The sequence below is a fragment of the Poeciliopsis prolifica genome, unplaced genomic scaffold (genome assembly GCF_027474105.1).
Source record: "Poeciliopsis prolifica strain line A6 unplaced genomic scaffold, Auburn_PproV2 SCAFFOLD039, whole genome shotgun sequence".
NCBI classification, from domain to species: Eukaryota; Metazoa; Chordata; class Actinopteri; order Cyprinodontiformes; family Poeciliidae; genus Poeciliopsis; species Poeciliopsis prolifica.
The window spans coordinates 5,705,485-5,810,409 of NW_026562414.1; the positions used below are offsets into that span (position 1 = coordinate 5,705,485).

A 104,925-nucleotide genomic window follows, 5' to 3' on the forward strand; every position below is an offset into this window, starting at 1 on the left:
TATTATATTTTGAATTAACTCCATGCACACAATTATCCGTTTGCCATATGTATGACTTTTACTGTATTTTATTAAACACATCAACTTCAAGTTGAGCATTAAAAATAATTTTTTTCTTTTCCAATAGACTTATTTTTGTTAGAAATTAGCCAAATTCAAAGGGATAAATTTGAATTTCTACCCTGAGAAAATACTATAACTCCACAATCACTACAATATAACTCTGCAATTTTGAACCCCTTTAAAACTCTCATTTCAGAATTATTTTCTTTTAAAAGGAAATCAAATGGTTAAAAACAGGGAAGAAAACATCTGCATAGCTGTAGTTTGTAACATTGAGTCCAAACAAACTGAGGAGGTAAGCAGCACTCCCCTAAGCAGTGGCAACGTCGCTGTCCTGATAAAAGCTGCCTAACAACAGGCTGTCTAATCTCCGCTTCGCTGTGCCTTTCGGGTTCAGGGTCGCTGGGTTTATGTTGCAGCTTCTGACCGGTCCAAATCTCCAGAGCTCATTCAGGAGACACCAAACTGCTGAGGACAGGAGAATCTGCTTTTCACAGCTTAAAGAATGAAAGCGCCAAAGCTGGAGGATTCTGGGAAAATCAAGTCTGAAGGCTCATAATTTAATCTGGTGTGACTGTGAGACGTAAAGCTGTTATCTTTCTAACAATACTGATTGTTTCTTCAGAGTTTAGTAAAGCGTTATAAGTTGAAACCCAGATTTAAGCGATGGCTCTTTTCTTTAACGGAGAAAACTCACTTCATCTTGTAGGTTTTTGCTCCAATCACCAAGGAGAGCAGCTGGTGTCCAAGGCAGATCCCAAAAACAGGCTTTGGCTGATCCACACAGACCACCTTCCTCACGTTGTTGATGGTGGCCTGGCAGAACTGAGGGTCGCCGGGGCCGTTGCTGATGAACAAACCATCAAAATCTGTGGAAAACAATGAAATGAAATGTTCCAGAACCTCAACATTAAACAACTGGCGGTCCAATCTGACCAAAAACAACTTTACAATGTGAAGTACTGACCGTTAGCGTCCAGCGGATGGTCCCACGGTACAACAGTAACGCGGGCTCCTCTTTGAGCCAGACACCGGATCTGGTTGTACTTGATGCCACAGTCGACTGCCGTGATTCGCAAACTACCACTTGGGTTGAATACTCTTGGTTCCTGGAGGCAGAAATTACATTAACTGACATCAGTAGCAAAATACCAGGCAGAGTAGATTTTTGAAAGAGTCACAAAAACCACAGAATTTATGTTATATAACAATGAATTTATGCATACCAAATTGAAATTTATGACAGGATCAATAGTTTTCCTCATATATAGTTCATGAATGTCATATTTAGTCTTTTTGGTCAGCTGTAAATGAACAAAGTAAGTCTGAAAGTACCATGCCGCACTGATAGGAGGCAGCGCTAAGCCCCTTATGCACAACTGGCAACAGGTACGCTTCATCTATACATTTAAATGACTGAATATAAATCAGAAAAATATAAAAACAGGGTTGAAATAATATATATGACTAGGTTTCCTGCTGAATTTACAGGCATCTCTGGTAAAACTATAAACATTCTGGGTGAGTTACCTTCAAAGACACTTCCTGGACCAGGTTCCTCTGATCTGGGTTATCAAAGGGGACGCTGTCCTCTGGAGTCCCATCCACAACCAGTTTCCCCAACATGGTGCCCTTCTCTCTGATCTTTTTAGTCAGACAGCGAGTGTCAACACCTGGAAAGAAGAAAAACCACTTTAAAAGCCTCAGTTTTTCAGTGTTACACAAACAACTTTAAATGTCATACGCTGAATAAAAGGAAAACAATCATTTCATTTTGAATGAATTTGCTTGAACATAGATTTTCCTGACCTTGCAACCCAGGAATGCCATGCTCTTTGAGCCACTGGTCGAGTGATTTTACTGAACTCCAGTGACTGGGATCCTCAGACAACTCTCCGATGATCAGAGCTGCAGCGTGAATCTTGGAAGATTCAAACCACTGAGGAGAACAACATGAAAACAGGACTGAAACCAATAATCCTATTAATCCATCATCAAAATAATTGTCAACTAATTGTGCTTTTTGCAATCCAATTATTAATCGATTAATCAAAGAAAATAAAAATAAAATAATCCTGATTTTTCAGTAGCTGTTGTTACCTGGCTAAGTCCAAACTCTCCCTCTTTGTCGTTTGGTACTCCATAGTTGCCGATGAGAGGGTAAGTGAGAGTGAGCAGCTGGCAGCGGTAGGAGGGGTCCGTCAGAGCCTCAGGGTAACCCACCATGCCGGTCTGGAACACTAAATACACAAAACATTCCTCAGTACAACACAAAACGTAATCCATCTCTGTTTTTATTTAATACCCAAAATGTATTTTTTCCAATTTTTTAACATAGCGCAAAGTTTTTCTTTGGATTTTATGCTTGTTATGCTTCAGAAGTAGTATTGTTGTGTTGTTAAATAAATGGATTTAAAGTTTTAACAATATATATTGTGGTACTATTCTAACAATACAAGGGATATTCATTCCTTCTTTGAAGGGTAACTGGTTGGCTGTGACTCCATCATACAGCAATCATAACCTGTTTGGGAAGAATTTCAGGTTATATTGATCGGAGGAATGAAATCAGGCAGCACAACTATGCTGTAGATAACAAAGGAGAGGTTATCAGTGTGGTAATAAACAACTGTGATCTGTGACTCCAAATGGACACAGATCAGTTTAAAAAAAATAGAAAAGGTCAGTCTGAAGGCAGCGAGATATCCAATATATTTAGTACAGACAGGAAAGTTAATATACATTAATTATAGTATAGCTAACATTTTCATATTACTTACCAACTTCTCCCGATACAGACACATTGGCACCAAAAAGTCGCCCCCTAAATCTTTCTCCATCTTCCAGAATCAGAGTAGCTAAAGTTGCCATTTTTTCCAGTCAAAAAGCTAAAGCTAACAGGCTTGCTGTTTAAAGAACGGTGCCCACGTGAACCTTGCGCCACACAGTGCGCGAGATGCACGGGATGAATAAAACAGAGATAAAGACGAGCTTTAAGAGTCAAAAAGGGTTAGCTAGAAGCGGAAGTGTATGTTGAGTCAATGAAAGGAAAACAAAGGTGAAAGGAGGCGAAGTTGGAGAGTTTGGCGGTTAAACGAGCAGAAGAAATGGTAGAGATGTGCTCCACGCGCGCCGCCAGCAGCGTGGAAGTCGGCTCGCGGTGAGGAGCCGAATGTTTGACGCAAAACAGAACTGGAGCTTCCGGTAAGAATTTTTCAAAATAAGATCAAAGATATGAACGAGCAAAGCCAAATTGAGCTGAAAAATAAAATAAAATCAAATAAAATAAAATCAAATCAAATAAAATAAAATAAAATAAAATAAAATAAAATAAAATAAAATAAATGGTAAAGTTTTTGTATTGGTGTTGATAAATAGCCGTAAATAAAAGACAAGGATGTGCCAAGTCATTTATTTGTTGATAAATTTAAAGTTAAATTGCAAGTATGTGTGTTTTTTTTGTTAGACTGTTGCTACAATAAGACACACAAATAGTAAATAAACAATCTAGTTCTTTGACATTACTTTTTAAAATATAATCTATTAAAGAAGTCATAAGTGGATGATTTATCTCATGAATAGAAAATGTTAGATATTTTTTAAGAACAGGGAAGCCTTTCTACCTTAGATTTTTTTTAGCACTAATTATTTTAATGAATGCATATTTTTAGGTTTTAGAGTAAACTGTTGTAAACAATGTTTAGATGAATACATACAAATAAAAGTACAAAGTAATTTCCCACCCTTTAATATTTAAACACTTTAAAATAGTTATAGTTCCTTGACAAGTACAAATTAACTAAAGAATCTGATTTCACAAATGGCACATTAACGTTGAAACAATAGAAACAAGTTGCAATACCGCTGAAATTTTCATTTTAATTTGAAAGTGAAGTTTGTTCGTTTCCTTGTTTACGTCATACAGTAGACTGTTTTTTATTTATTTATTTAAAACATCTAAAAATTTATTGATTTTTTTTCAGTGCTTGTTGTAAAGTTGTCTTAAAATGGCTCCTTAGTCAAATAGCTAAACTGCTGAAACACTTTAAACCATTTTAAAATGAGAGCTGATTTGGTTTTGTGCAATTTCGGGTTCCTTTTATTTATTTATTTATTTATTTATTTATTTATTTATTTATTTATTTATTTATCTATTTATCTGTTTAGTGGACCAAATCGTTTTCCGTACCAACTATCAATTTAAAGAAATTATAACATTAATTTTAAAAATACAAAGAATATATTTTCCCATCACCTGTATTAACATCCCATAAGATGTTATTATGTTATGTTTTTATATATTTGTGGTTAAAATTTATTAATTTAAAATTAAAATTAATTTAAAAATAACGTATTAGTAATATTTTTTTATTTTTTTATTTTTTTACTGAAATTAGATAGACATAGTAATTTATTTATAAATATCAGTTATTTTTATTCTTTTCTGTTTTCTTTTATTTTGGGGAAGTTATTGGACACATTTCTGTTCGGGGTTATTTTGTTGTTGTTGTTGTTTACTCATGTTTACAATGAGTTTATAGAAGCGAATGGCGCTGGTTGCGTTTTGGTACCAGAAGAGGGCAGTATTACTTTAATTTACTGCAGATTTGAAGTTTGCTGACTTGCGAGTGTTTGCAGAGATCTTGATCAAGAAAATGCTAAAATACAAAATAACAAATGTATATGATGCCATGCTGATTAAATGTAATATGATGACGGATTATAAACCCATTGAGTTGCTGTAATATTCTTAAAGCTGATATGTGGGAGGCATTAGCAAGTCTGCGCTTCAGCAATTGTTTCTTTTTTTGTAAAAAATATTTGTCTGCAATGATTAAGTCTATTTCTTTAAGATGCATATTTGGATGCATCCAAAATAAAGCCTGTTCATTCACTCATATTAATTATTTAATCTTCAAAAATTCACAAAAGCTATAAAATTATAGCAATTTGTATATACTTAAAAGAAACAGCACCACATCGGAGACTTTTACTACTAATTTATTAATTCCCCTCCTTTTTGACACACAAAAAAATCATGACTTTCAGTAAAGATGGCTGATTTCAAACAGATGCAGCTGGAAAAGTAAAGAAAAAAATAAATATCTCCAATATTACTTTTTTAAACATTAAAATTTGTTCATTGTTTCTAGCAAATATTACACATTATCGACTAAATTATTACAGATTAAAATATTTGCTTTGATAATTTTAATTTACTTCTTATCTTTAGTTGAAGAAGCATCTCAGATTTATCAGTTACAAGTCATTAAAGTCATCATCTGTGTAAATTCGTCACTTTCACTAAATAACATGAGAATGACTCACTGTGAGAGAGAAAAACCAGAGAAGTTGGCACAAAACACAAGAATCTCCCTAATTATCTCTGCGGGTGAAAATAGATGAGATTGTTCACGAACGTTCTTTTAAGTAGTAATTTCTCATCTTTCTGCATCATCTTATTAACATTTGTTAGATACTATTCAACTTAATTGCAGTGATTTAGAGCAAAAGTGTGTTCTGGGTGAGTTTTGGGCAGCGATATGTCACATTATTTACTCCAAGTGGCAAAAATAAAACTGTCGTTTCAGCCAAACTTTTCATGAAATTCCTCTGCTGACGTTAAACGACGTCAGCGAGAACAGAAGTAAGCTAAGCCGGTTGAATAATGCAGAACATTTTGCCAAGTCCTGCTGCCAGGGATTGCGGATGCTTCGCAGACAACAACAGGCAATTAAATTAAGAGCTGGACCAAATTTCCTGTCAGATTCCTGAGAAGAGGAGACACAGAGGGAAAAAGTGAAAGATATTTAAGGGGAGAATGAGTCTCCGTACATTGACACTTACAAGCTATTGTTGTCATTGGTTGAGTTGACTGTTGGGCTCCTGTGAGTCATTTGTGCTTATGGAGCAGAAAGGTGTAATGGCCGACAGCCTGGAGATGATTCTAACTTTTCAGTTTAGATGAATTATGTTGCTTTTCTATAATAGCTGAGCTTGAAGACGCAAGTGATAAGTTTGAAAGATCACTCATCCTTACATATGCCGAGACTTGGGTAGTAACTATACGTTTACTCAATTACATTTATTTGAGTAAACTTTTAGAAGAAATACAATTTCATCCAATAATTTCTTGGATGGCTACTTTACATTTTTACTTGAGAAAAAATATATTGAAGTAGTTGTACTCTTATTGTAGTACAACCCTAACCCTAGCCCTAGCCCTAGCCCTAACCCTAAACCTATCATCATCCTGTTGTGACATTACAATACGAGATATAAAATCTGTGAAAATATCGATCTTCTTGTGGCGCTATTGCCATATGAAGAAATGCACTACTATCGATCAAAAACAGCCAACCAGAGGCAGGGGGAGGGTTTTAGTGCTGTCAATCAATCTTGTGAACGCACCTTTACAGGAAAACCATTCATCCATCATGCTAACTAACCTTAGCTTTCATGACAGGTAGAGCAATGCACATAAAGATTGATTGACAGCACTTTGACCTGCTCTGATTGGTTGCTTGTAGTTAGAAATGGAAGCACCGGGAGAAGGGCGAGCAACTGCCAATATAGTGACTGTTTCAACAAATATGTAAAAAAATCTCTCTTTTTTGTACATACTGGTTTTTATTAAACAATCTAAAAAAGAAAATATCTAAAAATGCGGAACAAACAGTTCAGGCTTAGGGGTTTAAGGAGAAGAAAAAACAAATTTGACATTCAAAACTGTGATTAGCATCTCACATTAGCGATTAGCACTGCTAGCATTAAAAAAGCAATACTTGCTAGAGAACATCGATCCTCCGTCTCGATTTTTAGATTTCCAGAATGCTACCATCAAGTTTAAATGGATAAACACAGGGACCTTATTCTGATTAGCCTTCCTGTTGTCTGCTGAATGTTTTGCTCTCTCTCATTCTCATGCAGCCTGAATGAACCAGACTCCTTTTAAATAGCTTTTTACATATTTTAATATTCATTTTGTTAACTTTTTAGTTTCCATAAACATTGAGTTTTGATATTAAAAATAGAAAGTTGTTTTCTTTAATCGACAGTTTGGTGTTTTTGTTTGATGAAAAAATATATGGATTATGCTTAAAGTTTAAATCGACTCTACTGGTCAGATGTCAACCCAGAATTATGCTGAAGACTAAAAATTCAACTTGCTGAGTGACAATTAGTGAAATATGAAAGCCAATAAAATGAAAGCCATTTTCTGTTTTTGTATGATTATTCCTCCCCTGGAAAAATAAAAGTTGGAATAAAAAAGTCTAAGAGCCAAACTGAATGACGTGCATGTCAATGATGGCCGCATGGCATCTTCACACTGAGGTGTGAAGAAGGTGAAGAGAGGATCAACATCCTCCACCTCTCCACCTGCTGCAGGTGTTTCCAGTTCAGATGCACAGACAAAACTCCAAACAGCCGAGGAGAACGACATGTTAGCGCTGAGGCTAGCTCTAAAGGTTAAAATGGCAGAAGAGGTTTTAGTTTGGGATGGTGACCTTTATCTTCCGGTCCTCCTCCTTCCTGTCCTGCTTGCACAATCACGACACAAGCAGAGATCATCCTTCAAGAAAATGCAAGCAGCTCCAGCCTCAGAAGCAGTCCCACTCTGTTCCGCTTCTGGTGGGATACAGATATGTCATAATTGCAAGATCTTATCTCCTAATTATGATATATTTTCTCATAATTATGTAGGCTATAAATGTTTCATAATTATGGGACAAGATGTAGTTATAAGAAAAGATTGTGATTATTACAAGTTTATGTCTCATAATTATAACATTTTATATTGTAATTATGAAATTTATTCTTGTACTTATGAGATATGTCTTAAAATATTGTAATTCAGACAAAATAAAGTCTAATTATTATGATATCTCTGAGTTCTGAAATTACTTTTTGTATTTTCGAGATCTTAGCTCATAATTATGTCATCTTTTTTCTCAATCACTCTACTTTTTTCTTGTAATGAGATATTAACTCATAATGACTGCATCCTAATTTGTAATTATAAGATAACTATATTTTTCTTTTTTTGTGTGAATGCAATGCATTTCAATAGAGAATGCTGCAGCAGACCCAGAAGTGCAGCAGTTCTGGTTCTGCTGCAGCATCAGCAGTGATGCTGCGTGGACATTTATCTCCATCTCTCACTCTGAATCTGAATCACTCATCTAAAATTCAAACAAGTTGATGAACAAAGCTAGCAACAAAAGTTTTGTTGATTTCATTTGGCCGGTGCAGAGGTGTGAATGTTTCTCTGGATGCGCGGCACTTCGGCTGCAGATTAGCAGTAAGAGACGCTCATGATGTCAGGAGACGCTGCAAGCAGATGTACAATGCGGTGAGTCATGCTGTGGGCCAGAAGTTACTCAGAGTGCATTCCTCCAACAGAAACAAACTTCAGCTTTAATAAAAACTTCTGACAGGATTCCTACAGAGTCTGGAAGCGTCTGGGTAATCTGCATCTTGAGTCAAGATTTTTCAGGGCAAAACAGAGAAAAAATAGTAAATAATTTCTTTCTTTCTTTGTTTCTGTCCATTTCTTCTTTCCTGGAAACATATAATTAAATATAATTAAACAGTTTTCAAATAAAAATTTCTAAAATGTAAAATGTTTCTGTGTTTTCCGCCTACAGGTCGACTAGAACCTGGTCAGAAAATAAATGAATAAAAACCAAATGATTGAAGCGTTCAGTATCTTTTTCTCCAAATCTCGTTCCTTTCCTGAACTATTTACTTAAAAATAAAACAGTTAATGTAAATAAGTATGTTCCTGTTGAGGTTTGTGCAGGTTCTGCACTGGGTGAACCGGTCCAGTCATCGCCTCGCTGTCAGACCATGTGTCACCGCTCATGAATTATTAAACGGATGATCCAACTGTTGACATTAGAAACCAAACAAATCTGTTCTGCCATCACTGTCCGCCGTACGCGAATCAGTGTGTGTGTTTGGTTTACTGATGGATTGGGTCAATGTTGGCCTTTTATACTGATTTAATATTTATTGCTACAACTTTGGTTGGAAATTAGAGGAAATTAAACAAGGAGAAAAGTCTGAATGTTCAGTTTTCTTTAGTAGCTAAAACTGATTGATTTGTTTAACAGACATGAGACAAAACAAACAACAAGGAACAAAAATATCTTAATTTTCTGAAATTGTAACATGTCACTACAAAAGAAAAGCTGCAGGAATGAACCCTTTTAAAGACATTTAGCTCCAGTAATGTTTTATATATTTTGTTTAGGGGTTTTTTAAAACATCAATTTAAAACCTTGTTTCTAATTTTAGTTTTAAAAGCTGACAGTTATATCTCAGTCATGAAAATCATAACATTATATATATTTTTTTCATATTTCATTATGTTATGATGATAGATGAATCAATAACGGGGTTTTTCGAGCAGGTTTACAGTCCCAGTCATGACCTCGCAGAGTGTTTGGACTAGGACAATGTTAAAACAGACTTCTTGTGAGTTGACAAAATTTCTCTCAAAAACATAAATCATATAATTATTCTGTACAGTTAAGAGATGATCCATCTGGAGAAACAAAGACGCAGAAATCATTGTGAGTTTCTTTGCCTCCCACGTTACAGAATCAGAAAGCTGCTGCTTTGTGTAGAAAATACATCTGTCTACTTACAATTCACAGGAAATGAATGCAGTGGGCTTAAGAATGCATTTAGGGTTGTGGGTGGAGAAGTGGAAATGATTTTGTTCCTCAGCATCAAAGCTTTGCAAAGCTGTCAGTTTAGTTACTAATTTAAGATGTTATGTAAATCATGAGAAATTTAAAAAACAAAAACTGTGTGAAGAATCCAGATTCACACAAAGGTTTAAATATAACAGAATAAGCTAATAATACTGTAGAGTCAGAATATATTTACCATAAAAATGTGATGCACCACTTTTAAAGAAATATCATCTGAAGAACTTTCTCAGGCTCCTGAAAGGATCCACAGTTTTAACCGTCTTCTATGTTAGAAAATGAAAAAAAAAAGGAATCTGATGTTGCTGAAATGAAAAACTTCTCATCATAAGTTTAAACTTTGACAGCAGCGTCACTCAGGACTCATCTGTTGGCTCCAACTGGGTCAAAACGGACCATCACCGCCAGATTAATGACGTCCTGCAGCTGCCAATAGATTGATTTCTAAAACAAATAAACAAAAGAGAAAAGAAAAATTATCTTTTCATTTTTTCAGGCTCAAAAATGTCTTATTGATCTGTTTACCTCCTATCTGCTGTTTCTTAGCAGCTTTTCAGCAAAATAAATGTTCATTTCTTCTCCCTATTTGCTTTAAAGTATGCTGACATTTTGACTCATAAAGTATTTATTCTTACTCTTTCATGATAATATTATGATAGTGATAATTAAAGGTACTGACAATGGAATAACTGTCTTGATTGTAATGATAACAATATTATGAAAACATGATCAAAATGATTAAAAAATTGTTTATTTTTGCGATTATTAATGGGATTAGCTTCTGCTGCTATTAGCTAATCCAATGAGTCGCTAATCTAAACATTGATGATCGTTTATATATTTCAAAGTGAGTCACAGAAACACAGGAGCCTGGAGGCCATTTTTCCTTCTGCGTTTGTTTTCATCCCTCTTTCTCTTATCGTTTGTTCTCAACAAGTCGCTCACGACTCCATCAGCTGTCACTCTTCATTGGACTTCATGGATCTTTAGCAAGACTGTTATCAACAGGATGAGACGGAGCAGATGACATGAAAGTGATGACACATTTATCTCTAGTTCACTGGTTGCTCTCCAGCTAATCCGCTGCTCTAATTTCACAGCCTGACTCTTAAGTTGCAACATTTCTGGCAAGATGTGTAATTCTGCAGAGCACAAGAAGCTCTAAACCAGACTGATATGTTGGCTTTCAGTAGGTGTGTGAGTATGCCTACAAATGTAGATAAAACAACAACAACAGGAAGAAAACAGGTTGTTTACGGATGTGTTAGAAACTGATTTGGGTTTATTTCAAATGTAATGGACATGGAAAAAAAGGAAACAAATGCAGAGAAAACATGAAAGAAGTCATTAGTTTCTGTGTCATATCATCTGGATCATTTTTATCAAGTCCAGAGATGATGTTTGTACTCACAACGTCTTTATGTCCCATGGTTTGCAGCTGGATGCTTGTTCTTTTACCTGTCAGTTGCAGCTTCCGGGCCAAACTTTCAGTGCAGAATGTTCCTGCGCTGCCCGGGTCCAAAATGCATATGTCTGCGCAGTGATGTTGGTTTTTGGACTCCTGACTTGAACTGCAATGGCAGAAAGGTTTGAGTTTTCTGACATGACCACAGGTCTGTGGTACTCAGAGGATTCTGTGGAGGAAGCCTCGGCTCTCTGCTTGTCGATGTGCAGGACGCTGGGATGCTGCTGGTGACAAACAGATCAGACCAAGCAGCCTCTGCATTCTCTGTTTAAACACTTTTTTCTTAATAAAGTTCACTTTATCTTTATGTGGCTTGTCTTTGAACTTAAAGAATTTGTCAACTTTATGATTACTTAAGACACAATGCAAACAGCTGTAACCTTTTGAGGACTTATATTCAGATGAACCTTCATTTTGCTGCTCCCCCTTTTCTTCTGTTTGCTGCTGTTGGTGTTTTTGGAGTTGAGCTGTTGAAGGTCTATGATGTTAGTGGATCCGATGCAACTTTAACTTGTTTTTCAATATAAAAACAAGGTCAGTGAATAATGCCCTCTGACCCCTGTGTTCCTGCAGGTCACAGGCTACATTTCTCCAGCTCTCTCTCATTTTATGGGGAAGCTTTAGGACTATACGCCTCATGTTTTATGGTTAGTCCAGTTCTTTCATATGAGTAATGTGTTCTGTTAAATTTGAGCATCCATTAAGAAACAGAGAAAACGCTTACAGTGATTCAATGTCCTCATTTTTAATAGCTGGCCAATTGTTAATTTTGTCCAAACAGGCCTGTGCAATTTCAAAATGTTCAGAAAGAAGATTTTTAGCTCTAAGATAGCCCTGATGGTAAATGCTGGCAACTACGCACAAGGTCTCTATGCTGCCCCCTAGTGTATTTTTCTAGAAGTGGGACGTTCTGACCTCCACGCAGTTCTCAAACGCTCTAATAAATGATCTATATTGAAGAGGATCACCATCGAAAACAGGGATGTTTCTTGGCGGCAAGGCAGAGTTTAGGTTTTGCTGAACCAACATGGCAGTGACGTCATTTTGCCGCTGCATGACGTCAATGAACCTGACTTGTTGATCTGGTTGCTGTTGCATGCTTGTGTTCGGAGTTTGATGAGCAGAGGACATTTTATCCTCTGGACTGAATGCTTCGGCACGAGGATCAGGTTTTAGCGCTTTTCAATATATGAGTTCCCGCCATCAGAAGATTTTGAGCCACACTGTGAATTTATTTCCAACACAGATTTGACAGAGCGCACATTGTCTTCAGGATTTATTGCGTCATCAACATCATTTTTGACTTGGTCATAATCATCTGCACTTGGCTGCACAAAGGGCTTTACCTGTTCACATAACCTGACAAGCTCAATGAACTCAAACTCATTTTATTCTGAAAATGCTCGTTTTGTTTCATGAGTTTACAGAGTGAGGTGGGAAACTGAAGCTTTTATGAGACATTTCTGCATCCTGAGAAACTGAACAGCAAGAAGAGAATTCACCGAGTCAGCAAAACATTTCAATCATCCATTATTCGTCTTGCTTGCTTCAGTTTAGCGTTTCTTTTATCTTGGCACGTTTTGACTAGGACATCGAGCCTTTCTCAGTCAGTTTATTAATACTTCGTTTGGATGAAACTTCCAAGCTTTCAACACATCAGACATTTTAGCGAAACACTTTGACCTGCTTGCAGTTTTGTCGTTGCTGTTTGTAACTTTCCTTTTCTTTTAAACCCGCTGGCTGTGCGTAAAGGCGCAGCGCTTTAACCCATCTTCATGTTGACGAACCTGTAATGTAACGTTGATCATCAAAGTCCTCTCGTTTGGTCGTTTTCCTTCAGCGATTATCGCACACACAGCTGTCACTGCAGAAAGACGTTTGGAGCTTGGAGGTGAGTGACGCGCCTTTATGGCCGTTTCCTCCCGCTACCGGCGTCCAAAGAACAGGAGATGGATCCTCCAAACTTTACGCAGCCATCCAGCATTGAGATCTTTGATTTAAACTCCAAGGCCGAGGTTCAGGTTTTTTACTTGATTGTAGTGACTATTTGTCCAACACCAAAATTCAAAAATCAAAAAACTTAAGATTTCAAAATGATCAAAACAAAAAGTGAATCTAACTCAAATAGTCACCTGATGCATCGTGGATTCTGGTTTACAAAGTTCAAAAAAATCAAAAAGAGTCAAAATGCGGTTCTTTGTTTGTTTTTATTCCAGTTCAGGCAAAACAAGTTATGAGCTGATAGATTGACTGACTGACCAGAAAGACTGAAACCACATGACCACCACGTGCATAATGACCTATTTATACTGTGACACATCCAAACTGAAATGAATCAAATCAAATGAACTGCTCACCAAAAAACTTATTTTAAATAACAAATAAAACAAAAATTCTATTTATAAATCGACTAGAAAATAAGCAAATAAAGATTAAACTGAAAATGTAGAAATAGCTCCTACAACAACATTGAAAACAATCAGGAGGTTTTCCACTTTACAAGCAGATCCACTGCAGTTCAGTTCAGCGGGGATTGATGGGAGTGAGGAGTCCTGTTCCGTGTTTTCAGTCACTGCTCTTGAATAAAAACAAACAAAAAACACATGCGTAAAATGGAACCATGTGTGCGTAAAATGTTGCCAGTGGTGAAGGCAGGCGCATCATCAGAGGTTTTGGATTCTGGATGGATGAATCCTCGGGAAGCTTCACTTCCCCACCTCATCGAGCACCTTGCGGTTGAACTCAGCCTGCTTCCGTTGTTTCTCCTCCTTGGCCATCTGGATCATATTCCTCAGCAGGTGGAAGTTCAGGTCGATGGAGAGCGGCGGCTGCTCGTTGCGCTTCAGCAGCTGCACCGCGGTCCTCAGTGCCTCGTCCTCCAGCGCCTCCTCATCTTCCGGCAGCAGCAGGTGGAGGAGGCCGGGGTCCCTCCGCTGGAGCAGCCGCAGCATTTGGTCGCCCACCATGTCCGGGGTCGCCCTGCGAAGAACATCGTCCACCTGCTGCGTCTGCAGGCGGCTGGTGCCGTCCAGCCAGCCGGGGAGAGAGCGCGGTCTGCCGGCGGCGGGGCGGGGGTGTGACGAGAGGAAGACCGAGGAGAGGAGCAGCAGGAGCGGAACCGGCTTCATGTCCTGCAACCCAAAGGAAATCACGACTTTTTAAAATTAGTTCTGAAACTTAAAACATCTGACACTGTAAACATTTTTGGCAAAATAATCTAAATATTTTTTGCATGACATTTATAAAAAGAGTCATGAGGAGATTCGTCCCAGATAAAGACACTGTGACCTTTAGATGGAGGTAAAAAGCTGCAGAACTCACTTGGTTTTCGTCAGTTGATGCAGCTGAACTTTTCAGAGATGTCTGGTCTGATTCTGGAAAGTCCAGTGAGCCGCGGCTCCAGAGGTCTGCGGGGTTTTATACATCCAGCCCGCTCCTTTTTGACGTCAATGCAACAACATGCCGCAGACTTGGAAAGCGGGCAGCTCGAAAAGACGCACAGCGATGCGGCAGCTGGCGGCGCGGATGGACTGAGAAAACAAGCAGCAGTTTTTACTGATTTGTTTGTTTTTCATCTTCTGTTACTAGATGAAGGAAGAAAACGCCAGAAACTTCACTGAGTCGGTTCTTTTGGGTTTAACGTTATTTTATACATTTTGCTCCTTCCTTATGCTTTTTGAAGTTTGGTCAAAACATGTGTTTAGCATCCCAAATTATGAGGAATTTTTCATTTATGATTTTCAGGAAAAACATTTGTTCTTCCAAACTAACTGGTGAGCTGTCCATGGTGCTGAACCTGCTTCTGCTGTATAACACTGGATTTCACATGATGGCAAAAAGGAATGCATTAAATATCACAAGATAATTTCACGAGTTTATTATAAATCACAGAAACATGCATCTCTGTCTCCATTTGGCCTCTTAAAACACAACTACAGTCTCAATAATTCTCTGGGTTTTGCATAAAGGTTTATAAAATATTTTTACCCTTAAATATTTAGGTGTGAATTCACTGCATGTAGGTTTTGCCAACTTTACAAAGTGAAATGAAATGTATTTTGTCTGTTCAAACATTTCTGTCTTAATTTGGCCACAGAGTTCAACACTGAGCCTTAAAACAATCCCTGATGTCCTGCAGTCAAAGCAGCAGAAACACAAAATCTTATCAGGAATATTGGCTCTTGATTGTAGCACAAATATCTTAGTGCACTTGAAATGAAAATAAAGAGCTTTTAATGTCTGGAAAAATAGTTAAAAGTGAAAAATCTCCCTGCTTATTTCTAGTCTTTTTAGAATCGATAAATTAAAATAACCTCATAATTTTGCTTGTAAGTTAGTTTTGCTTTATATCAAGTGAACCAAGACATTTTCACTAGAAATGAGTCAAAAATAAGAGTTTGTGTTTTTGCAGTTTAGATCTGGACAAATATGTTTTTCTTCATGAAATGTGATCAAATTAAAAGTTTGGATGTTCAACATTTTTCAGAGTAAATTCCTGACTGTTATTTTAAGACACTTGCTATTTTTTTCTACATGCAGAATCAATGATTGGACTGAAAATCAGTGCAAAGGAAGTTTAAACAAATACTTCAAACTTCTGACCAAGGCCACTTACAAAGTGTTTGGAAGCAAAATATATAGAAGTGCTCCAAGTTTAGAGCATCGCTGTGTCCGGATGAACTCCATCCACCCTCCTGTTCAGGTTACTCTGCAACAACACTCCACTCGTTTTATCACCTTGGCTTAATTTGAAAATCACAGGCAGTTGGAGAGCTGCTTCAAAAACCTGCAGCGCTCTGGGTAGAGCTGCTCCCGTCCCTGGAGGGGGGAAAAGAGGCTGTTTGGCGGCGTTTCAATGCATTCGTCAGATGCTCTCCGCTTGCAGATATAGCCTGAGTGTTTGTAAATGTGGCTGCCAGCGTGGCTCAGCAGCCTCCAAAAACACAAACACTCACCAAAACTAGTAAGTTTCCCCTGAAGTTCACTGAGGCGAGACCGTCCACCGGCATTAATGAGCAAACTTTTATGGCTTCAGACGTTATGTAGGATTTTTATTAGTTAAAATGTGCACAGTAAATATTCAACATGTTCCTTAAAGTATGAAAATGCCAACCTGGCTCTTAGGGGCAGTTTTTAGGATGAAGAGATAATGATGGTTCACTTGAACTAAAATCATGGCTATGTGAAAATATAATCATTAAATCAATACATTGTACTTAATCCATTATTTTTCACTTTTTGCAACAACCAGATCTGGCTATCCACTTACCCGTAGATTCAATGAACTAATGAGGGAGGAAATATTTCAAAAAGCAACAAATTATTCCCTGATCTACAGAAATTCAAGTAGAGATGTGAAGAAAAGTCGTTAACATTAATCAATCTGGATAAAAGTAGAAAGTCGGTTTCCACAAACTTGGAAAAGTGAAAAATGGACGACCAGTCGGTCCACAAACACCGACTGGTGTTTCATCATCTAGGAAAGAGCCTCACAAAGCTGTTTCCAGTCTGGTTTTGTGACATAAACTAATTTCAATATTTCTCACCATAGCACAAGAACTTTTTAGCTAAAAACAAGCGTTTTTTTTGTAGTTTTTTTTCAGAAACTGGCGCATTTCCATGAAGCAAATGTGTTTTCAAAATGTCAAATTGTGGAATTATGTGGTCAATGGAAATGCAGCTACTGAGGTTCTTCCAAATCCAAAGTTAAACCGAAACAAAGAGTAAACCATGACGGGTAAGACTTTTAAACATTTAGAAAACAACATTTCGTTCCTGAGGGTTATTAAAATGCTGGCAGGAGAAACCAGAACAAAGTACAACAATGACTCAGGTGGAGAAGAGTCGAGCAAAGCAAACATGTAAATCAAAAATACATTATGAGTGAAGCTCATCGAGGCGATGAGGAGAACATTTCCCTCATCAACCAGCAGGTGTTAATGTACGTGTGGCTCCACTGCAGCTCTGCAGCCAAATCCCATTTCCATAAATAACAAACTTTCACAGACGTTTCTGCAAAAATGCAAGTTTGACTTTCAAGTGCGAATTTGTCACTCAGAGTAGACGAGCAATCTTCCCCGACCTTTTACATGTGAATCAGTCACAGTTTTACACTTTCAGAAGACTAAAGTAAGTTGTGCTCATTTCTCACACACACTTGCAGTCTACAGTACAAATGAGTGTAAAAATCATCATCATCAACAACAAGACAAGCTGGACTTGTGAGGTTTCTTCACATCTTGTTGGCCTTCCAGGTCAGGTAGGAGTTCCAGGCGACGGCGACGATCTGGACGACGGCCAGCCTGCAGCCAGGAGCAAAAACCGACCATGTGGGAATGCACTGACACTGGGGTTGGTAGATTTAAATTCACTCAAAAATATCAGCTTCTAAATACATTTGCAGGTAAATAAAGCTCAGTATCTCCCAATATGACTGGAAAGCAACAGAAACATAAAAATCTCACCTGTGATGCAGCGGGACGAAGTAGAAATTAGCGATCTGGACTGGAGGCCACAACTAAAAAAACATTAATACCATGAATTTATGTTTATAAAGAGTAACTAACCGCAAATTAACTTTCTGCTGTTAAACAAGAGACCAGCGGTGGACAGATTACCAAAACATGTTACTTAAGTAAGAGTGTTGCTACTTCAACATATTATTACTAATGTAAAAAGCCCAAGAAATTCCTCAAGTAAGAGTAAAAAAATATTTGGTAAAAACTACTGAGTAAAGGATTAAATAATCATCATTTAATATTTAAAAATTACACAATCAGACAGACCAAAATAAAAGTTACGTTTAAAATGCAGTATTTTAAGAATGAAATTGACAATAACTCATCTAAGAGCAAAAAAACAACCAAATCAGGTGAAAGAAAAATGTTTCTAAATCAGTTTATTTTAATGAAAAACTTCTGAAACTTTAACAAAATCTGCAGGTGTGTCTGAGTCTGGACAATTTATGGTTAAAAATGTTTGTTTTTCATTCAGAGGATCTTAACGGTTTCATCTTTATTTGTATGTGTGAATTTTTACATTTTTATGTAAATTTACTAAAAACTGCATGATGTAACTTTTATATTGGAAAAAAAAGTTTTACATTTCTATTTAAACGTCATGTTGTGACAGTATGATATGAAACATAATATGTTATCGGTTTCAGTCAAAAACAATCAATCAGAGCCAGGAGGAGGGTCTTAGCGCTGTCAATCAAGATCATGTAAGAGCTGTCAAATAAAGAGGCTGAATCTGCTGCACAGAATCATACACAAGCTTGACTGACAGCACTAAGACCCTCCTTGTGGCTCTGATTGGTTGATAATTGTTTTGTTTTCTTAACACTGGAAAAAGGCAGAAAGCTTTTTTTTTTTTTTTTTTTACAGATTATTATTGTCTCGACAAATTTGTTGAAATTATATTTGAAAAACAGTCACATAATGCAGCTTTAACAGTGCAATGCTTGGCCTGAAACCGTCTCAGTGCTTCCCTCCTCAGGTTGAATGGTGCTACTGCAGTTGATTTTTAGTAAATGTTTACAACTCTACAGCTTCGTTAGTGTCTACAGTCTGATGTTCGGAATAAAAAATAATCTCACAACCATGATGGCAAAAACAAAATAAGAAACTTACAAAGTAGTTAGAGATCAGGGCGTCTGGGTAATCCTGTGAGAAAATGAAAAAATATATTATTGTATAAAGAAAAACAAGCAATAAATTGCACTTCAAAATAAAAATAAATAGTCCACAGCACTAAACATAATTATTATTAAGATACAAACACAAAGACATTAAAGTTAAAGGTATTTTATTTAAAGTATTTTCTTTACTCTTTTTGTGGAACTGATGTGACCTGAATGGGTTTGCTCAAATATTTCATGTGTGCAAAGCATCTATATGAGTTAATGTCATAACATGAATGAATAAAAACAAATTAAAAGGTAAAAATAAATACAAACATAAGAATTTTAGCTCTTAACATTTGAGACCAAACCAGAGAAAATCTTCAGCTTCACAAACAGAATCTGCATAAAAACGTTGCAGAAATAATTGATGCTTGGACAGAAACCGTCTGCATCTCTGCATGTTCGTTGCTTTAAGGTTCTGTTTCAGTATGAATATTTAATTTCACATTCAATGTCACAGCCCAACAATCAGTGCAGACAATGATTAAGTTCATTCATGAAACATGAAGTTCTCTCAGCCACCGAGGAACAAGTTGCTCACATCCTCGTCATGAAGGACGGAGAAAAGTAACAAACTGGAAGAAAAGGTTCGGCTGCGCAGGGAAGGACTCGGTGAAACGGTTATTAAAACTCAAGGTTTTTCCTTTTTCATTTGAATTCCTGTCCCCTCACATAAATTAGTATTCCACCTGACAGAAACAGAAATAAAGAGCAAGCCAGGTCTGTGGAACTGAGACAAAACATTTAAATTCACCAAACTGGAGTTTAACTACAGATATTCAATATTTATGGAATAAATTCATACAAAGAACCAGAAAAACAGAATAGAGGATGGAGTGATGAAGAAAAGAGTAATGGGAGGAAAGAAAGAATTAGATTCAGGGAAGGATGGAAGGAAGGAAGGAAGGAAGGAAGGACAGAAGAAAAGAAGGAAGGAAGGAAGGAATCTCAAAATGGTGTTTGAATGTGAAGCCAGCTGATTATTATCATCATCATTATTATAAAATGGTGCTGATCTTTTTAAACAATCAGAATAAACAAAAATACAAGAAGAGAAAAAAACCCAAAGAAACCAAAACAGATGAGATTAAAGAAAACATTTTATAAGACATAGAGCTTTAAATACATAAAAATATAATTAATTTTGTGTTTTAATCGTGTTCAACTGCTTCACTGGTTCCTTCTGCATCAGCAGAGATGATTCATCTGATCAGGATGTTAGTAACTGAAATATTTGGGTCATTAATCAAAGAGACCCTGGAATATAATCAGAGATGGTTCTTAGGGCCTCAGTTTGACCTTTTGACCCCACAGTAAATACTAAACAAGGCCATTTGGTAGCAGACAAAACACCACAGAAGTAAAGTTTCACGTCATTCTACCTAAAGGTCACCTGAATGTGTCGGCGTATAAAAACAACAAGCCAATGTTCCTGGTCTGTTTCTTTTTTTCAGGCTGAAACATTTTTCTAATTACGGACAAACAAGCTACTTCACCACCGGAGGTTAAAACACGTCACAAACTTCAGACAACAGAACTAAAGGAGACATTTTCGGCCGACTTTAAATTGTTGCATTCAGACCCGTCTGTGTTTGTGTCCCAAACAGAAACTCAATTTATATTCTGAAGGAGTTCAACAGAAAAAGTATTTAAACTTTAAAGTGATGACGACGTCAAACTTTGTTCTGCTATATGACACATTTTCATGATGCCATTTAGAGAAATATTTAAATGAAAAATAGATTTACATTTTGTGTAATTTATTTTTTGTGTAAAAAAATTGCAATGTTTTTTGTGACAATAAAATTATTTTTGTTACACAAAATTCAAATATATTTTCCATTTTATTTTTTATTTTTTCAAATGGAACTTGATGTTTTACCCCTAACCTCTAGAGGGAGCTAAAAGGAATAACAAAGAGCATAAACAAGGTGGAACATTTACTGAAAGATTTAGGAAATTCATGACTGAATTTTTTTTTACAGAACCAGAACTGAGGTTTTACTTTTGGTTTAAAATGTTTGATCTAAACACGTCAGTTTCACTAATTTTGATGCAGCTGAAAAAACAGATTATTAAGGCGCAAAAATTTTATTTCAATGAAAAAAAGTTTGAAGTTGACATGACTTCATTCAGCAAATTCATTTTTGTGATTCCAATTTCAGCAATCTTCTTGTCAATAAACAGCAGCAAGTGACAGACCGATGCATCTGAGGTGCACAAATGAGCATTTTAGCAGATCCTTCCTCCTCTTTTCACATTTCTTCTTCACCTGAATTATCCCACTGTGAGACAATAAAATATATTTCTGATCCAACAGCGCCTGTGGAGTCTGAGATGGCGCTTTTTGAACATTGCAGGGTCGGATGTTGGGTGAGTTTGTTGACCATGAACTCGTGGGAAGACTGGCAGCTGTCTCAAATGTTTTCCATTTCACATTGTAGATTGATGGACTTCAAATTGTTTGGAAATGATGATTGATGGGCAGAAAGGTCTGAGGGTGGGACGCTGAAGCTGATGGCAGTGTGTCCTCACTGAACTCCTGCTGTTTTTTAGAGGTGGCTACTAAAACTTTACAAATTAATCAAATCGCATAATAAATTAAAACAAATTTTCATTCTGATTATTACTGTTAAAGGGAAATTTTGTTTACAGAGACATTAAAATCTGTTTTCTTAATGGTTTCAGTTGTGTGGTTTTTATTTCCATTGTAAATTTAGTTTTGTTGTGCTTTATTTTGGATATTTGCAATAACTTTCAGTTCCAGGGTTAGTTGTTCTTTAAAAAGATAGAAAATTGTTCTTTTATTCATCTTTGAGTGCCTGAAGTTGCATTTTTTGTGCGTCAATATAATAAGCAGCAATGGTGGACTGATGAATAATTTTGGTTTACTTAATGTCATCACCCTGAAATTGTTCAGACCACATAATTTTTTTAAGTACTTATGTTACATAAAAGATAAGAAAAAAAAAGTGTCAATAAATAACAGGGCTTTAGCATTTAATCAAGTTTCCTTATAATTTTCTGGTATTTACACTTGAAGGGGTCCTAAGATTCACATTTACACAATTTTATTCTTTTATTTGGGATTGAGCTGCTTCTAAAAACAGCTGACAAACTTTAAAAAAAAAGAAAAAGCATATTTATAGGACTAAATTAATGTTTTTGTTGCCTGTTACCAAGCTTCCCAAGTGGAGCTCTAACAGGGTTTTACTGCTGTATTCGCTGTACAATGGCTGATGGAGAAGATAAATCTGTTTGTTTGCTTGTTGGTTGTGCAGGAGGCTCCACGTCTGCTTTTCAAAGATGTACAGATGTATAATTGCAGGTATTTTCATGTGTAAGGTAAAACTCTGAGTTAGGGGGCGTGGCCAACAGCAGCTAATATGGATTCAAAGTGACAAAACGTCCAAAAACCACTCGGCAGATTAATCTCATCATCTAAGAATGATTTTGTGCAAAAAATTTCCATAAGAATATTTTGTAAAGCCATAGGAATATCCTAGGCTGTTCAAGGAACATCAAGATAATACAATGTTGCTGTTCAATGTGCATTCAATAATGGGCTCAAAAACATAAAACGTGTCCAGAAAGATTTGATTTTGTGAATAGCCGTTTAGTCGCCCGCTCCATCAGTTCTCCTCTCACGCTCCCGGTCGCCAGGCGTCAATGTAATGAGCTCATTTGTCATTTATTTTGTGTCCTTTCTGACATTTACCAGGTTGGCCTTTCAGGTCCAAGCCTCTCCTTTGGTAAATAATTGATGGTGATCAGCGGCACCCTGGGTAAGCAAAGCGTTGATGGACGTTTGAGCAGCTGGCACAACATGACGGTCCGCTCTGACCTGGCATACAAACACACACACACACACACACACGCGCGACTATATACGGAGCTATGAGTCACCCTGGCTGGTTCGACAATCCCTCTTCCTCCTCGCATGTCTTCCTCCCTCCCAGGAAATAGTTTCCAACATTAATGAAGGTGTTTGAGGTCTTCAATTGTTTCCACAAAAAAAAAATCTAACTTCCTCCTTTTGGGTCAATATTTGTAACTGCGTTTTGGCCAGTTTGTGTGGACCTGCAGAGTGATTCTAATCCTTTAGAATCCCATCAACCCGTGAGTAGGCGCATCAATCGCAAAGCCCTGCAAGGAAGCTAAGAGACCTGATAATAAATGCGACAATGAGTTACCAAGTCGCCCCAAACTAGACCCCGAGTCAAAGGCTCTACAGAGCAGATCATCTGTCACATGACGTTGAGGACGAGGACACCTGGCATTAGCACTCAAAGCCTCATTTGGCGCCACAATGAGGGATGCTATGGCAGATTTGACATAAGGTATGTGGCCCAAGCCGAAATTGGGCGCATCTTGCATGTCCGCCAGGGCCCTGCCATCAGAGCTTGGCCCTGAGAAGGCCTTAGTGTCTGCCCAACAGGCATGGACCTCCTTTATATATTCAGCAGATGGGGGAACCATAAAGGACAACCTAGCAGTAGGACGTTGAAAGAAAGCACTGGAAGCAGCAGGTTGGTTCTGTGGAGCATCCAGCTGCAACCAAGCAAGAGAAGTTCTCAAAGCGCTCACTATCGAACCATCCTCTTCCAGAGCAGGAAGAGATACGCAAACTGACTGTCGACAGATGCGAGCCAGAGTCGAACTGATCTTGAAAATCAGTGCCAGATGCTGCCAGGGATATAGTAGAGTCTTCTAAAGCAGAGAGTCCTGAACCCATGCTCTGTCCTGGGTCAGGGTCCCCAGTCAGACCAGTGCTATGCCCGTCCCTGAAGGACTCAAGCAGCGGTTCTGACCCTCCAGCACAGAAGTCAGATGAGCGCCTGTCCAGATAGGCCCTCTGAATAACTGGAGCTCTTCTTGGTCCTCTTTCGCAGAGGCTCTATAGCCTCAGGAGACATATGATGGCATCTTGAAAGTTACCCAAACGAGCAGGACAGAACAATTAGGGACAAAACAAGAGGGACACAGATCATGCCCATCCTCCAACTGGAGAGAGGCCAAACACACTCTGCAGCACAGCATGTCTAGCATCTCACGCTCACAGGACCAGGTCAGGTCGAAGTGAAGTTGCCACTCTTGACACATAAGCCGACGAGCGAATAGGCCAGGGAACCCGGTCAAGCACAAAATGCCACAAGGAGTTCCCCAGCAGCGGAAAAAGCTGCAAGGAGCACTACGAGCACCGTATCTACAGAAACAGTACGAACCCTGCATGGGTGCAACACTCAATGAGGCAAGCCGAACATGGCTGCACAATGTAAGAAAAACAAGCCCAAAACGGCTGCTATGTAACAAAAAGAAAAAACTTGAAGGCCTCTGGCATTTGTTTGGTGTGGAGTGCTTTAAAAGTAGTTTACCCAACTCATTTTCAGCTGTGGGACTAAATTAAAACCAATAATTTGTTCACCCTCTTCTGAATGAAGTGGGCGACAAATGTTTAGCTTATTTGGCTGCTGGAAAAATGTGGTTTATCTCTACTAAATCAGGCTAACAGTATTAACTGAACACTTGTCTTCAGCTTCAATATATTTATTTTAATGATAGTTCAGATCTGTATTTGCTCACCCTCTTAAGTTTGGCAATGTTCTCCTCCATTGTTAGTCCGTTCAGGGCTCCAGAAATGCAGAGGAAAGTTCCCAGGAAGCACGGAGCAAAACACAACTGAGAACCCGAACAAATAATAAAAAAAATAAAAACAGAAGAAAGGAATCAGTGGTGCGTCTGGTACTGCTACATAAACACTTCAAAATAAGAGCATGAATATAAACAGCTAACAACATGGAAGAAATTTTACACCTAAAACTTCAATATAGATGTTAAACTTTATTCAACTAAACATTTACAAAACAGCAAAGTAAATTGGCACTCTACAATTTATCTAAAAAATATTTAAGGAAAGCTAAGTTAAGCAAAAATGCCAAGCAAAACAATTTGCTCTGCTAATTGTGCATTAGCAAGTTAACGAATGTTTTTCCTCCACTGAAAGAAATCTTGGGTACTGAAGCGACTTTTTAAGTAATTACAGACAGAATAAACTTAATAGGCTGTACATAATTTACAGTCAATGCTAATCACTGTTTTCTCTCACCTGGTCAACAAGCATTTTCTTCATGGCGTCCGATTTAGACCCTCCAACCACAATCCTGTCCAAAACTTTGTACCAGCTGCCGATTACCGGACCCTTTGTTGTGGAAAGGAAGCAAATTCTCCTCAAACTTAAACGCAGATTTACAGAAAACTTGGACAAATATGTATCTTATATATGCCAGTAAGATTATTTCACAGGTTTATTTGGAAAATTCTAACACATTTTGCTGCATATTTAGCAAATCTTGTAAAACAAATTCATAGTTCTGTGAAAAAAAGATTTTACCAACTTAGTAGTTTCTACAAGTTCGTTCTAAAAACAGACGAAGATAAAAGAGTAAAAGTTTGACAATAAAGATACATTATTTTAAAAGAGTCACCTGGCTAAAAATGTATTAAATCATCAACCAGCTGCTACATTTCATGAAAGATAAATAACATTTTTTGATTATTGCCACACATATTTAACCAAAAAACCACTTAAACAGAACCTGTCTTACTATGTTTTGTCTTCAGTTTTGTGAAAATTCTATATTGATCTAAAGATAAGATGACATTTGCAATAAGTTTTTAATTTATTCTTCCACAAATATTTCCACTGATTTGCACAGATCTTAATTGAAAGGCTGGATTGTTAAATCGATGCCACAGCAGCAAATAATGAATTTGTTTTAAACCCTAGAATTATGGACAGTGTAATTTTAGACATATCAGAGGAAAAATATCTCTAAACCTCATCACAGTTAAACCTCAGCATTTTCTGCATATATTTTTAGATCCAGTGTTTGATAAATTCTAGATTTAAGACGATTACTGCAGCACAAACAAATGCTTTCGTCACAAAGACGTAAGAATCAAATGGGCAGCTTTTAAAGGTAAATCGTACAGCTGTCACCAGGATTTACTGGATAAACTAGTCTGACAGAGAAGAAATTGCTTTTGTTGAATGTAAACGTTAATAAAAGAGTCCCATCAAACCATCACAAATGAGATAAATCAGAACCAGTTTTACCACAAAGAAGAATCCTATACTCATCATCCGGGCTGTTCGTCCCACATTGTGATGAGCTAATCCTCTCCTCTCAATCAGCTGTTGGGAGATGACATCACCCACACCCACTAGAGACCCTGCAGGACAAAAAAGCTGTCAGGACACGGCGCCTGGTGTTAAATGAATGCGATCCCCGCAGATTCGCTTTGTCGCTGCAAAAAGACGTTTTCAGTACGAAGCTTTTGTTAAACAGGAGCAGGATGAACAGAGCTCATTTATTTTGTTGAATTATGGCAGAAAGCAGGCGGTGATGCTCAGTGTTGAACTCGAAAATGATCAGGTCACTATCAAAGGTCGCAGGAAGAATGCATTTTCAAATCGATCTGCTTTTTAATGTTCTGGCGTTTGAAAAGTGTGTTTTAAATGCTTTCTCGGCTTGCTGAATGATAACAGTTGCATAAAAAAAGCAATAATAGATGTTGGAGATTCCAGGTTTAGCAAGTCCAATTTAAGACTGAATACCTTTTTTTATTGTGCGATTCATTGCTTATTGCGATATGCTTTGGCATGCACACTGAAGAGAACAGGCGTTTCAACGTGCGTTCGTTTATTCTCCTTTTCAGAACAGTACAACACAACTGCAGTACACAGAAGACACAGCAGAGGTCAGCATAACGGCCTCTCCGTTAACCATTAAACAAAATTACTCCTTATTTCAACACTCCCACTTAATTTTCTTTAATGGTATTAAGACACAAGAAAGTGCTGAAATACTTTTAACTCAACCTTTTTTCTGTTTATGGTTTACTTTTCGTCTTGCTATACTTAACAAAAAAACATTGTTAACTTTTTAATGAACACTACAAAGCAAGACATTCTACCACAGATTTATATTGGAAAAAGTCCAATCTCTCTTCTGAAATTTTCAAACTTCTGTCTTGCAAGAGGTTTTGTCAAGATATCTGCCTTCATCTTATCAGTTGGACAATATTCTAATTTGACTTCACCATCCCGCACACACTCCCGAATGTAATGGTAACGAATGTCTATGTGCTTGGTTCTTGAATGGTCCACCGGATTCTTTGCTATTGCAATGGCTCCTTGGTTGTCCTCCAGAATCACTGTAGGCTTTGTGACCATTCCAAGATCATTCAGTAATCTTCTCAGCCAGGTACCTTCTTGAGCTGCTTGACTGAGAGATACATACTCAGCTTCTGCTGTTGAAAGTGCAACCGTTGCTTGTTTTTTGCTCAGCCAGCTCACTGCTCCTCCACTGAGTAGAAATATGTTGCCTGTTGTTGAATGGCGGTCGTCCAGATCTCCAGCCCAGTCAGCATCAGAGAAACCAATCAAATCTTTGTTCCCTGCACAGTCAAACCTTAGAGCAAGGTTAACCGTGCCCTTTAGGTATCGAAGAATCCTCTTCACAGCAGTCAGATGTGCAGTATTTGGATTTGCATTGAACTTTGACACTGCACTCACTGCTTGTGCTGTCCGGTCTTGTTGTCATCGCAGCATACAGTAGACTTCCAACCATAGACTGATATGTGCTTGGATCGACAGGATTACTGACACCATCATCCTTTTTCAGCTTTACACTGATGTCAGCAGGGGTTGCAACAGGATTAGCTTTATCCATCCCGTATTCAATGTACTGTTTCTGATGAAGACAGATGCAGTTTTTCTCTTTGTCTTGAATAACTGAGATGCCGAGGATGTAGGACAGTTCACCCAAGTCCTTCATTTTGTAGCGCTCTTGAAGAGTCAATTTTAACTCATCCATGCTTTCAGTTGACTCTGTAATCAGCATCAGATCATCCACATAAACTGCAATTATCTCCAGCTCCTGTGATAACCTCACAAACACACATGGATCTGAGCTGCTCTGCTTAAATCCAAGGTCCAACATGAATGTTGTGAACTCTTTGTTCCAACAACGAGGAGACTGTTTTAATCCGTAGATTGATTTTTTTAATTTGCATACAAGATGCTCCTGACCTGGTTTGATGTATCCCTCAGGTTGTTCCATGTATATTTCTTCCTCTAGGTGTCCATTTAAGAATGCAGTGACAACATCCATTTGATGTACATGTAGGTTATTCTGGATGGCAAAGGACAATAATGTACGAATTGAGCTAAAAACGTACCACAGGCGAAAATGTTTCATAGTAGTCAGCACCATATAGCTGTGAGTAGCCTTTGGCAACAAGTCTGCACTTGTATCGCTCCACATCTCCATCACTTTGATGCTTGACTTTGAACACCCATCTTGACCCAATGACCTCTTTGTCCTTTGGTAGTTTCACCAGATCCCATGTTTCATTTTCTTCCAGTGACTGGTATTCCAAATCAGCCGCTTCTTGCCATTCTTTTGCATTTGGACTCTTTAATGCTTCCTTCAGTGTGATTGGTTCTGTGACCGAACACACACTAGCATAATGGTCAACAGTCACCATATCTGCAAACTCGTCATATCCATATCTCTTTGGAGCCCTTCTGATTCTGCTTCCTCTTTTAGTAGTTTCCTCAACAGTAACATCATCAGTTGTTTCTTTTTCTTCTGTGATGGTAACCATCTCTTTCTCTGGACAGGAAACTTCGTCCTTCTGTCTCCAGTCAAAGTCAGACTCATTAAAGATGACATCTTTTCGAATCAGAATTCTCCTTTTTTCTTCATCAAACAGACGATATCCTTTTGCGTTGTTTGCATATCCCACAAACCTGAGTTTTACAGCTTTCTTGTCAAGTTTTCGTCTTTGAACATCTGGAACATGTGCATAGGCAACACAACCAAACACTCTCACATGGCTCATGTCAGGTTTTTTACCAGACCATCGTTGGTACGGTGTCTCTTGCTTCAGAACAGATGTCGGCAATCTGTTTTGTATGTAGGCTGCTGTTGCTACTGCTTCAGCCCAGTACATTTTTGGTAGCTTAGCATGTGACAACATGCTTCTAGCTGCTTCAACCAATGTCCTGTTTTTTCTTTCTGCAACTCCATTTTGCTGAGGTGTATGAGGTACAGACATCTCATGGTGGATACCTTGAGCTTTCAAATATTCTTGAAACTCACTTGAATGTACTCCCCACCATTATCTGATCTCAGTCTTGTAACTTTGTGTCCACACTCATTAGAGAATGTTCTCTCAAACTCCTTGAATTTGCTTAAGACTTCACTTTTATGTTTCATGAAGTAAACCTTACAACAGCGAGAAAAGTCATCTATGAAGGTTACAAAGTATTTTGACCCACCTATGGATTCTGTCTGCATGGGTCCACAGACATCACTATGGATCAGTTGCAGCTTACGTTTGGAACGGATTTCTCCCACTACTTTACATGGCTGTCTTGTGAGCTTGCCGTCCACACAGGCTTCACAGAAAGGAAGTTCTTTGTCTGCAGAGAATTTCACTCCATTCACCAAATCTCCTAACTTCTTTAGTTTTGGTGGTGTGACCCAGGCGCTGATGCCACAGACTAGCTGTTACTGATGCACTTGATGCACCATGACAGACTGGTGAAGATCCTTTAAGATTCAACTGGTACAGTCCATCAGATCTTTGTGTTTCCCATTCCTTTAAGAGTTCCATCCTTGCCACGTATGTAGCACTGAGATTTTTTGAACTGCACTGTATTTCCTTTTCTTGTTGCAGCTCCCACTGAAAATAGATTTCCAGACAACTTTGGAACGTATAACACGTCATACATTGTGGCGGGTTTAGCATCACTTATTTTGAAGGTCATGTTCAATTTAACAATGCCGAAACCTTGAGCTTCCACCACCCTGCCATCACCCAGTTTTACAGACTGTGTTTCTGTAAACTGCTGGTAGTTTTGAAGAATTTCTTTGTCACAGGTCATGTGTTTTGATGCTCCAGAATCAATCAACCACTCATGTTGTCCTGGTCCTTCAGTTAGATTAGCATTTTCTGCAACAAATGCACTCTCAGAGGGATCTTCTTCATTTTCACACACTGCATTTTTGGCTTTGTGATTTTTATTTGTTTTTTCCAGCTTGGACAGTTACGCTTTATGTGTCCTTCTTTGCCACACTTGTAACATTTCCATGAACTCTGTCCTTCAGCTCCCACTACTTTTGAACGGCCCTGCATTTCTCTGGAAACTTGTGTTGACATGGCTGATACACCACCACCTGATGTAGCCACACTGTAGTCATCATTGACATTTACTCTTTTTTGCTCTTCATTGATTAATGCTTGCTGCACAAACTGCAATGTCAAATTGTCCATCTTTGTTTCGAGAGCAGTGACTATCGTAGCATAGCTTGGTGGTAAGCTACCCAGGAGAGTTACAATCTGATCTTCCTCTTTAACCACAGCACCTATTGCTCTTAGCTGATCAGTCAGTTCCTTCATTCGTTTCAAATGATCATTTAAGCTGTCCTTTTCTTTCATTTCACATCTGAAATATTTCTTCTTCAAGAACAGTTTATTTGCTAAAGTGTCTCTCTCAAAATGTCCTTTTAGCATGTCCCAAGCTTCTTTTGGAGTTTGACAGCTTGTTATCAAATACAACTGGGGTGTACTCACATTTAGCACTAACATAGAAAATGCTCTTTCTTTCCGTCTCTCGAATTCTGCCCGAGCTTGTGTGCTAGCATCCGGAGTTAGCATGTCCGTCTCCGTTAGCATGCCCCACAGTCCTTTAGCCTTTAGCAAATGCTCCATTTGAAACTTCCACGTTGCCCAGTTCTCTGGTCCATTCAGCTTGTCGATAAACATCTTATCATCCATTGTGAATCCCACAATTCCGTTTATCCGACTCAAAAACTTCAATTACCGAAGGTTTTTAGCGACACTCTGGGCCCATAACCTGAAGAGAACAGGCGTTTCAACGTGCGTTCGTTTATTCTCCTTTTCAGAACAGTACAACACAACTGCAGTACACAGAAGACACAGCAGAGGTCAGCATAACGGCCTCTCCGTTAACCATTAAACAAAATTACTCCTTATTTCAACACACACCTCCAAATTGTACATAAAAGCTGATTGCTGAGAATGGACAACTAAAGCTTGTGGCATTTTCTCCGCAGCAGCATGGCTCAAACTGATAATTATTTTGCACTAGTTTAGTGTAAAATATGAAATGAAACTTCTCATATTTTACTCTAACTTAAGACTTTCTTATGTAGGGATTTAATAAATACAGATTTTCCAGACAGTCAGGGGTTAATGAAGGCTGGAGGAAACTTTCACACCTGGAGCAGAGAAGCAAACAATCTCTGACCTTCCTGTTATCACGCGACTGCTCTTCATCCTGGAACATATTTATTCCAGATGTTTGCTCAATTTTCCACCATGCTGCTGAGCTGGAACATTGCAGAGAAAATCCTGTCTAAATTAATAATTAATCACAAAGTTAGAGAAAACGAGCTGGAAAACGCTGCATAGAATAATATGACTGAAGCTGTAATCCAGCAAAAATATCCTTATTGTTTAAAATTGGGATGTGATTTAACCAACAACAAATGTCCTTAATTTGCTTCCAATATAGAGACAATGTAATAAAAAACCAAAAATTTAATAAAAGTGTAAAATTTATCAAGACATAAATACAAATATAAATATTCTATGGATACTTGAATGGAATGTTTTCTTGTCTTTCCTGTTTTTAAGAGAAATTGACTTTGCATCTCCTTATACTTGTATGCCACTCTGATCAAGTTAAAAACCCAAAATATTACATAAAATGTTACATTTTATATGAATTTAAAATAATTATTTCTTACAGTGGGATTTTTTTCTCAACTGAATAAATAAATGTTCTTAGTTTAAAGAATTGATTTTTCAAATCTTTTCATGGTTGCTGCATTTAAAGATGAAATTACTTTATAGATTTTGAACACCAATAAATTCTAAGCATAAAATAAAGTAGATCAAATTGAATTAAAGTAAAATAAATATTTGAATTTGATAGATATTAAATGTCTGTATTGAAAAATAAGGTTGCTTAAAAAAAGATGTTTTTATATTTTTGGGTTGCACAACCAGTAATAAATTATGTAGTCAAATAAAAAAGGTTGGAGACAAGAAAAGGTTATAAATCCAGTTTCGCTTTAATTCTGCCTTATATTTAATATATACATATATATACTTGAAAAATTACAGCCATGTTCTGCTGCTGAATTGAAAATGTATTTATAGCAGTAGTAAAAGTCTGAAGGAGAGCAGCTGAATCTAACAGCAGCTGAGAAAAGGTAACCTTTTCTTTGGTTGCAGGTTCTCCCATAGAGGAGCTTATAAAACGTTTTAAATGTGGTCACATCAAATGTCAACGTTTGACTCACACATTTTCCTTGCAAATAGATTCAGACTCCATCAGGTTTTTTTTATTTTTATATTGTGCTGCAAAATCTGATTTGTTTTTTGTTCATTAAAAATGCACACTATAGTTTTTACGATTTTAATTTAAAAACAACTAATTATTTTCCTTCCACTCCCGAAATATACAAAGATTTTAAGGGCAGTTGCAAGAGCGAGTGAGGTGGATTAGCAGAGCTGGCTAACAACTGAAAACGTAATCCAGGACATTTTAATATGAAATGTCTCTGCTACATCATATGTCTTCAGTCAGAGGATACTACAAATTTGCTGCAAGGCTGACTGCTACTGGAGATCCTTCCTGCCCACAGCATTGTAACTAGATACTTCTAATTACCCTTTGGGATAAATAAGGTTTTTTATTGTTATTATTGAATTTGTTACATCTAAAATGTGCAGGAAATGTGACCTTGCAGGGCCCCAATAACATGCGCAAATTTTTTCATTTAACAAACCTTTGCAGAAAATAATGCATTTTATATCCAGCAATAGAAAACTGCAAAAGCCAGATTTTATTTATTTACCACCCCATGTAAAAGATCTAAAACTTCAAAATATTAAATATTACAATTAGAAATTATGGATTTCATTTAAAATGTGCAAACTGAATCTCTACAAATAAAATTGCATAATTTTAGCTGGATTATGTCCTGTTTATTTAAGTTTAACTGTCACAAGAAACACTTTAAAAGTTAAATGCAATTCAAAAATATTGTTTATGATTCCTGATTAGGATTTAATATAAAATATATCAGTATTTCTGAAAGACAATAACATTTACAGAGTAAAAGTCTTCTGAGCAAATTTTCCTCTAAATCTGAATTTCTGAATGAAATAGTCTGGAAGACAATGATTCTTTCATTTGAATTAAGGCTTTATTTTCACAAAGTCTGATGTTCTCCTGGTGGACGCAACGTGACGAGTATCTGCTGCCATCTAGTGGCGATAGACCTGAACTACTTTGCAATTTAATTCGATCGTTACAAAAAACAAACAAAAGTCAAATATAAAACAAATATTAATGCAATAAATACATGTATTTGAAATTATTTAAATGCTAAAATAGTGTTTCAATATTTTAAAACATGTTGTAAGAGTTTATTTAGAAAGCAACAATAATTAGATTTTAGCAAATTATTTTTTTAATTTTAATTAATGTTACTGACTGTAATTTATTTCCATCAAAGCGAGTTGGCTCTAACAGAAATTTTAGTTGATGGGCAGATTAACCAATCAATAACACCAATGTAAAATAATTTCATGATTGCGGGATAGAAAAACATGACGTCATTCAACAAATAGAAGTTGAAATGCTTATTTTTTATTAATTTCAATTATAATATGTAATTAAGCTGTGTGTATATTTATCTAGTAGGATATGAAAACTCTTCTATATTTAATAAATTAGCAATTTACTGGGGCACTTTTGGTCTTCCATACTTTCACAGAAAATATTGATTCATCAATTTCACTTGTTAAAAGAACAAAGGTCAAAAGTTCAAAACTGAGGTGAACTGTACACTGGAGGAAAGGTTTGGTGAAAAACTGACCTGCAGTCCAACATTTTTAACCTCATTTAAAGCAAAAAAACAAGTTTCTAAGTACATAAATGACCATGGCTCCTTTTATAAGGTGCTTACTGCATATTTAAATGATTCCAGTGAAAGCAGAGGTGAAACATATTCCCTACCAGCTGTGACTATCTGGACTGACCAGGGGTATTTAGTCATCAAGGTCTGATAGGATCTCCACAGGCTGGCCATCCTCCTTAAAAAAAGGAAATGTTGATAAAAACAAAAACAGACAAATCAGAAGCAGCGTGACTTCAATGAAGTAAACCTGCAAATAAGCATCCTTATGTCCACAATTAGGACAAAAATCGTATCGACGCTGTTCTAGGATATTCCGTTGAATTCTAATTTAGTTATACCAACGATGAAGCAGCGATACATTTAATGCATTAATTTAAGATGAGCCTGCACATTTTTCCCATATTACATGTATTCAACTGGATCCCAAATTAGCATATTCAGAGATTTTGTCAACGCCGAATTAAAGACCATAATCACATTAATACAACTCACCAACGATTTACTCTTTAGCTAAAATAATTTTCAGAATTTTCAAATGAAGCCCAGAAGCTCATTCTTTTTCAACGGAGTTTGGACAGACAAGGATTCGGAAGTTTTAAAAGTCTGCTTTTTAGTGCTTTTCCGTTAAAGAAAAATACCTTAAACATCGAAGTATATCTTCCGGAATAACAGTTCTGCTTAACCGCTAAACATGTCGCAAAGAAGTGGATTAATTTACGGAGGAAAAAGCAGTAAATGCAAAACGTGTTACATGCCTGCTGGCGAGTCTGGCTGAACACGGAGAGTTAACGATGCCTTCACGTGCTCACATCAGCTCGGATTTTTGACTTACATAAAAACTGTTCCGCTACTCACTAAATTTCCTTAAACCGATTTATAAAGTAGAGAGGAACTTCAACTATATCATATTACAACTTTATATCAGTAAATTAGAATAATAAAAAGCAGATAAACACGAGCAAAGTGACATATTTTAAAGATTTTTTTTTTTAAAGCGAAAGCCTTTGTTTATTTTTATAGATTGCACATGTTTGATATACAAAAAGGATTTTTAATATAGTTTTGAACCTATCAAAGAGCACCTTAGTGTACACTTGGGTATATTTACTAAGCATTTGGTCAAATCAAGAACCAACCATTGTAATTTCCTATGGTTTTTAAAGGTATCATCAAAAATACGCAAGTTCCGCTGTAAACAATGAAATTGGGCTGCCCTCTAGTGGACAGTTTGACAATGAAAAGTTTCTCATTTTTAAGTATTTATTTATTCTCTTCAAGCAGAGACACTTACAGAAACAGAAGCAATACCCAATATTACAACTGTTTAGGAAGAAAATGGCACAGAGTACATAAATTTATTATTTTGCCTCAGATGAATACTGGCAGCAGTGTTTTTCAGTAAAATTATAGTATGAGGTATTGATCATTCATACAAGTAACAGCTGAAAGTTATTTCAAGTGAGTCATATTTGATTTTAGATGCTTCATATATTACTGTTTTCTGTGAACATGGTGACACAAATAAAAATAATTGACATGGAGCTCAGCATAACAGGAAATATTCGATTTTAAGACTTTGACAATAGAAATGGTGAATGAGCAAACTGTTGACTTGTATTGCATATATTTCTGAAAAAAAAACCCTGATTCATACAAGTCAAAAAATGTGTGGTATAATGAATGTAATTACCTGTAAACAAGATAAATAAATAACCATGTAAAACTTGGCTAAACAGCAGCAAGGACGGGTCCCTTTAAGGGCTAGTTTACATGCACGACCTGAGCCTGTGACAAATTATATTTGACCAAATCACATACAAACACAAAATGGCGCTCAATACAGAGGACAAACAAAATCTGTTGCATTGTTGAAAAACAATAAAATTCTTTTAGATAAACATTTCAACTAAGAAATATTAAAATTTGTGGCATAAAATAATAATAAAAAACATATTTAGGCAACAAAAGTTCATATTTGACCTTTTCATTCACTCATCAGTCTTCAAGTAGTTACGATTGCCGTCTCTTTTGGTGAAAGTTGCCTGAGATAAGAACATTCACTCTGTAGAAAATAAAAATGTAATGTGCCCAAATTCTTCCAGGATTCTTCACTCTGCTAGCGATGCACTAATACCTTAAAGTTGGACGGAAATATGGGGGACGATTATCAACGGAGATGAAGACGTTGCCTTATTTTCATGCAACATCTTAGTGCAAAGACATAGATCAACATCCTATCAAAACTGAGCCCAGATCTCGTTTGATGTCCGCAAGATTTAAATTAAATTAATTTATTTACAATATCTGGCCTCTAGTTGTACAAAAATCCAGTAAGATGTTTATCAATTTTAAGGCTCTTTAGAAACACTGCAAAACACAACATCTTGGCAGATTATTTCACTTATAACAAGAAATTTTTCCCATGATACAAATGAAATAATCTGCCAATGGAACTAAGACTTTCCATCAATATCAAGGAATTAGTCATGTAAAACAAACTCCTATTTCTTGCTGAAAAGTGATTTGTCAGTTAGTTTAGTCTCATTTCAAGTATATTTACACAAGAAATTAGACCAAAAATACTTGGTAGGATTCTGTATTTTTGCAGTGAAATTAATGGTACATAAAAGAAACTTTAAAGCATCATAGGAGAAATTATTGACACATTAAAAAAATAAGTTGTGTGTATTAGTGACATGTTCTGGATTGTGGAACGTAATTCAGAGCGAACTTTTACCTCTGGTCCCTTTAACAAACGTTTCCCTAAACTTACAGGTTTGCCGTCACATAAAGCCCGCTCTGTGGGATCCAACTGGAACCAGTTCAGAGCGTCTTGGTGGGAGAAGCCAAGCTGATAAAGTAGAAATTTATTATTCATATGCATTAACAGAAAAGTGCTCCAGTAGCAGTCTGTCCTCAGAAGTCCATTCCTTCATCACTTTCACAGATGTCAGATGGAGCGTCGGTACCAAAGTAACGATCCCCAAAGTTACCTGAGAAAAAGAGCAGAACATGTTTACCATGATTTCTCCTGAAAACTTTGTTCTTTTCTCATAGAAAGTCTCTTCCTCCTTTAAAACATCCGGCTTGCTCTGCCGTTTCGTTCCTGTTAAAATGAGCGATTTCTGCCCACTGTCGCCACTTGCTTCTTCTGAATGAAGGGTGGCTACAAAATCAACAGACACATTCAGCTGGAACCAAAGTTGCAACATTTGTAATAATTTCAGCTGCAGCGGTTCTCCTTCATTCTGCACTGTGGCAAACAAACCAAACAAATTGAAAACCTGTTCCCCTCCTCACCTGTGGTGGCGCTGTGCCATGAAGGACACAACATAAAAACCTCAGAAAAAGACACAACGCGGAACTTAATTTTTCACAAAATCTAAACAAAATAGGGTAGCGTCAGATTTTAGCGGTTAGAGGATTTTGTATTTACCCAGAATGCCCTGCGCTGTAGTCCAACCAAAATGATATATTTCAAGAATTAATTTTATATTTTGAATGAGAAACCCATTATTTAATTAGAAAACTGAATTCAGAGGAAGTGAACGAGTTCAGCTCCTCACCGATTCCTGGAATGATGTGGAACTGGTCGTTGACCTCTTTGTCCACGGCGGTGGTGATGATGCGGACTTTAGGAAACGCGTAGGCCACCGAGTGAACGCCCATCTCCGCCATGAGCAGGGAGAGCAGGAAGATCTTATCCTCGGCCACATCGTGGTCCTCCACGAGGAACAGAAGGAAAAACGATCAAAAATACATTTTATAATGTTTTTATTTTATAAAAAAAAAAAAATTATGTTTTTTTTTTTACTCATTAAAAATATATATCTTGTATTTATTATTACACTATTATTTTACATTTAAATAAAAAAAGAATTATTTATTTTAGGGTGAAAACAGAATGAGAACAAAGCAGCAGCAGCTTATCATGAAAATCAAACATTTTACAAAATTATACACATAGAATACTAACAAAATTAATTAAACGTCCAAAACAATGTAAATCTCCTGAATCTTTGATATATTGCTATATTTATATTTCGTCAAAGAAAAATAAACAAATGACTTTAAATAAAAGTGAGAAAATAAAACAAAAGTCTGATGAACCTGAAATGTTTTAAGATGATTGAATTATTTTACTAATCAAAAGTAAGTAAAAATATTTCACTAAAATGTTCAAGGAATGTTAAAGACTCATTTATTTTAGTTTTTTAAGCATAAGTTAAAGTGGAAGGTAGGAAATCTAACTGATGAATTTGTCCTTCGCTATTCTTTTGCTTATTGACGATCTGTTTATTATTTCTCAGAAGTTTGAAAGTGAATAAATTTAAAAAAATAAAAAAATAAAAAAAACCCTGAATATTTCTGATCAGAATTAAAAGCAAAAACATTAAAAAGTTTAAACTGGACCCACCAGCAGAACTCTGACAGCCATGAGCGCAGCGGCTCCGGTGGAGACGGTGCTGTCCATCAGGATCACGTAGTCCTCGCTGATCTCCTTCGGCAGGCGGAGGTAGTGAAGCTGCAGGAAGAACTCAGTGAGAACAACACACAGCCACCGAGACGGCGCTCACAAACACACAAACCTCCGGCTCCCCGGTGTCGTGGTTGGTCTGGATGAGGATCTTCCCCAGCCGGATGTCTTTGCAGACGGCCGTCAGAGCCTGCTCCATCGTCTCCCCGGCCCGCAGGATAGAGACGCCGGTGATCTTAACGGGACAAAAAGTAAGAAAACAACAATAATTCAGTCTGAAAGCTCCTGCTGAACAGCAAACAGGTCAAACTGCAACTTTAACATCTGAATCTACAGCAATGGAGCAGAGCTATGTGAGCTACTGCCACTAGGGGGCAGCCTCAGGAAGATCTTTATCCAACATTTGGTTCAGTGAAGAGATAAATGACTTAATAACTAGTTTAAATGATCAAAGTGACACTTAAAATGTACCTTTTAGAGAAATAAAGGTACATATGAATATCCTCATATGTGCCAGGATATTCAGTTGGAAACTTGTAATTAAGACAAATATTCACATCAGTTGGAGAGCCAGTAAATTGCAAAAGAAAATCTTTATAAAAACTGAAATATGTTGAAAGATTATTTTAATTCCATGAGTAAATGAAAAAGAAAATAATTTTGACTTTTCCCCAAATTCTGACTTTTTTTCTCCCTCAGAAGATTAAAGAACGTATTAGTTTGTTTTAGTTAGTTTTTATAAAGCAGGACACGTTAAAGCAAAGAATTAAAATGTTAATTATTACGGCCCCAACACAGAACCCTGTGGTACACCGCAGGAGACGTCCTAACATTCAAACCATTCAAACACCTTTAACAGAAAAGGCTGGAGCTATAAAAGGATGGAAATATCTGTTCAGGTGAAACCTACAGAAAGAAAAGGTTTTCATCTTCATTTATTTTATGGTTTGAATTGATTCTTGACTCCTTCAACGTTAAATTTGAAGAATAGAAACTGAAGTTTGCTATGAATCCACAGCAGATACTTCCGTGTTACATAATTGGAGACAATGCGATGGTGAATAAAGTCCATCTTATTTTGTTTTCTTGAACTTCTTCAAATATGCAAAATAGTTCAGCTCTGAACTTTCCAGTTCAGTGTAAAGAACCGGAACCTTTTTAAAACTGAATCAGTTCAGTAGAGAGTCGATGAGACTCTGATTCTTACTCTCTGGCCGCTCAGCCTCTTTCCCTCGTAGACGGTGCCCTGAGGCGTCTCCACGGAAACGGGCTGGACGGGACAAAAACGGGACGAAATTCAGTTGCAACTCGAAGCCAAATGTTATTTTACACTTTGGTTGCTCCAGTGGCCAGGAAGGTCGGCTGATGTTGACGCTGAAAAGCCTCACCTTGAGAGGCAGGAAGGAGAGGGCGTGTTCTATCAGCAGCCTCATTAATCTCTTGGAGTAGAAGATGAACTCGTCTCTGTTGGTCTCCTTGTTCCTATGAACACAAACATGCGACCTGCAGTTAAAACTCCTGAACGATTTCCTGCATCAGGCATGAAGCTGGACTGCAGGAACAAACTGTTCGGTCAAACAGAGGCAGGTATTTCCTGTAAAAAGTGCAGCGGCGGCGGCAGCAGCGGCGGCGGTGGCGGCGCGCTCTGACCTGATGATGGTGTGCATGCCGCGGACCTGAGGCGTGCTCTCCATCACGCTGAGGGTTTTGGGTAAAGGCTGACCCTGATGCGCCGACGCCAGAGCCGATCTGCAAGAAACAAACACAAAACAACACAAAACATTGAGATGTTTTATGCACAACGTGAAACAACAAACAGATGGACGGATGCTCTGACGGACAAATGAATGGATGAAGAGTACAGATATTCTTCCCTCCCCAAATTTATCCAGATCTGGAAAATACTTCAACAACAGCATAGGAACTAATCAAAGGAAATATAAAAAGCCACTGCAGACATTTTAAGTTCATGGTGTCAAAGTTTATTTGCATAAACTGCAAGTGTAACTGAATGACTTCTAAGTTGTTTAAATATAAATAAATTAGGTGAATATGGGTAATTATATGACCAAATATGACCAAACATTGCAGTCCAGGATTACAGAAACTATTTTGTGTATAATTACCAGTCACATTGAATATTTTACTCATTTATTTATGGAAAAGAAACCCACTAATATTTAATTATTAACAAATATTCAGTTTGAAAAGTGAAAAGCATCAACTTTTCAGCTCCAGATCCACATATTTGAGGCCTCCTGCTGAGCTAAATGAAACTTTGTCCAAACAACCAAACAGTTTTTTAAATAAATAAATATAAAAGGGAAAACTTTTCAGCGTGTTTTTATGCACATGCAAGAACAATTATTTTGTTCATCCTCTTATTCATATCTGAACTTAGGTCGAATACTGTGTGGTTAATTTAAACGACAAAAGAAGCTAAATTCTTAAAGTATGCATTTATAAAACTTGATAAGTTCTGTTTTCCCTATAAATGGTCTTGTAGTCTTACAGAAAACAGAAACGTTTATTTCTGATGAACTACCAGCAAACTGTTTCATAAAAATGTGGATGAACATGTTGATCCTGAAGGACAGCAGAGAAGCTGCGATTTTAAGATTTCCTTTGTTCAATCAGAACAGCATCTTCTCTAATTGTGCTGTGATCCACATGCAAAACAATAAATGCAACCCTGAGCCACATAACACATGCAAAATGCTGCAAGGCGTCAAAAATGCTATCTGTCTGTTTCTACACTGTATTTTAAATTGTGCTCACTTTCTGCAAAATATAAGTCGTGCATTTGATTTATTTCACAAAAATGCAAATTAGGAAAAGTATTCTGCCAGCCAAGACTTGATAGATAAATGTCAAAAGCAAGTATGTTGCCTGAATTTACAGATAAAACATGCAGCTACTATTGGAACAGGTTAGTAAGTTCAGAGTGGATGGAAACTGCAGGATTGTGCATCTTATGTTTGAACAAAAGATGCAGAAGTCGGGCCTCACATATCCCAGCGAAGCTTCCTCTGCAGAACGCCACAAAGTACAGGGAAAAAAAACACAAAAAAGGGAGAGAAAGAACATTTTGAGTCGTGGAAAGCTCTGACAGATCGGCGCTCTGCAACACTGAGCAAAAACGCTGCAGCAATTTATCTAAGTGGGTTTAAATTAGAGCCCTTTGTTTTTATTCTGCTGAGATTTCACACCTGAAAGAGCAGCAGAGCTCCTCCACGTTTTACAAATTAATCTGTGATTTATGTCAGCAGTTACTAACCTTGCTTCACGCAGATTGAATCAGATTAACTTGCCCAGACAAAAGACATTCAGAGTCACGATTGTTGCTTTTTCTGCCAAATATGGACTTTTCTTCAAACTAAGAGTTCACTCCATCGCTGCTTTGTGTTGCAGCAGGACTTCAAACTGATTTATAACATAGAGCCGATTTTGTTTGAATCAAAAACAACTTGATGTGGGATATATAAGCAGATTCAGATTGTATTTTGGTGTTGATTTGTGCAAACATGGCTGCAGGAAGCTAACCTTTAAAGCAGGTATAAATATTATTGGTAAATTCTAAAGGTAGTTTATAATAAAACTTTTTTTTGTTTTCAAGTAGAAAAAAAACAAAGGCTGCTTGACTATGGAAAACCAAACATTTTGGTTCAAACTTTGGAATCAAGATATTTTTCAAAACAACTACCAAACTTGGTAATTATTTCTATAAGAAGGAAAATTGGCTTGATTAGAAATTCTTAGTATTATATTGTGCACTGTCGATTTTAGTTTGACGGCAAGTTAAAATTTTATGTGTTCTTCGGTAGAAAGAATTTTTCAAATATTTTTTTTAAAGTTGCATTGAATTTTATGATGAAACATGATGGAAACTTCTGATCCTGATCTGGTAACACCAGCGGCGAGGCTAGATTTCTGTGCTTACTAGAGCAAAAGGATGGGACAGTACAACGATAACTTCATCAAAATTGTCTGTAGTCTTAGATTACAATGAACAGCGAGACAAAACTGGAAAAATAAAACTATTTGTGTAATCAAACACATGCATCTGTTTGTAGCTGAACTGCATACAACTCTATTTTTAGCACTGTTATGCTAACTCTTTTCAATTTATCAACTTAAAGTGAAAATTATTGAACCACTGCACTGTATAAATAGCAAACAACTGTTTGATTACCCATTTTATCTTGTCATGAAGATATTTGTTGAGCAGTTGTCTTTTTATTATTAATATTAAATGTCTTAAGCATCAACCTGCCATTGGGACCAGCAATAAAAATGAGCTGTTTTGCAGTAATGCAATGCATTTGCATTTAAATGTTGATTAATATGCAATGTTCCATTCTTTAAAAAATGAGTGATGGCAGTTATAAAACAAAAGAAGCATTTCTGCCATCTACTGATATGAAGTGTTGACAAAAAGCTGATATATGCATCATATGATATGAATGCTGATTGACAGCTCTGGTGCCGCTGAATTTATCCGTGAAAAGGGAAAGCTCAGTGCGCTAAATGTTTTCACAGTCAGCAAAAGCGCCGAGCAAAAAATGAGCTGCTTTAGCACATTAGCAGTGGTGTTTTGTTTGTACGGCTGTAAAGAGAGGCTGTGTCTTTGAGGTTGCTTCAAATAATCCAAATGTAAAACTACATATTTAAAAGAGACGTCAGGTGAGACGGTGGTTTGGCCAGTTAAATTACATCGTTCACATACATTAAAAAATAAAAATCTGTATAGAGAAACAGAAAGCAGAGGGGAGTAAATGAGAAAGAAACGGTGAAATAAAAAGCTGTTGCAGGCATACCTCACATTGATCTCACGCTGGAATGGTTACACAGCATTCAGCCAGGCAAGGAGGGTCAGGCACATACAAGGACACACACAAAAACACACACAGTGAGCAAAATAAAAGAAACTCAAACCTTCAAAGCAAAAACATTCTCAGCTGAAACGTACGGCTCCACACGCACCGACAGCTCAGCCATGAATATTAATTTCATGTCTGGCTGAACAAAAACTCAACAGTGTCATAAATCAGATTTTAGTAAGTGTGACCATTTTATTTGATTGTGTAAAACGGGGTTGGAACCGCGAATGATTTCATCAGTTAGCTCAACTATGTGCTTGGTAGACTGAGCCGAAGCTTTGGCAGATAAACTCTCCATGAAGGTTGCTTTGAATTTCAGATGCAGAAGAAACTAACAGATGATTCAAATCCTTTCCCACGGTTTAACTGAAGAGAAGGTCTTCCTGCTTCCAGGAGATTAAATAAAAGTTCAACTAAAGAATCTTTATTTTAACCCAGTCAGTTTGAAGGAGTGAGTTATCTTGTTTTTTATTAGGAGATAAACGACTTTGCTGGTTTATCTAATAAAAAATCTTGTGTCAAAGATTTTTATTAGGAGCTTCTTCTTGCTGTTTGCCAGGATTTTTGCGGCCTTGAGGGCGGGGCTAGGTCCACTCAGGCGTTTATTGGCATGGGGATTAAAGGATTTCTCAAACATGCTTGGAAGAATCAAGGCAACACTCCAGATTTGTTTTGATGAGAGAAAAACTTTATGAAATGATAGAAAGCTAAAAAGAAAATCGATTTTACCTAAAACTGTCGCTTTAAAGAGGAGCAGCAAAAGCAAATGAGGTGGATTAGCAACAACTGACAATGTCATCCGGGACATGCTACTGTGGGAAATCATCTCTACTGCCAAGAAGTTGAGCTGCTAGCAAACAATGATCTTCAGTCAGAGGCCTCTTCAGATTCACTGCAACACTGACTGCTACCAGAGATTCATTGAAGACACTCAGATTATGAGTTTGGTCTAATTTCTTTTTGGATTAAATAAAGTATTTTTGAACACAAGTCGTTCACTCATCCAAACTAACTGGGAAGAAAATAGCAGTAAAAGCTACTTTTTAAGGAAGTGATGATTAAAACATGTAACTTTCAAGTGAAGTTATGTAATTTACTAATGATTTTTATTTTGCACATTTTGAAAGGGAAGTCGAAAGCTTCCTGTTCCATGAATGTTGCATACTGCAGGTGTCACGCAGTGAGTGGAACCGATGGGTTCTCCTGATGGCCGTGAATGAATATGTTGAAGGTGGAGCAGATCATAGTTAGCTGTGGGTTATAAAAGTGAATGGATGACAGAGCAATGAGGAGAAGAAAGATGGAGGACACCTCTCCTCTCCGCACGGCGCCATTAATCTCAGATAACGACGACGGAGCCGCCTGACCGAGGTCAGCGAGGTGCAGCAGGAAGGAAGGAGCAACGACACCAGGCAGACAGAGGAGCTTCACTAAACGCTTTAATAAACAAAACTTTGCATTTAAGTTTTGCTTGGAATGATAAACAGTCAATATTTTCCCAAAATCTTATTTATGCTACACCAAGAGCGGCTAACTGCTGCTTTAATTTATCTTTTGTTTCCTTTCTCTTAATAAATAGCAGAACTGGATACACAGAAATTGTTTGCTGCATTTGTTGTTGTCATTTGAATTATTATCAGGAAATATCTTATATTTCTTCATTTACTTTCGATTAAAATCTAAGCTGAGTTTGTTTTTCTATTGCTATGAAACTCTTTGAACACAAAACTAACATCTTCCAAACATGTTTAAACAGTTGAGTTTAAATTTTGTGCTGCAGAATATTAGAAAACAAAATTAAAAGTGACTTTTTTTGCACCTCATGTTGCAGATATCAAGGTTTGCTAAGATACTCAGAAAATGGAGAGAATAAGACTAACAACAGAATAACATCTATTTATATTCGCCGCTCGATGTTCTGGAAAATATATTTTTGGGATTTCTGAAACTATGTAGCAAAAGATGCTGGTCCTCAGGTTTCTGAGTTCTGCATGTTTCAGATGCTTTAATGCTTGAAAACATGAATACGGGGCATCAAACAGATGGATGAGGAAACTGATAAATGGATCAAAATTTCTTGGTTTTTGCAGTTTTTGCAGAAATGCTGTGTCGTGGTTTTCCTGTCGTCCATCCGGCCAGCTTTGGAATAATTAATAAAATCACATTTTAAAAAAGTGTTTTAGCTTTTCAAGCAGGTTATTCTTTTCTTTGATAAAGAACTGAAGGAAAGTCAAACTTCTGGCTTTAAAACCTGACAGCCATGCTCACATATCAACACTTCATCACTTTATTGTGGCGATGCAGCAAAATCCTGTCACAATGTTTCCGACTGACTGCAAACGGAAGCAGCTAAAAATGTTGATCTGATCTAAATAAAGCCGACTTTGTTTACATTGTTCCTCTTATAAAAACAGCAAGAAGTGCAGGATCTGTAAGCGGTGAGTCTTATCAGGGCCGGCAGCTGAAGCAGCACTTTTCAAACAAACAATCTGCCACAAATTCAAGAAAAACGGATTGAAACACCGGGAGAAACTGCGGCTTGAGCCGAGTCAGCAAAACATAAACAAGTAGAGATCTTATTGGGAATCCTTACCTTCTCCAGCTGACTGTGGACATGCTGAACAATCAGATCCAAAGCTACAAAGTTTTCTCCACCTGAAGGGAAACGCATTTAATCAGTAACTTTATTGAAAAAAGACGACATTTGATATTTATAGGACAGTTGAATGCATAACGCCGAGTGACATCACTGCTAACCTCTGGGCACCACGATGTCTGCGACCTGCACCGTTGGCTCGATGTACTGCTCGAAGGCCGGCTTCACAAACTTGTTGTACTGCTTGATGATGCCGTTGATGTCGCGCCCGCGCTGAGAGACGTCTCTCTTCAGCCTGCGGATCAGCCGGATGTCCGAGTCCGTGTCCACAAACACCTTCATGTCCAGCAGCTGCAAGGAAAAGGTCACAAAAAGACGTTCAGCTCGATTTTATCTGGCACTTCTGCTCCGATTTCTCCTTTTTCCATTTTTAAATCCTGAATCGTCTCCGAAATAAATTGTTACTCATGTTTTTGCATGGAGACCAAAATAATTCTGACTGTTATGACTTGTAACTTTGATCATTTTATGCTAAAAGTTGATTGTTTTAAATTAGTTTGTAAAACACAATGTGTGAAGTTAAACTGCAGGTTTGTTCTGCTCTTCTAACCAGATACAGTTTAAAAACAAACGAGAAATTATTATTATTATTATTTTTAATCTGCTTGCAGTGCTAGTATGATTTTTAAAAAAAAAGGTTGACAGAACTAATGGAAATTTAAATTTTTTTCTCTTATTTCTTACAACAAAACTCAATCCCAGTCAGACTAACCAGAGATAACTTGTTGTAAAGTCTTCCTACAGATTCTAAATTGAATTAATAGAGAGACCCAATGTTGGTATTTTTCCATTATATTCCCAGTTCCTGGCATCCTGCCCGTCTGGACGGGTTCTTAACCCAGACCTGTATATTAGCTCTACAGATTAGAAGCTATAATTGGCTTCAGTTACTAGAAAGGACACAAAGCACAATTAATCACAGAGGACAATGGCTGTTACTGACTGAATGAGAGGGTAATCAGCAACAGAGATGGGTCTCCAGGGAGGCTGGCCGCCTTATCGCCACAGTCCAGAGCACAATCACACAGAGGAGCCGACGCACAGCAGCAGGACTTATTTACCATTAGGAGCGCCGTCCCTTTAATTCTTATGGATTTTCACTGACCATAAACAGGCTTTCAATAAAAGAGCAAATCAATTTTCTGTTTAAAGGCAAATCTCTTCACATAAAGAGGCTTCAGGCAGCAGACTGGACTGAATCTTCACTTTGATTCAGCAATGAGACGTCAAACCAAGAAAAACCAAGACAATAAAGGAGTTTAAATGGACAGGAGATAATATTTCTGCAAAATTATGACCTAAATATTAAATATTACTTTACAAGGATCTGCCTCTGTCTGCAGCCCTGAGGGGTCACAGCTGAGGTGGACAGACTCTGGGATATTGCTGCTTCCCTGAGGCTAAACCAGCTGTTCCAGATGCTGCACAGCAGAGCTGCACAATACATCGTGAATATATCGTCATAGCAATGACAGTGAGTGCATATCCTGATTTAGAGCAATATATTCTCGTGCAAAATATAATATTTGGTCAACTAGAGTTTCAAAATGCCAAATATTTACCAATATTACTGATAGCACAAGATTTTCTAACATCATGCAGCCTTAACCTACACATTTCTTAGCCTATTATCCTGTTGCATCTGCATAAATATTATAATCAATAATTAGATGAAGCTAATAAACAATCAGGAACATTATTTCTGCATCAAGTAAATTGATCAGCTTCATTGTGTCAAAGAAATCTGGAAGTTGAATCAACTCCAAAAACTTTTATCCGTTTACCGTCTGTAATATGTGCAAAATGCAAACAAACAAAAAGAAAAAAGCTGAGAATTATTTATATATTTCTTTACCTTCAGTAGCTCCTTGTTGGCAAAGGCCAGGATGCCCTCAAATATAACAACATTGGCTCCATAAACTGTTTTCTGTCAGAGATGAAAAATAAAAGAAGAAATAAAAATTTTATTGTTTATGTCATCAGTACAAATGTCCAAAGATAACAAGACAGTTTCTGAATTGTAGAAGAAGAAGCTGAAATTGTAAAAGTTGTTCAAATGAATAAATTCTGGGATTTTAAAAACTATGAGCGTAAAACTGAAAGTGCAGACGAGGAAAAGCTGCTTCGCTTTACTAGAGCTGTTCAAGACTCCGATGATTCCCAGTTATTGACTGTCTGCTCCCCGTTCTCTGAGGCGAGATGAGGAGATGAATTATGATTTTATCCTTACAAAGCACATATTTAAAAGCTTTGTTACAAGATAAAAAGAAAATATTTCATAATTACTCAATACAAGACAAAATATTGTCCAATTCGACTCAGATAAGAGTATTTTTTCTTCATATTTGCACATTTCTAACTAATAATTCAGATTTAGAAAATAATCAGACATGTCAGCGATAAGTGGCCATGTGACATTCTGCTGCACCTTTGCTGCAGGAAACATAAATAAACTCCAAAGTTATCCCGACTATATTTTATTATTGGTATTAAATAGATGTTATAAACATGTGGTCCAATTCAAAGAAATAACTAAAATATTGAAAATACCAAAAAATGAGGAGCAAGAAAACTTTAGCATCACTGTTTGCCACAAACTCATGACGAAGGAACCCAGCAGTGTGTGTTGATTTAAGAATGATTAACGTTAATCTCTTGAACGTCTGTAACAAAACAAAAACAAAAAAACGTTTAAACAGACAGAAGTAAAAATGTGGAAATTCAAGAAGCAGCTCAGGAGTAGAAACTGTAACCGAGGCTGCAGCAGAGCGAGCAGCTTGCCAACACTTCGACACTTAATTACATTCAGCTGCGTACAAAAGGGCCATAAAATGATCCCAGAGTCGCCGGCCAAGATGGCCGATTTCCCATGAGGTGTTGTGCCAGTCAGCCATGAAATTACACGGCGACGAAATAAAGAGGAGATGTCAGAGAGACGCGATGCTTCAGAAACGCTTCAGATGGAGATTTTTCTGTGGCTCTTGTTTGGGAAAATGAACCTTTAATGATCAGCAAACCTGCTGGGAGAATTTCAAAAGGTATTTTGACTCCAGTCGTTATTTTCTGACCCATTCTTTGCGCCGGCTGTGGCTGGTGAAGTCGTACACTGGCACTTTGATGCTTTTCCCCTTCTTCAGCTTCCTGAGGACGGTGATGAGCAGCTCGAAGTCGAAGGCGTCGGGGTGATCGAAGTTGTACTCGTTTTTAGCAGCCAGCTCCTGCTCGTCTTTATTCAACACCTGAGACACAAACAAACCAGGAGATTCTGAGCAGCTGCCAGGGCCACACCTGTCCAGACTTCATTCAGTATGTAGAAATGTTATTTCCTTAACTGTAGCATGTAAAAATAGAAGGTAAGGCTGAACTCTGAAAGCTGCTGTATTAAAAACATAAACAACAATCAATAATGGTTTTCTTCATTTAAGAAGTTTAGACTGAAATCAGCAAAGGGGCATGAAATATGACATGAATATAATTTATGATTTGCGTTTGTTTTCAAATTAATAGCTAATGAACTATCAGAGAACACTGGGGGTAAACAGTTATCGAATGCGTGTTATTGCTCAGAGTGAATCTGCAAATTTACTGCTGCAGACGCGATGAATCAAAGCTTGTCGTTCTGGTTTTTAATTGCGGAGAGTGTAATTACCTTGTAGAAGGAGTCCATGGAAAGCAGAACCACCCAGGGAACGTCCAGAGCTTCGATGATCTTATTGGCCACTGTGGTTTTTCCTGAGGCACTTCCTCCACACAGACCTGCAGGAGCAGCAAACACAAACAACAGCGACTCTAATTAATGAAGACAAATGTGAAGAAGCACAGACTTTATTGCTAGTTCCATTGTTTAAAGTGACCTGTTCAGCTCCATTCTTTGGCTGTCTTTGTTTACAGATCCACAGGACGACAGTTTGGTGGAGCTGGAATGAAGTAAAGTCTCTGTAAAAAGTATTCAACCCCTCTGATGCTTCATCCTTTTTATTGCTGTTACAAATCAGTCAAAATTTGGCTTTTTGACAAAGAAAATTAAAGTTAAAATTAAACAGATTTCTACAGCTGTTTTTAAGTACATCTGTGGGGATGTTATAGAAACACTTTTTCTTTTTATTTCACCTAAACATGTTTTAAAGTCACCCAGCTGTGAAAGCTGCTCTGCTGCAACACAACAAACCCTGTTTTCTATTAGCAATAAAAACCCAACTGTTAAAAAAAGATGGCAGACACAGGGTTTTACCTCCTTTCATTTCCATTTCTTTTATTTTCTTCCTGTTTATATTGTTTGTCGTAATTCTTTTCCTCTTTCGCTCCCCTCTCCGTCTTGCACCAAATTTTACTATAACTTTTTCCATGCGGGTCTGACCAGTTTCTGCTGCTCCTTCCAGTCGTGTGTGAAATTGGGACCAGTCACTACGCTCCATTGGCGATAACAGATTGCAGACTGAAGAGAACGTCCACCTCTCCTTCCCGCCGGTCCGATGAGTTTATTCACGCTACGGCGCTCCCTGGATGTCAAACACGCACACCTGGAGCCCACTCCACAGCTGCTGGGACGCTCGCTGACTCGGATATTTTACTGTGCAGATCAGTAAATTACAGTTTGCTAAACTTACAGCTGTAGAAAAAAAGCTTTGAGCATGACAGAAATATAGTTTTTCCCTTTAACGTTATTATTTTTTCAGTTTACTTATTCTGAAACTCAATATTTCTTTTATTGAGAAATTTATGTGGTTTAAGCAGAACACTGGCCCTAAAGCTCTGGAGTTTGACACCTGTGAGGAAAATAAAAACTGAGATGTTGAGGTTTTATCAACCTCAATAATCGTAGGTTGTTTTCACACCTGACATGTTGCATTTTTACTGTGGTTCGCTTTCACACTGAACTGTGACAAACCAAATCGTTCAAAAACCTGTTCTCCTCCTCGCCTGTGGGGGCGCTGCACCAAGAACCACTGAAGGAAACAACACAAAAACTTCTCAAGAAGACATGAGGGTAACTTCCTCCTAGGGCTAAAATAATTAATCAAATTAATCGTGATGAATCGATTATTTAAATAATCATAACTAATTTATGATTAATCATCAGTGCAATTAGCAGTGAAATATGAAAAAATGATAAAACCTTGTTTTTTATTTACAGTAAAACGTAAAAAACTGCAACAAACCTTATTTCAAATGGCTCAGAAAGTGCAATGAGAAATTTTAAATATACTATAAAATGAATAATTAAACATGAGGCTCTAACAGCACAAAGCATAGAAATAAATAAATTTGATATCCGATCAGATATTAAGATCGGTTTGGTGCATAGATTGTAGTTTATAAGTACTAAATATTTGGGTCAGTTATTAATTTTAAACACGTTTAAATGGGTTTTTGGTGACGATGCAACCACCAGGAGAACTCTGGTTTAAGACGCCGTTTGTTCTCCTCACCGATGACGAAGGCCTCTTTGAAGGTGGTCCCGGTGACGTTGTACCACGGTGGTCTGCCGGCGGTGTAGATGGTCCTCTTGTTGGTCCTCAGCAGCGGAGGCTCCGTCTTGGACTGGCTGGTGGTCCGTTTCCGTGGAGACAGCGACGGCGTCAGCGGACAGCAGGGGATCCGGTTGGAGAGACCGTCCATGGAATCTTCTCCGCTCCCGCTGCATTTAGAGGGAGAGGCATCAATAAGCAGACAGCTCGACAAAACGTTATCGGTGGTTGTACGGTTCATCAAGGTGGATGGGATGTTTTTGCCATCAGAGATGCCTTTTTGGTTCATATGTGACCCCCTGCTGCTCCTTCACAGGTATTTCAAGTATTACAATATACATGCAGGTTCATCTGATTCTACAAAATTGTGAAATTGTGGACTTGCACATAAATTGTTGTTCTGCAGAGAGGAAGGAAGAAACATTTTCACTGGAGTGTCTCCATGAGGACTCTCTGCAGTCGGACCTTTGATATCGGTGTGACTGAGGGAGAGGAAGGGAGAACTTGCCGATCCTCCCCAGGAAAACACACCTTTACCCAGGAAACAGCGTGACATCAAGTGGGGAGACCACCATTCACATGAGTAAGGCTGTCATCATTTGGCTCGGTTTGTGTAACATTATCTCACCAACGCTCAGCTAAAAGTTTCTCTATTTGGAAGAGAAACAAGCAAAACTAAGGCACATGTTTCCAATTAAAGTCCCAGTGTTTATATTTGGATTGGTAGGACAGAAGCAATATCACTCCTAATATGTAGTCATGTGGTCAATATCAATAATGCATCTGATATAATAATCTATATATGGAATATATGAACTCCGCTCCAGAACCCCACAGCATTCTGGGAGATGTAAGCAGAGGAAATGATTTACCTTCTCAACTTCTCCCACTGAGCTAAGCTAGCCAACTCACACAATCTTTGGTTACCTAGCAACAACCTGCAGAGTAACTTGTGCAGCAGCAGTTTCAAGTTCACTGTGAAACCATAACTATTTAAAAGAGAGACATCTGTAGATAAAAAAGAAAAGGTTGCACTCCCAGTTTGGCAACATTTCAAATATTTGAAACAAAAATACTAATCAATAAATATCAATATATTGACTCATGAAATGCTTTAATTCAGCCATAATGTCCAGGTCTACTCTAATGGAGGACATAATCAATGGTTTTTCATATTTACACAAGTCACCTTTGTCTGATTATAATTTAGTTGATCTAAAACAAAAAGGTAGGAAGGTAAATACTTTTTCACAGAACCTTGAAAGATATTTTGCCCAACAATTTAAAGAGTGGCTAAAAAACACAGGAACTCAAATTAATAAGAAAAAGTTCAAAAATCATCTGATTAGCTTAAAGGGAGCATGACCCTCAAAACTGTCAATTACATTGATTTTCCAGGAATCATTAAGGGTTTCAATAAATGTGGTGCTGATGATTTTGTAAATAATAAGTTCTTTGCTGCTCTGCTCTCTTTCAGTGGAGTGAATTAATAAACATGACCACAATAGAAGAACATCAACATCTATTTGTGACAATATCACCAAAAAACCTTCAACTTTTTGAAAGATGAAGCAAAATATTTTTTCTGGAAGAGAAATTGAATGAAATGTTAATTTTAAAACTTAAACTGCAGCCACGCACAGAGAGCATTTATTCTGCAACGGACAAGAATTTGAACTAATTCATCAAAATAATAAAATATTTTTTTAATTCAACACGTCCTCACTGAATATTTGATATTAAATGTGTTGTTTTTTTCCTCTTTTGTTCTCCCAGCAGCCACGCTGATACAATGCGTGGCTCTGACGGAGGAGGACAGCTAGCCGGCTAGCTGCGTTAGCAGGATAAAAACGATCCGTTCAGGGATCCGGCAGCCGCAGCAGGCACGCCATCCTCCCGACAGGGTTTTCTCACCTGTCGGTCCTCAACATCGACCTATCCGCGTCATCTCCCCCATCTGTCGGCTGCTCGCCCTGCTTACTGTCGAGGATAGTCGCTGCTGCCATAACGGCTCGGCGCGGAAACCAAACACTGGCTGCGTGATGACGTCAGAAGACATAAAGTGATGTTGCGTTTATGGAAGTGGGAGAACGTCGGTAACTTTACCTCAGCTGTAAGAATGAAACACATTACTCTCATTGAATTATGAAGGCTTTACTTTAATAACTACAATAATAAAAATGTCTTTTAAAGGGTTTTTCAACAAAAGACTTCCCGCCACATTTATTTTGTAAACTACATTCATTATGCGACAGAAATGTTAATAATGGATGTAAGGCAAACCATTGCAATATATGACAAATAACCGTCATATATCTCTTTATTTCGTAAATTTAAGTTATGGCAGTCATCCTCATCAAAATGACAACTTGCATCATTTTGATATTGTTCAAGAAATAAAAATGTATGAGAGGTTAATGGGAGTTTTATATATTTGTACCACCTGGACTTGATGTTACATCAAATCAGCTTCATTAATAAAGAACATACAACACAGCAGTTCACTCAGGTTTACATATTAATTAGGTCTAAGCTTAATATCACTCAATTTATGGAAGTGTTAAGCAAATTAATACTATCCAGGCTCCATAATTGATGGGCTGGAAAAAGAAGAACAAAATCTGATTTAAAATAAAATTGTGGTCTGCCATAAAAATTGTTATCTTCATAATACAAAATGTATTTATTCCCACAGTTCGTATGCTTTTTTCCCAATTCTTTTGGTCTTTTTCTTGTCAGAAACTTTTCAGTTTCTCACTTACTTGCTTGAAGAGCAAAGCAACTTGATGAAATTGATTGACTACCAATCAATAAATGGTCATCAGAAATAACATTTCTATCAAATATTTTAACTACAGCGCTCCCTGGTGTTCCTCCAGGAGGCCGCGGCCCTCACTTTGAAAAACACCGGTTTAGATTGTAGTTTATTGTATGATAATGCGGCCTGAATCATTTTATTATAGGTCTAAATTAATTTTTGATTGGGTAAGAAGGACTTTGAGTGAGATTAAGACTAATTGATGACTGATCAGGAAATCAACGGTAAGAAGAGGATCGACAAGAAGGCATAAAAACATTTGGTCAAATGTTTTTATTCATGCAATGCAATAATAATTTCATACACACAAATCAATTATTTTCGATGGAACTGAAATTGAAAACATACTATGTTTTCATATAATCGGGGTTAAACACAGAAAGGGTTAAGTTTCTGCAGCATGACGTGCATTTAATGGAACAATAGATATAAATGTAAGTTATGTTTTCTTGAATTAAGTGTACAATTTGAGGAATTTGTTAAATAAACATTTTGAATGTAGATCTGATGTGTTTTTGTCCAATCATAGTGGAAAAGTGACGCTCGCGCGTGCTGACGCCTGTCCCATTAACTTCAGGTGTCCTGTGATCAGTCGGGCTCTGCAGGAACAGCAGCAGCTGCAGCATCACTCCTCAGTCCTGCTGCAGCCTTTTCTCCACAGCCTACAAGTCCTGCAAGATTTTTTTTAAAAGGAGATAAAAAACTCACAAAAAGCAAAACATTTGTTTTCTCTTGTGCTTCAGCGCTGCAATGAAGGAATTTACGGATTTGTCCTGAAGACTTGCAGACCCCAGAACATGAGGTGTTGGCTGACTTTCTGCGTCGACTGAAACTCGGGGGAAATCGGATTCTCGTCTAAGGAGGAGGAAGAAATATTTTTACATTAAAAAACATAAATCTGAACTTAGAAAAATGGATAATACTCCGACTAATTCAGAGAAATCCCATCTGATAGACGAGAAGAGCGCGAAGATGTATTCCTTAAAATTACAAAGGTGAGACAATAACTGAGTTTCCACAGAATGATTTACAATTTCACACGCATTTTATTGAAAAACATTTGCTTAAAATGTGAGACATGGTGAATTAATTATTTGACATAAAAAGAAAAAAAAACAACTTCATCCAAATCCACGCGCGTGGTACGGAAATGTCCCGCAGCCTGGGCGTAACGCGCGGTGCGCATAAACTGTGCTGCATGTTCAGCATGGCTGACGCGGGCTGTTTTATGTGAATGAGCAAATTCATTTCCATGCTCGAGTTGTTTCTGGACAGCCTGTGACAAATGGCCCCGGGGCCAGTTCACTGAGCAGCGCTAAAAACTCATCATCTGTCGTTAGAGAGGCGCGCGCTGCATGCGGCGGATCCGTGCACGTCCGGAACCGGATGTCAGCCGAACTGCAGGAGGGGGTCTCATCAAGCAAATCCACACTTTGCTTAAGATGTAAAGATACAAAGAAATAAAGAGGCGGGAGAAACTGAATGATTGATTTTGAAGATGAGAAGCGTCAGATTTGTTCTGCGCAAAATGAAAGTCTGGCCTATAATTTTACATAACTGCAGAATATTCTGGGGATTTTAATTTAAATATGTTTATCTTTGAATGTTAAACACAAATTTCGATGACTTTTCCTTACAGGCTTCATCTTGAGTCCGTTTCCATCATCTGATCAATAAATGTTTATTTTTGTTGGAAGTAAATCCTGCTAAGTTATTTCATGTTGTGGTTAACTTTATTTATTTCCCCAAAACAAACTGAGTAATCCTAAGAAAAATAATAATACAAGGAGACCCTTAGTTTTTTTTTCTGCAAGCCCTGAGGCCCGCAGAGGAATCAACTCTTGTTTGTCCACATCACGCAGAGGTGCAGAGACAGTCGAGCATATGGCGCCGCGTTTGGAATTTCACGCACCATTTGCGCCATTCGTGCGCGCTTGCATGCGCCTTTACCGAGTCATCGTTTGTAGTTTTTGTTCAGTTAGGTGAAAAAGGTTCATGGGACTGAAATACACACTTCAATAAGTTAAAGATTTGGCTTTTATTGGTAGTGATTCTTAAATACCAATAAAAAAAAAAAAAAAAAAAGATGTGGAAATGCATGTCAGTTGTCCTATTTCGAAAACAAACATAACATTTGAGTCTGAATTATGCTCATGATATTAAGAAAATGCTGGAAATATCAGAAAATAAGGACAAAAATTGTAAAGGAAAATTTTAATCAAGTTATTAAATCAAGGCCCAGTTTGTAGAACAGGAAACTATTATAATTTTTGTTGCATCATTTCCAGATTATGGCCACAAACTGATCAGGAATCAGAGATGTGAAAAACCTTGAAGGTTTTAGCAGGGGCGTTTCTAGAGAGGCATTTAAAGGGTCAGAGGGGCACTAACAACTTTAAGGTGGCACAACTAAACCAAATCCAGAGTTTTATTAGAAATATTGTTATGGTGGGAGGATCAAATTTACGTCTGATTAAACAAACAAACAAAAAAAAAAAACATATTTGAGCCAAAAACAGATGAGATTATGAATTAGCACATCCAATTTTAGCCCCTGCAAAATGTTTTCAAAATGATTCAGTCACTTATATTTATGAAAACATTGTGAACTGGCTCATTTTTTGCTAAAACATTTTGCCTTCTGATAGTGCTCATTTAGATCAACCAATGGTCATAATCACCATTTTTCCAGCTCTAAAAGCTGGAAAAATTAAAAAATGTCAGACATTATTTTGCCACTGAAGAAAAAAGGAACATGTTGACTTTTTTCTTAATATAAGATGTGTTACAGTATAAATCTTTTGAGAATTGGAAGTTTATGTGGCATAAGTGAGGTCTGACCCCTTGCTTTGTCTGACTAGTCGCCCAAAAGTCAAAAATATGTAAATTCTTATTATTATGTAAGAAGGACAGAAAAACTTTGTGTTTTTCTGTAAATAAGTCTGATAGGAAAACATGAGTTCCAATTAACACCATCTGTAAATTTCCTGGGCCTTCTGTAGATGAAATTATTCAGAATATGAAATTAAGAGAATTACAGGTTGTTGTTGTAGACTCTAATTTGTCCATGTAAATTAATTTATTAACATGAAATGTAAAAGAAACCAAAGTAAAAGAACCAATGATTATCAGAAGGTTCAGTTTTTAACAACCAGCAACCAAAAATAAAACAGGGTTAGCATTTGTGTTGCCAAATATGTATTTTTTTGGTTTGCATTTTGCCTTTTATTCGACTTTGTGTTAATTTTGGAGCAGAACTTATTGTCCAAACCCAACAAAGGTTTCATGATGCACTTCACTTCAGAGAAAGTCTAGAGAAGTGTTAATAATGCAGACTGGAGCAAAGCAAAACTTAGCAGCTCAAAATGTTTAAATGCCCAAAGTTAAAACTTCTGCTTCCGGTAAAATAAAGCAAAGCTTTGCTGGGGCTGAAAACCAAAACCAACACTAGAAACTAAAACACATCTTAAAACATATCAAGCATCAAGTGTGAATTCATAGAGGTGCAATCAGTAGCAGAAAGATTCTCATATCCAGTTACAGCTGCTGTTTAAACTTTAATCACCATCATTATTATTTACATCTGAGGTTTCATTTTATTACACAGATCAATGGATTCTGTTTCTGAATGACTGAAAAAAGTCAACAAACACCTAAAGATTACAGAGTAGCAGATAAATATAAAATTTATTATGATTATAGACTGATTGCATTTTCCCTGATACTTTTTGCTACATAAACAGAGAAAGATGATAAAACATCCAAGTCTTGGTACTTTATATCTTTTCTGTCTTTAAGCACCTGAGTTTTTATGTGATTATTCTGATAACTTTATTTCATTTAATCAATACTGCATATTTTAGTATCCATCTGATACCAAGTATCTGCAGTTCATGTATCGCTAAAGCTGATATTTTTTATTACCATCAAACTTCTGACCTTCAGGTGTTTTTGTGTTTTTTTTTTTCTATTATTTTGTTCATAGCTGAGAGAAAATTTGGTCAAAGTTTCTAAGTGTCTACAAAATACTTTAATGACATCTTAACATTATTTGTGTTTTCTAAATAAACAAAATGCAAACTAAAGTTTTTCTCTTAGCATCCATCCGATACTGATACCAGTGTTATCAATATTCTGGATTGATCTTCCCACTGTCTAGTAATATCTATTCAGTGCAATCCAATCCCAACTCAAGTCAACTAATTTAAATTTGTAATTTGACTTAATTCAAAAGGTTATTAACCTGTGAGTAAAGCTACAAATCTACGTTCAGTTTGTTGTGTTTTAAAGAATGTTTTTGATTCTAGTATTTAGAGAGAAGCTGTTGCACAAAACCACTGCTGACCATATATACTGTTAATCTTTTGGTTAATATTTATTCATCTAATCTCCAAATGATTTGAGACAAAAACTAACAATATTTGACACCTAAAACACTTCAGTTTACCTAAATGTGCCTCTGAAAAGACGTAAAACCATTAAACAGTCGAACAGGCCTTTTCTCTGCTTCCTGGATGTGAAAAAAGATGAATTCCCTCTGAGGTTCTGACCACTCTGCAGATACCTGCAGGCTTTACCAGTGCTGCCCACTGCAGCTGCAAAATACCAAAGTGCAAGTTATGCAGCGACACAACAGTAGCTCCATAGAAAAGAATTTACCCTCCTCTGTTTTTGACTGAATATGTCAGATCAACAAGCAGAATTTAAAATAAGATAAATAGTCTAAATAGAAAATACAAAAAAGTTTTCAAGTTATGATTTAATTTATTGATGTGAAAACACTTTCCACAGCATTTAAACCTTTCTAAAATTAAATTTCCTCTGGTATTTTAAAGATGTGAAGGTGACTCCACGCCATTCCCCTAATCTTTAGCTACAAGTCATGCTTTTCTAATCGCTTAGAGTCAGGACTCTGGTTGGACTGCTGAAAAATACTAACATTACTGCCAGTCAGAAGTGGCATGTTGTAAAATTAAAATATTAATTTAAACCAGAATCTGCCAGGCGTATAAATAACCATAAAAGACTCTGGCTCTTTAAATAAAACAATAACTGTGCAGGAAGATAAGCATGCTAATTAGATCACATTTCTCTCAAAGCAGATTTGCAGAACAGAGTAATATGTGCTTGAAAAATCATCCATATGTAAAAAATAATTTAAATAAATCCAACATCCTATCAAGTGGAGCTCAGTGTGTTTATGGAGTGTGTGTTTTCTTGTCCCGTGGGTGTAATTGAACAGAATCTGTTTTCTGCTTGACTAGTTCTTTTCATTCAGGACATCGCCTGATAGGAGTGTGTGTGTGATAAAGGGAAATAGTGCAAAGCTTGCACTGATAACGTGGAGTGTGTCAATTAAAGTGTGTGTGTGGTTATCTCAAGTCAGTCCAAATTAGTTTTTTTCCACCTCATTAGCAACATCATTGCACCCCCATCACTGCACTTGGTAGGACCAGTAACCAGCGTGTGTGTGTGCGACAGAGGAGTGTGTGTGTGTGTGTGTGTGTGTGTGTGTGTGTGTGTAAATATATATATATATATATATATATATATATATATATATATATATATATATATATATATATATATATATATATATATATATATATATATATATATATATATATATATATATATATATATATATATATGTATCTGTATATATATGAGGTTAATCTCAGAATTGTGACTTGTTCTCTTGTAATTCAGATGTTAATCTCAGCTGAATGGAGTTGATTGCATTAGATTTTATTCAGAAGTATCAATGCAATGTGACACGTAAGCCACACTTTTCAGATATTTGTTTGTAAAGAAGCTTAATTTAAAAAAAATATTGTTTACCAACTTTGCAACATAATCTAACTGGAATAAATGTGAATTCATTTGAATGTTTGCTGCCTGCAGATTTGCTGCCTGCAGATTTTTTTTCTTTTCAATTGGTCTTAAATGTATTCCCAGCTTGGTAAAATTAATTTCTTGAGTGTGTGTTAATTTTATTCAGAAAAACAAACTGTGCAAACAAACTTTGCTACAATTCAAGGCCAACATCAGTCGATTTGAGCCGTTTCCTCCCTGAATAGCTGCACTCACCATTCATCCATCTGAGGAAACATTGATTGCAGAAGATTCTGTCAGGTTTCCAGTTTGAAATCCATTGTAGCTCTTCTAAATGATACTCCTGTCTGCTGCAACATTTACTCAAGAAAATCAATGGTGTCGACACCAGCACACAGTAGATTTGCAGCCATTACAACACAAACACATTATAACCCCAGTTGGTATAAAATGATGTTTTCCAAACCTTTTCTAAAATCAAAAACATACAGACAAACATCTTTGACTGATTCTGCATCCTTTTAGCTCCTTTGCAGACTCCAAAGAGCACTACCAAGACTTCCCGTTAAAAAACGGAGGAATGTCCGGTGCTATGGAGCTGAAGCGGCACGTTGGTGCACACTGCCATTTACCCAAAACTCTGGTTGGCGAGGAAAGCGGTGACAAGCAGCTAGCCAAGAAGAAACTCTACATCGCTTCTGCAGTCTGCCTCGTCTTCATGATTGGAGAGGTCATCGGTAAAACGTTTACCTTTTCAGAAACTACTGAAAGATTTTGATGAACTTGTAGCAAATTTGGTGTCCAAATGCAACTTTTTAATTTAAGTTAAGGCATATTTAAAAACATAAAACATATTTCTAAAGAAGTCACTTCTTGAAAATGAAATCATTTCAGTGTCCAAATAATGATGTATATAATAACTTTTAAGATCTTATTTTGCTTTAAAGACTTATTTATACAAAAAAACACACCTTTTATAGGTTTACTTTAATTCATTTTCTTCTTAGTGAAAAAGAATCAGACTTCACTTCTTTACTAGCTCCCAAATAGTGGAGGTACTTCTCCAATAAAAACACAGCAGAAGAAAATCTTCTTTCCCTGAAAGCTTGATTGGTCCTGACAGCCTCCCCAGTGGAAACCCAGGGCAGTACAGGCTGCTGGAGTCCAGAAACACTTTGCTGCTTCATGATCTTTGTTTGGATCTTTGTAATCTTGTCCTGACAGACAGGTAATTGGTTGAGCTTCACTGGTTTCCTGGTTTTGCTCCATCTGAAATTTGATTAGACCTGGTGTTGTTTCAATTACAGCTGGCTGTGGCTGTTTTTGTGTGTTTCTATGTGTGTCAGTGTTGCACAACTAAACAGGATGAAGTGTCATTGAATATGACTGGAAATAGCACTTTCTCTGTAAAATAAGACACAAAATGTTTTTACGGATGCATCAAATTCATGCCATAATCTGGCTGCACGCCTGGGAATACGAGTTTAATTTACAAAAGGAAATGGTTTCCGATCGTCTTTATTATGTGCACAAACTGTTCAGTGGATTAAATTCTGTATAAGCACACACATTTTAATAATATGATCTAAACGTATGCACATATTGTGTGACAAAATGAGAAAAAAGGTTATGCAGCATACTGTAAAAAGTTAACTTTGTTGTTAAGTGTGTAAATTGGCTGACATTCCTTTGCTGACTGCTGAAACATTCAAAATGACTTGCAATGAAAGAGTAAAACCCAAAGCTACATCCTAGCTATGAAGCTCTTAAACTGCATGTTTAATCACCAAAGAAAGCCGTTGTTTAAGGTTGAGTTTATCACTCAGAGGATTCTGTCTACAGGCTGAGTTTGTCTCAAACAGGAGGTTACCTGGCTCACAGCCTGGCCATCATGACCGATGCCGCCCACCTCCTCACCGACTTTGGGAGCATGATGGTGAGCCTGTTCTCCCTGTGGATCTCCTCCAGACCGCCCACCAAAACCATGACCTTTGGCTGGCACAGATCAGGTCAGAATAATCTTTAATAGCTGCTAAAAGAAAAATAAATAATTGGAAATGGAGATGATGATGATGATGATGATGATGATTTTGTGATAAGAATAAAGAGTGGAAGCAAAAAATACGACCTAAGATTAAGTGCTGCTTTAGATATTATTGTAAGAATAAATACAGTTGATATTCTTGAACTTTGAAACTCACTTTGTACATTTTGCAAAATATGCAAAATTCAGATTTTGCTCATTTGTGTCTCTATTGCTTCTGAAAACATTGTTTTGGCCATAACTTAATATTTTAATATTTTTAGAGTCTGGGAAATGAGGCACTTCTGGACCTGCCCTTCCATGCAGCTGAATTTGCTGAACAATGGAAGCTGTAAAAGTGTTGTTGTTGTCTTACCAACCAGAAATAACTCGCTGCATTCCTGTTGGTTGTGCAGGAGGCTCCTTTTCTGCTTTTCAAAGATGTATGATTTTATCTGTTTGCAGCCATTTTAAACGTGTTGAGTTCCTGTTGAAAGAAGCGTAACAGGTCACATTTAAATTAATTATATTCCAGCTTTTCCATGTGAGGCAGAAGCTTGTTGATCTGTAAAGTTTTGGGTTTTTGTGCAGTGAAGTGATCGGTTCCTGGTTCTGCTCTCCTCAGAGATCCTGGGAGCGTTCATCTCCGTCATGTCCATCTGGATCGTGACAGGAGTGCTCGTCTACTTAGCCATCGAAAGGATTGTACGCAACGACTATGAGATCGAGGGCCATGTAATGCTGATCACTTCTGGATTCGCCGTCATTGTAAATATTATGTAAGCACTTGGTTGTTTAATAGCTTTATGCTAAATATATTTTTTTAAAAACTTGAACAAAATTCATTTTTTTGTCTGTCTGCAGCCAAATGATTAATAGGAAGCAATTGAGTTTGTACATTTTTGTTTAAGTTATTGTTTATTTAAGTAATAATTTATACAATTTCAACAAAACAGACTATCTTCAGGACATTTTAATATAAAAAAAAATCTCATAAAAATAACATAAAATACAAACCATTTCATATTTTTCATTATATTTTATCATAATTTGGAAGATCACTGTATTTTTAAAATAAACCCATCCAGTTTGTTTCATCTTCTTCTGCATTTTTCAAGACAGATATTCAAATTTTGAAGGAAGATGTGTTAATGAGGATTATATATATCAGCATCATAGTTATTTAGTACAATGTCTATGGAACTATAATATTCCAATAAGTATTTCTGAATATTTATTGGATAGTTATCCAATTACTATCCAATTAGTATGATGGATTACTGTCCAATTACTGATTGAATCATGTAATTTTTCACTACATAAAAGTTTCCAGTTTCTTGAAAAGTTGGTAACTTTTCACAAAAGTTACCAAAGTGAATTCAATGAGGTAAATGTAACTCGTTCCAACCCAACTGTGGGACTAAATAGCCTTTTGTTCCCCACATCTCTTCACTGCAAAGTAATGAAGCGAATCAGAAATGAGGTTGTTCTGTGGTTCTGCAGCATGGCCTACATCCTTCACCACTCCACCACGCTCCACCCTCATGGCAGAGGATACCAGCAGATTGACGAGGACGGCCAGAGCCCCGTCAGTCATGGCCACGCCCACACGCTCCTCGGTAGCCACGACAACACGAGCGTCCGCGCCGCGTTCATCCACGTTCTCGGCGACCTGCTGCAGAGCATCGGCGTCACGGTGGCAGCGACCATCATCTACTTTCGGGTCAGATATAGATTCTTGTTAGAGTGAGACTGAAACGTCAGTTTGATCCTGTCGGCTCTTCAAAACGTGATTTAAACTGAAGTTTCATGCATTAAAAGTTAATATTGTGCAGAAGATGTACAGTACTGAGACAAATGAGATGTTATGGGCCAAGAAAACAGCATGAAAAACCCTCAGAGCTCAGCGTTTGTTTTTCTTTTCTTGCCTTCAGCCTGTTAATATCTAAACGCCATCTGATGTGTTTTCCCTTTTCCTCTCAGCCAGAATATAAAGTTGCAGATCCCATCTGTACATTCCTGTTCTCCATCTTCGTCCTTTTCACCACCCTCACCATCCTCAGAGATGTCTTCAGGATACTCATGGAAGGTACAGGAACATGTTACGAGACAGTTTCACTTTTGAATTAGGAGACCACCTGACTAAGTACCTGCCACATTTTTGTAAAGCCTTTAAAAATCCTAAGATGTATTTTCTCACACAACTAAACACAATAAATTAAGACAAAGCAAAAGAAAAAGTTATTAATTTTGAAAAAATCTTGTTTCTATTTGTATTTCTGGTAATTCAAGGCTTTTAAGTTTGATTTCTGTCCATCTTCCTGTTATTTATCAGTAATCTCTTCCTCAGTTCTACTCATTAAAATCTATTTTAATTAAGCGTATTCGATCATTATTTCCTGTGTTTGCGTCCTCAGTATTGACATTATAAAAGAATATTAAAGAAACTAAGAGCGAAGCAGCATCAACCAGTTAGTGCTGCACGTTTATGTAGGACAAAGCCACAGCAGATGGTCATATCCTGAGGAAGCAGTTAGACTGGAAATGTCTTCACACGCCGCTAAACCTTAAGATAATCTAACAGTTGATTCTGAACAAGAACATGCTGATGGAGCTGCAGTCAAAGGCAACAATTAAAAAAACAAATCTTACACAGCCTGTGAACTGCAGCTTGTTCTATGCAGTAATTAGGAATCTGCTGTTTTCCAGGATCGCCTAAAGGAATCGAGTTCAACTCTGTGAAGGAAGTGCTGCTGACTGTGAAAGCTGTGAAGTCTGTTCACTCTTTACACCTGTGGGCTCTGACTCTGGGACAGTCGCTGGTTTCTGTTCACCTGGCAATAGGTAGCAGACGCAGAACAAACAAAACTAAAAGGAGAGAAATACAAATTTAACGGGTTGGGAATATTGGGATTCATCAAAAACTTGTTATTTTTAACACACTTCTGACACAAAATACATGCACATCATTGATGCAACGGCGGATGAGAGCCACTGCAAATAGACAAATAGGTTCACATTTGAGGACAAACAAGAAAATATCTGAGCTTCAAAAGCTGAAAATATCTGAAACTTTGAGATTAATCTCAGAAATCATTCCTTAAAATTAAATAATATTGAGTATCTCTTCACACTAATCAGTTACTCCAGAATATTATGATTGCTTTTGTGATTTTTGCACTTGTTTGACTATTTATGTGACTTTTTGTTACGACGGCATATTGGGGCCATTGCATAAAATGGAGGAGTAAATTTTTATATTAATTTCAGAACATTTTCTAGAAAAAACAAAGTTTCAAAAATCAGAAAGTTTTGACTTTTGGAATTTTTAAAAAATTTTCAAAAGTTAAAAATTACAAAATTTTGACGTTTGAAACTCAGAAATTTCTTTGCTTTTTCTAGAAAATTTCTGAGATGAATTTCAGATTTTTTTCTGGTGGAACTGTTCTTTTTTTCTATCTACAATGTACCTAATACACTGTCACAGTAAAATATTCTCACTGCCTCCGTTTCTCCATCAGAGGAAGGCGCCGACACGCAGTCGGTGCTCCAGGAGGCCACAGAGCTGCTCTGCAACAAGTTTGGTTTCCGGAACATCACCGTCCAGGTGGAGCTTCACTCTGAAGAGATGAGCCACTGCTCCCACTGCCAGGACCCCAGGGACTGACCTGCAGACCCCATTCAGCTGGACCCAAACGGACCCACTCAGAGACACACTCACAACATTTTCCACAGGTCGGGCTTCACTGCTGACAGTTGTGCCACATTCATCCTGCAGCTTCCTGGTGAAGGAGTCAAATCAGCTTTTTTGGCAGATCAATGTGTTGGACAGAAAGTTACAAAAACTTAGACAGCAAACTCATCCATGTGTTGGTAAAACATGCAGATGGGGCTCCATGCTATCGGTCAGTCCTCAAGTTTAGAGCTTCACATTTGCTTTTCACCTCATTAAAAAACAATTTCACAAACAGACAGTGGAGAACACAGCTAACTAAAAATAAAACCTAAACCTGCAGCACTGGTTCAGCTATGCAGAAGCTAATGAGGAAACGCTAAACTTAACTGCTGCGTAAAAAGTTTTCACTCACTAACTAAACTAACCCAAAACTTAAACACATGTCAAACATTATTCAACTGAAAGTTTACAAAACTAAATTAGTGCTTTAGAATTTATCCCCAGAAAATTATTCAGCAGAAACTAAGTGAGCTAAATGTTTTCAAAGTTATCTAAAATGCTAAAGAGCTAAACAAAAAACTATTATTAATGCTTTAGTTAATTAGCATAAGTGTGCCCACCACTGAAAAACACTAATAATAAAACACAGAAAGCAAAATATCCCATAAGAAAAACCATTAGTAGAAAGAAAGTGGTGGATAATTTTAACTAGCTCAGCTGTATGCATCGATTTAAAGTAAAGAATCTACAGCTTTTAGTGCAAACATATATAAAAAAAACAACCTCTTAGTGCAAGCTGAGAAACAGAATGTATGTTATCAAATAGAAACTTTTATGTTGCTCTTATGAGTGTCACTTTTCCACTGCCAACTGTCCAGACACAAACGTCTCGTCAATGGAAACCACTGCCTGATAATATTTATACACCAGATTGTTGGAGGTACCACTAAGTTCCAGACTTTGATGAGACACTCGTACTTTTTTCCTTTGCTTTGAATCATTGCAATAAGGTTTTATTGTTCCAGAAAAATAAAACCCAGTAGATCTGCTTGTTCATTAGTAAAACCTGCTCTCAAATTTTGGAGAACACAGTAAAAAATGTCTTTAAGACGGTTTGCACTGATATTTTGTTATCTACATACAGAGTTCCAACAGAAGCCATACAAAGTGCTGAATCCAAAGGTTATTTTTTTATGCAAAGTAAAGAAAGAATTAGAAACAGAAAAGTTGTTGGTGAAATAAGCTCGTAACCAGAAGATGAACCTGAAACGTTATTCATCGCATGGAGCATCTGATGATTTACACATGGATGAATTTGATGTTTGAACACCGACAGTCATCTACCAACAATAATGTCTTCATGTCTGTTTTTGTCTGCTTTCTGCTGCACATTGGACAAAATTTGCAAAGTCAAAAATCAATTTCAGAGCTCATAAATGTTTGTTTACATTTGACGTTATGATGGCAGTGACCAAAAATGGTTCCAAAGTTTCTGTTAATGAGGAAAAAAAGTTTAAATCTGCTTATTGCATAGATGTGGTTGGTACCATATAAATACAGATACCTTCCTGAGATCAATCACTGTGAATACTATCTATTGGAAGAAACTTTGCATCTATGCACAGCTGGTACCACAGAACCAGTCCTTGGTTCTCAGTTTTTGCTAAGAGCATAGTTTTTTGGGCAATCATCACAGAATGTGTGTAAAAAAATTAAAGATTTTTATATAAACTATTCATTACTGTCCAAGTGCCAAGGGTTCTGCGTGACGATCCCTACTCTAAATCCCTCTCTTTGTTCCTAAACGTCTTTTTTGTCTAACATTTCCCTTAAATAACATTTGAAAATGCTTGGCTTCAGAGTTTGATCCCCAGTGAAATGTAGCTTTTCAATCTAATTCAGGTTGTTTTAGTGGCAATTTTTAATCAATTTAGTTCAAATTTGACAATTAATTAAGTTTAAAATAACACTGAAGCCTGATATTTACTAGCACTGTGGAGTTCATCGAAATATAGAGGAAAGAAATAAAAACTGAAGAAAAATCCATCACAGATAGATAAAAAATGGAAATAAAACTCCAGAAGGTTGATTAAACTCAAATTTGCTGAAAAAAAATCAGAAATTTTTCTAGAATTTTTTTCTAGAAAAATTTCAGAATTTGAGAAGTTGAATTTTTTGACTTTTCAAACTTAAATTTTCTTGTTTTTTCTGCAATTTTTTTTTTAGATTAATCTGATTTAAGATTTCTTTTTGCAAATGTTCAATTTTTCAAACTGAGAAATTTTCTTGTTTCTTTCTGTCAAATTTTGGAGGGTTTTTGTGGACAGAAACTTAACTCCTCCTTAGTTTCTGTCCTGATACGCATTGGTAGCATCCAGTTGGCTACCATGAGGTCAGAGGGCAGAAATGATTTAGTTCTGCAAACGGACGATTAGTTTCAGCTTCACACCAACATTCATCTGAGTCATCTCTCATCGCTGCAGCATTCATCCATCTACAAAATGCTCCTTCATCCTGTGAGCTCACTATGTTTGTCACTTCATATGTAATTGGTTCTGTGAAGGAGGAGCAGAATGGGGAACTCTGGACGCCTTTTCTTCCTCCAAGATTCCTGGATTTTTCAGTCTGAGAAATGATTAATGCTGTGGTTTTGATCTGGAGAGAAAATGATACTATCGGTGAAATTTTTATTAGAGTGGCTAAAAATTGAAAGACTTTTACTAGTTTGTTGTAACACAAAGACACAACAATAGTCTAAATAGACCCAGAAGTAGGAATTGTATAAGTCAAACTGTTCGGCAGGACTGTTGCATCAACATTTATAAAAAACATCCTAAAGTATCGCGTCGGACGAAAGTTGATAAAAGCATCAAAATTCTAAGTAGCTTCTGTAATTTTGCAAAAAGCTTTTTACGCTAGCTTGAGGTGGTTTTTGGGTTTTTTGAAATGTGTTCAAGAAGAGAAAGAAACTCATTTATTGTGTCGGTTTTGATGTGGCAAAAGCTCCCAGCGGGTTTGTGTCGTACCAGGCATGAAACTTGGAAAAATTTCAAACTGCTGATCTCCATTATGTGCGGCCTTCAGAGATGTGCGTCCTATGCTAGTTTGCAAACTCTACAACTTGTTTATTACATGCATAGCGTTAAATTTAGCATGGACTGTTGGTTTCACACCAAAGCAGAAGATGGAAACATGCATAACTAGCATTTTCTTTTTTGTGACATTTAAAAATTTTGCTCCAAATTTGCATGAAAATTGGATGAAAACAGTTTCCAAGACTCTTTAAACCTCAAGACAATTACAAACCACAAATCATTTATTAGGTTTAAGTTTGCCCTTGTAGAAGCTAATGCGCTAATCAAAATTAGCGCGCTAGCATAAGTGTGCCCACCACTGTCAGTTTGTTTAAAAAAAACAAAATACCTACATAATACTCATGATCTGCACTAACACTTTCCATTTAAATGTAAGCCATTAGATGTTGATGTTTCGCACAAGTGTTGCACCTTGTGACCATTTTGTTGACCTTCACTGCAAACGCTTGCATGATTGTTCGCTGTTATTGAAGTATGCCGAGGTTTTCCTGTTCAACTGCCAGTCAGAATATTTCAGCACATGTGGAGGATAAACTAAAGAATAAAATCTTTACAATTCATCGTTTTATTTTCAAAAATAGATGTATATTTGTTTTCTTTTCAAAATTATGGTATATATGTACAAAACAGCTATGAAGAATTAAAAATGACACTGGATTTCATAGATGCCGATGTCTGAAAAGTTTTATATCCATGCATAGTGAAGGTTCTGGTGCAGCTTTACTGTCTGAAAAAGTTTCCTATTGAAGGAAAAAAGCACTTTGGGTCTGTTTGCTGTGGAAGTTTACTGTCTGTTATTGTCCTGTTGCTGTTTGTGGCGATTATGCTCCGCCTGCGTGTTGTAAATATGTCAAAACGTATTTTCAGTGTATAATTTTGTGCATACATGTGTAAATAATTTTCTGTTCCTTGTACAATCGACCTTCATAAAATCTGGCGAAATGGCGTAAAACATGTCATAACTGTGAAGTTTGCCGTTTCATTTTTATGTGCAGAAAAAGTTTTGTAAAGTGGAATAAAACAGTGGATATGATGAACGGAGGCTGCTTTGTTTCTGTTTGGAGATTTTTAAAAAATGCTGTTTTTGAGAAGAAAATCTTTTTTTTAGTCAGTTTATTTTAAAAAACTCTTTTATTATAAGCAGCATTGCAAAAATACAAGTAGAAAAGGAATTGATGAACAGCTTTAAATATTTATAATTATAAATTAAGATTAAAATAAATCTGTAAAAAACAAACACCAGGCCTGAGCTTTTGGCTCAAGATAAAATTAGCTGGAAGTGAAAATCTACTTTCACGTTGATGTTTCTGTACAATACATAAAGGTATTCACATATCCCATAATAACACACCAGAGGAAAAGCAATAATCCAATAAAATACATGTTTTTGCTAAAAAAAAAAACTTGAACAAAAGGCACTCAGCTGCAGGCTGCAAAGTTTTTATAACAAAACTGACTGAAACCGTCGTCTGAATTACTGTCAACAAAAACCTCTCTTTGTCGACGTGACTGATTGTTTTTTGTTTTTTAAGTTTATGATTTCTGCTGTTTGTGTGAAGAGTGGGTTTAAAAAAAACACCGAAAAATGTTTAAAATTCTTTGATTTCAGCCATGACTTTTAAATTCTGTACTTCTGCTCATCTGCTTTCTTTGGGGGAGGATTATGGAAAACTCTTAGTTTTTGTTTTCTCAGAATTTTGATGTTAATCTTCTGAGATGTTTCAAAAAGTCAGAATTACAAGAAAAAAGTCAAAATTCTGAGAAACAGACAGAATTCTGAGGAAATTCTATAATTCTGAGATTCAAGTTTGAATTCTGAGAAAAGTCAAAATTCAGAATTCTGAGAGAAAAAAAACTAAATTCTGAGATAAAAGTCAGGTGTTTCATTCCTTTTGCAAACTGATTCATAACATTCACACATGCATTTAAAACCAGAACAGATTTATTTGATGTTTTGCTGCGGATCCAGGGCTGGTTGATGAAACGTTTCACCTTGTGGCCGCGCTGTGAGGTAAACTGTGCTGCTCTCGCTGCTCCGCCGCCGTCTGGTCGCCGTCGCTGCGGTTCTGGACCCGGTACAGCGCGCTGAACTGGGCCTGATGATTACTGATTAGGTTCTTGACTTGTGGGGTGATGAAAGTCCTGGCACAGTGGAGCCTCACCAGGCCCGTCTGACCCGCGGAACCAATCCACACATGGCTGCTCATGTTCGGGTTGAACCGGGCCTGGAGAGTGAAGAGAACAGCAAACGTTCTTAAAAAGAACCAAAACGGACTGAATCATTTGGACACTAACCTCCATAGTTTCTCCGTAGAATCAAAACATGTTTTTGACATCTTTGATTTATTTTGCAGACATCTACCTCCAATACATTATAATATTATTTCCTAATCTACTTATATTTTACTTTTGTTTTTTTTACCTCTTATTTGCTTACCTACACAAGTTCTTATGTACACTGCATAAATACAAAATCCTAACCAAGTATTTTAGTTTCTAGAGCAAATATTTTAGCTCAGCTGAAATAAGAGAAAATTTATTTGCATGTAACTTTTCAACTAGAATTAGCAGCTTGATTTAAGTTGATAATTCTTCAATATCGATGAAAAACTTCTAATTTCACTGGCAAATTATTATTTACTTTCTAGCATATTATGTTTATTTCCTTTATTCCTTACCATTTTTCTCCATAACTTAAATAATTATTTATTTTTTCCTTTTGAATTTTGCTAACCTACTTTTGGTATGTATAATTTATCTACTTTTTTAATTCATCTAATTATTTTCTTCCATTCCTAATTATTTTCCTTTCTGCTCATTGCTTTTTTTTTTAGTTCTTTCCTCAGTAATGCAACAATTTATCTATTATTTCCTTCCATCCATGCTTCCCTGTTTAATTATTTAAGTTTTGTCATTATTTGTCTGCTCTGTAAGCACTTTAAAAAAAATGCTGATGTCTCAGAGTGAGTTAAATCTTCAATCTGTTTTCAGGCTAAACTTTAATCTTATTTATAGTGAATCTCTGATTATCTGAGCTTCTTTAAGTAGAAAACGTTCTTATTTATGATTCTGACTCAGCCATCGCTCTAAGGAAGTGAATAAAACACCTCCCTTAATCTTCCTAGAAATCCTCCCAGTGGTTTTAACTTTTGCTTTCTTTCTTTCTTCACTGCTGATTCATTCTTAACCATTTATTCCCTTCAGATGATAAAAGAGAACAAACTAGAGAAAAACTGCGAGGGATTTTTTGACCCGTAAAATGTCCGTGGATCTCTTCACCCCGAAGGGCGAAGTCGCTCCCTGGACTCTGCCTCTTAAAATTAAACACATCATATCCTCAAATGGCCGCTCTCCATCTCCCCCTCCTTCCTCCTGCTGCTGGAAGTGACATTTTTCTCATTTTCCACATCATTACATTTGGCCTGACTTTATAGCCGCCCATCAGAGAAGGAGGCAGATCCCACCTTTGATTTCTCTCTCTCTCATTGTGGCCCTTATTTGTTCATTTACCCTGTTTTTTCCTCCCTGTTTTGTGCTGCAGAATGAGTGTGAAGAAACAGATAAAGTGCTGTAAACGCACCTTGTAGAGAGCAGCCAGCGGCATGTCATCCAGGTTCATAACTGCTGTTAGTTCTGTGCTCTGCATGCGTTTCCACAAAACGTGCTTATTGAGTCCTGTAAGGCATCGCTGGAAGTCAAAAGGACGAATATTAGCTCGAGTTTATAGGAACATGTCCACTCTTTATTGTAATCTTCAACCATAGATTAATATGCAAATCTTTGCACAAAGCTTTTCTTAATTGCCCAAATATTGAATATAAAGACACTGGACACATATGACTAATTGCAGTTAAACCTAAAAACTGGATGCAAGAAAACATTTTACTGAAATCTTCTATAGTTGTAGATTTGAGAAAATAAAAATATCACTTTATAAAATGCTTTCAAATCTGATTCAAATGACTTTTACTCACTTTATTTTTAATCAATAAACATTACTATTGTGATAAAAAGACCACAAACCTACCATATCTAAGTCTCTAAAGTGCAGGTAGTATTTCTTAACAGCCTGTTTGTACGTCTGAAACTGCAGGCGAAGACTTGAATCTCCTCCAACTCTTCCTCCCTCGTCTTCATCGTTTATTGGTTTTTCTCTCTCTTCTGCTTCTTGTCTTTCCTCTTCCTCACCCTTATTTTGTCCTCCTTCTGCTTCGTAAGGCTCCAAAGATGTGACGTAGGCAGGCTGAGGAAAAATAATGATTAAAACAGACTTTCTACACCTTTGAAACTGAAAAAATGGGCTTTTTCTGGAACTTACAAAACGTCTCATGGATGTTTTCTTGACAGAGCAGTTGGGCAGCGGTAAGATGGCGAGAATCACATCGCCGAGCGTATCTGCTGACATCACGGTGTGCAGCCAATCAGAATAAGACAAGGACTGCGGCGACATAAACAGATCAAGCCAAAGCCATGAAGATCAGTTTTCAAATGGAAGAAATAAAATGAAAGTGAACAGTTCTGAACCGACAGATATGCTTAGTTTTCGTAAAATAAATAAAAAAGTGTCAAACGAATGCCACGAGGCTCTTTACTATGCAAAGCATTCTGGGTAGATGACATATGTTAGATGCTAAGGCGCTAGCTTCATCCAGCCAGAACAGCATTTGATCTGGAATAAAGTTCAGCTTCTTTAATTTGATCCAAAGTGTGAAGAAATAAAGTCCAATGCAGAGAAAACTGGGAAAATGAAGGAGCTCCAATTTCTAACTCAACCTGTTAGAAAAGCTTGTAAAGTTATTTTTTTCCACATGCCCAGTATGTTTCATGGGTCCAGACAGATTTTACTCAGAAAAGAATACATGCAAAATGGATGGATAAGTATTTGACACAATCCTCTTTGGAGGAAGGCTTCACTCACCCAGACAGACGTACTCCGAGGAATCGCAAAGTAGGAGCGCAGGTAGTGATCAACGTAATGAACTCCAGCTGAACTTCTCCTAAAAAGCAAAACCGACCAGGACATTTTGATAAAAGCTCATTCTGATGTATGCAAGTTCAGAACAAGAGCAACATTTAGCCGCCAATATTTCAAAAAATTGTGAAAACATACATTTTTTTAAGCTATAAATTTAGCGCTATATTTATTAAGACGTGTAATTAATAAATAGTTTTTGTTTCCATCTAAATTCTGGAGGATAAAATATTTTCTCTCTTTTTACGCTTTTCAGTAAACTGCAGATTTTTCATCTAAAGGTTCACATTTCATGTTAAATCAACACGGCGTTCCTAAATGTGTATTTAATTTTCTAGACTTAAAATCAGAGATTTCTTCATCCTTTTTAACCTGTTTATTTAATATACATGTCAGAGTTTCTGGTGATTCTCTGATATGTATATGGAAGGATTAATAAGATAATGTCTGGAGATAATGCCAAATTCTTCCCTTTTTTGACATTTATTTTACTTTTTCATCTGGTAAGATGAAACAATAAAAATTCTGAACTCTTATATTTGAAAAGAGCCTAATAATCCCATATTGTTTGTCCAGAGTAAATAATCTGTTGTTTGTTAATTTTGCATTTCCAGAGATAGCTTGAAAACAAAAAAAGTAAATTTACTTTGTAGTTATTTACCTGAAGAAAGTATGTTTTTATAAACAGATGAATATACCTGCACTATGGATCCATCAAAACATTCATCAAAAGTAGATTTAGTGACTCACGTTGAAAAGATCTGAATTTTTGAGTTAAAGCTTTTTGAATTTTTGTTTAACTTTAGTTTTAAATCTTTTATCATCTATTTATGGAACAGAAATCATGTTAAAAAGACACATGCACAAGTTTATAATAATAATAAATGAACTATTTTGGCATCGTGTATAAATCAATAATAAATCATGACAACAGGATCTTTCTTACGGTACGAAGGCAGATTCCTGGGCAACCAGAACCCCGGGTGAGTCCAGCGGCCAGAGGAGCTCAGTGGTCAGGTGGCGTTTTTGGACCTTGACCATGTTACTGAGCCTCCTCAGGTCCCAGGTCTTCAAGCAGCGGTCCTCACCCGCCGATGTCAACAAGTATCTGTCAACAGTTTGGGAAATTAATGATTCATTTGGAAGAATCCATGCATTTTCACTGGGTGAAACGCAAACAACAAAAAAGTCTGAAAATTTGATTTATACTGTGAAGTTTCCTGTGGAATTCATCGTTTTTCTTCTCATTGATCAACTCTGCAAGCAGTGTCTGCCGTAAACATTGGGTGACACAGAAATCAATATGTTTTAATGCAAAGAGTGCAAAGAAAATCTGTTCACTTCATATCTGAGGAGAAAAACTGGTTTTTGAATCTGAGCAGAGAAAAGCAAAGTTTGACTCAGAATAACAAAGCTTCATATTCTTCAGTCTTTGCAATTTTACATTTTCTATTCATTTTAATCCAACTAATATCCAGTTTTTAAACATAAAACAAGCAGCTGAAGTGCAAAAACACAAAATTAGGATTTTTTAAAAAAGACAAAACTAATTGGTTGTAGATTTGTCCACAGATAAATGGTGCTGCTGTTCTGTTAATGGCACCATTAATTATTCAGACATTTCCAAACTAGCTGCAGTAATGCAACATGAATACAAAGTTAGATTCGTTGGTGCAGAAGTCTCAATGTGATTTCCTTTAGGATTACTGAATATACAGAACGTAATATAATACTAAATGATATGAAATATCATCAATAGTGAGCAAAACATGGATGCAGGAGAACAAGTAAGGACAAAAATGAAGCAAAAAGAATGAACACTTAAGAGTCTAGACAAAAATATCAGTAATAAAATTATTAAAATTTAAAATATTCTTGATATTTTTGCATTGTTACAAACAAATACACTTTAAAACCTGAACTCACTGAGCAGTTACAGAAATTTTAACCAACATCCTAATTTCACTGAGTGATGAAGCGAGCTGCTCCAATGCAGCGACTGCAGATTAATGTGTTTAACCTGAAGATCTGTTGATCTTAGTCATGTTGTAATGAAATAAAGAGACGGAAGACAGTAAAAATATTACTTCAATTCTTGTTGCAATCTCAGTAAAGCCACATTTTTGTTGTAACATAAGACAGCAGGTAAAATATCTAACACATAAAGAGAATATTTATTCCTTTCCACTGTAAATAAAGCGGTTGAGTGATTTGATTGAATTTCATGGGAAATAGCATCCCAGCTTAATGAGGTGAAATATTGAATTATATCCACAGATCTGTTTGTTTATATCATCGCCTATAGCTGCTGTATTTCCAACAAAAACAGTTATTATTACTCAGGTAACACGTTGCTGATTTCAGTCATTTGCAGGCGCTAGTTCTTGCTAACTCTCGCTATTAATGGGAGTCAACTGTATCAGAATGTGATAGCATTTACATTTTTAACAAAAGAAAAGAAGTTCTTTCTCCCCTGAAAGAAAGGAAATCAAAAGACAGTTTGAACTTTTTCTGCTTCACAAACATTGAATCACACTAAAAACTAGAAAACCTCCAACAGTCAGTGGGAGCAGAGCTCACCTGGATGCAGGACAGAAGACCAGAGCTCTGACGGCGTTGTCGTGAGCGAGTATCGATCGATAGGGCAGCAGAGTCAAAGATCGGTCTGACTCTCTGACCCGCAACAGGGAAGATTTTGTACAAAGATCCCAGAGTCCAACAACACCTGGAAGGAGAGAAAATGATTAAAGAAACAGAAGAATGCAAAAGATGAAAATTACGGCAAAGAAGAAATGCATCAGCAACAGAGAGAGATCATTTATTTGTTCTTCCAGAATCGATTCGTACCATCGTAAAATCCAACAGCCATTATGTTGTGCGGTTTTTGAGGAAGCCAATCCATAGACAGAACCTGTCCGCTCTTTCCTTCTCGAAGAGATTTGATGCAGCCCAGTTTTAGCGTTATCACACCTCGCACCTGCAGAAAATGAGAAGAAAACAATGCAATGCACACAAAACAAACCAGTTTCAAGACTTTGTATTTTCCTCCAGTGTTTTAAATGACAGACGTATAAACAGGGCCTTACCTTGTAAATTGGTGGTTTTTCATTGTTTCTTTCTGTGAAGCATCAACAAATTTAGTCACATATTTCCATTTTGAAATGATTTTACACCTTTAAGATGCAAATTTACATTGTGAGAAAATATGAGATGTCATGGATGAAAACAAAAAGTCTTCAAGATGTATTAAAATACTGAAGGTTAAAGTGAAGATAAAAACTGCATGTCTGTGGATTTCATGGCTCTGATACAGCAGTTGTTTTCTAAGTGATCATTTCTGTGTTTAATGGTTGGAGAAAAAAGGTATCAGGCTGTTCTAGATCATTAGTTTTCCCTCCTCCTCCGGTTTGGATCCGTAACGGTTCAGATCAATAGTGTCCGGTTAATTCACCCAAACTATCCATCACCTCACCACAACCTGACTAAAACACAAACTACTACTTCACAAATCTCAAGACTAGACCTGAAACCCAAAATAATCATTATTTATATAAATATATTTGTATTAAATCTATTTAAAAATCCAGAAGGAGAGAAACTCCAAACCCTGATCTAAAAATATTCAGACACTGAAAATTCTGACCCAGAACTGAAAGAACAATTTCTTTCAGCAGAGAATAAAAAGCCGGTGCAAAGCGCAGCAGTTTGAGTCGCCCCTCGGCCCAAAGTACGTCCTCGATGAATGACAGCACAGCGATACAAGACGAGTCAGCTATATGAGCTGAAATTCATAGCTCCCAACACTAATAACCCGCTCGCCGATGCATCTTTTTTGTCATTTTAATTATAGATCCTTGTCTGATGGAGAAAAGCGCCATAAATTATACGAGGTCCCAACAACACCTCGCATTCTCACTGCTCATCGTCACCGAGCCGCTCCAGTCCTGCAGTTTTTAACGGCCTCATCCTCTCAGTCATTGTGGCGACTGGATCGACAAAAGCCATTTACAATTATCTGTCGCAACCAGAAGTGCAGAGGTTCTGTTTAAACCCGTTTGGGTCAATTTCCCCACAGAAATGGTGTCCAACCAGATCCATGTGAGATAGCTTTCTGCATACAAACGTTGGATGTTTCACTGCAATTACGCGAAGGTGACCTCCTATGCTTCGTTAAACAGGTTAGGGTGGATTTATGGACGATACAAAACATGTTCATTACATTTTTTTTTTTTTTTTGCACAAAAGCATTCAGAGATAGATTTTAGTCTATTCAGCCTGATTTGATTTGTTTTATGGTCTTTTTATCGTTTTAAATCCAAATGAGCTGCTGCTGGCCACACCCCCAAACTCTATATTACAACCAGACATCTTTGAACAGCAGAAGTGGAGCCTCCTGGACAGCCAATAATAATGCGGCAAGTGGCTTGTGGATGGTAAGTAAGCAACTAAACACTTGTCTTTTCCAGCAGCCATTATACAACAAATATAGTGGTAAAACCAGCTGACCAAACATGCTGGAGCTCAGCTTGGGTTGCTAGGTGGTGGGCGGGGTTTTGCTATGGTTGCTAGGTAACGGTCATGGACTGTGTCTTACAATAGAGAGGTTTTTGAAATGACATGTTTTCAAGACAACAAAAACATTAACTGTATGATTTTTGATATTTTAAAAGCGTCATTTTTGTTGTTAAAATCAGCCAAGAACCAAGTGAAAGAAGAAAAACATGCAAAATGTGAAGCTGGAGTACCCTGAGAGAATCCACACATGCATAGGGAGAACAAGCAAACACCATGCAAAAACATTGGGGATTTGAACCCAAGACCTACCAACTGTGCCACCATGCAGCCACTAAATATCAAACTACATGATTTAAAATAGAAACCATTTTATTAGGTCACAGATTTGTTTATGAAGTTAGAAATCTATCAACAATTCAAGTTTTTCAGAAAACTGTTAATTTATAACTAAATATTTGATTCAAACTGCTCATTGTTATATCTTCTAATATTTGGTGCAAGTTGAATTCATGATGAAAATGTTATTTGGCTACCTAGGATTTCTCTTTTTTATTATTCTGGCTCATAGGAAAAATCAATTAATTAATCCAAACTCATCAAGAAAGGCAAACGTTTGGTTGGATCTCAAGTCAGACAGTGAGATAAAAACACAATGTTTTAGTTTCATCTGGATCTCAAAACTAAAACATACAAATCACATACTAGGAAACATGAGTCTGCCTCATGCTATTACCTGCTATTTTATAATGTGAGCACCTGGAAACTGTTTTATCCAATAACTATAACCAGCGGAAACCGAACCCAATGATCCGTGACAAGAAAATAAAATGGAAACCAGGGGCTACAAAGCAGTGGAGAGGGTAAAAAAATGAAATGTCAGGTTTTATAGAGCTTTTTATGTCCAAATTCAGACTTGCGTATATTTCCTTTAGTTGTAAAACCGAGTCATGTGTAATAGAGTCCAACCTGATACCAAGCAGTTAATTGATTTGCCTTTAAGAACAAAAACATATGAAACAAATACAGTTTCAAATTTATAACTCATCTTGTTTTGCATCATTATTATAATTATCAGCTAATATAGAAAAAAAACTGCGTTTTTTGTTTATCAATCCTGCAAAAATAGGTCAAAAAACTTAAAAATTCAGCTTTTATTGAAGCAGCAAAATTACACAATTAATAATTTAGTAAATTCAAAACTGTAATTTGAGTACATTTATTTACTGATACACAAATAAACTTGACTTACTAAGCAATATGTTTCAATTTTCTTGGGGAAATGAATAAGACAATTTCTCTTAATTTCTCTTCAAAATAGGAAAGACATGAGAACAAATTCTTCAAGAAAGGTAGGTGAGTGATGGTGTATAAAGTGACAATTACAAACTTCAAATTTTATTGAAACTTATGATGTAAATCTGCTCAAGCTGTATCAATATATCACCCCCGTTGTCAATCAAGCTCATGTACTCGTTGCTAAATGTGGTAATGACAGAGAAAGAATTTAATGTTACAGGAAAACTGCCGTCATCGGTGGCCATGCTAACTAGCCTGAGCATTCATGACAGCTTACCAAAGAACGTCACACGGAGAGGTGATTGACAGCGCTAAGACCCGCCTCCTGCTTCTGATTGGTTGTTTCTAGAGCACTGGGAGAATGCAGAGGAGCTTGATTTTTCACAGATTACCTGTCTCATGCTGAACAGTCATGACACAGTACCAGTTTCAACAAATGTATAAAAATATATATTTTTAATAAAAGTTACATACCGCAGCTTTAAAGCTTAACAACAAGGCTAACAATACTCTAACTATGTCAATGTTTTAGTTATAAACGGTTGTGTCTTCATGTGGGATTTCCCAACTGAATAACCGTAGTCAAACTTTATTCTTTAATCTGCAGTAAAACATGAATTTAATACATTGTCTGTGTAAAACCATTTATTCTCAAGTCTTTCTTGTCCTGAAATGTGATGACTCCAGACTGGTGTTGTGTTTAATCAGATTAGTGGCGGGGCAGACCCCTGACAGGAATAAAAAACACTAACTCACGCAGACACAAGCGCCATTCTGCATATGATGGATGCTGCAGATAAAGCGGCCATTAATCTCATTCACACAGCGTTCTAGCAGCAGAGCCCCGGAGGCAGCAGATAGGACTGGACTACAGGCTCCATCATCGATAATCTCAGCATGGAATCGTTTTTTTTTTCTTTTACAAGATTTTTTAAAACTACTGTCACTGTTAAAGCTGCATGACAGAGAAAAACAGAGTATCCCAGAGAGCTTTGTCATTTTAACTAAGATTTGCTCCAGTTAATGAGCTCCATGTCTGACATGATTGATAATCCAGCCGTTTGATTGATTAAATAATTATTGAGTTCATGTAGTTGCCTGTGAAAGCCTCTTGACATCAGCTTCTTACATATTCAAGCTATTCATCAATTACTTCATCAACAAAAATGTTGGATAATTTCTCATAATTATGCTGATGTTTATGATTTCCTGAAGGAAAACTGCTCATTTTCATGATAAGTTTGGGTTTTTGGAAAATGGTACAAATTTTTTGATGTTCCAGCAGACCATGAATAAGGTTTGAGACAACAAGCAGAAACAAATCTGCACTGAATGACTCTCAGATTTCTTCTAATTAAACATTAGCCAAGTAAAGCAACCGTTTTCTGAGAAAAGCTCACATCAAAATCAAGTTCTGGTTCATGTTGAGTCTAAATCTTCTGCTTCCTGGGACATTTTTTGCAGACCTAGAGCGATTTATCCATCAGTTTTACTCTGCAGTCCTGCAACACTTAAAGTGATGTCAGAGAAATTTAAGGCTGCAGTAAACCAACAGCGCCCTCTGCTGGACATAACAAATACTTCATTTTTTTAACCTGCTTAAAGAAAATGCAATATGAGAATAAAGTTATATTATCTGATTAAAGAAAAAAAATTTAAATAAAGTCATACTGCCAAAATAAAGTTCAAATAATATGAGAAAACTCATTCTTACACTGTTAAAATTAGAAATGTTTAGTATCTTGTGATGTTAATAAGGAAATTCTTCATCTTTCAAAAACTTCTGCATCAATTTATTATGACTTTGAAATGATTCTGCAAATGACTGTGTATTTCAAAGAAAGAATCACAACCCTTGCAGAGTTGATCACAACATATTTGGTTTTCTGTTTCATCATACATAAATTAAAATATAACAAATATTCAACATTTTCCATTTCACTGTAAGCGAGCAAACGACTTCTGAACGGTTTCACAAAATTAGGAACCATCATAAGCAAGAAAACGTCGTTGACAACCGAAGTTTTCCTTCCTGCAGGTTAATGGGAAGAGTTGTGGTTTGACAATCTGAAGGCTGTGGGTTCGATTCCAGCTTCCTCCCACCACAAAAAGCTACCTCTATTTAGATGTTCTTTGAAAGAAAACTGAAGGCAAAAACTTGAATCTCTCCAAACACTGACAAAATTCTTTATAAAGGGGATCTGTTATGGAGAATTTACATTTCACATGTTTTTGTGCTTCCATTTGGGTTTTTATTGACTCTACAAACAGTCCAAGTGTTTAACAAAACCACCCAACTGTTTTTTTTCTTAAACAATAAGTCAATGTTTTTTGGTGTCTGTAAAATAAGCCGTTTCCAAATTTACCGTCTCCAATCAGCAGGCAGAGAAACCCAGCCCGACACCTAGCAACCCCAGCAGAGCTCCAACACGTCACCTTTACATCGCAAAGAACATCTGAACTGAGCAGGTCCGAGACAAGATGTCGTCTTACCAGAGTGTGTGAGTTTTGTGTTTGAGAGCAGAGCGTCGGGATGAGGCAGGCTGTAGATGGTGACCACGCTGCTGGACGTGGCGACAGCCAGCAGGCCCAGTCTGGGCAAGAAAGGAGCCTGAAGGCAAAGTGAAAGACCAGATTTCATGTTTTTAAGTAGCACATACAAGCTGAGTTCAGTTTTCTTTATTTGGGATCCACATTTAGCTGCAGCAATGCTATTTTTGCACTGATCCCATACATCACCTCATTACACCACTAAAACAATTATTAAAATATAGATCAACAAAAAAACAATATGGAACATGGCAGAATATACCTTGTTTTAGGTCAAACACATTACTAACTCTAGTATGAAACCAAGTATTTATATTGTTAGGTGTTATTGTTATAATATTGTTTTATCTGTGCTTTAAAATGTTTCTCTGTTATTAAATATAATACCAGTTGGTAATTAAATAATGTACATTTTCTGTACATTAACTTTTGGTAAAATGAATCTATTTTGATGCTACGCATATAGACAAAACAATACATTTTGAAATAAACTACGTAGCTTCCGGCTGAAAAACACAAAATGTTAATTATTTTTACCTTTCTGACAGAGTCAGGAAGCTCCCAGCCTCCTGCTGGACACCACTTTAACTGCCAGATGAAGCCTTTGTCCTGAGCCAAACCGTAGACCAGGGAGGGCTGAGAGTCTGGTCTGCACAGGATTTACACAAAGAGCAATCAATCAGTCTACATTTACAGAGGACTTTTAATGAACCGTAAGACTGAGAAAGGAAATTGATTTGAGTTCAGTCTGGATGTATATATTTTATATCTACCTCTTGTTGTACTCTAGTTTGCCACAGTCCCACAGCTGGACCAGACCAGGTTCCGAGTAGGTCTGGTTCACATAGTGCAGGTCGTCCATCCCTCGATGGCAAGCCAGAGCAATGTACTGCGAGGCCGGAGCGCCGTCCGGGGTGGGACACCACTCCAGGGCCCAGACGGGTCCACCAGCAAACAGAAACATGTCCCAGCGGCCCGGGTGAGCTGCCATCGCCTCAAACCTGACAGGTTCAGCAACAAGTTAGCTCAACTCAACATTCACTCAACCTTTCATCTAAACAAACGGAAAGGCTCATCAGTGTCACCTGCTGAGTCTTAGCAGAGGCGCCTCTTCCTGGGTCAGATTGTCTCTGGACACTTTGAAGGCAGCCGACTCCAGTTCTTCAGGAAGGTATTTTTCTAATTCACTGAAAAATCAATTAATTAGATTGACTGAAGGCTAATGCTGTATGACACATGTATGACATGCAAACAGTTTAATATCCAGGCAGAAGAGACAATTTCCACATTAACATGGTCTGGATCACATTATCAGCTGTTGACAAGCTCTGCTAATCCCCATCCTTTGCTTTTGCTGCTCCTTTTCAAAATAAGTAAATAATAAATTAATTATGCTTCATTTGAAAAATAGAATAGACTAAAAATTTCCTTTATCGTCCAACAATGTGGAAATTTCTGTGCAGCTGTGGCAGAGTGACATGCAATAACAGTAAATAAAATAAATAAAAATACTGTACAGTATGGGCAACATTTCAGCATAAGCTGCATAATTATAAAAAAATACTGCAGTCCAGAATAATCTGCAAATCTGTTGGTTGATTAAACAATCTGTAAATTTTGTGTCTATTTGAGAAATTAATTATTTGCCCTGCAATTAACTCGATTAACACTTTTAATCAAGTTCCACCACTAGTATTTTATTATTGCAAGTAAATAATTCAGCTAAAAAAACAAGCAAATGAAAATAATCTACTTTTCTGGCACAGGCTCCCAGTTGTTGGCGGAAGGAACCCATTCTGGAAACACCCAGCTGCTGTAGTTCTCTTCCCGGCTGAAAACACAGACACATGGTCCAAAATAACACGTTCACTAAATATACAAAAACAAATGTTATTTCTAGCTGCAGTAGAATTTTTTTCTATTCATTTTGTGATTGAAGTAAAACCAATTTAAGTCTGAAACATGGTGAGAAGATCTTACAATTTTTTTGTCATCTCAGCAGAATCCAGAATTGTTCTTATGATACTGGAATCAATTCCGTTGTGAGGTTTTCCATTCGGGCTCCTCTGCTGGGCACAGAAACAATTAAAATGAGTTTTTCACATAATTCACCAAGAGAGACTATTTTATTGATAATTCAATTTAGATTTATTAAGAAACAAAAATGTTATTACATCTTTTTCCATGAAGTAAAATTAGTAGTAAACAATATTTAGACAAACTATCAATCTCTGATTTTATTTCAATGTTAAATTAATGTAAACATTAACTAATAAGTCAGTAGTCTAAACGATTAAAATTACAATGTCAAACTCAGTGAATTTACTGAAAGTAAATATTAGACATCATCTTACTTGGTGAAAAATTGGATGAAATTTCTCTTGTTCCTCAAAATCCGATTCAGCATCTGATCCTTCTTGATATTCCTCTTCCTCGTCTTCATCTTCCATATTTGGCACAAAGTCTTTCTCAACGTCATCAAGTTTTCTCTTTCGACCTTGAGCGCAAACATAAAATGACACAATGTAGCATCACACAAAGTCGCCATTTTTTCTCCACGTTTATGCTTTTTTGTGAACCAAACTTTCTCTATATGCACACATTAATTCACATTTTTTAAGTTTCTTTTACCCTTTTTTCATCAACACTGATTACAAATCCACTGTACCTCTTGTCTGTTTGGAAGGTTTCTGTTCGGATTCTTCGTCTTCGTGCAACTTGGAGCCGAGTTCGTCTCTGGAGTGAGAGAAAACCTCTTTGGCTAAAAGCTGGAGGTACTTCAGAGCCCTGCAAGATTTTTGGTTGAGTATTAAACACTGTAGAGCCACTGGAAAAATATAGAACTTTATATTTGCGCGTTGAGAATCCACATGGCTAAAAGATGATGTGGTTCCTTGCAGACTTTGCATGACATTTCCTGAATTCTCATAAATTATACAACGTGAATGTCCGTTAATAAAAAAGTAACAGTGAAAATTCTTCCAGGATCCAAAACTAGGAGCAACTGTTTCATTTAGTTTCATTAGTTTGTCTCAACCCAAAATAATTATAAATAAAAGTCCACAAAAGGAACAATCAGAACTAAAGTAACAGAGCAACATTCCATGTTTTACTTATTCTCTTTACTAGTCTAGATTTCTGAAAACTTTTCAAAACTGTGTCTACCGTCGTGGCATCATGTGACCTACGCTTTAGCAGCTCTTCTGCGGCGACGGCCCCCTGACTGGACCTCCTCATCAGGTTCAGGACCTGGTTCCTCTTCATTCGGTGGGGATCTAACTTCCTCTACAGGCTTCTTTCTGACATACTTTCTTTTCGGCTTCAGTGACCCATTTTCCTGCTGGACAGAGTTTTCTACAACACTGCCTCCCGTTTTTCCAGTCGGCAGGTCCCCAGCAGCAGAGGCAGATTCTACAGGCTGTGCTTTCTTGGCTCTTTTCGGTTTTCTAGGAGTTATTACTGTATCAACACAGTCTGCAGCGATTGTTTGTGGTGATTCTTTTTCTCCATTTGTGGTTTGTTGTTCAGGTGTTTTAGTTTTTCTCTGTTTTGTGGGAGTCTTTCGACAGGTTGCTCTTTTCCCCACTGACTTTTGAGGGGATTTCTGTTTGACGCTTTTACCAATATCTGTGTCATCGGTTTCAAAATCAACATATTTAGAATTTCTCTTTCGTTGCCGTCCTCTTGAACTGGACGACAAATAAATATCCTGTTGTGATGGCGAATTCAGTCCTGCAAGGAGAAGTTGAATTATTTTACAGTGATTGTAAAACAATTTTTCCAAAAAATAACAAAAACAATCATGCATGCAGGATGCCGGCCCTCGAGGACCCACTGTGGGGACCCCTGGCATTATGTGTCTAAAACATATGAGGTGTGCTTCTACAAACCTTGTCCAGAGTGAACGGGATCCATTATCTCCGTGTTATTTATGTGAGGGTTGTCCTGCGATATGCTTCGTCATCTTTGGGACATTGTTCTACTTGATTAACTGTACACTGGATGAGAGCATGACAATTCAGTCATATTGCATCATTTTTTTTAAGTTTGTTTTGAAGGAACTTACAGAACAATTGGAAATTATTACAATGAGTTTAAACAGAAAGCAATTCACTGCACATATAATCCAGATATTCAATCAAAATTGCATCGATTCAGCAAAAGTAAAGGACTAGTTTGTGGTTTAATAGCTCTGTATAAAAATATAAAAAACTAATAATAGTTGATCAATTTCAGATTCTAATTTAGAGTTAATCAAATGCAGTACAGACAGAGATGAGCAATAAAATAGACATTAACTAAAGATAGGAACCAGATGCTAACTCTGGCGTTATGGAGATATACTGTCACTGTTTACACCAGACACCACGGTAAAGCCAGCCGTCTCTTCGAAAATGACAGCAAAGCCCGCACTCGATTTCCGCGTGCGCCACGGCACTAGACGTTACGGCAACCTAATTTACAACCTCCTTTCAGAGTAAAAGCTCACATCCGGTTCATGTTTGATCTACTGCAAGTAGATTTCCAGCGGGAAACAGAGAGTTTTTCAGCATTGCTTAATGTCCCCAATTATTTCCGATACATTATTTCATTTTGTATAAATACAAAGTCTAAGCTTGAAGCCGCTGGAAATCTACTTGCAGTAGATCAAACATGAACCGGATGTGAGCTTTTATTGTGAGAGCAGCACGTAAATGTGGTACTAATACGTTTGAAGCAGATAGGCTAGCTTTACCGCGGTCACCAGACTCCATTGAAAAAAAATTATATTTTACATTTACGGAGTAATAGCAGAGTTCATACAAGAAATTAACAAATAAAAATCATCACGCTGCCTTATGTCACGTTTCCCATTGTTTCGGTACATTTTTCATTCGCAAGACAAATAAAACAAAGTTATTTCAGTTATAAAAGTCGGTTGTTTTCCAAGCAAGTCAGCACCCTTGAGCCTCGCATTTTGGCTAACACACACGGCTAAGCTAATGGGCTAATATAGTAGTAGCGTGTCGTGCTACTTTCATCTCAATAATACAAAAATGTGGATCACCAGTGAGCATCACTGACTGCTACCATTAAAACCTAATCGTGAAAGGGTCTTGGACTCCCACCCCGGTGGCAAAGCCTGGAATCCCTGGTACCAAACTCGTGATACCGGACACCAACAGCACGGGATCGAATCCCGAGCGCAGCTCTCGGGAACAAACAGCTGGATGATGATGGACTACGCAGAGCGAAAACAGTCGTAAAAGATACACTATCTGGTATTTGGTCAAAAAGAAAAAACTGCAAATACCTCCAGTGCCGGTCCCGCTGCATCCGATAATTCAAACCTACAATATCATTACATCAGACCGCCATGTTACTGTAGAGGCATGAAGGTCTACACCGCCCCCTGTCAAGACAAAGTGGAATTTCAAGAGATTCGTTTCCACATGACTGGTGCTCAAAAGTTGTACTCAAGTAAAGTCAGAGGCGATTCCAGCTTGTTGAACTGTTCAACTGGTTTCACTGTAACACCAGAGGCCAATACTGTCTTTTCTTTTATTTACAGGCTCGTTGTCAACGGATCATTTGTAGCAGACAGACATGTTCAGCGGCACACCTGGTAAATAAAACCCTCATTTGTGTACTTTTTTAGAATATTTTTTTTTTATTTGAAGGGTGCTCATCTGATCAGTTATTCAGTAATTAGTAGACTTTTGACCAAATGCTATTTTACTGTTACTTGAGTAATCTCAGCACCCCTGAATAGGATTTCCACTCATCCTGTAAAATACAGTCGTCCCATTAATGTGCGATAGACACGCTATAATACGCACATCAACACTAGGTTTAACAATAAACTTAGTGTTGCACTGCAATTTAAAGTGGCAATACATTTTATTGCAATTATAAGTAGCAATGCAGTACTTAATTTAAAATTATTTTTATATTCATGAATGGAAATCGTGTGCAGTATTGGATTTATTTATTTGAAGATTATTTTGCTGTTCAGTACAAAACTGTATATATGCAAAAAAAAAAAAAAAAAAAAAAAAAAAAAAGATAAATAATGGGTTCTGGTTCTTATTGCTCTTTTAAAAGTTTGATTAGTGACTATTTTGTAATTAATTACTCAAACCTCTCTGGAGTCACTTAAATAAGGTGAAACTAAATAATGTTAGGCTGTTTCTGTGAATAGAAAGGTATTTGGTTCTGAAGGATGATAGTAAAACCCTGACTCACAATGTTCACTTTTCCATAGATGGACAAACATTCTTATTTAAAGAAAAAGGCTGACAGCCACATAAAATTCAGATACAAATAAGAGTAATGCAATTTCTAAGTATGATTTTCAAATAAAGTTCAGCTTAATGACTAGTTTTCATGAGTCATTTACCTGAACTTCTACATTCATAATAAACTGGTTGTAGAAAAATGTTCTTCAAATGACTGGAAATGCTTAGTTTTGAATAAATTTTTATTTTAATTTCCAGGGGAGCAGACCCCACTAGGACTGTGTCACTCCACATCTGCATGGGTCTCATTAATGTTAGCAGATGTTGGCAGGCATGATATAGTCTTGAGATTGTTTCAAACCGAGTATATACACCGCTGGAAAAAATTAAGTTTCTCTGATTTTGCTCTTTATAAGTATATGTTTGAATAAAATGAACATTGTTCTTTTATTCCATTAATTACTGACATGTCTCTTAATTTTGTTTGTGAATGTATGGAAATAAGCAGCTAGATTTAGAAAATGCACCAACATTTTATATCTTCTCATGGGTGTTAGCCCTGCGGGGGGCGAAGCACCCCTACAGCTCAGATCCTAGAGTCGGCCCTGGTCCACGTCTTTCAAAATGTGAGTTTTCAAGATTAGAAATTCAATCTGTGAAATGAAAATTCAGAAAGTCACTGAAAATGAAAGTTAACTTTTGGCAGAGAATGTGTTATATGTAAGTCAAAATGATAGGTTTGTCTTTTTGAAACAAGCAACACCTCCCACATTTAAAATGCTCAGTGGGAAACTCTTCAAACAAATTCATTCAAGACTTGATTCTTTAGTTTGGTTTGAAAAGAAATGTGCAAAAGGCAGAAAACAAGAAGAAAATACATTAACATTTCATCAGCTAAAAAAAAAAAATCTGTTAAACATTAGAGCCAGAAATAACTGAAATAAACGTGTCAAACAACAGTGGAGGTAAATCGCAGAGAACATGGACATTAATCTAATCTATCAATATCAGAAATACATTAGGAGACAATAACAAATCTGCAAACAGGACATTTTAAATTATTTTTTCCCTTCATCAGTTGACAAAATGTATTCATGCAGTCTAAACGTTTTTGTGTTTAAAATAACAGATTTTCTACTGTGTGTGGACTTTATGTAGCTGTAGGCTTAATCTAATATTAGGGTCAGTTTGAGTAGAGGAAACCAATAATATTTATTTTTGTGCTTTTGACACTGAAAATATTGAAGACTAAAACTTAACGTGTTTTTTGTTATTAAGATCCACATAAACAGAAGTATAACACATTTGTTGGGGATGAAAAAGTTGGAAAAGTCTATTTTACACATAAGAGAAAGGCATTTGATTTTTAGAAGTTACTGAGTTGGTGCTAGTTTGATATTTCTTCTGTCATTCATCTGATGAAGCCACAGATGTAAATGAAACAAAATGAGGTTAGACAGATCAAACTTAGGAGGCACAAAGTGTTGTCAGAGAGAACAAAACAAACAGTTCTCAAATAAAATATGCTGACATCCTAACTTTACCATCAATGGTTAACAACAAAGACAGGAAGGTTTTAAAAGAATTAGAAAGAAGTAAAAACTGGTGAAAACGCCCAGATAAATGTGACTACATTTAGTGTTAAGTCCACAACTTCATGCTGTACGTCCTTCATCAGCTCAAAGTTTTATTTGTCGTACACTTCCTGTTGTCGTCTCATCTTTTGTAGGACAGGCCGTCTGTTGCATCATTTATTTTAGCAGCTGATGCAGGATCCTATCAGGCATTTCTCCATCATTTTGCAGCGTCAGCATGTGGCTCCAGGATGTCAGGCCGTTTCAGGTTCCACTGGACGATCTGGCGCTGCGTGCCATGAAGCCCGGCTTCCACCTCACTGTTGCCGAAACCGAAGCAGTCCGTCTGTTTCCCGTCCACCATCCCGGTTTCTCCCTTAATCCTCCCTTTGACCTCCATTATCTCATCGCTGTTCTCCTCTGATTTGATTGCGTCCACCATGTGCATGTCGATGTGTTCCGGTCCCAGCACGGCTTCCTTGCGGTCCATGTCCAGCCACACTGGTCCGGCTGGAGGTTCGAGGGAAGTGTAGTGGAGCTCTGGCTCATCCTGTGAGTGGAGGTTCTGCTGCTCCGGGTGGAGGAACTGGGTTTGGTGCTGCAGGTGATGCAGAGGCTGCAGTGGATGCTGCAGGGGCTGCTGCTGGTGGTGATGATGATGATAATGGTGATGCTGCTGCTGGTGCAGGTGGTGGTAGTGGTACTGGTCAAAAGTTTGCTTGTTTGCATGGACTGACTCTTTTGGTTGGTTCTTGAGGAACTTCTCAAACTTCTTGGAGGCTTTTTTGTTTGTTACAAACCAGTCCTGTTAGGACATTAAAAAATGTTTAGGGATGGAAGCAATTACCATCAACTGTCGACTGTCATCACCATCACTATCTACAATAAGTTGAAGAATTCTGAATTAATGAGTTACAACAACATTTAATGTACATTTGGAATCAATAAAGTATTTTTAATTTTTAATCCAATTTGATTTAATATTATTTTAATTCTCAAAAATATAAATATGTACATGACCGTAAAGTTTTATTCAGAAATAAAATATTTTCTGAACCTTTCTGAGCCTATTAACAATAGAATAAATTAATACAAGGGCGTCATCAGCATAAAGCGTGACCATAATGGGACAAAAAAAGCAAATCCAAAGCAAGAAACTTGGTAATTGATTATTACCTGTGAGTGGACTGAGTTTATGTGATATTTCACTCCACTTTCAGAATTAAACTCCTTGTTGCAGATCAAACATCTGTATTTTCCAGCCTCAAATTCACCCTGAAAAAGACAAAACAAACCTTAAAGTAAGAACATTTAAGTTATTAAATTTGCTGAACAATTGCTCTTACACCTATTACTTTTTAATTCAGAGTTTATGTTTTTAGAAAACCGAGAATGGAGAAAAATGTGCTGGTTTGATATATTTAATTTATTCCAAGATTTAACTGAATTTTCTGGAAATGATCTTTCTAGACACAGAACAGATGATTTACCTTTGTGCACAATCCCAGGTGAGCTTTCAGCCCAGACACACTGGTGTATGTGCAGTCACAACCCTGAGGGAAGAATATAGTGCAACACACGTTACTGATACTGAAACAATGGATTTTTTAAAAGTTGGTATCGGTAAAGTACGAAAAAAAACATTTTTGAAGTGTAAATCCAAAAGTCTGCTATGACTTGATAGTGATATTTCTATGAATGGAGGAACTTTGAGTTTAAATTAATAAAAACCCAGAAATAATTTTAAAAAACACCACATGCGAAATGAGCCCATGACTTTAATACGAGGTGCAACGTCTGCAAAACATGCAGCGTGTACTCAGAAAATTATTATTTGCCCCTGTAAACGCTTTATATTGTCTGGTTCAGGCTATAAGGCATGTCAAGGCTGGCAGTATCTAAACGCAGCTCGAAATGGATTGCAAATAAATCCTCAACTTCATTTTAAATCAGATTAACTGTTCAGGTTTAAGATGCAATTCTAGTAAACGTCAAATGAAAGTGTGTCCTACCTGGTTAGGACAGTGAACTTTCCTCTGCAGCTTCACCTCATTCTTCCACTTCCTCAGCACCTCTTGGCTGAACGCCGGCAGGCCTGGTCGGGCGTATTTCAGCTGGAAATGGCAACAAAATAAAAAAAATTAAACCTTAGGAGTTTCCATAAAACCAATTTTTGTGATCAGTAACATTCTTCATGCCTTCTTATCGTCAGGCACAAGGTCTGACTGAAACTTCCTCTTGGGCCAGTCCTTCGGCAGCTCATTGTTGGCGATCTCAGCCAGGTGGAAGTTGGCCACCTGTGCAGAGGCGCGCTGCACTCTGCCGCTGGGCGTCCGCTCTGGGTTAGCCTCCATCTGGGCCTTCAGGGCCTCGTCCTCTTCAGGCTTCTGGGGCGTCTGGAAGAAACGAGTGGAAGTCTTGATCAAAATGCAACATTAGCAGTAGGTTTCTAGTTAACTAATACTAGAAGTGACAAATTACTGTAAATGTGTAAAGTCAACTTACAGGAGCATGCTCTGATTTCAGGTGGTACTCCAGACCAGCCTTGGATTTATACGCTTTCCCACAGTGGGAGCAATTCAGCAGCAACTTCTCCAGCTCAGACTCTTCCTTCCCACACTTCTTCATGTGGTACACATATCCCATGATGCTGGTGAAGGCAGCAGTGCAGCCCTGGGGAATAAAAGGTATTTGTGAGTCTTTTATGGTGTTAAAATAGACCAAATTGTAATGTGATCAACACCTCACTTCTTTCGAGCATTTCAGTTTGCCCAGTCTCTTCAGGATTTTACGCAGTTTGTCTTTGATGGCGCGGTCGTCAAGGCCCTTGGTGTCATCAGCTGATGGCTGTCAAGATTAGAAAAGTTAATGTCAGCATCCTGGCATTGCAGATGTTACAGCACATTTACAAATAACACCCGTTGCACATGATGTACGCATTATAAATGACTCAATGACCCACTTTAAAACTGCAGCAGATGAAACTAAAACAAGCATAAATGCTGTTTTTTGAGCAATGGAACAGTAACAGTTTTACTTTACAATGTAGTGTGTACTTTGGAGGCCTAAAATACACAATCAAGAAAACATCACTATTGGAAAGTTGTGTGCCATGCACTGGAAAACAGCTACCATCCCTGCTAATACTGTAACAGAAATAAAAGGGACATAAATAACGATCTTACCAGGTTGCTGTGGTCAGCCATGATGTGATACTTCATCCCTGTGGAGGATTTAAGCTGCTTCCCGCAGTGCTGACAAGTGAAAGGTTGCTGCAGATTGACAAGACAATCTGTTTTACTGAGATTTTAAATGGTAGACGAACACAAATTGGTGCATCATGTTAAAGTGGAAGGACAATAATAAAGACCTAAAAAGACTTCAGAGAAACCTATTGATTAAAAATGATCATCCTTTTCATTCTCATCCACTCTTGTTGTGTCACATGAAATCCCAATAAAATTCAATAATTTTTTCATTTGGAATGGGACACAGTTTGAAGTGGTATGAATATAAATGTGACATATATAATTTCTATAAGACCCATTTTTCAGGGCAGTGTTTGAAGCCTCACCAGTCTGCAGTTCTCCATGTGTTTCTTCAGCCCCTCCACAGTTTTTCTGCTCACACTTTTACATTTGGGACACGTCACTCTCCCTTTGGCCACAATCTGGAGCTGCCAGCGCTCCTCTTGACTTCCTGGAGACGGAGCACAGCAAGAATAACAAGAAAGTTTTACTATCAGAGACGTAAATAGATGAATACCAAACCAACAGATTATCTGTGCATCTAATTAGTGTTTTGGATAATTTTACAGAAACACTTAAGGATCAAGTTTATTTTTCAAACTGCAGGACTACTTCCTTGATCCAGTGCAATTTGAATGTGCAGGTGACATTTAGTTTTAATACTAATAAAAAAACTAAAATCAGATTATTTTTAATTAAGCTGTTCTCACCTGGAGGGTAGGTTGGAGGTTCCTTCTTGATTGGAAGAATGATGGGTTTCTGATCTTCATTCATTTGGACAGTTGAGCTCCTACCAACACTGACTGCATCTAAAATTGAGACACGTGAAATAAGTTTCTTTATTACTGTGTCAAATTTATAATTTAATGTGTTCTCAACTGAATCCTAATCAGACTTCTGTTCTGTAAAAAGTTGAACCTGTTGGACAGGACGGAGACCTACAGGACATGCTGCCCTCTGGTGGTGGAAGGAAGTTATTTACAACAGGGCTTGGATCCACTTCTCTCTGGACCTTCTTCATGTTCATGTCTTTGAAATATAATACGAAAATAATTAAATCCCTTATGTAACAAGGTAGCTCTTGTGGCAAATGAGAAATATATTCTGGTGATTACCGGGTCTCCAGATGTTTCCTCGTTCCCTGTTTGAGTCGCTCAAACAGGAATCGAGCCAGACTTGCTCATCCTGGCTTCGGCCGTTTCTCCACCTTTGCTCTGGTCCGGCGGAGGATCCGTCTGTTCCTGGATCCCTTCCACCGTTCCAGGCCTGATCCTGGCTTTGGTTTCTCCCCGCCCCCCATCCACACTCAGGACCTTGCTCCTGGCTCGTGATCCAAGCCTGATCCGGTCCGGGATGGCCTCTATCTCTGTCAGGAATCCATGTTTGGGGTTCTTCCCTGCGTGGAGTCCAGGCTTCAGGGCCTCGCTCCCTGCTGGAGATCCAGGTCTGTTCCTCAGGCTGTGGCGGCTCCCGGCTCGCCTCCGATCCTTCAGGCCAAACGTCCTTCCCCATCTCTCTTGGAGGCATGTTTACGGACCCTTCACCCGAGCCGTTGGCCGGGCCACCTGATGACATCACAGAGCAGCTGGTGGTCGGATAATCCACTGATCCCAAGGAAACATTCTGGAGGTCCTCATACCTGGTATGAAAACAAAATAAATATACTACAAACCTGTCACAATGAAATGTTTTCTCTTTTTTTTTTTTTTTTTTTGTAAAAGGTGACATATTGTGCCTCCTTGAACAGGTTAGGAAATGTCTATTGGTATATACAAAACATTATAATACTTTTGTGCACAAAATCATTCTTAGATAATGACATCTTAGTCCACTCAGTTTCGCCTAATTTGAGCTCCTTCCAGAATGAGTTGTCACTGTCACTTTAAATCCAAATAAGCTGCTGCTGGCCACGCCCCCAACTCAACATTTACAAGCCAATGTGTTATTATGCAACTGTACATCTTTGATAAGCATAATTGGAGCCTCCTGCACAACCAACAAGAATACAGCAAGTGGTTTCTGAATAAGTCAACGAAACACTTGTCATGGCCAGCAGCCATTGTACAGTGCATATAGCAGTATGCTGGAGTTCTGCGGGAATTGCTAGGTAACAGGTTGAGCTATTTTTAGAAGCAATAGAGACGTAAATGGGAGCAAAAACAATCATTCACCTAAATATATTAAATAAGCTGCATAACTTAAGTGTTTTTATATCTTCTCACTTTCTCCACCTGTGATGAAGTGCAACACATTCTGTACCCACAATGCGATTCAAGCTCTGTGTCAGAAAAAAATATATACTTGCAAAAAATTCACTTGTATTTGCTATCTGGCTATATTTCAAAGATTTTGCCTTTTTTTGCTGCAAGTTCTTTTCATCTTTACATCTTTTTGATCTTGAGTGTCTTCATCCTGCAAAGAACAAACAGAACTGTGAGGATGAAGCCTGAACATAAATGAGATAATATAGAAAAAGGAACATGATGCAATCGTTTCTTTCTTACCTGTGGATTTTCAAACGTATTCAGTTCACCTTGTCTGTCAGGAAACCTTTGAACAGCTGATGTTAAAAAACACAAAGTAAGTTTAGTTAGCTGGACAAAATGTAGAAATATAAAAATAAATTCCTTCTTTGTCGCTCTACCTGGACATGGAGGTGGACTTCTGGCTTGTGTTTGGACAGGTTTCCTTTTCCTGGGCACATACAAAGGTGACATATCCCCTCTGATGTGGGCGGGGTCCATACTATGAGAGCCAACCCCTCCACTGAAGAAATCAGCACTGCAAATAGAAATAACGGAAGAAAGATTCATGGACTTCAATTGTTATTACTCTCAATATGCCAGGAATTTTTCTATTTTCTTGGAAAATATCATTTCTAATTTTAAATTAATTAAGATTTTTTACAATGTTTTGCAATTTTTACAGAAATGTATTTTGAATTGTGAACCATTAAATCATAATGACACATTATTGAGAGAGAACATAGTTTGCAAAAGGAAAGAAAACTCAATGAAATGGAAATAATTTTTTATGTCACTTTTATTCAGTTTGTACCTTATAGAATATAGTTCCATAAAAATTTGACACCCATGTACAAACAGTAATTATAAAAACAAATATTAATTAAATAATCAAAAAGGAGTGGTAATAAAGAAAAGAATCAAATTGAGGCAGTTGAAAGGAACACATAACAAAAATAAATCAAGTCCAATGATGGAACCCTGAGGATCTCCATCTGTGAACAGTTGGAGATCCTCCTGCTGATAAATGAAAGGTTCAATCTCCGTTTAGCCAAGTAATTTAAAAGTCCTGCTTCATTTATTATTATTATTATGACCGGAATTATAAAACTATTTATTTTTAAATGTCGTTAAAAATATATAGTTTTAGGAGTTAGTTGCCTTTATTGAACAGTTTTCCTTAGGTTACAACAACAATATTGTATCATTGCAAATACATTCTTTTATGAACAAGAAACTTGAATATATTTATAAACTATTTTTATTTCAATCTTTAAATAATTGAAAACAAACAACTTATTGTTTGTTTTAAATTAATAACGTAGTCATTAACTGTCCGGTGTGATTACCAGGATTGTGGTGCATTTTTGCAACTTCATATAAAAAAATTACAATATGCAAAGTTTGTTGGCATCTAAAATATCTAATTACAAAATAAAATGGAAAAATAAATGTTTTAATGTCTTTCATTTGTCATCATATACATTTAAACTGAGGATCATCTCGATTTAAAATCCAATTTCTATTGAAACAAAATCTGCATTTGAAATGAGTGCTGAATGACACTGATGAGGTGTGGAAAGTTTGAAAAAATCCACACTATTCATCGTTATAAAAGTTAATTTGTCAAATTATTCCCTCAGAATATTAATTTTTTTGTAGTATTTCAGAAATTATATTTGTATGTAAATTTAGTAGGGTTAAGAAGACATAATATTTGTTTCAGAAAAAGTTGTGATGAAAGCCTGATGATTCACTTTCACTCCTGTTGTGTTTACACTCTGCATTTGCATCCCATCTGACATGTGAGCTTTTCAGATGGATGTGACTGTGAGGCCAATCTTATTGTTTCAACAACACTAAGATAAACATGTAAAAAATTAAAATAAATCAATTTAAAAAAGTGAATTGTATGACGTTTTACACTAAACCTGCAACAAACAAAAAAAGAAAAGAAAAAAAAAGAACCGTTTTTGCAAAGCTGATAAATAATAATGACCACCACCATCTGTGTCTGGGTGGATAAAAGAGAGAAAAAACAAAACGATTTGGATTTCAGACGACGAAAACGAGTAAAGCAGAGCTTGTGTCAGACATCCGAGAAGCGTTTTCCCCCATACTGAGGCTCCGCTCCTGATCGCCTTTCATTGTTTCTTAACGGGGAAAGAAATACCAGAGAGCCTACCGTCCTACAGCCCAGTCCCTCTGCAAGGACGGCCAGCCTCCATGTCTTCCTGCCCGGCCTCCTCTGTCGCCTCTTCCCCGGCAGAGCAGCCGCCAGGCGGGCTAACATCAAGGACAGGCCCGGTCCCTGGATGAACTCGGAGAAAACCTAAAGCTGCGGCTGCACCTACATATGGACCAGCGCACTCACACGCAGAAATGTAACAGCCACTGGATGCGTGTGGTGTTGAGCGGAACGCCCTCCTCCTGCTGGAGAGAACAAATAAGACCCGCATCTGCTGCTGCGTTCAGGGCCTGCGGGACGTTCCGCAATGCAAACCCTACCAGGAGGATTCAGTTTACCGAATATATATTCTGACTTCTGTCTAAGAATTATTACTTTTCATCTCTGAATTTTGACTTTTGATCTCAGAAAATTAAAGTCCAAATTCTGAGAAAAAAAAAAAATCAGAATTCTGAGTTTTAGTTTAGTTCCTTGCAAACCATCAGACTTTTATGTTAAGTGGTTTTCAGCAAAATTAGCCTTAGTTGTGGGTATTTGCATGCAAGGCTGTTTATCTTATCTGTATGTGATGGACTCCACTCCCAATCCTGCATGGATTAGCAGATTTAGATAATGGATGGGTAATATATTTCATCTTCATACATGATTTTATTCAATTTAACTGAAGAAGCTAAGACAATATAAAACTCTGTCAGTAAGGGAATAGTGTAAATGTAAGAACAAGGAGGAAATCAAGAACTTTCCTGTCTCATTATTTTCTGCACTTTTATATTAACATTTTATGTTTATTCTGACCCAAAACTTGTCAAATAAAAACTATTTTTCTTTTCAGAACTCATGTTAGGCAGATAATTTGGATCACTAGCAGAACTTGATGTTGGACTGAAGGAAAACACATCTCTTTCTTAAATGGGCAAAAATCTGCAAAAGTTCACATTTTGTTTGTTTTTGTACTTTGATTTGGGATTTTCCTGCTTCTAGAAACAGCCTAAGCTCTTAAAAGAACACAGAGTCAATTTTTGCAATAAGTTGTTTTTTTGGTGTCTGGAAAATGAGCCTTTTCAAAAATCTTCCTAGATGTAATGTCCCACCTGTTACTGAGCAACCCAAGCCTGAGCTCCAGGACGTTTGGTCAGCTGATTTTCACTTCCACATGTGCTGTACAATGGCTGCTGGAAAAAAAGAAGCAGGTTGTTGTTGACTGAGCATTCAGAAGCCACTTCTTGCTTCTTATTGGTTGTGCACAAGGCTCTACTTCTGCTTTTCAAAGATGCATTATTGTGCATCTGTTTGCTGTTATTTTCATGTGTGAGCGTAAACGGGCGTAGTCAGCAGAAGCATATTTGGATTTAAAGTGACAGAGGCCCTAAAGCGGCTGAAAACAGGCAGAACTGAGCAGATTAAAATCTCCTCATCTAAGAATGATTTTGTGCAAAAAGTGTAATGAACATGTTTTGTGTGAGCCCATCCTAACCTGTTCAAGGAAGCACAATAGGTCACCGTTAAGATATAAATTCCAGATACTGTTAACTTTATGGATATGCTTTCTTTTTTAGGTTTCATTTTTCTTTTGTTTTCCGCACTGCTTTCTTATTTCACTGTAGCGCATTTGCAAGAGAGATGCAAACACTACAGCACCAGTCATGATGGGAAAAACATTCAACGAGTTAAATGATGAAAAAAAAGAACTTGATGTGTTTGTGCTGAGAAGGATTGTGAAAGTGATTCAGTTGAAGTTCGAGCATCATGACGACAGCAGCAGCAGTGAGCAGCACAGAGATTATGGTTCTCAGATGCTGCTCTGCAGAAGCTGCTCTTATTTTTCTGCCGGGTTAAAAATATTTATTTTTACTAAATTAAACTGATGAAGAAGAATATTTTAAAAAACTCATGGTGGATGTAAAGAATTAAAAATCAACCAGCATTCTCTGTCATAACTATTTTAGTCTTCTCTTTTTCTAAAACTGTTCTCCTCAGGTCAGGTATGTAGGCCCGGGGATTTTGTCACATTTTAACACATAATTTCCACTTCACTATACAGCAGATTAACTTCCTGTTTCTTATGTCTCACACTTGGTCTGCCCGCCCAAGCAATACCTCTGCCTTTGTAGTTATTTTGAAGTCATGCCAGCTCAAAGTGAAAGTAAAAGTGCTTCTCTGACAGTAAGAGGACGAACCAGAAAAACAAGAAGCAACAATTATTAGGTAAATGTCTGTAATAGTTTAGGATAATCCTCATTGAGTCTCGGATGCGTCGAAGAGAAACCACTGGAAGGTATTTTCTGCTTTTTTGACTCAGTGAATGTATGTGCAGAGCAGCTGATTCCCCTTTGATTGTAACGACATACTTACTGGTGGTTTCCTTTGCATGTTCATATTTTCATTTTCAAATGTCACTTTGTCTCTTTCTTTCCATCCAGAAACATGTCCCAGCAGCGTGACACTGGTGAGGAGACCTAGTTTACAGATTAAACTCAGAACAGGCGCTCAGAACAGACACACACACGCACACACACACACACACACACACACACACACACACACACACACACACACACACACACACACACACACACACACACACACACACACACACACACAGACACACACACTTTATGCATATAACGACCGTCTGTTGGTGGAACAACGCACACTCAAGCGTCAAGGTTGTTATGAGTGACTGTGCAACTTCCTTCCTGTTTTGGAGGCTTCTGCCGTTTCTTTGTTTCAGGGTTTGAGCTCTTTAGTTTTCAGCCACAGCAGGCAGCAGGTTCACACAGCGCCGCGGCTGCAAAAACCGGAGAACTTTAAAATAAATATCCAACCTGCAGATATGACCGAGGATTCTATATTCAGAGTTTAGCAACTGAAACAGAAGATTGGTTTACCTCAAACTGATCAGAAAAGCTTTATTTAGAAAAAATAACAACTGCCTGAAGGAATATTTTATAAATATGATTATGACCTGTTCATGTTTTCACAGTATGTATTTATGGCATCTTTCATTTAGTTTCTATCCTTTGAGTAGAAGGTCAATGCAAACTAAAGCTTGTATTCACTGGATTATTGCTTTCTAATTGAGCAATAATTGAAAACTGGAGCTGGTCTGTGATATTGACAGAAGTTTAGGGAAATTACAAACATTTTAGAAAGCTGTGAATGAGTGCAGAAATAGAGAAAAGAATCACACGTTTGTTTCAGTTCCCTTTTGATTCAGTTTATGATTTGATCCGTGAACACAAGCAGAATCGAGCCCTGAAATGGTGTTTAATCTGGATTAAAGGTCTGCTCTTCAGCCTTGTTTCCATGTTTTTGCAGACATGGATTAGCTGGAAATATTATGCAAGGAGGAAAACGCCCTGACTCCACTCAGCAAACTTAATATCAATTGAGCTCAACAAATTCTTAGCTGTTTGCTGACTTATACGGCTCAGAGATGGTGCAAGGTTGAAGATAAATGTATTTCTGATTTATTTCTTGAAACGTTCTTGTTTGCAAATTCATTTCATAATCCACTTTAGGTAAGGAATCATTACAGCTCTGGAGTACAAACAGTGAAAAACACAAAATAAGATAAAGTACCACAGTCAGTGTTGGTTCTAACTGAATCTTGCTTCTGTTGATGTTCAGGCTGTGGGAGAAGGTTTTATGTCTTAGTAGCAGGTAAAACTGAAGGGGCTCATCACTCCATTGTTGGCAAGCTGAGGAACGCGGGCCAAGTTGAAGTTTACTCTCATAGAGACTGTGACTGCGTCCTGGTGATCTGTCCAATCGCTTCACGTGTCCAGACAGACATCACAGAGGCTCTCAACAAGGCTCCGAGTAAGACTGCTTCACATTGATGGAGACTATTCACTCATCAGTTTGTGATCTTGTGCTAAAGCAGACTTGTTTTATTGTAAAAACTAAAAATAAAAAAACACACCAGAAAGTCCATCTGTTAGTGGCTCAAGAAAGGGAAATAAGTAGTGGCCTAGTCAAAGTACAAACTTAAATCTAATTGAGATAAGGTGACCTGGCTTTAAAGCAGCACTTCATTCTAAAAACCCTTCAAATTATACTGCAAACAAGGTGATGTTGAATTAATAAGTAAAATGATTAAAAATGTCTTTTTGTATTTACTCAGTTTCTTTGTCTAATTCTAAATTTACTTGATCTGAAACATTTAAAAATGTAGGAATTTTTATTTTTATTTTTTTTGATTTTATGTGACTTCATGACAATAAAGTAATCAAACTCATCAAATTAGTGAAAAATTTACCCAATCTGGGTCAAATTGATCTGTTAAAACTGTCTGTAAGGAACTGCAGGACAATGTTATTTGCTTTATGTTCATGTTCTCTGTGTTTTCAGACGACAAGCCCATCATTCTGGTGGTGATGCATCACACATTCAACCCCAACCACATCATAGCTGAGAGCAGGAGGCAGGTGCATCACCAGAACGTCCGCCTCACCGTGGATTACTTTTTCCATCAGGGTAAAATCCTCAACTGTAGCCGTAATGACATATCATGGCGTGAAATCCAGAAGTTTCTCGGTATTTCCAGGGTAAATATGTTTGTCTCTGATATTTTTAATGTAGTGATGTGCAGTGGAGTGATGACTTCACTCACTCCGTTTTCTGTCTTTCAGAACTCTTTCCTGCAATCTCTGATTAAAGGTAAATGCGACAGAAACCACAAATTTTCCAATAATTATGATTTTTCTTTTTCTGGCTCAGAGTTTTGTCTAAAATGTATGAAGGGTTAATGATAATTAAAATTTGATGTGAAGCTGATTTCAGTTTCAATCCAGTTACGAAGGTTGGTCAAGAAACAGCAAAACTTGAGATTTGTAGCATCAAACAGTCTTGGAGTTAAGAGTTGTCTTGAAAACAAGACAGATGTATGAAAACAGTGACAGTGTCACCATTAACTATTAGAGGAGCTTCATTTGATACTTTATTACTGGTTTGTCGTGAAGAATTGAAGTTAGACCATAAAACAAAACTACATGACATTATTGGATCTTTGTGATGTTTTGATTAGAACTGCTTTTCTTTAAAGCAAATCAAACCAAATAACTCTTTGTTCTTTTTCGCTTTTAGGTGTAAAGAAATATAAAAATGTCATACTTATTGCCATTGTCGTTGTTGGGTCTGCAGTTGTTGTCACAACGGCCATCTCCATGGTTGCAACACATAAATATCCCTGACCTGCAGAAACTGATTCGATTCTTTCTTTTAAAAAGTTCTCATCCTATGAAGATGTTTCAGACGAACTGAAAATTTAGGAAACACTTTATTTGACGGGTTGTGAATAAGACTGTCTGGAACATGAATAAGTCTTCATGAATATTTATGACTGTTGTCATAAAGTGTCATTTGGTAAATTATGACACTTTTAATACAAAGTTGACATAATTTGTTATGACAACTTGACATTAACCAAGAAATCATAATCTGATATCAATTTGTTATAAAGGTATTACTGATTAAACTTTAGCTTTAATAACATGAAGCTGCATAATTCATAACGTCTTAATAGGATGAGAACTTTATTGTTGGATGAAAAGATGTAAAGGCAGAAAATTTGATCACTTTTTATAACTATGGATGGATGTTGTTCTTAAATTAAAAAGAAATGAAAGTTGTAAAGTTATGCTTTCAGTGGTTATTCTATTCTTTTGTTGCATTTTCTTCTCACAACTCAACACCTCCTGCAATAAAAGAAAAATAAACTATTAAAATTCTCTCCATATATTTTCATACTATAAAAATTAACCACAATGATGCAAATTCTTGACACTATTGTTTAAGAACATGATAATTTAATACCGACTTGATGTAGGACTTGTTGGAGAATTATTTTACCTCAGTGTTTCATGATGAGGCATAATAATGACCTCTGTCATTATTATGTTGTTTGTTTGCATTATAATAGATTAATTTATTTATGTTGCACTTTGAAAAGCAGGTTGAAAACTGAACCAAAGTGCTGTGCAGAAACAATTACACAATAGAATAAGTTGATCCAAAGAGAAAGAGTCAAAATAATAATAATACAAATAAATAATGAGTAACAGTAATAAGTGAATAAAATCAAAACAAAACATCATAACAGAAAAGTTACGGTATCAGGCCTCAATTAAATGCCAACAAATAAAAATAAGTTTTAGGAAGCGATTTGAAATGACCCAGATTGCAGGCAGATCTAATCTGGAAAGGAAGTTTATTCCAGAGAAGGGAAGCAGCAATGGAGAAACCATAATCTCCTTTTCTCTTAATTTGAGTCCGAGGGACTTTCAATAGCAGCTGATTATTTTGTCTTAAGGTTCTGAACAAATCAGGTCCAGGAAATAAACCTTTTCTTGTCTTCTTTAAAAATAGATTTTTATTGAATAGAAAATGATGCAGAAGAATCACAATAACAAGCATTTGGCTTGGAAGAATCAACACATGTTTCGGCCACAAGGTGGCACTGTGGTTTTTGTAAATGCGGTATTCTACTAACTCATTTCCTTTATATATTTTTTAAATCCAAGAGTTAAAATAAGAGAAGTGAAGCTGTGGTTGCAGAACACTTTTAGACACAAGTAATAAAGTTTGACGTCATAAAACATAATAACATGCCACTCTTATTGATTGGATTAATTTCTCTGATTGAAATCATCCAATCAGAGAAGTAATGATTTCTTGCATTGTTAATAAAGAACCTGCAAATTAAAGGTACAGTTTAATTTCACTTTATCAGCAACAAAAGTTTCCTCAAAAAAGAAAATGATCACAGAAAATATGTGTAATGGACTCTCTGGAAAAATATAAATATATTTTCTAAGTTATTGCTTTTAAAAGCACTTTTAGAAAAAAACTAAATGTAAAACAATTGATTTTTTTCCTTTTCTTTCAGCTGCTCTGCTGACCTTTTACTTTGAGATACTTTGCAAAAAAAAAACCCAAAACTCTTTATTCCTAAAATTAAACTGCATCATCAGTAAAATAATTTGTTTCAACAAAATTGTTTGAGCTTTTTTGTTCCACCCATGTTCACCATTAGCCAGGATATTTAACTGTTTTCTTTTTTATTTTAAGCTTAACTTGATCTGAAACTTTAATCTGAAACTGCAGGCATGGCAGCAAACTAGTTAATCACATTTGAACAGGAGCAACCACATAATCCTTCAGCCCTGAAGAAAAAGAAGATACAGTTTATATTTCACAAATAATCATATATAAAAAAAATCAGAGTTTAAA

At 37.0% G+C, this 104,925-nt stretch overlaps 8 protein-coding genes and 1 long non-coding RNA gene across 17 annotated transcripts in view; 3 read left to right on the forward strand and 6 right to left on the reverse strand.

The window, feature by feature from the left end:
- Nucleotides 1–3,205, reverse strand: part of cad (carbamoyl-phosphate synthetase 2, aspartate transcarbamylase, and dihydroorotase) — a 24,404-nt gene extending 21,199 nt beyond the window's left edge. For both annotated transcript variants that reach the window (XM_055054401.1, XM_055054400.1), the window contains exons 1-6: nt 2,844–3,205; nt 2,164–2,303; nt 1,873–2,002; nt 1,594–1,736; nt 1,031–1,172; nt 761–932 (exon numbers count right to left, since the gene is read on the reverse strand). In XM_055054401.1, the coding sequence (XP_054910376.1) occupies nt 761–932; nt 1,031–1,172; nt 1,594–1,736; nt 1,873–2,002; nt 2,164–2,303; nt 2,844–2,934 (818 nt within the window). In that variant the 5' untranslated portion in view covers nt 2,935–3,205. The remainder of the gene's footprint in view (nt 1–760; nt 933–1,030; nt 1,173–1,593; nt 1,737–1,872; nt 2,003–2,163; nt 2,304–2,843) is intronic.
- A 9,303-nt stretch (nt 3,206–12,508) lies between these two features.
- On the reverse strand, nt 12,509–14,651 carry uts1 (urotensin 1). The gene is made up of 2 exons (XM_055054346.1): nt 14,569–14,651; nt 12,509–14,378 (listed from the first exon to the last, which is right to left on the reverse strand). The coding sequence occupies exon 2, from the start codon at nt 14,373–14,375 to the stop codon at nt 13,953–13,955; it is 423 nt and encodes a 140-aa protein (XP_054910321.1). The 5' UTR covers nt 14,376–14,378; nt 14,569–14,651; the 3' UTR covers nt 12,509–13,952.
- Nucleotides 14,652–16,281: 1,630 nt separating this feature from the next.
- Nucleotides 16,282–34,753, reverse strand: mpv17 (mitochondrial inner membrane protein MPV17). Of its 2 annotated transcripts, none has more exons than XM_055054494.1 (8): nt 34,716–34,753; nt 34,059–34,135; nt 26,049–26,164; nt 25,038–25,130; nt 24,515–24,610; nt 18,879–18,911; nt 17,712–17,764; nt 16,282–17,549 (listed from the first exon to the last, which is right to left on the reverse strand). In XM_055054494.1, the coding sequence occupies exons 2-8, from the start codon at nt 34,129–34,131 to the stop codon at nt 17,480–17,482; spliced, it is 534 nt and encodes a 177-aa protein (XP_054910469.1). In that variant the 5' UTR covers nt 34,132–34,135; nt 34,716–34,753; the 3' UTR covers nt 16,282–17,479. The 2 variants fall into 2 exon arrangements, with proteins under 2 accessions (XP_054910469.1, XP_054910468.1); XM_055054493.1 differs by having other exon boundaries at nt 34,599–34,737.
- Nucleotides 34,754–35,077: 324 nt separating this feature from the next.
- On the reverse strand, nt 35,078–53,466 carry si:ch211-243j20.2 (uridine-cytidine kinase-like 1). Of its 3 annotated transcripts, none has more exons than XM_055054415.1 (15): nt 53,356–53,466; nt 51,403–51,611; nt 49,623–49,729; nt 49,042–49,212; nt 47,829–47,900; nt 46,075–46,264; nt 45,911–45,972; nt 41,447–41,466; nt 40,088–40,186; nt 39,826–39,919; nt 39,645–39,707; nt 38,550–38,672; nt 38,378–38,485; nt 37,527–37,683; nt 35,078–36,953 (listed from the first exon to the last, which is right to left on the reverse strand). In XM_055054415.1, the coding sequence occupies exons 1-15, from the start codon at nt 53,445–53,447 to the stop codon at nt 36,877–36,879; spliced, it is 1,644 nt and encodes a 547-aa protein (XP_054910390.1). In that variant the 5' UTR covers nt 53,448–53,466; the 3' UTR covers nt 35,078–36,876. The 3 variants fall into 3 exon arrangements, with proteins under 3 accessions (XP_054910390.1, XP_054910392.1, XP_054910393.1); XM_055054417.1 differs by lacking the exon at nt 41,447–41,466 and adding an exon at nt 43,255–43,271 and having other exon boundaries at nt 35,079–36,953; XM_055054418.1 differs by lacking the exons at nt 35,078–36,953; nt 41,447–41,466 and having other exon boundaries at nt 37,551–37,683.
- A 1,456-nt stretch (nt 53,467–54,922) lies between these two features.
- Nucleotides 54,923–67,888, forward strand: slc30a2 (solute carrier family 30 member 2). The gene is made up of 8 exons (XM_055054332.1): nt 54,923–55,254; nt 60,620–60,831; nt 61,957–62,103; nt 62,743–62,896; nt 63,621–63,840; nt 64,101–64,206; nt 64,827–64,961; nt 65,639–67,888. The coding sequence occupies exons 1-8, from the start codon at nt 55,172–55,174 to the stop codon at nt 65,782–65,784; spliced, it is 1,203 nt and encodes a 400-aa protein (XP_054910307.1). The 5' UTR covers nt 54,923–55,171; the 3' UTR covers nt 65,785–67,888.
- Nucleotides 67,889–70,006: 2,118 nt separating this feature from the next.
- On the reverse strand, nt 70,007–87,606 carry gtf3c2 (general transcription factor IIIC, polypeptide 2, beta). 2 transcript variants are annotated; one of them, XM_055054328.1, is made up of 20 exons: nt 87,515–87,606; nt 86,112–86,219; nt 85,410–85,953; nt 84,890–85,008; nt 84,576–84,718; nt 84,202–84,287; nt 83,975–84,052; nt 83,307–83,408; nt 82,995–83,222; nt 82,759–82,870; nt 82,165–82,282; nt 76,947–76,978; nt 76,708–76,837; nt 76,441–76,585; nt 74,807–74,968; nt 73,807–73,885; nt 73,207–73,326; nt 72,916–73,131; nt 72,469–72,576; nt 70,007–71,113 (listed from the first exon to the last, which is right to left on the reverse strand). In XM_055054328.1, the coding sequence occupies exons 2-20, from the start codon at nt 86,134–86,136 to the stop codon at nt 70,877–70,879; spliced, it is 2,784 nt and encodes a 927-aa protein (XP_054910303.1). In that variant the 5' UTR covers nt 86,137–86,219; nt 87,515–87,606; the 3' UTR covers nt 70,007–70,876. The 2 variants fall into 2 exon arrangements, with proteins under 2 accessions (XP_054910303.1, XP_054910302.1); XM_055054327.1 differs by having other exon boundaries at nt 84,202–84,290.
- On the forward strand, nt 85,340–92,685 carry LOC129375320 (uncharacterized). The gene is made up of 4 exons (XR_008607618.1): nt 85,340–85,488; nt 87,773–87,826; nt 92,226–92,454; nt 92,540–92,685. It is a non-coding gene; the product is annotated as an uncharacterized LOC129375320 (long non-coding RNA).
- znf512 (zinc finger protein 512) lies at nt 88,280–97,951 on the reverse strand. Of its 3 annotated transcripts, none has more exons than XM_055054330.1 (16): nt 97,690–97,951; nt 95,906–96,042; nt 95,766–95,821; nt 95,615–95,673; nt 94,377–94,900; nt 94,204–94,290; nt 93,972–94,070; nt 93,588–93,712; nt 93,199–93,285; nt 92,762–92,860; nt 92,519–92,686; nt 92,212–92,409; nt 92,026–92,127; nt 91,504–91,566; nt 91,190–91,288; nt 88,280–90,818 (listed from the first exon to the last, which is right to left on the reverse strand). In XM_055054330.1, the coding sequence occupies exons 2-16, from the start codon at nt 96,003–96,005 to the stop codon at nt 90,234–90,236; spliced, it is 2,451 nt and encodes an 816-aa protein (XP_054910305.1). In that variant the 5' UTR covers nt 96,006–96,042; nt 97,690–97,951; the 3' UTR covers nt 88,280–90,233. The 3 variants fall into 3 exon arrangements, with proteins under 3 accessions (XP_054910305.1, XP_054910304.1, XP_054910306.1); XM_055054329.1 differs by having other exon boundaries at nt 94,180–94,290; XM_055054331.1 differs by lacking the exon at nt 97,690–97,951 and having other exon boundaries at nt 94,180–94,290; nt 95,647–95,673; nt 95,906–95,936.
- A 1,878-nt stretch (nt 97,952–99,829) lies between these two features.
- si:ch211-245h14.1 (uncharacterized protein LOC563420 homolog) lies at nt 99,830–103,324 on the forward strand. 2 transcript variants are annotated; one of them, XM_055054362.1, is made up of 6 exons: nt 99,830–99,967; nt 100,113–100,138; nt 101,323–101,514; nt 102,046–102,242; nt 102,327–102,354; nt 102,781–103,324. In XM_055054362.1, the coding sequence occupies exons 1-6, from the start codon at nt 99,942–99,944 to the stop codon at nt 102,885–102,887; spliced, it is 576 nt and encodes a 191-aa protein (XP_054910337.1). In that variant the 5' UTR covers nt 99,830–99,941; the 3' UTR covers nt 102,888–103,324. The 2 variants fall into 2 exon arrangements, with proteins under 2 accessions (XP_054910337.1, XP_054910338.1); XM_055054363.1 differs by having other exon boundaries at nt 102,046–102,171; nt 102,781–102,868.
- The last annotated feature ends 1,601 nt before the right edge of the window (nt 103,325–104,925 follow it).

What these genes read in the sequence shown, in the direction of transcription:
- slc30a2 (XM_055054332.1), top strand. Translation starts at nt 55,172, where the DNA reads ATGGATAATACTCCGACTAATTCAGAGAAATCCCATCTGATAGACGAG. An exon ending in TATTCCTTAAAATTACAAAG is followed by an intron (nt 55,255 to 60,619) that starts GTGAGACAATAA and finishes GCATCCTTTTAG; the next exon opens with CTCCTTTGCAGACTCCAAAG. An exon ending in GCCGTCATTGTAAATATTAT is followed by an intron (nt 62,897 to 63,620) that starts GTAAGCACTTGG and finishes GTGGTTCTGCAG; the next exon opens with CATGGCCTACATCCTTCACC.
- si:ch211-243j20.2 (XM_055054415.1), bottom strand. Translation starts at nt 53,447, where the DNA reads ATGGCAGCAGCGACTATCCTCGACAGTAAGCAGGGCGAGCAGCCGACA. An exon ending in CCATGGACTCCTTCTACAAG is followed by an intron (nt 49,213 to 49,622) that starts GTAATTACACTC and finishes TTTGTGTCTCAG; the next exon opens with GTGTTGAATAAAGACGAGCA. An exon ending in TGGCTGTCAGAGTTCTGCTG is followed by an intron (nt 37,684 to 38,377) that starts GTGGGTCCAGTT and finishes TTCCTCGTGGAG; the next exon opens with GACCACGATGTGGCCGAGGA.
- si:ch211-245h14.1 (XM_055054362.1), top strand. Translation starts at nt 99,942, where the DNA reads ATGCGTCGAAGAGAAACCACTGGAAG. An exon ending in GTCCCAGCAGCGTGACACTG is followed by an intron (nt 100,139 to 101,322) that starts GTGAGGAGACCT and finishes GTTGATGTTCAG; the next exon opens with GCTGTGGGAGAAGGTTTTAT. An exon ending in GGCTCTCAACAAGGCTCCGA is followed by an intron (nt 101,515 to 102,045) that starts GTAAGACTGCTT and finishes CTGTGTTTTCAG; the next exon opens with ACGACAAGCCCATCATTCTG.
- gtf3c2 (XM_055054327.1), bottom strand. Translation starts at nt 86,136, where the DNA reads ATGGATCCCGTTCACTCTGGACAAG. An exon ending in AAACTAGAGTACAACAAGAG is followed by an intron (nt 82,871 to 82,994) that starts GTAGATATAAAA and finishes AATCCTGTGCAG; the next exon opens with ACCAGACTCTCAGCCCTCCC. An exon ending in CTCGGAGTACGTCTGTCTGG is followed by an intron (nt 73,327 to 73,806) that starts GTGAGTGAAGCC and finishes ATGTCGCCGCAG; the next exon opens with TCCTTGTCTTATTCTGATTG.
- mpv17 (XM_055054494.1), bottom strand. Translation starts at nt 34,131, where the DNA reads ATGGCCAGCCTGTGGAGATCCTATCAGACCTTGATGACTAAATACCCC. An exon ending in AGAAAATGCTTGTTGACCAG is followed by an intron (nt 24,611 to 25,037) that starts GTGAGAGAAAAC and finishes TCGGGTTCTCAG; the next exon opens with TTGTGTTTTGCTCCGTGCTT. An exon ending in CCCTGATCTCTAACTACTTT is followed by an intron (nt 17,765 to 18,878) that starts GTAAGTTTCTTA and finishes ATGTTTTTTTAG; the next exon opens with TTGTGGCCTCCAGTCCAGAT.
- znf512 (XM_055054329.1), bottom strand. Translation starts at nt 96,005, where the DNA reads ATGGACCCCGCCCACATCAGAGGGGATATGTCACCTTTGTATGTGCCC. An exon ending in ATACGTTTGAAAATCCACAG is followed by an intron (nt 95,674 to 95,765) that starts GTAAGAAAGAAA and finishes TGTTCTTTGCAG; the next exon opens with GATGAAGACACTCAAGATCA. An exon ending in TGAAATCAGAGCATGCTCCT is followed by an intron (nt 92,410 to 92,518) that starts GTAAGTTGACTT and finishes CGTTTCTTCCAG; the next exon opens with ACGCCCCAGAAGCCTGAAGA.
- uts1 (XM_055054346.1), bottom strand. Translation starts at nt 14,375, where the DNA reads ATGAAGCCGGTTCCGCTCCTGCTGCTCCTCTCCTCGGTCTTCCTCTCG.